Here is a 144,179-nt window from a genome sequence, read left to right on the forward strand (position 1 = left end):
ACGAGAAGGTGAGCTGCTTTAAACATCTGAGTTAGTCGTTGAAATCGACAGAGGAACCATGATAAAAAGATAGATATACACAGACAAGTGCATACCTAATATAAATAGTTAGGGATATGAATGTATAAAATTTGTGTGTGTGTGTGTGCGCACGCGCGTGTTCTTGATGACAATAATAAAATTAATGTTTTACGAACTAGAATATCTGAAGTTTACCACCCGACTCGCTCCGAATTTATTGAACTAAGGCACTTATGGAGTACCTGTTCACATCTGGAACAAAGAAAAGGTCAGCTAAGAAGATACGGCCCATGAACCGGTAGGTTAGGTGACACACACAAGAGCGCGCGCACAAACACACACATAAACACCCACACATAAAAATTAGACAGACAGACAGACAGATAGATAGACAGACAGACAGACAGACAGATAGATAGATAGATAGATAGATAGATAGATAGATAGATAGATAGATAGATAGATAGATAGATAGATAGATCTCGACAGAAAAATAGATAAACATACACAAATAAATAGATATATGTAAGGAGAATGAAGTATATGGTCGCATACTATAAAATATAAACGTTGTTATTGGGCGGGTCGAAGTAGCTACGAGACAGAAAAACAATTGTTTTAACATTCGAAGTTTACTCATCTCTGAAAGTGTTAGGCTCGTTGCAAATGTTAAAAAGAAAAGTTGTATTATCTGTTATAAGGATTATATTTGTTATATTATAAGGATTAAATCTGTTAAATAATGAAAAACAAGCCGGATAGAAAATGAAACAAAGCAAACAGCGAGTGGGACGAAAAAGGAGAGTAGAGAGAATGGAAGAGGAGTTGAATGGATGAAAAACACAATGAAAAGTTAGTCAGTAAATTTGCTAGTGGAAACAAAAGCAACTCACGTGTAAAAAAAACAACAACACCGATTATAACAAATAATAAGAATGAAATGCTTCTATAAAGGTCAGATGATTACCAAAAGAATAAATTTGTAGTTCCACGAGTAAAGAAGTAACTAAGGTAGTTGTTGATGTTGTCCTTGCATGTTTATAGGGTGCGAGTAAGTTCCAAATCAATCCAACTGTACAGACTGGGACATCGATGTAGTTTTTCCGCAAAAAAATTTACAACTGTAAATACAACAGTTTTTTGTCACACTTTTACCAATACTTGCGTGTGTGCGTTATGTGTGTATCTCTAGTGATAGAGGCAGAGATAAAATTTAAAATAACATGTTTTACTCCAAACTAGTATGGTTCTAACTAACCAATCAATCCACTTATATGTTATGTCGGTCATCAAAAGAGAGTATGAGAGTGGATGCTGTTCTCTTTCTCTCTCTCTCCCCTCTCTTTCTCTTTCTTCTCCCATCTCCTACTCTCTCTCTTTCTCGGCCTGCCTGCCTGCCTGTCTGCCTGTCTGCCTGTCTGTCGATCTCTGTATTACATGTATCTATCTATCTATCTATCTATCTATATATATATATATATATATATATATATATATATATACATATATACATATATACATATATACATACATACATACATATATATATATATATATATATATATATGTATATATATACATATATATATATATATATATATATATATATATATATATATATATATATATATATATATATATATATATATATATATATACATATATATACATCTGCCTGTCTGCCTGTCTGTCGATCTCTGTATTACATGTATCTATCTATCTATCTATCTATCTATCTATCTATCTATCTATCTATCTATCTATATATATATATACATATATACATATATACATATATACATACATACATACATATATATATATATATATATATATATATATATATATATACATATATACATATATATACATCATCATCATCATATATATATATATATACATATATATATTTATTTATTTATGGGTTTCAGCCAAGTGGCTGCGGTCTTTTTACTCTTTTACTCCTTTACTTGTTTCAATCATTTGACTGCGGCCATGCTGGAGCACCACCTTTAGTCGAGTAAATCGACCCCAGGATTTATTCTTTGGAAGCCTAGTACTTATTCTATCGGTCTCTTTTGCCGAACCGCTAAGTTACGGACACGTAAACACACCACCATCGGTTGTCAAGCGATGCTGGGCGAGGGGGGACAAACACAGACACACAAACATATACACACATACATGTACATACATATACATATATACGACAGGCTTCTTTCAGTTTCTGTCTACCAAATCCACTCACAAGGCTTTGGTCGGCCCTAGGCTATAGTAGAAGACACTTGCCCAAGGTGCCACGCAGTGGGAATGAACCCGGAACCATGTGGTTGGTAAGCAAGCTAATATATATATATATATATATATATATATGTCCCTACCATCGAAACTCGGAGTAGATAAAACAGGGTACAACTGATGAAGGGAATGTTCTTTATGTTGCCTGTCTCGTATCTCTGTTTCTTTCTTTCGTTGTTCGAAAAAAAGTTCATTTTTCTATGTTTTTGTTTTTTATATTCTCGTTTCTCATTTTGCCTACTTTTTCTTTTTTGATGTCTTGTACCCATATATGCATGTACATATATGTATGTATATATGCATATATTTGTATATTATATTATATTACATTACATTACATTACATTACATTACATTATATTACATTATATTATATTATATTATATTATATTATATTATATTATATTATATTATATTATATATATATATATATATATATATATATATATATATATATATATATATATATATATATATATATAAGCCCTTCCCTTCGCACCCTTTCGCCTTTGCACTATTTTAGTTTTTGGGTTTCTTTCTACACCCACTCTCTCCTTCTCTTTCGCATTTGCGACCTTTTCCCTCCCTTCTGTCTGAGCGCTGATGTCACGTGTCCCAAATTGCCTCCTACAAAGAGTTTTTTTTACTGCACAAAACTAGTCATGCTGATGGAAACAGTTCCTTTGTGACATATTAAACATCCTCAAATATCTCTTCAACGAAACCTTAACAAACAGTACAAAACATTTCTCTCTGCTCCTGTCACATAGCTATTAAGACGATTAAATCGGATGATTTAATAATTTTACTTCAATGATTTAATCTCATTCTAACAAAACATAACAGGCGTTCCAGCTATAATGTATCCGTCTTTTAAATGACAGTACGGAAACTTAGCTACTATTTGTAGCAGGTTGAGAGATGCATACGCATGTTGTCATTGTTAGCTAGTCAGCTAGTTTGTGGCGGCGCTGAGTTCAGTAATTCTTTCAATCGTATAAACATTTTTCTAATAGTATACCCTCGGCGAGTCTCACTAATCGAGCCCATTTTCCCGCCTGGTCTACTTACGATGAGTTAAACATAATAAATACTGATTTCAAATTTTTGGCTCAACGCCAGCAATTTTAACAGAAGGGGTAAGTCGGTTACATCGACACCAGTGCTCAACTGGTTCTTATTTTATTGACTACAAAGAGATGGAAGGCAAAGTCGGCTTCGGCGCATTTTGAACTCAGAACATGAAGACGGATGAAACGCCGCTAAGCTCGCTGCCTTGAGAGTTAAACATAATATTGCACGCTACATGTACTTGTCATTTTCCCGGAACCTTTTATTCCAAAAACTTTCCAGGTTACTAATTTTTCCGAACCAGAGAATTCTACATTAAACAAATATTAAATTTACTTAGATAATTATATGAAATACAAGGACCTGTATATTAGTGTAAATTAATACGGATTATACGCGGTTCCAGGTCATCAGTGTCTTGAAAGTTGGTGTATCTATACTCACCACAAACATCTCTATTTACTTGGGTGACTTTTACTTATAGTATATGTTTATTGGGAGATCTTCACAGCATTCGAACTGTCGACTGTTTGAGCGTTTGAACAACTCCATGCCCACTCAATCAGATAGAACTTTCAAATTGAGAATCCAATTAAAATGGGAAAATAAAACCATGACGCAAAAAAGGGGAGAAAAAAATTGAATGCTTTCAGGATGTTCAGGAAAAAGTCTGGAAACCAAGAAAACGGATTATGAGAGTCTGCATCATCACTTTTGTTATCAGTATTGTTTGAAAACCAAGTGGTATTGAGTGCGTTGAAGTCTCCTCCCAATGATGGTCTTTGCAGGAGTATTTGAGTAATTTAACTGGTAGTTACAGTTACACCTGGTGGGATGATTCGTGAGATCCGTGGTGATATATATATATAGATATAGATAGATAGATAGATAGATAGATACATACATACATGCATGCATACATACATACATATATGATGCTGGAGCACCGCCTTTAGTCGAGTAAATCGACCCCAGGGCTTATTTTTTGTAAACCTAGTACTTATTCTATCGGTATCTTTTGCCGAACCGCTAAGTTACAGGGACGTAAACACACCAACATCGGTTGTCAAGCGATGGTGGGGGGACAAGCACAGACACAAAATAACAAACACACACACACACATGCACACCCATGTATATATATATATATATATATATATATATATATATATATATATCTACATATATACGACGGGCTTCTTTCAGTCTCCGTCTACCAAATCCATTCACAAGGCTTTGGTCGGCCCGATGCTATAGTAGAAGACACTCGCCCAAGGTGCCACGCAGAGGGGCTGAACCCGAAACCATGAGGTTGGGAAGCAAGATTCTTACCACACAGCCACTCTGCCAAGTGTGTTTTGGCTGACAAAAGGAAAAGTTACTAAACTAATCCAGACATTGATCAATCCACAACTAACTGAAATAATTCTAACGTTAACTCTATATTATGCAGACAGATTAACTTCTGGAAACTTGCACTTTCTTTTACACTGATTTTCATTTTTTGGATGAACCATTGATCAGAACTACCGATGCAAAAATAATTAATGATTGTATTATAAGGGAAAAGAATAAAACCTTTTAACGAGAACCATGTGTCTGGTGCGATGCAGCTAGTGTAGATACATTCGGTTTCAAACTTGTCGACTTTAGCCGCAAGTTTCCTCGTTGTGTCCCATCCAGTCCAATTCTTTTATGGGAAAGTAAAGTTCCAACATGGTTAAAACCAGATCCAACCAGGTATCAGGAAGGGAAGGCAAGCAAAAGTAACTTCAGATGCTTCCACAGATTGGGGTAGGAATTCAATATACTCTGATGGTACCACAAACCTTTTTTTACCATTACGACGATATCGCATTGTGGCGTCATTGTCATTTTGTAACTCTATCAGTTCCTCCTGAACGTCATCCTCGCAATCGACTACATCGAACTCAAATGGATTGCTATACTAATTTGGAATATTCACCGCAATAGCATCTTGAAATCGCTCCACCATGTTATTGTGCAATGATTGTAAAAAGTTGCGATATGTAGTTAAATCCTCATCAACCAATTCATCTTTCAAAGTATCAAGTTGTGGAAATTGATGGAATTGACGTTTTGAAATGTTAGTCTTATACAATACTAATTTCAAAATGAAGGTAGGGATAAATAATTTACAATCAACGAGAATTTTTCTGCTTCCTTGCAATAACTTATTCAAATCATTTAATTTTGTGAATATATCACAAAGAAAAAAGATATTGCACCTTTCAGCCATCAATGAAGCGAATAGTAGAGTATCTTCAAAGAATGATATGACTATATGAAACAGTTCAACAAAGCGTAAAACGCAGTTCCCTTTTGACAGCCACCGCACTTCGGTATGGTAATAAGAGCTTAGTATGGTCCTCATCATTTCTCAGACAGAGTTGACGGAAAATTCGATCAGACAAGGCACTGGACTTTAATTTGTTCACAGTCTTGATAACTAACTGTAGTGCATCATTCAATCTATCGTTCATATTTTTCCCCACTAAATGCTGCCGGTGTGCCAAGCAATGAACAGTTAGTACCTGGTGGGAAATTTCACGCTTTAGGAGAGATGAAAAACCTCTGTATCTTTCCATCAACGAAGGAGCTCCATCAGACGCACAAGCAAGAGTATTATTGAGTGGGATATTATGCTCAAAAAGGAAAGACTTGAAAGTGTGAAAAATAGTCACACCTTTTGAATCAAGCGGCAATTTCCCTGTGAACATCATTTCCTCACAAGGTTGAAGGTCTTCGCTGAAACACCGAACATATACCATCATAAACATTGATTGTCCACAACAGTTGACTCATCCACTTGTATAGAAAATTCAGAACGCTGGAGAATATTAATGAGCTTATAGGAAAGTGGGTTATACATCTTTAGATTGTATACCTGACTTTCCTATATAAAATTAGAATATAACGGAACGCTGAACTCCAGACTATCAACTTAAACAACACTTTATTTAGGTGGTAAATATGTACATCATTAGTTCTTGTTGTTGCAGCTTCTGTGTGTATGAGCATAGTTGTTGGGACGTTGTTCTGTAGTTGTGAGCGAGCTGTCGAGTGTAAAACCGAAATATGTAGAGAGACAGCTTAAACACACGTCCATGCTCAATCGCTGGCCAGCGAGAAAGAGAATGAATTGAGCGGGAAACGCTTGCTTGTTTAATTCTACGCATGCGTAAGACTACGCATGCGCAGGCGTTACTACAGAGCTCCCTTGCCAGTGCGGAAACGCACGATAAATGAAATCTGTTAGAACGCCTGAGGCAGGATGGCCACTGAAAACCACCCACAAGATGTGGTACAAACACACACAAAGAAAATTCAAAGAAATGAAATGTACACTTGTGAAATACATGCATGCAACGTATAAATGAAATGACAATGACAATACAACCGTGATGACAACCGTCCAGGAAACTGGAATCACGCGATGTAAAAGTCTGAGTGTTTGTTTTCCCTGAAAGGAAAGAAAATGTATGAGTGCACAAGTGTGTGTGTGAGAAAAAACACAGAACAAGTGAAAGTGTCTGTAGTATAGACTGCGAAAAATCCCAAAACACCGAGATAGAGTACATTGATGAAGACGTCGGCGCAGGAACTGCTATAGCTGTGTTCTGTATGTGTGGTGGTAATGATTCAGTTGAAACTTGGCGACGTCAGGGGGAATGCTTGTAGTAATTGTTGTCGTCACGGTGGTAATCTTGGTTGGCGCACGACGCTGGTGGCGAAAAGGCTGTTTGGTGATGAGTGTTTGAAGAGGTACGCTTTTACAGAACGATCGACAGACAAATCTCTGTACGACCATTAGCGAAAACCTCGAAGAAAAATTTTCTTAACCCAAGATGAAAAAAACGACCGTGCGAAATGAATAACAAGAGTTATTGTGTGGAATAAAAGATGTATGTGTAATGTGAGAGTGTGAATGCGACATATAAGAACATAAAAAGCAGGCTGTAATTCTTGTCTGTTTTTCGTGAGTGGAAAAAAATCCACTCTAACAGAGGCGAGAATAAAAACCGCTCTTGTTGAGTCGTGTTGACTATGGTTGGAGATGTTGGTAATCCGTAGTTCAGTCTCCATGGCCGTATTTGTTCTTTAGTCGAGGTTCACCAGTTATAAGTTGGTAGTCCAGAGTCCATGCTGCGTTTTTTCTTCGTCGGGGGTCACCAGTTATAGGAAAGTGGGTTATACATCGTTAGATTGTATACCTGACTTTCCTATATAAAATTAGAATATAACGGAACGCTGAACTCCAGACTATCAACTTAAACAACACTTTATTTAGGTGGTAAATATGTACATCATTAGTTCTTGTTGTTGCAGCTTCTGTGTGTATGAGCATAGTTGTTGGGACGTTGTTCTGTAGTTGTGAGCGAGCTGTCGAGTGTAAAACCGAAATATGTAGAGAGACAGCTTAAACACACGTCCATGCTCAATCGCTGGCCAGCGAGAAAGAGAATGAATTGAGCGGGAAACGCTTGCTTGTTTAATTCTACGCATGCGTAAGACTACGCATGCGCAGGCGTTACTACAAGCTGATGTTTGAAATCGTTGGCCATTTCATCGATGCGTCGAGAAATTGTGTTATTACTAAGTGGGATCTTCTTCATAATGTTATTGGGTTTTTCGTGCATAACGGTTGACAAAACCTCTTCGCTAACTGGGCGAAGTAATGTTTCTCCAATTGTGTAAGACTTCCCAGACTTAGCAACAAGCAATGCGATCAACCTGTCATTCTCCTGTTTGCTAGTTTCCTGGAGTAGCGTGTTAAATGTTGATATTTGCTTTTTGAAAGAGGTGCTCAGTTGCAAAAAGTATGATAACCGCTTGTCCTTCTTGTCAGAATGCTTTGCATCAAAGTGATACTTCAAGCGTGAAGGTTTCATTGCTTCGTTGGTAAATGTTTGATGGCAAAGAAGGCACATTGGTAACTGACAATTCTGAGGAGAGGGAATAAGATAATCACTACTGTACTGTCGACAATATTCTTGATTGGAGGCATCAGTAAAGTGAAAATGTGAAAACGAATTTCTACAGACGGGGTCAGAAAGACAGTATGGTATTCTTAAAGAGAAGAAAAAGTCAATAGAGCAGAGTCAGATGACACGTCTTCACTGGAGCAAATACAGATCTAGTTCGTTTGGCTGACAGCATTTCAAAAGTTAGAGTTTATCGAAAATTTTAAAATTTGGCACATTAATGTACCTTTCCAAGTCATCCAACTTTTTCCAGAAAAATGTTTTTTTTTAAAAATAGTTATCGCCAAGCCAACATGGCAGTCCTAAAATTAGGACGAATGCTGCCGTGAATTAGCTCCAAGAGGCCATCGCCTCTAGCTAGCTATGTGACACACAGTCTAGTCTGCAGATGCCAAACCAGCAAGGGGAAGCTGCTGACCTCCTCTGTTCGAAGGTTATAAAGGACGCAGGTTTCGTGTGTCACATAGCTAGCTAGAGGCGATGGCCTCTTGGAGCTAATTCACGGCAGCATTCGTCCTAATTTTGAGACTGCCATGTTGGCTTAGCGATAACTATTAATTTCCAGTACCGCTGCCGTAGTTTCCTTTAGAGAGACTTAGAAATATTAATAACTCTATTTCTGAAAACCAGTGGATGTATTCCACTGAAATTAGATAAATAACCTTCCTACAGACAGTCAGTAGCGACGCCTGCTGGGGCTCGGCTACTCTGCATTGACAAGGGGCAATACCCTGAAACTAGTCTAGTCTGCAGATGCCAAACCAGCAAGGAGAAACTGCTGACCTCCCCTGTTCGAAGGTTATAAAGGACACAGGTTTCGTGTGTCACTAGAGGCGATGGCCTCTTGGAGCTAATTCACGGCAGCATTCGTCCTAATTTTGGGACTGCCATGTTGGCTTGGCGATAACTATTAATTTCAAGTACCACTGCCGTAGTCTCCTTTAGAGAGACTTAGAAATATTAATAACTCTGTTTTTAAAAAAGTTATAGAGGTTTAAAGTTTGATAATTTTCACCCAGTCAAGAAACACGATTTCAAAGCTGTCATTTTGTACGTGACTGTATATTTTGTCAACATCCTGAAAATAGCACTTGTGTTTTGATATGAAACCACAGAATTACGCACGGCATATAACCCCTCATAACTTTTTTTTTTATTTTTCGGAGTTTTCAAAACTTTTTGCGAATTTGAATTAAATACGCGGGACTTCATACGATTATCCCCCGCCACACACACCAAAGAATTGTAGTGGTGTGTGATTTAAGGCCTAGGCCTATTTAGTTGCTATCTTTAGCACACATGACAACCATCTCAATGACTGCGACAAAAATATTCGATCGATAAACAAGTCCGCTTTTTTAATACAAAGGGACGTCTCATGCGAGTAGTCAAATCGCTAAAAGTACATCCTTATTCTAAGCATGCCTAGATATCAGAAAATGCAGACTTAATTTCTAAAAATTTATTGTCACGGCTCATTCATTCTCAACAAAAATTCACTCGGTTCAATACAGCAGTCATCGTAGGTGTGTTCTCTTTCTCCTGTAGCTTTATTCAAAGATGTCTAAAATCTAATGAAATAAAAAGTTTTCATTTGTCAATGGTTCATAAATTGTCTGACGATAATAAAAATAGTGATGTGTGAAAATGTCGCTATTGACTCAATGGCCAGTGATACACGCTACCATTGAATGCATTGAAGCTACTTTTGGCGTTGGGAGCATTATCAACAAGTTTAACAGCGAATATGGTTACAAAAAGTTTCACGAAACATTTGATCATTTGCTTTCAATCATCAAAAGTTAACTGCTTGCATATGTTACACCAGGCCCGTCGCTAGATTTTGGGGCTTGTAGGGGGCGAGTTTCAAAATATTGCGGTTGGGCACTAATATGTATTGCAGGAAGATTTTTCTAAACTGTATTTCTCAATCTGAGGGTGCACCATTGAATAGTGAGGGTGAAGTACCGTCCAGTTCCCCCTTTCCCCTTAGCGACGGGCATGGTTACACAAAAATGTATGTATGTATGTGAGGGGCTGAAAAGTTTGTAGGCTGACAATGAAGGAATGATGCTAGAGCTGTGAAATCTTGGATGCAATAATTTCAACACTTCTTATGAATAACTGCGTGGTTTCTTTCCAGGTAAACTCACCTGATTGTTCAAAGAAGACCTCAAAATTAACTTTTTGCAACTTTTCTTGAAAATCGATAAAATTTAGCATCGCAGACTTATCAGATACCTACAGAGAAATGGTTCAGACCGAAAGACATTCAAGCTGACATGCTTGTTACATTAGGGGATGATAATCCAACTTTATCAACAGTGCTAAAGTGGGCAGCTGAATTTAGGAGGGGAAGGGAAAGTCTTGAAGATGACTCAACACCTGGACGTCCTGAAACTGCCACCACTGAGGAAAATATTGATCGTGTTCACCACATGGTGACTGGTTATAAATCAAATCGCCAATACTATTAGCATATCCTGCGAGAAAGTTGAGAATATTCTGCACAATGAATTTGGCATGAAGTAAGTAACTGCTCAGTGGGTACCACGTCTTCTAATACCTGATCATATCATAGGAAGATTTGACATTGTCTGAAGCAGATCCAGCTGGTTTCCTAACCCAAGATGAGAGTTGGGTTCAGCACTTTGAGCCAGAGACGAAGAGACAATCCATGTAGTGGAAATACCCCTCCTTACCTGCTCCAAAGAAGGTAGTTTCATCTGCAGAGAAGGCGATGGCCCCAGTTTTTTTTTTAATGCAAAAAGGCATTGTCTTTATTGACTATCTTCAAAAGGGTCACACCATCAATGGAGAGTACTGTGCCAGCTTACTAAGGCAGTTACAAAAGGCTATCAAGACCAGACGGACAAGAAAACTGACGAAAGGGGTCTTGTTTCATGAGGACAATGCTCTAGCACACACGTCTTCGGTTTCAATGGCCGCTGCGTGTGACTGGCTTTGAGATGATTGATCAGTCTCCCTTTTCTCCTGATTTGGTTCCATTTGGCTATCAGCTGTTTCCCAACATGAAAAAATTCTTGGCTGGGAACCAGTATTGCAGTGATGATGACGTCATATTTGCATTTGATGACTTTTTTGATTAACAGGATGAAAGCTTCTCCACGAATGGGATCCAAGCACTGCAATACCGATGGAAGAATTGTGTGGATCGCAAGAGGGACTATGTTGAAAAATAAACCTCATTTGGCCACATTTCATGAGAATATCTTAATCAGCTCATGAACTTTTCAGCCGACCCTCATATGTATGTGTATATATGCATGTTTGTGTATGAGTGTACATACGTATGTATATAAATAGGTAACTAGGCATGTACATGTAAGTGTGTGTATGAGCATGCGCGGACGCGTGTTTGTGAAGGCTTATTTTCTGCGTTTAGTCAGAAAAAAGCGTTGAAGTTTGTGGTCATTTCCTGTCAACAAATCGTCTGCTAGTTCCGCGCTTTCAAAGACGTATTAGAATAAAAATCTCTCCCTTGAAAAACGGGCAAGAGTTAACGAAAGGAACAAAGTCTCACCAATTTATCTTCATCTTACTTATACTAGTGTAAGGATTCAAGCCTTAACTGCAAGATATTCAATTAGGGATCACGAGTGAGCCACCAGTTTCACATCACTGATCTATAAATAAACCAATCAGCGTGAAGTTGTTTGAGTGACATGGCTCCTTGTCTTCCCCTTTTTAAGACAGAAGGGATTGCCGCTATTTCTGGCAGGTAGGACGCCCATAAACGGCCTCCGACTTTCCTTACTGGTTCCTTAGATCAATAAAACTTGTGATATACAGAGTAACTCGAAATTCTGTGAAAACACGTGGCTTAATAGTTAGGGTATTCGACTCACGATTGTGAGGTCGTGAGTTCGATTCTCAGCGATGCGTTATATCCCTGAGCAAGACACTATTTTTCACTACGCTAAGGTGTCTGTGAAGTGCTCAACCACTGACAGTTGATTTCACGAGCAGACTGGAACCTTCGTCGTCGTAACCGACAGAGTGCCAGTCAATTCAAAATTGCCTTTAGAACTCATTTCTGGACAACATACGTACCGGGAAGAATGTATATATATTTTCTTTTTATTGAACATTTAATATCTTATTTAACATAAGATTCAAAATGTTCACCACCATGCTCAATTATAATCGCCATTGTTTTCCAACTGCTAAAATCGAGTCAGTCAAAAACACTGTGGTTTGAATTTTTCATCATTTCTTCGTTCTGAAGACCTGATCAAGAAGATGGCTCCAAAAGAAGAAATCTAAGGGAGTGAGACTAGAGCTTCTAAGTGGCTAAAAGATCAGCCCTTCTCTACCCTCCCAACGTCTTGGTGCATTAAGGAATTATCGTGTTTTCTGACCTGTGTGGAGTCGCATCACCTTTGCTGTAGAAAACTGCTCGAGAATATTCTCAACTTTTTTTATGAGGTACCAAAATATTTTTCAGAGCCTCTTGTAGATATTTATTATCATAGTGGTATATAAAAAAAAATAAAATACAAAATAAATTTGAAAGGGCATGCAGAAGACTCTTTTTGTGTAACCATGCCCGTCGCTAAGGGGAAAGGGGGCACTGGACGGTACTGCACCCTCAGATTGAGAAATACAGTTTAGAAAAATCTTCCTGCTATACATATTAGTGCCCAACCGCAATATTCTGAAACTCGCCCCCTACAAGCCCCAAAATCTAGCGACGGGCCTGGTGTAACATGCAAGCAGTTAACTTTTGATGATTGAAAGCAAATGATCAAATGTTTGGTGAAATTTTTTGTAACCATATTCGCTGTTAAACTTGTTGATAATGCTCCCAACGCCAAAAGTAGCTTCAATGCATTCAATGGTAGCGTGTATCACTGGCCATTGAGTCAATAGCGACATTTTCACACATCACTATTTTTATTATCGTCAGACAATTTATGAACCATTGACAAATGAAAACTTTTTATTTCATTAGATTTTAGACATCTTTGAATAAAGCTACAGGAGAAAGAGAACACACCTACGATGACTGCTGTATTGAAGCGAGTGAATTTTTGTTGAGAATGAATGAGCCGTGTTTCATTGGGTTTAGGTGCAGGCATGGCTTTGTGGTAAGAATTTTGCTTCCCAAATACGTGGTTCCGGGTTCAGTTCCACTGTGTGGTACCTTGGGCAAGTGTCTTCTACAACAGCTTCTGGCCGACCAAAGCCTTGTGAGTGGATTTGGTAGGCGGAAACTAAAAGAAGCCCATTATATAATATATATATGTGTGTTTGTCCTCCACCACCGCTTGACAACCGGTGTTGTAACTTAGCGGTTCAGTTAAAGAAACCGCTAGAATAAGTACTTGGCTTTTAAAAATTAAGTACTAGGGTCGATTCATTTTATTTAAAAAATTCAAGGATGCTACAGCATGGCCGCAGTTTGACAACAAATAAAATATATGTATATCTTTTATCCATTTACCTTTTACTTGTTTCAGTCATTAGACTGTGGCCATGCTGGGGCACCGCCTTAAAGAATTTTTAGTCGCATGAATCGACCCCAGTACTTTTTTTAAAGCTTGGTACTTAGTCTACCGGTCTCTTTGCTGAACCTCTAAATTACGGGGAACGTAAACACACTAGTTGTCAAGCTGTGGTGAAGAACACAGACACACACACGTATGCATGGAGAGAGAGAGAAAGAGAGAGAGAGAGAGAGAGAGAGAGAGAGAGAGAGAGAGAGAGAGATAGAGAGAGAGAGAGAGAGAGAGAGCGAATAATCGATCCTAGTACTGGACAATTTATTTGTCTACACCGAAAGGATGAAAGGCAAAGCTATTCTAGGCAGGATTTGATCTGGTAGTTTAGCACACCGGAACGAAAACGGCAAAGCACTCAGTCCGACGTTTTCAAACTCAGGGTGTAGAAGGAAGAAATTAGCGATCAGAACGTCTTTAATCTGCTTTGTGCACCGTTTTATTCAGATTTTATATCATACTCATGTGAATTTCGGCCTTACCCCATATGAAGAAACAACAATGAAGAAACTACTATAAATCATCTCGAACAGAATATCTTCACTGCCATCTCAAAACTTGGCATGAAACTTGAGATGACTTTTAAAGGAGCGGAAATCAAAAGTTGTGACATGTATTTTCAAAGAGCATTAACGACATATCTGAACTAAAATGCCTACACAAGGAGCTTATCTCTCGTATTTATCTGACAGCAGTTTAATTATGATTTCTGAAACGACCTCAGACCTTTTTTTTTTAGACACAGTAGTGTGTGTATATATATATATATATATATATATATAATACAAAAAATATATATGCATGTATACACACATATATGTATATACTTTCATCTACATGTGTATATAGATGCATATCAGGGTACAGGACGTTAGAACAATGAACTACAGACAACGGAACGAACACATAGGAAAACACAAAGCCACTTGGAAGTATTCATCAGCTGCCTCTCTCTCATATATATAAGAGAGAGAGAGAGAGAAAGGAGGGGGGAAGATAAAGAAATAAATAGGATATTCTAATGTTTATATCTGTGCTAAGAACAATGTGATGTAATGAAAACAGAATTGCAGATACGAATCGAAAAGTCTCTACGATTCGACTCTTCCAAACGCATTCGTGGATTTCTTCATATTTATTGCATGGAATTTTGTTAGAGAGGGTAGTTAAAGTAAAAATTCCAGCATTGCTCTCATTTATCAGATATTTCGTAAACAAATTCAAAAGCATTTTGGAAAACGAAAACAAAAAAATGACACTCCCATTTGAATGTATATTTACGTTTCATGTACATATTTCAGATTTTTTTCTCTATTGGCCATATTGTTAAGCATTAGGTACAGAGACATCCTAAACTATTAAAAATTGAAGAAAACCCTTACTGGTATAAAGATAAGGTTGTGTGCTTAACTTCACAAAAACGCCACCATAATACAACCTGAAGTCGTGCAAGCGGAGGGGAAGGTTAAGCTTCCGAGAACTTTTAAAATATACTAATTATTCAGTTGTCAAGATATTAATAGAAACAGAATACGGTAAATTGGTTTTCTGTAATTATATATTGTTCATTACTGACAATTCAAAATGACTGGCAAAAAATGAAATGACATTTGTAAACCATAGCATAAACAAGCATAGAAAACCAATTATTTTATCGTATTCTTACTTCATAAAATGAAATGCATACACCCAGAGACCAAACTACAAGTTTATCACTTTCCATATTCAGAATATTAAACAGTCAGTTTGTCTTGTACCGTTGTTGTTCGTACATGGTGCAGTCATCAAAGGTACATTTTAAAACAATTTGCTAGAATTATACTTAAATTAGCAGCAGTATAGCTTCAGAATTAGAGGGCACTGCCACTGACTTTTGCAGACCATCACAATACCTGTAAGAAACTATCGACAGGAAAGAAGTCTAGAAGAGTTTGTTAGGAGACAGTGAGGATGAGATGTTGGTAAATGGTGCACAACTTGCTAGATTAGAGAAGCCGAAATGTTGACAGTAAATGTTTAAAAGTCAGGCAGAACGAAGATACAATGCATCGATGTATTAATGAGTGAAGGTTCGTCAGTCATTTTTAATAATCACCTGATAATTATCTCACTGGAATTTCAGTTCTTCACTTAATATAAACAAAAATTATCAAGTATTTTCCAGACTACTTACAAAATTCTTTTGGATAACACCTTTAAAATATCGACTTTAAGGTGTAATGTGATTAAAAACTTCACTTATGGTAACAGGGTGTGTAACGCCTCAAAGAGTTAAACATTTCGACCTTGTCCTCTGATTGGGCTTTCATTGGAGACAAGAAATAAAGGAAGAAAATCCCCAAAGAAACCATGTCAAGTGGCATCAATGAGGTTAAGCTTTTACTTTGGTCAACTAAATTCACACTCGCCATGAACAGTTCTTGCCAGGAAGACAGTTGCTGTTCCTCGGGAGATTGCTGCTAGTAACTTGAAAATGATAGCAATACTAATATTAAAAAAGTGCATTTTAATACAAAACCGATTTCCTGACTCAGGTACTCTGAACAATGTGGAATACACATTTATCTGAAATGGCAAACCCGAAAAGGGACCTAGAGAATCAGGGGATGGATTTGCCACATGAAAGAACGTTGTAGATTAAACGCTTTCAGCAGCTACTCCATTCGCCAGGGGATATAGGCTGCGTGACACTTGCCGATATCCACCAAATACACAGTAGATTCAATCGTAAATAAGATGCCAAGAGATGAGTTATTATTTCATTGGGGGGAAATCTGTTTAACGGAAGGTAGAGTACACTGCAGCAGAGTTGATATGGTCTTCTACTTCTGACAACTCCAGGATAAATGCATAAAACAGGACAGGTTCATGTATGTGGTATTTGTTGACTTCATAAAAAGGTATTTGATACTAAGGACTGTCCAATGACAACTATTGAGAATTCGTGAGAATTTCACATATATGATGTAGCTAATACACACTACTGGAATGATAACAATTGTAAAACATGCAGGGAATACATCAGGACGTATTTGCTCTCACTGTGTTAAATAGGGGTATGTACTGGTACCTATACTGTTTCCCAAATCTTTCTCACAGCATTGCTAGAGGTATTCCACAATCTTAAGGATGGAGTTTATATGTTCCAGACTTCTGACATCACCACTTAAGAACAAAACGTGAACCACCAGAGCCTTGTAAAGAGAACTACGGCATATTAGTCACTCAGAGGATTATGGATGTATTCTCCAATGCACTTTAAACATTTGGTCTTGAGATAAAACAAAAAGGACAGAAGCCTTATCCTATTCAAGTCCTTTACCAACACGTATATCAGAGATGACGGCATTAATCCGGAAACTGTATCTTGGCAGTACAATATTGAAAGATGGACGGATTGACACAAAACTAGAAATGATCATAGCAAAAGCAAGAATGGTTTTTGATTATTGTGTCTATGGATGTAGAAAATCAAGTTTCACCAGAATCAACTGCAAGATCTAGAGTAGTCGTCCTATCAATTGTTTTGTATAATATTAAAAACCTAGATATTGTACAATGAACTACATGATAAAACGTGATCAATTAATAAAATCTTCTGGAAACATAATTCCTAACAGTGAAATAACTAGGGCGACAAAGATAGTCAAATGTGAAAGATATAATTGGGGAAAACTTATGTTGAATGGGACGTGTTACACAACTTATCATCTCAAAAACCGCCCAAGCAGATCTTGAACTCAATTGCTTAAAGGGTAAAGGAAATGTGACAGTGTTCTGTTGTAATCTTACCAGTTTGAATTAAACCCAATAGCTTTTTGTGGTAAAGTGTTTAGTCAATAGCATTGACTCCAGCGCTAAACTGGCACTTTATTTCACAGACCCTGGAAAGATGAAAAACTTGATCTTGACGGAATTTGAATGCAGAATGTAAAGAGCCAGAAGAAATACCACAAGGCATTTCTTCTGATGCTCAAAATCATGCAACAGCTTCTTGCTGCTGTTACTTGCTGTTTAATCCATTTTGACTGTGAAGGAAAAAGATTTAACTGTTTCTTTATATGTCATGTCTTTCAGATACAAGCAAAAATAAAACAGAAAATACCTTGTCTAGAAAAAACTAATTGATAAGCTATTCATTCTTAAAACCCCAAAATATCTGCACTTGTCATAACTGTGGGTTTTATAAAGTTCAGTAATGTGTTAGCATCAGTAAATTATGCATTAAAACTTTTCACATGATTTTCTTTTTATATAAATTATTTCTTTAACTGAAGTTGCAGATTTTACAGCACTTACATGCAGACAATGTTCATTAGCTTAAGAATTATTAAGACATAAAACATATTTTTGATCCATGTTTCTTTAGATTCCAAATTTTATCCAAAGTCAGTTCATTTCTTTTCTAATTAGGTTTGAATGGAACAAATGGTACATCAATGCATCACAGTTTAACCAAATGATTCTATTAGATAGACAGGCAATATTTCCCAATACCACAGCCCAAATTATAGCATTTGATGTAGTAGTAGTTGTACTAGACATTATAGGAACAACTTCAGTAAAATGTTTTGCTATTAACTTTGCCCTCTATATCTTGGTAGTCAACAAAATCTAAATCAATACTTAATATAGCTTTGTGTCAAAGAAAGATATTGAAATTAAATGACCCACATGAGAGAGAGAGAGAGAGAGAGAGAAAACCCAAAGAGTTGTAAAAATGAAATGAACATTTATTTCAAAAACATAAACTATGTGATATGTTGCCAACACCATACTATCTATATGATGTGGGCTAAGAACAGGAATCTGTTAAATTAACTATAATAATTGTTTTTTTATTTGTTTGAAAACAAATTCAAATGATATATCCCAAAGAGTAAACTTAAATCTATGGATGACACATGGAAAACACTATGATAGTTATGGCAATAATCTGTTTGTGGAATGAAAAGTATGGCCACAACCATTTCACAATAATAAAAAAAGATAAAACAGTAACAAATGACAAGAGAAAAAGAAATCAAATATGGAGAATAAATAAAAAAAAAAGTTTAACATGATGATCATAGATATATTGATATTGGTTTGTATTCTTCAAACAATGGAAGTTGGTTCATGCATTCAATTTAAAATGAACAATGGCATTTATTGAGTCCTAAGTTAACTTTGTTGTTTAATCCCCAGGTTAGTTCAGTCCTGACAGGACAGACTTATTAATACATTCCAGCCATAACCATCCCGTCTAGAACTACACAATCCAGTGTGTTGCATCTATTTCTGTTTATGGGGTACAAAAATAGATATTACATGGAAACATAGATAAACTTATCAACATGGCTTCTACATCGCAACAATATAATGGAGAAACATCCTAAAAATGATCAAGGATCCTGCAGGCATTTTAGTGACCAGAATATCTCAATCTCTCACTAAATAAATTGTTCTTCAACTTGATGAACTGTCTACAAGCAGCTGAAGCACTATCTCGTACCAGGCTGTAATCTATATCATACATGACATACTCTGTTGTCAAATGCTTCACCAGGCCCCAAATTCCTGGGCCAAATTACTCTTTTATCCTTCAATGGTCACTAGAATAAGTTCTGACAATTCCAACTACCTCATTCCTGTATTGGGCACAGTTACATTCCATATGAAAGACATTAGCAAATTACTTCCTATGTGTTTATTGCAAGTTGACCTTAACTCTAGTTACAGTAACATAGTTGTAATATATTTCATAACCATCAAGTGTGACATCCCTCTTGTCAGTAGTGCTACCAAGCAGTTCAAAGGCTTTGAGATTAGTCCTCCTCATAAGACTAAAGATCCTTGTCTTCTGGGCATCACTAAATATCAGAAGCATTATGAAAATAAATGCTTGTACAACTACAGACTAAGAGAGAACTTTACAGTGAATAAACATAGTAATGTAAAGAACCAGATCTTAAGAAACAGATAATAAAGATACTGAATATCAGTATGCTACTACTAAGACAAGAACTTTGAATTGATTCTCAAGACACACAATTACCATGAAAGATTAAAAAAAAAAACAGCTAACATGACGAATAAAAGGAATTATTTTTTTTAAATAAGTTTCTTTCCTGATTTGCGCTTCATTAGTAGACTACTAAGATGAAGAATATGCCTCAATATGTGCAATTCTAATTTAGTAGTTGATATATCTGTTGCCATTGGTTATATATATATATGTCTGTCTTCTAGTATCCTGTTGTAAATCACAAGGGAAAATTTCTTTCAATGAAATACTATATTGCTGAGGTAGCTACTGGCAGTAGTTGACACACTACTATAATTACTGCTTTTATAGACTGTTTCTTCTTTTTTCTTCAGACTTTGAAAACAAGTTTCAAACAGACAACAGTAGATCAGAGCTAATTAAAGACAGACAGTTGTAATTAGATTCAATCATAACTAGAGGGGAACTTTAAAGTAGAAGTCTTTATACAAATTGACAAGGAATTCCACCTCTTAATATTAGATCTGTCCACAAAGAAAACTAAACTAAAAGATGTCTAATACAAAAGAAATAAATTAATGAAAAATGTGAATGATCAAATTAACACAAATCTCACTAACCAAGAAGTAACAGTTCTTCTGCAATTAGTTCAAATACATAGTTCCTACATAATTAATGTACTTGTCCAACACTACAGACATTTATTTAGAAGGAATTTAATAACAGTGTAGGGGAGCTAGCAAAATCTTACTTGGGCAATTCAGAATGATCCTTAACATAAAAATTGCAATATACTCCCACCAAATAAAGAATATAACAATGCTGAAATGAGAATATCCATAGATGATAGACTGATATTAATTTTCAATAGGTCCAAGTTGTTCAAACTGAGCAAGCCGTGGAAAGACTTACATTTATTTGGTCATCAACCAGTTACTAGTTACATGTAAAAGTAATACACACACACACACATTTCTATATATATAGAACATAAAATGTCTACAGATACAGACATACACACAAATTCTCAATTTTCTAAATCTGAAGGAACAAGGAAAGTTAAGATCTCAAAAAAGACAGAAAATAAATAGGAGTGAGAAATAAAGCAGATCAATGCAAGAGTGGTCCAAATTAGTTCAAACTAAACTTAAATCTAATTAAAACATTAATGAGAAACCTACCTGCACAAAGTGTTAAGTAGAATCCAAACACAGACAAGCCTTGATATCCAATAGCAGATTTTTTAAATAGAGTGAAAACAGAGTTCTATATCACCTGTTCATGACAGATCTCCATAATATATAAACATGAAATCAGCCAGTATATTTCTTAACGCAAAAGATAACATTTGGCACAATTATTTTCATATCAAGAATTATTCTTTTGGCAACTCAAACACACATTATCATAGAACATGAACAAGGGTAAGGCAGACAATGAAAACTATGTAGAAACCATGTTACATATATGTTTACATTTTGAACTAAGTGAAACCTTGCAAAGATAAAGAGTGGATACCCTCTGTGATCAGTTACTTTATACATGCATATTTTGTATTGTTTAAAATATAACCATGTAATTCTAAGTTAACTATATATATATATATATATATATATATATATATATGTCGTAATTGGTAATAATCGTCATCATATTTTCACAATGTGACTGGACTCCAAATCAGAAAATTATAGTTACAAAATGCTATTGATAGAAGGAAGATAATGCAGTTGTTTCTTTTTTAAGAGAAACCAAAAGGAACACTAAAAGAAATATATAGTATGCAATTTCCTCAAACTGTGTGTGCTTTTTTTAAGGCAAAGGAGGTATAAAAGCAAACTTATACAGTTTCAGAATCAAACATATCCAGTATTTTAACTATGAAAGTATTGTTATACTAAGCAGGGTATGCATGATACAGCTCAGACTCTTTTTTTTATGCGAGTAGTGAAATTCAATATAGAAAATTTGCAGCCAAGTTTCAGAATATTTCCCTGCCACTCAACTTCAGTAAGAACAAAATTAGGATTGAGAAATTAAGCAGGAAATCTAGATTTACAGTTAAATTGAGGTTGACAGTTTATGGGGACGACTGAGTTCAAAGATGGAGAAAATAAGTTGTGATTCTAAAAACTACTGCAAATAAAATATCCCCAATGAATGGAGTTAGGCAGAACAATAAATGAATGTTATGATAGAAAAAAAAATATGATGCTACATATAGGCTGACACAGTTGAAGCAATGTGAATTAAAGGAAAAACCAGATTTTAGAGTGGGACTGGTAAATTATGAAGTTTTAATGATATAAATAAGGCTTGTTGCTTGTGTTTTAGGAGTAATACTTGAAATATTAGGTCATTTTTAAAGTAAAATCAATGCTGAATGTACAGAGACTGGAGTGAAAAATACACACCCAAAAATGTATGTGGCTGTGTGCGAATGCAGTTATACACAAAAAAAAAAGGGATTTAAGGAGATGGAACATCCATTAATGAACTCAAACAGTTCATTAATGTTGTCCCTTAAAATATAATAATAAACTGTCAACTTCAGTATATTGCTGTTGGCAGTGTGATAATATTGTATCATATTTTCTTTAAATATATTAAGAAAGACTTTCTTCTTGGTTAGAAAGATTTCCACAAAGAATTCTAAAAATACAGTCATTGGTCCTGATAACAATGCTATAAAAAGAAAGAAAAAAACACAGACATGCTGCAAGGGATACAACTTAACATCTTTAAATTTGAAGTGTACCCAAGTGAAATTAATGATAGAGTGTTGTTGGTATCTATCACTACATTGAAACTCTTATGCAACCTATCCAAAGGTTGTCCATTCCCACAACAATTACACAATTCCACTATGCTAGTCATTCAAAAGTTACATTTGCTGCAGTTATTCACCCATGCTATCCACCCATTACTTTTATCATTACAGCATGTATATTAATGAGATACCCGAGCAAAGATTATTTTGACCTTTGTTAAACTATTTTGCTACTATAAGTATCCAAACATTGATTTTATTCTCTCCAGCTTTACATTAGAGTTGTATATTACAAGCTCACTATCCAGAAGAATGAGTCTGTGTGGAATAAAGAACAGAGAATTCCCAGTGATGTGAAGAACAGTTAAGAGGAAATGAATTAAGAAGGCTCTCCTTCCTGAATGACAGCAGTATGTAATGGTATTTTCTTCAGTTTAGTAATCAATGCTACCAGTTGAGTGGAAGACCATAAAATTAGCAACAGGGTTTTGTGGTTGCAAATATTTAGTCATTACCAGTAAACTTAGCATTGTTTAACATCCCGGAATCAATCTGCTGTATTTCCTTGTTGCACTGTAATAATAAGTTAAACTATTTTCTGTGCAGGACTATCAACGAGTTAAACGAATTGCCAGTTCATTGTCTTCATTGCGAGGCACATCAACATAATCAGTTAAATCACAAGTAAGGACGTTGCTGATGACGCAATCACCAACCTGCAAAAAAATAAGAAAATATTTTCATTTAAATATTGCAGTTGAAGAAACAAAAATACCCATAAAATCATTCATCAATGAGAGGATGAAAATGAAAATTGATAGCAACTATATCATATTTATTTCTAAAAATAATTTGTTATATCTTCTTATTTTCTCATAGTCATGTACAGAATGAGTCAACAATACATAGCCAGCTAAGATCAAACCTTATGTACGTATATCAGACTGCAGAGTAAAAAGAAAATCAATGCTTTCAGCCAAGTAAACAAAAGCAAATAAAGAAAGTTTTTCTACTTAATGCAGTGTCTTTATAAAAAGTCTTTAGAAGAAAATAAATATCCAAGGAGAATTTTTTAACAGAACACACCAATAATTAGAAAAGATTATGTAGAATATTAGACTTGTTAGTTTTAAGTACAATGGTATAACCATTCAAGCACTAGCCATCTTGTGTGCATACAAAAAAGCTACAATACTCCTTACTCACCAATCAAGAAACTCAAGCAGCAAAGAGAAAACATTCACAATGTAATTAACCATCTTGTTATAACAGGAGTAAAGAAGGACTTACCTCAGGATAAATACCAATGAGAGCTTCAGCCCTATTGTAAAACTCTTCTTTCAAAGAGATAACAACACATTGGAAATTAATTTCAGCTTGTTCTTCAATGTATGATGCCACCTGAATAGAATATAATATTTTAATTAAATAGTTGTAATGACTAAACCAGCTTGCTGGAGTAGAAGAGCTTGTGTGGGTAAAAGTAATTTACCTACACATTTACAAAAGTAGAGAGAAAACACAAAATACTAAAAGGAACTGAGAAAATGTATTTATGGGGTATGCACTAACTGTCTATAGTTGACAAGGGAAGGTAGAACCTTTTGATGGTGATCAGATGTGGTTATCCTACAATGGAAAAGCCATGCCTTGCAATGCAGGGGGAGGGGGATCACAATAGTAGTTTAAGAGAGCCAGGTTTAAATATTATCAGAGCCATTAAGTTGGTAGGATGGAAGAAGTGTAGAGAGGTAGTCTGGGGCAGCAGGGAATGAATCTATCACCAAGACATGGAAGCGGGCGCTTTTGCTACCAGGGAAGTTTATTGTGATTAAAAGTAAATGGGTCCTACTGACAATTTGAGAAACTGAGTGGGAGGGAATCTTATACCAGGCCAGATAGCAGTCACATGTATTTCAACCACTTTCAGTAATTTCTAAGTTGCAGGAATATGAATGACTGTAAGTGTGGACGATCATGAAGCACTGCTATATGACTACTGAATGTCAAGAGAAATTACAACCACTTATATCTCTGCATGCAGAGATATAAATGTTATTTTTAGGGAGATATTAATAAAAGAAAACCGTTAGATATATATATTTATATTTTTTTTCCTTTTGAATCGATAACTGCAGAAATGAATTGTTACACAAAACATAAAGAGAGAGGATAAGAAAAAAAAAAAAAAATGTTGAGGTTTCCCACACACTTGGAAGAAATCTGAGCACTTTTAGGAAAATTGAATGTGAATATATATATATATATATATATATTTGTATGAATCAGATAATACTTTTACCAAAAGAAACGATAGTGGAACAGAGAGAGGGGGGGGGGGATAATTAAGGAATCTGTACCTGAATATAATAAGAATTTAAAACTGCTTTTGTTAGTTATTTTAAGGGAGATATTAGACCTAGTTGGTCTTTGCAAGGAAACAAAACCATTAGATTACATTTTACTTTTTTAACTTTTTCCTTTGAATCGATTACTGCAGAAACTGAATCATTATGCAGAATGTAAACAAAGGAAAAAAAAAAAATTTTGAAGTTTTCCACATACTTGAAGAAAGTTAGAAATCTGAACATATATGTTTTATAAATATTTTCTAAAAATCTACTTTACCTGTACAACATGTGACAAAGTTTGATTAACTTGAATTGTGAATCATTATTATGTGTTTGTGTATTTATGTATAGGATGTGGGTTTATTTCATTTAGTTGATGGTGCATATTTCATTTCCTAGTTTTCTTCAAAGACAAATTTCAGTATTTCATTCTATTTTTTTTTTTTTTATGGTACACCTATTTTGTTTTTAGCTGTCTTATGTGCATTAAGTTCAACTGATAAATAATCCAGAAATTTGCACAATTCCTCCATTAAAATTTTGTTGTGTACTCACTGAATATTAGCTAATAACTCCTTTTCTGTACTGATGTTTAAACAAAATTTCAACAGTTTTAGATTTTGTTGAATTACCTGTAATTAGATTTGCTTTGAGACGAAAATTATAAAACAGATTTGGCTAAGAACCATTTGTTAAAGTGTGTTCCAAAAATCACATTATTATATTGATAAATAAAAAAGAGTTGTTTTATTAAACCAGTCTCATTTTATGATTATTTAAGAATTTAATTAAAACACATACTGGGTGTATTTTGGCTAGAAATATAGTAGCAAAATGGCTAAATATTGGTTGATGAGGATTAAGTGATTGACATGGTAACATTTTAGTCAATAAAATCTAGTATTTTAGTTAATATAGAGTATTTGTACATGTTCTAAAAATCTTAAACACCTTATAAACAAAATAACAAAAATTAACTAATGTAAAACTATCCTTACTTTTCCAATATTGGTGTTGTCTAATGCAGCATCTATTTCATCAAGGACAAAGAATGGTGCAGGCTGGAAGCTGAAATGATAAAATATATTATAACATATAGATAGATTGTGCTAGGTTTAAAAGAAAAATGTAAGTGTATGCAAGAAATAGATAGAAGAGACTTTAAACAATTAATTACAAATAAAAAAAGAAATTATGTTTTCTAATGTACCATATTAGAGTAAATTCAAATTGTAACAAACTAATCAAATCAAAGAGAATGTATTTGCTATTTAATAAACCTTTTAATAAAAATGTAATATTTATGTGGCTTTTTGAAAGAAAAGAGAGAGGATATAGAAAGCTATCTAAACGCTCCAGACAAATTGTCACTCTCAGTTACTTCCCAATTATTCTGTCAGATGTTACCATCCTTAGAAAATTTTTATGCCAAGTACTCTCTCATAAAGTATAACACCAGAACAGAAAGCCATACAAAAGAACTAACCTGTGGATGGCAAATAACAATGCCAGAGCAGCAACAGTTTTCTCTCCACCAGACAAATTGTCCATTGGTCTAAAACGTTTTCCAGGTGCAACACAATTGTAGTTTACACCATCTAAATAAGGTTCTTCAGGGTTTTCGGGACCAAGAAACGCTTGGGCACTAGGATTTCTTGAGAGAGCCTACAAAATAAAAGTACAAATAAATATATATATTAAAACAAAAAATATAAACTAAAAGAATATAAGAGAGATTCTACAATGATTTACTCTTAAATATTTCATGTCAGGGAAAATAAAAGTGGTGTTTGATGACAGTATATATTGTAAAGATATATTATCTTTGTTTCTTGTTGCCGAGTTTTTTTACTTCTTCCCAGAACAGTCAGGTACCTATCAGTCCTTTGGTGTAACAAAACTTTAAGCCATGAACCCTTCATGCATGATGTACCATTTACATTCTGAGAATGATGACCAAGACAAACCTGTCATATTTTGCTCTTCATTTGAGCTGTAAACTTTTGTGTTGATATTTCAGAAGATAACAGCTTGATTACTAGGTCAACTCTTCTTCATAATGATACAATCACAGCAAATACAGGTGCAATGGTTACCCACATCAACTCATTTAAGGTTCTTTGGTGTTCTGAATTTTCCATACAAGTGAACAGTTGTGGATAGAATGCTTGATTATGGAGTAAGTTAGGTATTTTTTCAATGAAAATCTTCAACCCTGCAAGGAAATATTGTTCACTCAATGCTACCTGATTCAAAGATATGACTATTTTAGAATTATTGAGACTATTGCTTATAACATCCCATTGACTAATAATTGCCTGCATATCTAATGGAGCCTCTGCTATGGTTGGGACAGATAGAGGCTTTTCACCTTGTTTAACTTGAAATTTTGCAGTTTTTAACAACTCACTGATGTACTGTAATTGATTATCAAGGTGTTGATCAAACTAAAATCAGATTCTTTGTCTGATTGAATTTTCTAGCAACTTTGGGTTGTTAATGGTAATGACTATATGAGGCTTGTCAAAAGGTAACTACGCTCTTTGTTTTGTCAAATGGTTAGATACAACTATAGAATTTTTCAAAACACTCCACTATCTGCATAGTATGATACCTTTTCTCCATGAAAACACATTCACCAGACTTAATGATCTTAATACATTATTGCAAAGAAAGCAAAACATGGTTGTTGATTGTGAAGCATCTATCATCACCTTTATTTCTCAATTGACATTGTATAAGATAAACTTATATTGGCTCCAAAGTTAATAAGGCTTATGGTATCATCTAAGAATATTGAATTTCTACCCCAATCTATGAAAGCATTTGAAGTTGATTTTGCTTGCTTTCTCAATGGCTATGTAATAGTTGCCAACATCATATTTTTAGCTGGGGAAATTAGTAAAAGTTTAGGTAGATGCCAAACATTGAAATTCCGTATATACTTCTTAAAACCATAAATATCAAATTATCATCTATACTCATGTACATAAATGACAAAAACACTTTTAGCAGAATACATTCAATGCCTTAAGCAAAAGAAGTATCAGAAGATAACTAAGAAATACTTTACCTTATAGACTTCATCAATCCTTGTGGCCACGTGATCAAAGCACACCATAAACCTGTCGTACCTTTCTTTGCGTATTTTTTCAAAATTAGTCTTTGCTCTTTTGGCTCTCTTTCGAGCATTTTCAAACTCTTCAGAGGTCTCTTGGAATCTTTCTCTGACTCCATCAAGCCTTAAAAGAACAAAATAAAATAAATACTGATAAAGTAAAATAAGAAACAAAATTGTAACAACCTGTACAGATTTTAAAACAAGATAAATGAGTGTGTGTGGGTCTATATAAAAAGATACACACATGTAAATTACTGCAAACTTACTTTTCCATTGCTTTCATATTTGGAGCATTAATCCGTTGCAAAGTGGACTGCATATCAGACACACCTTTGTTTAAGGCATCTTGAGCCTTTTTAACATCATCTGGGTGATCCAGCTAGAAAAGATAAGTGTTGGGAAATGTTAAAAATAGGAATAAAAAGATTTAAAGTTGATAGTAAAGAGGATAAGTTAGAATTATAACAGGTTTGGGTGAAACTTTCTGGTAACTACACAAAAATTTAAAACTTTGAGTATATTACATATCAGCAAGAGAGCTTTTATGCAGCCACTGAAGTAGCAACCATATCACTTTGTAATAACCCTAGTCTTAAAAACAGGGGAACAGATGGTCTAATATAGACCGAGATACATAATCAATTTATCCAGACTCACATACACAAAATCTTACACTGGAATAATTTTGATTAAGAGTTTATTTTATCAAGGATAACCTGGCGTTAAACAACAATAACCTGGAATATATCTAAACTTGTGTCCTCAAAGCCATGGAATGTTCTAATATATATGTCTTCTAGTATAGAAAACATTCACTAAAAAACTATCAAATATGTCTCTCAGTAAATAACAGCAACAGATTGTTGAGTCATATGTAAGTGATAGAATGTATGTATAAGTACTTACACACAAACATATTTTAACAGATATGCCTTTCTATCATCTGGAATTTGTAAAAGTGCAAAATTAGAATAAATTTCTCAAACACAGAAAGTATGCACTACAACATAGTAAATTGTTTGAAGTTAGAATGTGTTACAGAAAAACTAATAAATTATTTCTTTAATTCCTTATTAGTAAAAGATCCTCTTTGGTCATGAATGACCATGGGATTGCACCAAGAAAGTTACCCTCTGAGGCACAAGTCCGGGCAAAGTTGTTTATGAAAAAGACCAGCAGTTGCCCATGCATGCCAGTCTCCCCTCTCCACGCCACTGATGTTATCCAAGGGAAAGGCCAATACTGCTTGGCACCAATGATGTTACAACTCATTTATACAACTGAGTGAACTGGAACAACATGAAATAAAGTGTCTTGCTCAAGAACACAACACACAGCCCAGTCTGAGAATCTGTAGTTTCCATGATCACTTGATGGAGAAGGGACTGGACTATCGCTGAGCAGTGGTTCATTAATTCCTTACTACACCTACTCAAAACATGAATTTTGTGTAGGAATCTTAAGTTAATTTTGCAGTTTAGTTTATAATGTCCAGAAAATGTCACAATTTAATTAATTATCCATCTTATTATTACAAAATAATTAAAATAATTTCCCACAAGATTTTCATACTCCTGATAAGACAAACAAAATTTACCTCCTTTTCTTCCTCATCAAGCATACTATAGTCAATTTGTATACGAGCTTCTCTCTCATAGATTGCTCGTGAACCTTGAGATTCTCGCGCATTGCTGTCAGATGTACTTTCATCATTCTGGCTAGAAGTATCATTTTCTTGACTAATGTCATCCATAGAACCACGTTTCAGTGGCAAATGAACGTCATCCATCTGAAAAATGTCAAGTTGGAACATAAATATATATACATATATAAAATTCAGGGAAGAAAAAAGATTTTCAAAGTTAACCAAGCATAAATTCTACAAGAACACAATATATTTAGCTCCTTACTGAATCAATTCAACCTCTTCTGCTTCACATACACAATCTGCAATTCATTTACCAAAGTTATACTTTCACAAAATGTTTGTAGCTGGCTGTAGAGTGAACTCTATCAAAAGTAAAAAATCCTACAAATATGATACTAATTCCTTTTCACATTTACCATTAAGTAGAGAACTTTTATAATGCTAAGGATTATCAAAAGTTATCAAAAGACATTTTTTCCACATGCTTATGAGTGAATTCTAATATTGTAAGACAGGAAAGTGGCAGAATCATCAGCAGCATTTTGTCTATCTTTACGTTCTGAGTTCAACTTTGCCTTTCAACCTTTTGGGGTTGATAAAACAAGTACCAGTTGAGCATTGGGGTCCATGTAATCAACTTACCCCCTCACTGAAATTTCTGGCCTTGTGACAAAAATTTGAAATCAATATTCTGACCTGTCAAGCCATGTGAAATCATAGTCATAGCCAATGCCAGTGTCACAGAACCGGCACTTGTGCCGGTGGTGCATAAAAAGCACCCTTCGAACTTTAGGCCACACAGAGGCAGTGACAAGTGACTGAGACCTTTGGCAATATACTGTGCTTGAGAAGATCTGTCAAGCCAAGTGAGATTGTAGTCATGGCCAATGCTGGTGTTTTGTAACTGGCATACGTGCCAGACCCACTACAATCTTGAAGTGGTTGGCGTTAGGAAGGTTACCCTGCTGCAGAAACCATACTAAATCAGATTGGAACCTGGTGCAGCTCCCCAGCTTTCAGTCAAACTGTCCAACTCACGTCAGTATGGTAAATGGGCGTTAAATGATGATGATGACAATGAAAGAAACTGATGCATCAACATACCTTACAAGCTTTTAGCAAACTGTGCCGATCTGCTTTCTTCTGTTCAAGTTTTGTTTCTATGGTTCCAATAGATTTTTGCCAGGTTGATATTTCCTTTTGTTGAGCTGACAGACGTTTGCGTATCTCATTCATCACATCCTCTATGTCATCAATTTGTGATTTAGTTGTAATCCGCTGCTGCTTATACCTTTCTTGACTTTTCATAGCTTCATCAATAACCTGAAATGTTTGCATTAAACTTTTACTAGTTATGTCATAAGAAGCACTATTACACACCAATTTGTAAGTGGTTTGTAAGATACTTTTTTTCTTCACATTTATGTATTTGTTTTGCAAGATTCTTCATGTGAAATTGTGTTGAAACAAGATATCTTTATATTTGGGGATGGTCATCTTTTGCCAATTAACCACATGCACTATATACTTGTTCTTCACTTCAACTTTATTATTATTCTTATTTTAATGTCCTTTGTCTGAAATCTTTCATCACACATCCTGTGACCTCTTCAGTGACTCTCCATCTCATGCGTCTCCTATTTCAGACAAGGGACACTAAAATAAGAATAATAACAAAGCTGAAGTGAAGATCAAGTATATAGTGCATGAGGGTAATTGGCAAACAATATGACCATCCCCAAATATGACAACATTTTTTTTGTTTTCATTTCAACTGTCTGTTCCAAAAAAGAGTAAATAATTTCAGCAAGTTCATTAAAAATATTTACTGAAATGATGAAAGTACATAATTTACTAAACAGTGATATCCCAATGACTGACATACCAGCAACGGAGACGCACTGGGAAGGCAATTGAAGAAACAAGTTTTGAAAACAGCATCAAGAATTTTAGCATAATTAAGGATAAAGTTAACTTGAATAAGATGCACTTTTAGGTTTGCAACATGGTGCAGTTCTACATACCATAAAATAATTTTAAGAGAAGTTTATAGCTAAATTTAAACCACTCCATTTGTACAGCTAAAATGGGATATTAACAAAATCACTCTCTCCAAAGCTTGGTGAGCGCAAAGGAAACTACATGAACAGCTCTGCAAGAGCTACACCAACCGTTTATATAGGAAAAAGGTTAATCACACAGTCAAGAAGTTTGCATTGCAAATACATGGTCCAGAGTTCTATTACATAGCAAAGCATCTAGAACAAATGTTTTCTAGCAAAGTAAACAGTTGGCTAATGCTTTCAATAAGATTTAGTAGTTTATGTATATACATGTGAGAAAATGGCTGATAAACTGGTATGATATTTATTCCACTTCAAATGCAAAAACATTTCCATGTTACTGTTACCATCAGAAATAGCATGACTGATGAGAGTCAATACCATTCTATTCGCCATGAAAGAAATTCAGAGAGCTGGTGCTTTCTTTGTGGTAAAGGTTTTTCCATCTCCATGAAATAGGCAAACAACATAAGTCAGGCGCAGTTTCAATACTACATAGTAGTAGGACAAAGTGAATGTGAACGCTCTAAGTGTTAGAGAAAAAAATAAGATGAGAATGATTCCTTGCATACATCATGTAGCATGCAACTGAGAACAAAAGGTGGTATTACTAGCAGAGAATTAAATGACATCAATAACAGAAAACATAGAAAAGAGCACTTGAGTGGGCTAAACAAGGTTTATGTTATAGTTTAGCTCTTTTGATTAGTACAAAGGCATTTTGAAAGGGGGGGGGGGGAATCTCCCTTACTTTCATATGTTTCTGCTCATCATTCTTCACTTTTTCTAATTCTTTTTCATCATCTTTCACAGTTTTGTCCCATTTTTGTACATTTCCTTGAGAGACAGAATAAAAGCTTTGTTAGCTACAATAGTTTTCAATTATACAATATAACATAAATACATCAGGTAATTTCAATATGTAAGACAATTGTCTCAATCAATTATTTGTGAATTACATAATGATGATCTATTTAATTAACACCTAATTATAATATCAAGATTGATTTACCTATTGTATCTCGTGATCTTTCAAATTCAATTTGATTTTGGAGCTTAAATTTCTGGTTCTCAAACTCTAATCGCACTTTGGCCCTCTCTTCTTGCACTTGAAGCTCACGTTCTTCATATTGTCTGAAAACATGAAATAATGTAAAATGAAAGAAAAATAAATAAAAATAAAGAGGTACAAAATAAGCTTTTAATTTCTATTTTATGACATATTTTAAATTTAATATGCAGTTATATATAAATGAAAGTATATAATCAGAAAAGTAAGATATTGTTTCGTTAAAGAATTAAAAGTTTCCAGATTATAACATACTCTAAAGTGTCTATGTCTGTTTGCCTTGAAACAGCATCAACATTTCTCAACAAATATTCTTCAAAACTTGCAGAAAAATTCAAAATCTTTTAGGAATAATGCATAAAGAAAACAACTCCCAGCTCTGAGGTTCTCTGGGATAAAACAGGAAGACTGATGGTTAAAATGGAGTGGTAAGTTCTACCCCATCTCTCTCTCTCTCACACACACTTTCTCAATCATCTCACTCAGATGACACTATACAGACAATATATAAGTAACACTAGATATCAAGATTCTTCAAAATGTTACTAAGCAGTCTCAAATATCATGGAAAGAAAAACAATTTATATTTTATTTCACATTGAAATTTGTGTATAAAATACTGAGATGGTAATTTTTATAATGTTTTAGACATTATGTGTGTGTGTGTATATATATTCACACATAATTTAGTGTCCGTTTTCCATGCAGGCATGGGTTAGACTCGTGATTCTCAATGTGGGGCATGCATAGGGTTATGTTGTGTACCTTTTGTACACAATGTTTAGTATACCAATAAGAGAAAGGGGGCAATTCGAGAATGAGTAATTAAAAAAAAAATTCTTTACATCCCTTCTGTGGACAATTTTATCAAATGTTTGACACTTTAGAGACAACAGGTCATTTTCAACATTCTGATGTCACTAAAGAGAGAATAAGATTATTTCCTTCAATTTGGTGGTATGTGAAAACATGTAGGTAATTACAAACGCATGTGTGTTTGTGTTTGAGTGTGCGTGTATGTAGTATAGAACTGGTCAGTACTGAAAGCAATACCATCTTAATTTCCTATACAGAAATGAACTGGAGACAGACTTATGTAGTATTTTTTATGTGCCACAGGCACAGGAGCCAGTTCAGCAGCACTGGCAACGACCTCGCCTGAATGTTTTTTCACATACCACCGGCACAAGTGCCAGTAAGGCGATGCTGGTAACGATCAGATTCGAATGGTGCCAGTCAGCTGCTCTGGCAGTGATCATGCTCGGATGGTGCTCTTAGAGCTCCACTGGCACGGGTGCCAGTCATCGAATTTGCAAATTTGATTTGATTTTGATTTCACTTGCCTCAACAGGTCTTCACAAGTAGAGTTTAGTGTCCAATGAAGGAAAGGTATACATAAGTGGGCTGGTTACACCCCTGGCATAGGCCATGGGTTATGGTCTCACTTGGCTCGCCGAGTCTTCTCACGCACTGCATATTTCCAAATGTCTTGGTCACTAGTCACTGTCTCGGTGAGGCCTAATGCTTGAAGGTCGTGCTTCACCACCTCATCCCAGGTATTCCTGGGTCTAGTTTTATGAATTCAGCAAAAAAGGTAAGGAAAAACTTCCATCATTGATACAAAGGCTTTTGCTGCTGAGAAGATTCACAGAATATTTTTTGTTTCTTTTTGAGCATATTTTACTAAAGTTTATACTGAAATCTTTTTGAACGAATGTGTTATATCACATAGATTCTGAATATACAAAATTTGAAAGGGAGGGGGTGAATTTGGGACAATTCATCGGAGTCCACTTCAATTAATCTTAACTTTCAAGAAAATGAATATTTTAAATGAAATTCTCTACAAATATACCTCGTACTATGTAGATTCCTAGGACATAGGAATTTTGGGGGAAAACAATTGAAGGCTATTTTTGAGAACAGTTCCCCACTCGTGGGTGTTTCTGAACAAGTTGCCCATATTTGTTTCATTTTCTCCGTTTTGTGCATTTGTGCATCCGTAGTTTCTACTGAAGCAACAAACAGGCAATGAAGCTCTCACCAGAATACGTGTTATGCTAAATATAAGGGCTAATGGTCTGGTACACAGAAATATGTTAAGACAACTTATCTGTTGTATACAATTTCTTTTTTTTCACTTTAAGTAAATTCCCAGGTAAACATTTCTAATAATAAGACAGAAGACACCAGACGCCAAATAAGGAATATACATGCACAGTTAAATATAGAAGTGTAAAGCATAATTTGTTACATATTTCTATAATAAACATGATATTGAATGGAATAATTCCCTGTTTGAACATTTTTAATTGTTTTCCCTCAAAATTCCTATATCCTCGGAATCTACATAGTCCAAGGTATATTTGTAGAGAATTTCATTACAAAATATCCATTTTCTTGAAAGTTAAGACGAATTGAAGTGGACTCCAGTGAAATTTCCTAAATTACCCACCCCAACCCCTCCTAAAACACTTTCCCCACCAAAATTTTGTATGTTCGGAATCTACATGATATAACACATATTCGTAGATAATTTCATTAAAAAATATCCTTTTTTCTGAAAGTTATGATCATCCAAAGTTGGGTGCACAGAAATCTGTAGTTATGCAGATTCAAAAATACATAAAATGAGTAGTGCAAGTAAAAAAAAGTTTGTCATTATTCAGAGGACTATTTAAAATTTAGATTTATATCCGCTATCCACACTAAACTGTCATCAAGTAATGGGTGAAAAACTCAGATTGTGTGCATTTTCCCAAGTCCTCTCCCCACCTCTCAGAAAAGATTTTCCCACAAATTTCTTTATAATCGTAATTTATGCCAATTGAGGTTTTTATATAAAATTTCATTTAAGAAAAAAAAGAAGTTATGAGGGAAAACCTCAGATCTTGTGAATTTTCCGCCCCCCCTCCCCGTTGATTTCCATGCATATTTTTCATATTCGTTTTCTACACATTTTTTTTTTACATCCGTTGAACTATTTAAAAAAAATTTTGAATTACAAAAATTAAATATCACAAGGGGGCATCAGAATTTTAGAAATGATTTGGTGGGGCCTGGCCAAAAATCAGTTGGGAATCACTGGGTTAGACAGTTTGACTGGGACTGGAGAGCTGTACCAGGCTCCAATCTGATTTGGCTTGGTTTCTACAGCTGGATGCTCTTCTTAATGTCAACCATCCCTGGAATGTAGTGGGTGCCTTTTACATGTCACCAGCACTATCCACGGCTCGACATATCTTCTCAAGTACAGCAAATCGCCAAAGGTCTCGATCACTTGTCATTGCTTCAGTGAGATTCGACAGCCTAAGATCATGCTTTGTCACCTCATTCCATGTCTTCCTGGGTGTACCTTTTCCACAGGTTCCCTCCATAAATAGATTAACATACATATATATATATATAGGTATGTAGTTAAGAACTTCTTGACCATGTGGTTTAGGATGTTATCCAACTGGTCATCTTCTATCGTAGCCCTCACCAAGCAAAGCCTTGGGAGTGGATTTTGTAGCTGGAAAATGAAAGCCTGTTGTGTCTGTATGTGTATTGCTGCTTCCTTGTCTTGGTGCTGTGTGATACTTGTAAATGGGTGTCACTGTCATACAACACAAGAACGTGTAGCCATGGGGAAATATCACCTTGCCTGGATGTAGGTGAGGGTTTAAGACAGGAAGAGCAGCAGCTGATCATAGAAAATCATCCTCAATGAATTCCGTCTGACCCATATAAAACTAGGTGGGCATTAGAACAAAGATGACAGAGGTGATGATGATTACATATGTTTGTACACCTACTTTCAAAAGATCTCATTTGGTACAGCAAACCATGTACAAGACATGTTCTAAGAGAGGTTTTATCATTTGGCTGTTTCTACTTAGCCCCAACCTAGTATAAGCCAAATTTTTGCACCTGGACAAGACCAGGTGCCTTAGCTATCACTATCGACTGGAACTTATTTTGCAGGTAATAGCAACACTAATGTTATCTGATTTAAAGTATTTAAGACTTAGTCAATAGAATAAATACTTGTAATTAACTTTGTACAAAGATAAGATGTAAAGTCAAAACTGGTAGTAACTGAACCCCAAAAACAAGAGCCAACAAACTAAATGCCACAAAACAGCTGGTTGAGCATCAACTCTACTACCTACTGAACATGTATTATTATATATGCTTTTAGTATGTAATACAATTTAATAACAAGTCCATACGTATTGCAGATCAAGACGGGAAAGATAACTTCCCTTTGCAAATGCAGACAGGACACAGATGTGTGTCGATAGCCAGCTGGAGGAGATGTTCTCCTGGGGCTAAAAGCAACAGTAACATCCACCCTTAGGAGTCAGCCACATTTAAGTGGCAAATATACTTCACCTTACAATTTAATACTTTACTACTTAAAGATATGTAACCCTAAATGTAAAATTACTACAATATATCATGCACATAAACATAGAGAGTAAAATGATTTCAAATTTTGGCATGTGGCCAGCAGTTTTGGAGGAATTGCATTGACCCCAGTGCACAGCCGGTACTTATTTTATTGACCCCGAAAGCGAAACTCAAGCAAAATTTGAACTCAGAATGTAAGGAGGGACAAAATCCTGTTAACTATTTTGTCTGGCCTGCTAATGATTCTGCCAGCTCGCTGCTTTAACGAGTAAAATAGAGGGCTTCCTATGGAGAGGAGCTACATAATTTTAATCAGTGAAATTAAACACTAAGGACGTACATTCAAAGTATGCTTCTGATATAATATTTCCATATATGAAAAATAAACCCAATATTATTGACCACTGGATTACTGTAGAAGAAAGTATGTGAGTCAGGTTTAGTAAATTTTTTTTATAGAAATTGCCCCCACTGACATAATTTAATCTATTCACAAACCTTATGTTGTCAACTTTTATCTGTAAGCAAAATTCTGAAAATACTTCATCTTCAACATTATTCATTTTGGTCTCCAGATCTTTGATTTTGATACCTCGCTCAGTCATAACACGATCAATTTCTTTCATACGTGGCTGTAAAAACAATGCAGAGAGTAAAATAAAAATAAAATCTGATATGACATTGGATTTTTAAAAATAAAATGAAGACTAGTTTTTGAAAAATATTATAAGTATTAAAAAATGTTTAACTCTTTCGTTATTGTATTTATTTTGAGATGCTCTGTGTTTCTTTCAATTACTTTAAATATAACAAAGAATTTAGTAAAATAACTTAGTTATCATTAAGCCAGTGTTAGGAATATAAATTGTGACTAACGTTTAGTGGAAGATTTTAATTTAAAACTTATGAAAACAAGATATTTGTACTCAGAGCCAGAGCCAGTTTCAGCCAGGTTGGTAATGAAAGGGTTAATGCAAATCTGAAATACGGAGTATACTCCCATTACCTCAGTATTGAAATACAGTTACTAAGAGGGTTCTGTAATAAGGAGATACATAAATTCTGTTTGGGGTTAATATCGAGGTTTTAAATGTCAATATACTTCTAGAGGTTCAGCTTTAACCCTTTAGCATTTAAACCAGCCATATCCGGCCCAAATGTTCCAACTATTTTATGCTCCAACCAGCTAGATCTGGGCTCTCACATCCATTCTACAGCATTATTCTAAAAATATGCAATCATATCATCAAAATTTCAAAGCAATGACATAATGTATGATTAATTCAAAACTATGTGAATCAATAAGCATTACATTTAGCAGAATAATCTGAATGCTAAAGGGTTAATTAAATATTTAGGTAATATCTAAATGTATATTAAACAGCAGGTGATTAACATCCTTATATATATCTATAATATAATGGAGAAAACTACTTATTAATTAGGTATGTGGCAGTTACTAAAAGAAAGCAATTATTAAAGGTTTGACCATCTGAAAAATTTTTTTTAAAATTCATGTTCCAAGAAATTTCCTGCAATTTCAATTTCTGAAGTTTATTAAATATTTGAACTAGAAGTTGTTCTCTAATTTAAATAGTCGTTGCATTCACTGCAGAGTAAATTTAATAGACAATATTAATTCATTGCAGGCGAAATTTTCCATTTTCATTAATGATAATTACCTCCACTTTAGCGAAGGCAGAGGTATTGTTTGCAGTCGTGTTTGTTTGTTTGTCCATGAACAAGATAACTCAAGAACCGCTGGATGGATTCAGATGCAACTTTCAGGGATGTTTGGCCTTGTGACTGGCATGAACTGATTAGATTTGGGGGATCGACCCAGTACTGGACAAGGATTCTGGATTATTTTTTATATTTTCTTTACTTTACATGTAAAGTTTCACATAGTTCTCTTGTACACACACACATATAGACACATATACTCACACATTTTCAGTGTTCGATGTTACCATGCACCAGCATGACCGCAGCCACTTGGCTGAAACACATAAATAAATAAAATCCTATTCCCATTGTACACACACACACACATGCAAACATAGCTCTCTTTTACACACAAATATACTCACACTTCAAACGCAATTTATCGGCTTTTTCACTCCTTCTTTTGTTATTCATCTACGACCCCTTCCTTTCTCATTCACACAATGCACTCTTTGCCATTTATCTCCTCTACCTTCACCTCTCACTCTGGCTCTATGCACCCTTGTATGTGTATGCACGTTTTGTGTGTATCGTGTATGTATATGCGTATGACTATATCCTTATGTGTTAAGTGTATACATTTTTTCTATTTATTTTATTAAACCCTTTTTTGATGTCCTTCCCAAAATTCTTCATACTAATGAGAATGACAATGCATAAATTTAATTATAATTACTATGATTATAATTTTTTTCTTACATATTTGTATTGTCCTTTGAAACGTGTGCATGTATTGAATCCTATTTTGTATCAAATCTAATTTTGATTCAACATCTTTTTCTCCTCCATTTTTCTATAATTGTTTATGGCATATTTATACCTATAACGATATTTTTCAACTACTATTTTCATATCCTTATTACTTGCTCTGGCTGCTTTTTATGAATATGATGAATCTTTATTAGAAATCATTCTTTCTCTCTTTTTGGACCTCTCAAAAAGTTTGAATTGTTCTTTTTTGAACTGATTTTTTTCACACATATCAATTTGCTTATTATTATACTTTATTTTAATAAGTAAGAAGTCGATTTCTAATAAAATATTTAAAGATGGAGAAGATGAATTTGGAAGCATCTCTTGTTTAATATGTATTCATTTCAAATTTTAATTTGCTATTTGCAAAATCCACAGTTTATTCTTTATACATTATGTAAAAAAATTACTTAATGAATGAATGCTATTAGACAAAATAGATGTAAAACTATGAGGCTTCCACAATATAGTATACTGATATAATTTTTTTTAGTAAGAAGTGATTTTGTTGGTATGGCTGTTTTGGAGCACTATAAGCCTTACAATAATAACTATGTAATTGCTGCTATTTCTAGTAGGCTAAATGTGCTAGGGTTACTTTGAAGTTACTTTAAATTACAGATATATTACAACTACGATAAATTACTGAAAGAAATATTTACTAAGCGAGAATTTTTATAAATTGAAGTTTTCAATAAAATTTACTTTCTGATCTTCCTTTTATTACTGAATATTTCAAGTTCACAAATTTAAATAGTCAGTACAAGATAGTTTGGCATTCTTTCGTTTGAACCTACACACTTCGTTAATTTCAGTAAAAGTTTTTATTTATTTACTTTTTGCATGCCGTTTTCAGCTCTATGTATTTGTAGTCAGTCGTACACGCACGTGTTTTTTCTATGTACGTTTGTATACATTTGTGTGTGTGAGAGAGAGAGAGAAAGTGATATCAAGGTGACACACACTCTCTCTCTCTCTCCCACACACACATCCATACATTTTCACTTTAAAACAAAGGTAAATAAATATAAAATTTTTATGGAAATTAACTAAGAAAACCAGCTCTTTATTTTGGCATTTCTGGGGGTTCAACCCAAAGAATGCTGATAGCTTTTAACAAGCTTTTATTTATATGATTTTTTCATTTCATGTTTATTTCATTCATTGTTTTCAATGTTCTCTCTCTCACACACGCACTGTAATATAAACACACACACACTCCAAGTTTGACTAGCAGAAAACTGCCCGGAGGGCAGTCTTCAGCTAGTTATAAATAAGGAACTAAATTACTTTTACCACTGTATTACATATTTTTTTTCATGTTGACATGAATAACAAGATAATTCTTTTAAAAAATTGGTTACTACTTATAATAACTGGTGTAGTATGGTTTGTTCTCTAACATAACCATCCAACTATGAAGTAGAAGTATTATATGATTTGAGCTAAGCAGACTGAAGTAAGTAGAATAATGTTTTGTCTACAGCAATATTTTCAAAATTAGGTTCCATAAAATAAATTCTGTGAGATAAATTGCCTTTAAATAAATTCTCAGAAATTTTTTTATAAAAAAAATAATATTCAATATATTTTTAAATAATTCATATCACTTTTTTTTAATATGAATAAATTCTCTTTGTATCCATAAAATATAGGAGAGGTTCTGTAATTTTGGAGAAATTGTGTAAAGTGTTTTCAGGACAAAATAAATTTGACAGACATTAGTTGAATTTTAATTTGAGACCTAATGATTTAAAATTCTCATTGTTTTGTTCTTCAAATCCTCATACTGAATCAAGTGTAGTAACAATAATTATATAAATGTTACGTCCTAAAGGAAGTGGAAAAGCAAAAATCTGTATTTATCAAAGCTGGGGACAGTGGCAGTCAACAAGAATAGAATAATCACAGAAGAATGTATCAATTATGAAAATTATAAGTAAACTGCTGCAATATTAAAGTAGCTCACATAATATGTTCAGTGACAAAATTAGAGAAATATTTTCCTCAGTTGCAGAAACATGAAATATTAATGCTATATTAAACAAATAAACTTACCTCAAAAGACTTCAGCATATCATTATACGTATTTAAATCTCTTTCATTTTGAGTAAGTTGTTTATTCAACTGAAAATAAAAGAATATAATTTTTTAACATGACTGATATCCAGTAAAATCAATTCAATAACAGAATAAATAAGGTTTTATATTGATTCTTAGCATTAAGACACAACTGTTAACTTGTATGGAGGATTAGTCTACTGAGTTAAAAAATTCAATACATGACTGGAAGACATATTACCAGTGTAGAAGCAATGAAGGCAGTTGACCAAAGTGGGATTAGATCCCAGAATGAAAAGGGAATTAAATATAGTATAAAGTTAGGTCATCATGAAAGTTCCAGTGATTAAAATTTGAAGACATTTTAACTATATTGTTCGTGAATACTAAACATGTAATGTTGTAAACATGTTTTAAAACATTGACCCTTTTATCCCCTTATATGTACTCTTTATAAACGTATCTAAAAAATTACAGCATCCATAAGTAAATTATAAACTGCTTCATATGGGATAATTTTCTGAAAATAAGCTCTTTTTCAATAAATAAACAGAAAAAGTGAAATCTGCTTACAGTGTTATCTCTGTCAGTAATGGAATATTTGAGCCTCGTTTCCAAACCTTTGATTTGGGAATTAACAGTGTTTAATTCAGATTCTTTCCTCTTCTTTTTCAGTTGTTCTTTTAGCTCATCAGTCAACTTCTCTTTTCTGGTTTTCAGTTGGTTCAACATCTTTTCATCCCATCGACGAGCTCTGGCTCTCAGGTCACTGAATTAAATAAAACTACTAAGTGAATATTTGCCATGCTAAGCAACAACAGTCTCATATGAACTTCTGAATAATTCCACTCATAATGCTTTGATCAATCCAAGGTTATAGGAGAAAACACTTGCCCAAGGTGCTGCACAGCACCTTGGGCACGTGATTGCAAAGCACATTTCTTAACCAAACAATCATGCTTACATCATCATCAAACGTCCATTGTCCATGCTGGCATGAGTTGGACAAATTGACCATGGTTGATAAGCTGAGGGACAACACCAGATTCCAGTCTGATTTGGTTTGGTTCTAAAGCCAGATGCACTTCCTAACACCAACCACTCCAAAAGTGTAATGGATGCTTTTGCATGCCACCAGTATCTGCCACAACTACAATTTCACTTGGCTTGATGGATCTTTCTTCTCAAGCACAGTATATTGCCAAACGTCTCCGTCATTTGTCATTGCCTCCATGAAACCCAGCACTCAAAAGATGCTTTTTACGTGCCACCAGCATGATTGCTAGTTCTGACACCAGCATCAGCCACATTGCCTACATGAGGCCCAGCGCTTGAAAGGTGCTTTTCACATGCCAGTTACGTGACACAAACAACGGACACGACTATGATTTCACTTGGCTTGATTGACAGGTCTTCACAAGCACGACATATCGCCAAATGTCTTGGTCACTAGTCATGGCTTCCTGGGTCTCCCTCTTCCATAGCTTCCTTCTACTGGTAGGGATCGGCACTTCTTCACACAATTGTCCACAACCATACTCATTATATGACCACTCCAATGCAGTCATCTCTCTTGCACACCACATCTTATGCCTTTTATGCCCAACTTTTCTCTTAAGACGTTTACACTCTGTTGTACATGCACACTGACATTGCACATCCAGCAAAGCATACTAGTTTCATTTCTTTCAAGCTTACACATGTCCTCAGCAGTCATAGCCCATGTTTCACTGCCATGTAGCATAGCTTTTAGCACATATGCATCATACAATTTGCTTTTCACTCTGAGCCAGAGGCCCTTTGTTACCAGGAGGTGGGAGCTCTCTGAACTTCGCCCAAGCTATTCTTATTCTAGGAGCTATGCTCTCGGAGCACCTCCCCCTGCTACGGACTTGGTCACCTAGGTAATGGAAGCTATCGACTACTTATAGTTTTCCCCCCTGGCATTCATTGGAGTCTATTTTCTGTAAATTTTTAGTGTTAATTGTACCTGTGCACCTTCTACACACAAAAAACTAATTTCCCTGTTAACCTTCTTCTAATATTGCACCTTCTCTTATGTGTACATAACTTACACCAGGTACATCTTATTGAATTTCTACCTATGCCTTTGCTACAGATCAAGCAGGGCCCTCTATCTGAAGGGATTTGTGATTTGTCTGCTTTCCTACTTACTAAGACTTTGGGTTTTGCTAGGTTTCTTCTGTTGGGGCTGAGGACTGATCGTTGGTAAACCCCTACTTCTATCCTGAACTCTACACTATGCTCATTGCCAACCCTCACCTTACTGACAGCATCCCTGTAAATGGTTTGTACAGCTCTCACCAACCACTCGTCTATCTGTAATTTCCGCATTGACCACCAGATAAGAGATCACAAGACCCTGTCAAAGGCTTTCTCTATGTCAACACAAGCCAAGTACAGTGGTTTATGTTTGGCTATGTATTTCTCCTGCAGCTGTCTTACCAGAAATATAGCATCAGTGGTGCTTCTCCCTGTCACAAAATCAAACTGCATCTCATCCAGATTAAGTCTCTCCCTAACTACTTGGACTATGACCCTCTCCTTGACTTTCATCACCTGATCCAACAATTTGATACCTATATATTTATCAATTAAAAGATTAAATTCTAATATGCAAATAAAAAATGTAAATATTGTGAAATTCACTAGATTTTGGTCATTTGTGTTTACTATACTACCCACCTACTATAACTCTGTTACTGATTCAACTACTTCATAGTCATATACCAAGGAAGAGCAGATGGTTTACAAAAAGACTTGTCTCAAAGGTAAAATAAATACATAAAGGTGTAAGGGTTTTAAACCAAATATGAAAAATTTCTCTCTATGGTACTACTCTCAGTAAAATGAGAATTGTTAAAAGAAACAATAAAAACATGAAATTACAAAAAACAAACAAGCAAAAAAGACAAAAATCTAATTTGTTTAAAATACTTAAATGAATAAAAAATATTGTTCTTGAATTAAATATAACTAAGTTGGTAAAATAAACCAAAAAATATCCTGAATATATCATTTGATTGATGAAGTATTTTTGCAAATAACATTAAGATGTTTCTTTACTCACCTGGCACCACCAGATATAATTCCTGATTTCTGAAATAAGGTCCCGTCCAAGGCAACTGACTGAAGAAAAATAAATCAAATGAAATAGGCAGTTTAGACTACATAACACTTATCAAGGTCATTGTAAACTTTATGCTAAAGCAGTCCAGAGTCGTTTTGAACACACACACACTTATTAGTTATACAATAAAATCTACATCACTAACAAGAACCAATCTTGTGATAAATCTTAACCCTTTAGCATTCGGATTACTCTATCAAATGTAGCACTTTGATATTCACGCTGTTTCAAATTAATCATGCATTATCTCATAGCTTGAGGTTTTGATGATGTGATTGTTTATTTTTAGAATGACAATGTAGGGTAGGTGTGAGAAGTTAGATCTGGCCAGTTTAAACATAAATCAAGCAGATTATTTGGGCAGATTTAAATTGAAACAAGAAATTAAAAAAACAAAACAAAAAAAAACATAAAGAAAGCCTGCAAAATATCTTTCTGACTAAAAGAATATAATTACTTTAAAAATGTATAGTTTGAAATAAATGAAGGGATATTTGTGGGCAATGTAAATTGCATAATGTAACCTCAAAATTAAAAAACACAATCCTGGAAACAAAGTTAATAGCAGTTACAATGATAAGTTTTAAGGGGTTTGGTTTAAAAATTTTTAATTACCAATGATAACTGTTTGACTTATTTATAACTAAGAAAAATGCATACAGATTTTGAATATCAATATGTAGTTTTAACAGTTAACTTATAATTAGACGAAAATCAATTTAGTGCTGGACCACAAACTAAAACTAAGGTTCTTGTTATATATCAGTACAAAAAAGAAATGGGGGCAATGAAAAGGACTAAAAATACCTTGTGTCTTTCATGACCACCAAATGCAACTCTACGAGAATCTTCAACAGTTTCACAGACAAGGGCATTCCCACAAGCAAACAATAAGGCTTTCTTGATGGCAGGGGGATCATAACGTATGACATCAATAACTAGTTTGACATTTTTAGGTTCTCTGATATCTCTGGAAAAAGATCAAGACAAAAATGAAATACAAATTAGTTTCTATTTTTTTAACAATCTAACAACCAATTATCTACGTTTAGTAAGTATGGACACTTAAAGATATCCAAAAAACTGTTTCAGACTTTACAGATGACAGTACTAAACTACAATAAGGTAATTAGTCTTTACCTAAGCTTTTCATTGACAGGCTTTACATCAAGGTAGTCAAGTGGAAGGAAGGTCTCGGGTTCAATTCTCTGTTCTTTCATATACTGGATACAATCCTTAGCAGTTTTTTCATTATCACATACTATAGCATCCATATATTTGCCAAGTACTTTAGTAATAGCTACTTGGTACCTCTTGTGGCTTGGCTCACACAAATCAATCAATCGACCGTGCTAGAATAAATAGATTACCATTTTAATTTAATAATGAACACAAAAAAAAATTTAAGCAAGACAATTCTATACAACTTTTTAAAAATAAAGAAGTTTCAGAATCAATGGTAGATTAAGAAAAAAGACAAACATTCAGTTTGAGTAAATTATATTTACGGTCTGGCTGAGTGAATCTGACCCAGCAACACTATTTCATAACCCACATTCAATTGCTTCTAATATACCTTAAGAATGGATCATGTATCCTTGTCCATTTTGTAACCCTCTCTACCCACACAGATAATCTCTTCTATCCCACCAGTGGTACACTTTAGGACTGGATCATGTATCTCTCCTTTTCTACTCAAACAACCTGCTCACTGTTACCCTCTCCAACCACACACATGCTCTCCTCCCCATTTACTCAACAACCTTTTGCAAACGAGTAGTCTGTCTATAAAACAGACAGCCCACACCAGATTTCCATTACTTTTCTATGAGAAAAGAACTAGAAACATCTTGCACTGACATGACAACAGTATAACAACTATGCATGTGAAGGAAACAATCTTGCAACGCAACACCCATTTAGATCATCTGTAACAGTTTTTCTCAGAAACTTGTTACAAGCACTAGACCTCACAGTATTTGATGTTCTTTCTTGGTGACCATACATTTAAAACATTCACAAACCTGCATCGCAAAAATTTGGCTTCACTTATGTACAATGAATAGTTCAACTCTGAGCAGTTGCTGACAGTACAAAGCACAAGTACCATTACATATCAGGAATGCTGATACAGATTATATCAAAAAGTAATGTATTTAATCAGTAAATTCATTAAGATGTTACAACTTCTGCTCTAAACTAACAACACTGAAACCCATCTGTCTGTGCCTTACATCACAAATTGTTTCACATAAACATTAAGTTTTTCCCACTTAAATGCAACTCTTCACAGCTTCTTTCTTTCCAGCAATTTTTCTGCAAGCATCAACTTAGCAAAGTTCAAGCAGAATATTAACTGAATTAACATCATAAGATTGGAAGAACTTGGCAAAGGTTGTCAGTGCTGCTCCATCATTTCAGATTAAACAAAAGATAGACAAAAATTTAATTATATAAATTCTCAAGGAGATAGACCACCTTTTAAATAATTTAGATTTTTTTAGTAAAAGAATCATTTAACTGAATTATGTGCTTTGTTTGGTTTTACTGACAACTTTTCCATGCCAATATGAGTCAGATAAAACTTATTGAGGCAGTTTTTCTTTGGATGAATGCTCTTCCTGTCACCTACCTTCACTGTTCCTAGTAAGGTATTATTTTCCATGGTACTTTGAACAACAAAAAGCTCAATAGCTGGAAACATTTACATATTAGATTGTAAATAAGCATACTTATTTCTTTGTTATCCACAAGGGGCTAAACAAAGATGGGACAAACAAGGACAGACAAATGGATTAAGTCGATTACATCGACCCCAGTGCGTGACTGGTACTTAATTTATCGACCCCCGGAAGGATGTGAGGCAAAGTCGACCTTGGCGGTATTTGAACTCAGAACGTAACGGCAAACGAAATACCGCTAAGCATTTCGCCTGGCATGTTATCATACAAAGGATCACATTGTTTTTATGTAGCACATGTTTCAAGTAGCAAGGTACAGGCATGATTGTGTAGTTAAGAAGCACACTTCCAAACCATTTAAACCCAGGTTCATTACCAATGTGTGGAACCGTGGGCGTCTTCTTCTATAGCCCCAGAGTGACTGAAGCCTTGTGAGTAGATTTGGTAGATGGAAACTGAAAGAAGCTTGTCATACATATGTGTGTATGTGTCTGTTTATTTGTGTGTGTGCATGCATATGTTAGTATCTCCTGACCTTGATATCAAGTGATAGTTGTAAATGAGTGTCATTCCCATATAAGCAGTTTCCTTTGTTTTCAATCTTCCATGTAAACATGTCCAGCCATGGGGAAATATCATATTACTTGGAAACAGGTGACGACTGGTGACAGGAAGGACATCCAGCCATAGAAAATCTGCCTCAATGAATTCCATCTGACCCATGCAAGCATGGAAAAATGGATGTTAAAACTGATGATTATGTATGTACTTCAACTAATAGCAATAAACATAAACTTACCACACCAGGAAACAAGCGTCGCAAATTTTCAAGTAGTTCTGCTTTCTTTATTGCTCTTGAAGATTCATGTTTATCAACCTGGGTGAAAAAAACAAAAACAAATATATATATACATACATACATACATATATATATATATATATATATATATATATATATATATACACATACACATATATATGAACATCAAAAGGAGACCCTCCCATAACTTACAAGGTCATCAATGTGGTACTAACGAAGCTAGGCAAGTGATAATGGTGTCTTCAGGTAGCTAATACTTGACCCCTCGCCCCCTTCCTCCCAATTACCACTAATGGTTTGGACTGGTGCATACCATGTATTTACTGTTGAAACTGTGATTGTGATTCAGTGAACTTTCTACATTCATTTTGGGCTAAATTGAAATGATGCTGTTCCAGACCAAAAATCCATATTACTATGGACCAAAAATGTCTGGGCCACAGATTCAGTACTTAAAAGCAAAATAAAACCTGGAAGACCCTGAAGCATTCAAACTCTGGAAAAAAATCTGCTTTGGGACTGTCTGATCCAACTGTCAGGAGAACTTTACACACTGGTCTCAAGTACCATCTGTACAAAATGCTGGTTGTTCAAAAACTTCACAAACATGAATGTGAAAACTACCAGCTATGCAGTGAAGATATCATTCACAATGTTCCTGCAGATAATGTTCTCCTCACAAGTAGAATTTTTGCAAATAGGTAGAAAACAATCCTAAACAGTTTCATGGAAGACCACTACATAGTAAACGAATTACTGTGTGGTGTGCTGTCATAAATATTGGTGTTTGAGGCCCACATATTTTTTGAGGAGAGAGGACAAGAGGTTACAGTAACATCTAACTGTTATGTGGAGATGCTATGGAACTTTCTGGAGATCAAACTCACAAACCTTGAAATTTGGATGTGTTTAATACACACACACACACACAGTGCAATGTAATGTAATACATAGATATTAGAATAATTTTCATGGTTAATTTAGTTTATTACAACTAATTATTTACCAATGAAGTGGTATTTGATCAAAGAATATTCTAGATATAAAATGAATAAACAAGAAAAAGGAGTATGTTTTTCTGCCAGGGAGTACTATATAGTAATCAAGAATTTCAGATTGAAGACCAGTCAAACAGGAATATGTTCATTTATAATATTTCTACTCTTTGCAATAAGAAAGAAACACACTATGAGAGTATTACTAGAATCAAAACAAAGTACACATCAGCAATCAACTACTAGAAATAATAATCAAATCTCTTCAAATCATATTCTATTTGATGGTTACAGCTGAGGCACAATTAATCAGAGGTCTGCTCAAAAGGGCTGATCTAGTAACAACTACAAACTTCGAGAGGAATAGTGATAAAATATCAAAAGATCACTACCTTTGCTTCACCAAGCTGTTCAACAACTTCAGTAAGCTCAGAGTTAATTTGAGAGATCCTAGCATTGGCACTGCTTACTTCTTCTTCAAGTTCTCTGGCAGTTTTCTTTTGTTCATCAACTGCTTGCATACTGGTTCTAAAAGAGAAACCAAACAGAAGTTACAACTTCCACAGGACTAATAACTATCTAATAGACCAAAGCAACAATGAATGAAGTAGAATCTTACTTTATGTAATCATTCAGTTTTTCAACTCGTTTCTTGTTCTCTTCCATTTCATGTTTTTTCTGTTCAATTTTAGTTACCATATCATTTTTTTTGCGTTCTTCATTATCACGGCGATCTTGATCAGATTTCTGCTCTCTGGTAATGGATTCTAAGTCTTGTGAATAGCGAGCAGCTCTTTTGCCAGCTTCTTCCTTCAAACGATGGTATTCCTGAACCTAAAATTGGAGATAAAAACAAAATTACTTTTCTTGGAACTTTTAGTTCACTTGCTATCAGGTATATTCAAATTTCGTATAAAGTGAAGCCACTTCTTCCAAAGAATTTTGCCTCTACTTGGTAATTTTTTTCTTTTAGAATAAGTAGCTAAATCTCCTCCAAATTACAACCAACCCTCATAAAAAAAAAAGAGGATATATTGCATTTTGGATATTTTCTTTTATTGAGGTATAATATGCCTGAAGTGAAGTTTAGATGGTTATGACTGCAATGGTTTTCATCATAGGTCTACTCAACCAGGGCCAAACTGGTGCTAAACAAAATCTGTAGTAAATATTCTGCTATTCATAGTTTAAAGAAATTAAATATCTGTAGAATGAAGAAATAGCCATCCATCAAAAGACATGTAGACATGAATGATTGATATAATACATTTAGAAAATTATTCCTAATAAATGATATTAAAACATATGCTTACCTTGAAGTCACTGTTGAAAACATATATTAAACCAAAGATGGCAAAAATAATCAAAAAGTTGATGACAAATCAAAATAAAACAAGTCACCAAAATCTGTAATCTGCCAAGCGACAATAAAGAATATCATTATAAGAGTATAGCTGAAGAAAATAACTCACCTGAGACTCTTCCAACTGGAGGTCTCTTCCTTGGGACTGTGATTCTTTTTCTATTCCTTTTTCATATTCTCGTTTCTTTTCTTCAACTTCTTCAAGTTCTTTCTCCAACTGATGGATCTGTATCAAAAATATGGCAATAGACTTTTGGTCACTTTTGAACATGGATACTGGTAAGACATTGATATATTCTGTGTTTTATGAACATTTTCATATTATACATATTTATGCAACATAAATATGCACATTAGCATTTTGACATAGATACACACCTCAGTGTATGTAAACAGATTAATATATATCAATTTTGTAGCCACACACTAATCAACTTTTAAGTATATGTGAAAATGTGTGTATGTGTATGAAACTGACATACATTAATAAAAGAGTTTGTTGGATCTCAAGTTTGGTTGTTGTGATGTATGAAAAAAGCTAATGTTACTGGCTAATGTCCTTCAACAAAGGACCATAACTAAAAACATCTTATCGCACTCCTCACAACAGTCAAAATCTCCTGGATTTACTATTACCATTTTTGCCAGTGCAGAACCTCAGCAGTTTCTTTGGATTCCAGATTTCATTCTAACTGAATTCTCCTCTTATTCCACGATACCAATCTGCCTCAAACCCACCCCAAGTCTCAAGCTTTCAATAGGTGAAAACTACAGAATTTTATGTACAACATTTGATGAAAAACATATATTTAATTTAACTCTATAATAATCTGGTTGTTCTCTTTTGGGGCCACTATACATCAATGAGATTTTAAAAGATTGATTGAAACACAATGATTTATTTCTCAATGAAAAACAGATGTGACAGAATTTATATATAATATCAGCATTTTTCCATGTGGCCACATGGGATGAGCCTTCTGCAACCTGAGGTTCTTCCAGATGCTAATCATTACTTGTTTTCAAGTAAGGTACTTTATGCTATGGATCTTCACATGCTGAACCACTAAGCTGCAAGATGTAAACATATACTATGGCTGACCTATGTAATAACAAGTAGAGACAAACAAACACACACACACATTGTGCTCCCATACAGATTCCTTCATACAAATTTTGCTCACAAGGCATTGGTGAGTCCCAGGCAATAGGAGAGATCACTTTCCCATGGTACCATGCAGCAGGATTGAACCTGAAAATACGTAGCTGTGAAATGATGTTCTTAACCACATTATTGATGGTTTCAGTAAAACAAATAGAAAATTTAACAGCTACAGCAAATATAAAACAATTTCTAGTATTATTAAACATAGCTGAAAGTCAAGCAGAAAATATTACTAAAAGGGACAAAACAAATTTATTTTTAATGAAAAAGATACAAGTTCATTAAGATATTTATAAGCTGAAAACAAAAATGTTTTTCATTTCTACTGCATGAATTAAAGCTCCAAGACCTCTACGCAAGCAACAATTTATTTCTTTACAATATAAACAAAACAGTTTAATTGCCAAGGTGCTGACTTAGACACCTGCATTGTGCAAGGTTTAGTTCAATTAACTAACATGAATTGATACAGTCCAACAGTGCAAGCAGCAGAACTATTTGTAGCACTGAGTTTAAACCATCATCATCATTATCATCAACATTTTCCATGCTGGCTGGAATTGGATGGCTTGACAGGAACTGACAAGGCAGGGGGTCACACCAGGTTCCATAGACTGTTTTGGCTTGGTTTCTACAGCATGATGCCCTTCCTAACATCAACCACTTTACAGAGTGCATTTTACATGACACAACCACCAGTGCTTTGTAAGTGGCACTAGCACCCACACCAATGCTTTTTACATGGTACAAGCACCTACACCAATGCTTTTTACATGGCACCTGCACCTTGGTTTTAGGATATCAGTTCAGTTGTGCTGGGCTGATCTTCTTGAGTAAACATTACTACAGATATAGCTGAAGTTAATAAATTTAAACAACTATTAATAAAAAGTATGTAATTTAGAAAATACCACTGACTATAAATAATCAAGACAAAAAAATGAAATTAAAAATATAACTGTTCTACAAATACAATTTCATAAACCTTGTAAAGAAAGCAACACAAAGAAAGTAAAACTATGAACTGTTTAATTAATATGCTAGAAATGCCACTGATTAACACAGCTACATTACAAAATTATGAAGACACTAACTCATTTAATGGAAACGTTGGTGGTTCCATTTCTCCTACTTGTTTTATAATTTGGCCAGAGGTTGAATATCCAAGTACTTTCTTCACACCCACAAAAAAGGAGTTGAGATTAACATTGAGATTAAACTTCATGTCACTCTTACAGAAGTAGAATCAGTTATAAGTAGTTGTTTATATTAGCTAGATGGATCAAGCCATTTGAGAGTTATATCTCAGGACAATGGACACAATGCAGTGCCAGCAATATATGAACACTGACCTCTCGGTTGATTTCTATCATCTTTGTTGTCTTGTATGTACATATCCATCTAAAATGCATATCATCATCATCGTTTAACGTCCGCTTTCCATGCTAGCATGGGTTGGACGATTTGACTGAGGACTGGTGAAACCGGATGGCAACACCAGGCTCCAATCTAATTTGGTAGAGTTTCTACAGCTGGATGCCCTTCCTAACGCCAACCACTCAGAGAGTGTAGTGGGTGCTTTTTTACGTGTCACTCACACGAAAATGGCCACGCTCGAAATGGTGTCTTTTATGTGCCACCCGCACAAGCCAGTCCAGGGGCACTGGCAACGATCTCACTCGAAAATCCTACGGGAGCCAGTCAGGCGGTACTGGCAACGGCCACGCTCAAAATGGTGCATCTCATGTGCCACCCGCACAAGAGCCAGTCCAGGGGCACTGGCAACGATCTTACTTGGCTTGCCGGGTCTTCTCACGCACAGCACATTTCCAAAGGTCTCGGTCAGTAGTCATCGCCTCGGTGAGGCCCAATGTACGAAGGTCTTGCCTCACCACCTCAGCCCAGGTCTTCCTGGGCCTACCTCTTCCACGGGTTCCCTCAACTGTTAGGGTGTAGCACTTTTTCACGCAGCTATCCTCATCCATTCTCACCACATGTCCATACCAGCGCAATCGTCTCTCTTGCACACCACAACTGATGCTTCTAATGTTCAGCTTTTCTCTCAACATACTTACACTCTGACGGGTATTCACATTGACATTACACATCCAACGGAGCATACTGGCTTCATTCCTTGCGAGCTTACGTATGTCCTCAGCACTTACAGCCCATGTTTCACTGCCATGTAGCATGGCTGTTCATACGCATGCGTCATACAGTCTGCCTTTTACTCTGAGTGAGAGTCCCTTTGTCGCCAGCAGGGTTAAGAGCTCTCTAAACTTTGCCCAGGCTATTCTTATTCTAGCAGCTACACTTTCAGCGCACCCACCCCCACTACTAACTTGGTCGCCCAAATAGCGGAAGCTATCGACTACCTCTAGTTTTTCACCCTGGAATGAGATAGAAGTTGTTTCCTGTTTGTTTACAGTCTTTATTGCACCTGAACATCTGCCACAAACAAAGACTAACTTCCTAGTTAACCTGCCTTTGATGTTGCTGCACCTCTTATGTGTCCATAGCTTGCACCGGGTACATCTTATAGAGTTACTACCTACTCCTTTTCTACATACTGAGCAGGGCCATCTACCTGAGGGGGTTTGTGTTTTATCTACCTTCCTACTTATCAGGATTTTGGTTTTAGCTAGGTTGACTCTAAGGCCCTTCAATTCTAGACCTTGCTTCCACACCTGAAACTTCTCCTCTAGTTCTGATAGTGACTGCGCAATTAGTGCAAGGTCATCAGCATAGAGGAGCTCCCAGGGGCAACCTGTCTTGAACTCCTCTGTGATTGCCTGGAGGACTATGATAAATAAGAGGGGGCTGAGGACGGAACCTTGGTGGACCCCTACCTCTACTCGGAATTCATTGCTGTACTCATTTCCAACTCTCACCTTACTGGCAGCATCTCTGTACATGGCTCGCACAGCTCTCACTAACCATTCTTCTATCCCAAGTTTCCTCATTGACCTCCAGATAAGGGATCGGGGGACCCTGTCAAAGGTTTTCTCCATGTCAACGAAAGCCAGGTACAGAGGTTTATCCTTAGCTAGGTATTTCTCCTGCAGCTGTCTCACTAGAAATAAGGCATCAGTAGTGCTTTTACCTGGCACGAACCCAAACTGCATCTCATCTAAATTGATTCGCTCCCTAATTAGTTGGGCTATGACCCTCTCTGTAACTTTCATAACCTGATCTAACAGCTTGATGCCTCTGTAATTATTTGTATGTGCATATGTGCACTGATTTAGATATAGCAGAATATAAACTGCTTGTCATTAAGCTATAGCTACACTAAAATCATTACAAAGCTTGTTACTTGAAGTGTTAGGTTCACCTTCTCTTGCAGGCCTGGAAAAGGCACTTTGATACTCAACCTAAAACCACATATTTAATTAAAACTAAAGCTTGAGAGAGAGAGAGAGAGAGAGAGAGAGAGAGAGAGAGAGAGAGAGAGAGAGAGAATATGCACGTTTGTATATTTAATGTAATAAAAATAACAATTCAATTTACCTCAGCTTCATGATTATCATGCGTCTTTTTAGTTGCCTTGAGGGACTTCCTGTAATGAAAGAAATAAAAATTAACATGTTAACTTACATTATAATCCAAAGAGGTGAAATACACCAAAACAAATTGAAATAGAAACAGTTGATTTCTTTTAAGGATATGTTTTATCTACATAGAAATATTAAAAAAATGCATTCCAGTCCCTTCCTATCCCAAAATATGAACTGAAAGATGCAACAAAAACTTCCATTCATTTATTGCTTGTTAGGATCACTAATGAGAGAGCTTAATAGAAAATAACAAACCAAAGAGGGAGTCTTTACATGGACACATGAAGGCTGAGGATAGCAAATCTTAAAATTGTATTTTACTGTCTTTAAGGTAAGATACACAAGACAATGGAATCCTTTGTATTCAGTTATTGATCCTTACTCCTTAAAAAACAGGATGGTCATGATGGGAATGGTTTCACTGTATGTTCAGTCAGAGGTGACCAGGGTCTAAACAACAATAGAAAAGTAATAAACGATGACTTACTTAGCAGCTTCAAGCTTTTTAATCATGTGAGCAGTTTTTTCTTTAGCTTTGATGTAAATAGGCCTCTTTTTGTTCAATTCAGATTCCTGAAGAAAAACAAAAACTATTGTAAAACTATTTCAAAATTATTAAATTGTTGCAGATTTATCTGAAAGTAACCAAATATCAATTATTACATAGTAGCTGAACTACATTCACACATCAATAATTGCAATATTTTCAAACTCCACTCTTACCAATCTGATATTTATAAATTGACTGAATTGTGGTTTAAGAAAGTTATCTATTATCAAAACTGACAACACATTCAAAGCACTCTTAAAATGCATGCTTCTTCTGTAGTCTTAGTTCAGTTAGGCTGTCTGTTTACTCTGGAGTATGGAATACTCAAAGACACAGTACATCATAAGAGAATAGAAGAACTTAATTTTAGAAAGGAATTAGAATAGACAGACAAATCACTCTGCCTATGAAGAATTATTTTTGATATGAGTTGCTATTAGATTTATAACAGGCAAGACTGAAATTGTCCACATAAGAATATGAAATTATTGATCTGAGTGATAAAAGAAGAAGATAAAAATGTAAAGTGGCAAACTATACTCACAGCTTCTTTGATGTTCTGCTCAATTTTTGTGAGATCTCGACTCAATTTTCCTTGCTCTTTTTTCTTCTCTTTGATCTCGTCCTCAATCTTATCTCTCTTTTTTAATTCTCTATCTAAACCAGCGTTCTTCTTGTTAAGTTCTTCATTCAACTCATCAATATCTTTCTCATTATGAAACAACTTGAACAATTGGAGTTGCAGCTGTTTTTCTACCTGTAAAGTAAAATTAACATCTTTGTTTGAGATGCACGTCATTTACAAACACAAAATATTGATTTCTCACTTTAGCAAATCATCTTGTCCACTGTTAGTTTCTTTGGACCAAACCTAACTATTTTTCATAACTTACTATGACAAAATAATGATCAAACAGTCACCAGTTTCTGATACTTGTCTATTTCAAAGTATTCTATCCAATGATCACAATTCTTTTATCTGAAGATATTGGAATCATTTCAGAGTTATCTTGCAAGGTTTGATCTGATACAGTATGTGGAAAGAAAAACAAACTGCACCACACTGGAATCATGATAGCTATTCAAAATACATAGATATTATATTCATTTTTGTTTTATGTTGTTATAGCATCAGAATCTTGTATGTATATGACCTGGTCACTGAAAAGCTATTCCATTGTATAATACAGTAGAGCAGTACTAGTAATCCGGTTGTATACAAACAAAAGACTGATATTATAACACAAAAACAAAAACTTAATAGCATATTGTCAATGGCGATCATGAGTCTACCGTGATGTAACCTTATAATTCATGCGGTTAGAGAAAAAGAGGAAGAAAAGAGTAAAAAAGGAGAGAGAAGTTTCTATGACATGAGGTAGAGAGAAGTAATTGTAATGCTTTCACGTGATTAGTTGAAGGGAAAGAGAGGAGAAAGAAAAAGAGGGAGAGATATAAAGACAGAAATAGAAAAAGAGAGCAAGAAAGGTCCATGACGTGAGGTAGGGAACATAATATTACGTGGTTAAAAAAGTTAGTTGAAGGTAGTGATAATATAAAGGAGAGTTAAAAATTTTAGCAGAGGGGTGATGTTCTGATGGTGAGGTTAAAGAAAGGCACAGGGAGAGAGAGGGGTGGGGGTGAGAGATGATGTGGTGGTGGAGGTGGCAGTGGTGAGTGCATAGCGAAAAGTGTATTTTTTAAAAAACTGAACTAAGTTTTTCATATTATCTATCACTTAATGCATGCACATAACTGCAATTCCGTGAATTATTTACACTTATTTACATGGCAGATATATGCAATTTAACTATAGGTTGTAGCATATCTACGGGATATTTTTTTTCTTGCTTATAGGAAGAATGGAAAAGTAAGGGTGAATATTTATTTTATGAGTGTTGTGTATTAAGTCTATACATATAAAGTGCATTAAGTAATTATCGTATTCCAATTTCTTTCACTTTTCGATGAGTAGCAGATGAGCGACTATCTTTCCATACAGACAACATAAGCTACACTTTCAGGTTTTTTTGGATAAAGTTTTCAGAAATAACCCGATAGGTTTACCATTAATTCTGTGAAATATTCATGGGTTCTGCCAGTTAGGATTATTGATATTTTCAACTTTCTAAATTTCTTTCAAATTAGAATAAATTTGATATTGCAGATTTAGTAATTTATATTCTGAAATAAATTTTTTAAATGGAACATTAATCATAAATAATGACAAGATTATAATAAAATTGTACAGAAAGTCTAGTGAGGTGAGATGTGTGTAATATCTACTTGATAGTAAGCATTTAATTAAAATATATAGGGATGTTGTCAATATTTATACTCAAGTTCTAGAGATTTTAACTGCTATATTCTAGCAAGTGTCTAAATGTTTTTTTAAATTTTTATTGATATAAGGATTGAAAGAGCTGTTTTACCTTCAGATAGATGCATACAATGACTGGTTAATATTTTTCTTAGTAAATAATCTGACAGTAGCCATTGACTTGAAGATAAATGGCTATACCAAAACTGAAATAACCTTCAAAAAGAAAACTAAATTCAAAGCAAATAAAATGAAAAATTTAGATGGAAATCTCACCAATTGCTCTTTAAGTTTCTGGTAACGCTCTGCTTCTTCTTTTTCTAACTTAGCTTCTTTCTTTTCAGCAGCAATGCCTTTCTTTTTGTGGTAATTAAACTGAGTATCTTCTTCAGCTTTTAACATTTCAGTTTTAGCTTTATCATATTCTTCCTTTAATTCTCCAGATCTGAAAAGTGTAGATGTTTCTTGACATTAAAGCATTCAACAATAAGTACTTCCAGCAAAAGCTCAAAAACCAATTAAAAATAAAGTATTTATTATACCTGCCATTGTATAGCTAATTGATACTGCAATGTTTTGTAAACAATAGCAAGACTTCAAATGGAATTTTCTTTTAATAAATGGCTTTTTTCTTAAAGGAATTAGAACTTAGAACATGTAATATTTGAGGTTAAGTGATGGGATAGTTAATTTAAATAGAAAACTATATTTCGCACATTCATTTTCTGAATAACAATACAATATTCAACTGGTCTCTGTTGATTTTGATCTCAGATCAATTCCATAAGAGTGTACAAAAGTTACCCAATCAAAGCTAAAAAATCAGAGGAGCAAGTCCAATAACAAAACAGTAATAATACCTTTGATCTTTGCAAAAGCAAAAATATTTACAAAACAATGCATTAGCAATAAATGCAGCTAATTGATTTAAGGCCCTTCAGTAAATATCAATAATCAAACAAACATTTTCACCAATTTAATGTGTAGGTTGGTGTACATCAGGAGTGGATTTTCTGCCACTCCAGTTTATTATACTTTTCTAGACATTAACAGGGGAGTTTTGAAGACTGGCTGTCCATGAGAACTTCTGAAAACTGATGATCTAGATCTCATAGCTTAAGCTGTTGAGGAATTAAAGAAGCAATTCATGACATGGATACAAGACCTACAATGAAGAGGCCTTAAAGTAAACCTATAAAAATAAGTTTTAATCATCCAGAAAGAAGTCAAAACTTCACTAGCACTGGACAAATGACTGTCTTTAAAAAGGAAATAAGTAAGAATTCCATATGATGTACCTAATGTAAACCATAGAGCATACAAAGTGTAGGGGAATTACAGGAGAGCTGACAGAGAAGGATTTTGTAGCAGATGCACAGAAGTGTTTAGTAGTAAGACTACACATGAGATTAATTCTGTTATAAGCCCAGAAATATCCCTATAGTGATTGACAATTTGTTATTTAGGTTACTTAATCAGCATTGGAAATAGATGTTCCAAAATCATAATACCCAGAGTAAGAATAAGGTAGAAAAAGTTCAGGGGGTTATAACTTGTACTGGCAACAAAAGGATTCTCTTTATGGATGAAGAGTACATTATTGTATGATGCTTCTGTACAAAGTGCAACATTGTATGATAGTGAAACATGGACACTGGATGCAGAAGATGAATAAAGATTGGTAAGGTATGCAACCTATGCTGGATGTGTAAAATTAGTATGAATAAACAATGGAACATAAATGAGATAAGAGAAAAACTGGTTCTAAATAGAATCAGCTGCAGTGAACAACAACAGAAGAAACTGTGCTTATATGAACATATGATGCATGTGGTGGATGACAGTAGAATAGAGAAGTGCCAAGTGATTACAAAGTGGGAGGAGCTAGCAGATGAAGAAAATTGAAGAAGACATAAAATGATTATGATATCACAATTATTTAGCAGTAAGAGAGATAAAAACAAAACATCAATAGATTGCAAACTGTTATAGCGAGAATAGGATTAATTACCTGCTGATTTCTTCAAACATAACTGTACGTTCTTTGGCATTCTTCATAGCAATGCTTTCAACAGTTCCTTGAAACACAAGAAAGTTCTTAGATTTTACCAAAACACCAATTTTCTCAAGTTCTTGTGCATATTGCTGGGAAGAAACACCCTGAATTAAAATGAAAAGAAAGAATAAAAATAAAAATATAACAAAATAGTTTAATTTCTTTTTCATTGAAAGGTGCAATAAAGCAGTTTAGATAACAAGATTGAGCCCTTCTACATGTATTCCTTAGACTTGAGATCTGGTCCAAATGCTTGTAAAAAAATGAAATCCACTAAAACTACCATGAGCTAGGTAGCACTGTTAAACTGGACAATGGATGATGTCTACTAACCAAAAACACACTAATAATTCTGTCTATGAAATGTCCCTTACAAGGTTTTGATTGACAGATCATGGTAAATGAAACTTATCCAAGGGGTCATGCAGTGGAACAGGATGCAAAACAAAGGTAGCAAAGCAGATTGAACAACTTCACTTCGCCTGATTCACAAAAAAAGTAATACAGTTTAGCTTATTGCATCTGTAAGACTGTGGTTGTCATCTCCAAATGAGTTAATTCATCATCATCGTCTAACACCTGCTTTCCATTCTGGCATGGGCTGGATGGTTTGACAGAGGACTGGAAAGCCAGGAGGCTACATCAAGCGCCAATCTGATCTGGCAAGATTTCTACAGCTGGATGCCCTTCCTAATGAATGTGGGTGCTTTTTACGTACCACCAGCACAGGGGGCAGTCAGGCAGCACTGGCACTGACCACACTCAAATGGTGCTTTTTACATGTTACAGGCACAGGAGCCAGTCCAGCAGCACTCGCATTGACCACGTTGGAATGGTGCTTTTTATGTGCCACCGGCACTCATGCCAGTCAGGCAACACTGGCATTGGCCATGACTAAGTTTTCACTTGACTCAACAGGTCTTCTCAAGCTCAGTATATTGCCCAACGATTGAAGGGTACTTCTAAACAGGCCAGGTACGTGACTAGCTTCAGCCACAGCTATGATCTTACTTGACTTGCCTGCTTATCTCAAGCACAGCATATCTCCAAAGGTCTCAGTCACTTGTCATTGTTTCTGTGAGGCCCAATGTTTGAAGGTCGTGTTTCACCACCTCATCCTATGTCTTCTTGGGTCTACCTCTTCCACAGGTGCTCTCTACTGTTGGGGTGTGACACTTCTTCACACAGTTGTCCTCATCCATACGCAACCATACCAGCGCAGTTGTCTCTTTTGCACTCCACATCTGATGCTTCTTATGTCCAACTTTTCTCTCAGGGCACTTACACTCTGTTGTGCAGGCACATTGACATTACACATCCAGCAGAGCATACTAACTTTATTTCTTTCAAGGCTATGCATGTATTCAGCCCATGTTTCACAGCCATGTAGCATAGCTGTTTGCACACATGTATCATACAGTCTACCTTTCACTCTAAGTGAGAGGCCCTTTGTTACCAGCAAAGGTAGGAGCTCTCTGAACTTTGCCCAAGCTATTCTTATTCTAGCAGCTATGCTCTCAGAGCATCCACTTCCGCTACTGACTTGGTCCCCTAAGTAATGGAAGCTTTCAACTACTTCTAGTTTTTCCCCCTGGCATTTGATGGAATCTGTTTTCTGTACATCTTTGGTGTTTATTACCCCTGTACATCTGCCACACACACAAAGCTATCTTCCCAGTTAACTTTCCTTTGATATTGCTGCACCTCTTATGTGTTCATAGCTTATATCAGGTACATTTTATGGAGTTTCCACCTATGCCTTTTCTACAGATCAAGCAGGGCCATATAACTGAAAGGATTTGTGATTCATTTGCCTTCTTTCTAACTAAGACTTTGGTTTTTGCTAGATTGACTCTAAGGCCCTTTAATTCTAGACCTTGCTTCGACAACTGTAACTTCTCTAGTTCTGATAGTGACTCAGTTATTAGAGCAAGGTCATCAACATAGAGGAGCTCCTGGGAGCAGCCTGTCTTGAATTCCTGTTATTGCCTGGAGGACTATGATGAATAAGAGGAGGCTGAGGACTGATCTTTGGTGAACCCCTACTTTTACCTGGAATTCACTATACTTGTTGCCAACCATCACCTTACTGACAGCATCCTTGTACACGGCTTGCACAGCCTTCACCAACCATTCATCTATCCCTAGTGTCTGCATTGACCACCAGAAAAGGGATCGGAGGACCCTGTCAAAGGCTTTCTCCAAGTCAACGAAAGCCAAGTACAGAGGTTTATTTTGGCTAGGAATTTCTCCTGCAGTTGTCTTAGCAGAAATATAGCAACAGTGGTGCTTCTCCTTGGCACAAACACAAACTGCAACTCGTCTAAACTAACTCTCTCCCTAATCAGTTGGGCCATGATCCTCTCCATGACTTTCATCACCTGATCCAATAATTAGATACCTTTGTAATTATACCTATCTAATGCGTCACCTTTAGCTTTGTAGCAGTTGACTATGGCGCTGCTACACCAGTCACTGGGTATGACTCCATGTATCACTTGGTTGACTATATGGCTGACTAGACTATAGCTTACACTGTAAGATATTTTAAGCATCTCAGCAGTGATTCCTGATGGGCCGGGAGCTTTCCCTGTCTTCATACCCTTAATTGCTCTACCAACCAAGGTACTGTCATATTTTAAAATTCAGAATAGCTTCGCCATAAACAACTTCAATATATATGCTATTCTGATGAGTATGGGAGTATCAATGTGTATTGGATATTCTCATATTAATGAGTTCAGAATAAAGAACAATCTTGTCACTATTTATAAATCAATATAGATTTTCTAGTTATAGTACTTGAAAAAGATAAATCTGAACCAAAAAAAGCATGTTCAAAACCCTTTTTGATATTATGCATGGTTCTCTGATACAAAACATTTTAAAATGTTCATATTTAAATTGAAGCCACCATCATCTACTGTTGAGTTATATTCCAAATACCACCTCTAAATTGTTTTTTTTTTCAAAATTAATTACAAGACAGAGATTTTACCAAATCCATCAAAACAATTATTTAAAAAAATACACTGAAACACTAAGGCTGTTCATGTTATGTTAGAAAATAGATCCACAATGTCTGACATAAAACAAGGTTACAAAATGGTTAAAATTCCTCTAAATGATATTTTTTAAGGGACAACCAAATAATAATGATATATTCTATCAGTTACATAATGCTATATATTTCACTAATCCTTTTTAAATGAGCTCAACCACTACTGAACTAATATTTTCTCCAGTTCTATCTTTAAGAGATGAGGAATTATGTACATTATTTACATTTGACAGATATTTGTCCTGGGTTCTCATTTGTAAGATATTTTTTGATGTTATTATTATTATTTAGGTCACTGTCTGGAATCGAACTCGAAGTCTTGGGGTTAGTAGCCCGTGCTCTTGACCAATACGCCATATGCCTGTGGGCAATTATGGAGTGAATTTTAGGGCTTATAAATCTAATATTTTCCTATCCTTCCTTAATACTGGTTCCCATATGCTATTCATATCTGCACTCGGTCTGCTTAGGAGGTTGTTGTGTCCTATCATATGTACTGCTTCTTTTAGTTTTCATATTTTCCAGTGGTGTTCTCTGTTTATTATTTTAACTTCATCCTACAGGGGGATGAAGTTAAAATAATGCTAGGACACAACAACCTCCTAAGCAGATCGAGTGCAGATATGAATAGCACATAGGAACCAGTATTAAGGAAGGACAGGAAAATATTAGATTTATAAGCCCTAAAATTCACTCCATAATTGCCCGTTGGCATATGGCGTAGTGGGTACTAACCCCAAGACTTCGAGTTTGATTCCAGGCAGTGACCTGAATAAATAATAACAACATTGAAAAATACCTTAGGAATGAGTACCCAGGTTCGAAATTTCCCCCAAGACACCTGATGAAGTCTGGAGGGTATATCAGCTGAAACGTTGTTAACAACAACCAAGATGAGGACAAATATCCATCAAATGTAAATAATGTAATATTTTCTCTTAGGTAGATATGGGAATATATGCTTTGAATTATAAGCAGCTCTAATAATAGTTTCAAATTCTGGCACAAGGCCAGCAATTTCAGGGGAGGGATTTAGTTGATTACATCAACTTCAGTGTTCAATTGGTGCTTATTTTATTGACCCTGAAAGGATGAAAGGCAAAGTCGACCTCAGCAAAATCTGAACTCAGAATGTAAGAAATGCCATTAAGCATTTTGCTGCTTGCTGTCTTAAGCAGCTCTAATAATGTAAACATTACCAATGTCACATACTTAATGTGTTTTGTTTATGCCCTTCTAAATCGTGGGACTGTATCAGGGGGAAAGTTCCTTTAAGATGCTGAGTCTTAAAAAATACTGCATACCTCAAACCAAATAAGACAACTTGCTCCATAGGAGTAAGAGAATGATGGATATCAATATTCCGCTGTTATTTCAGCTCATTGGCAATGTACGTCCTAGTCACTTCAAAACAAAATAATCAATATCCATTGTTCTCATTCACCATGGGACATTCTTTGAGTAGTTTTTTCCCCCCTCAAGCTGCTTTTGTATATCATGTTATGTCAACTGTATTTTAATTCCACAGCCAAGAGGCTATTAAATAATTTGGGGATAACCTTAGTGTTTCAATTGGATTTTTTTCGAAATAATTGCTTTGAAGGATTTAGTAAAATTTGTTTTTCTTTTGCAATTTATTTTGTGTGAGAAACCAAATGAAAGATAAATGTTTATAAGCTGAAATTTTGATTTATTATTCTTAAATCTGAAGACATGAATAAAGAAAGTTTCAGGTATGATGGGTAGTTTAGGACTGAGAGAGTTATAATGTAGTTCTTCAGGTAATGTATTGATTCAAATTTTCCCAACAAGCCTATTAGTGTAATTCTTCCTTCAGAACTCTTTAATTTCAATTTGGACCAATGTTCTTTTATAAAGCTGTGCAATGATTTCTCTTCCTACTGAGTTATTATGCTAAAAGTGGGCACTTTTGATAATGATATTATATTTTTATATTATATATATTTTTGCCTCCTAATCTATGTTTAACTCTTCAGCATTCAGAATACTTTGTCAAATGTAATGCTTATTTATTCATATTGTTTTGAATTAATCATGTATTATCTCTTGGTTTCAAGATGCCAATGATGCGATTGTAAATTTCTAGAACGACATTATATGGTATGTGTGCAGGTGTGAGAGGCTGGATCTAGCCAGTTTGAACCTAAAACAGGTAGAATATTTGAGTAGAATAGGGCAGCTTTAAATACTAAAGGGTTAATGTAATGGAAAATACTACCCAATCACAGATTATGAATACACCTAGTGAGAAACTAGAAACCAATAAGCATATTTTTTTTATTAACAAACTTTGATACATTTGCTGAGAAGTTTACAATCTGTTATATTTCTCATGATAAATAATAAATTCATTTGACATGAAGTAATACCTTCTTACTGATCAATGATAGCATGAAATCCAGTAACTAGTATTTCTCCCACTTCTTGTTCTTCTAGTAGTAAATATATGTAAGATGTAAAGCCAGAAAAACATTGCATTAGAACATTTCACTTACCTTTCCATTAATTTTGTGATCTGAAGATGAACCATGGATAATCCTGGTAAATCTGGTGTCCTTACCAGTGTCACTGTCAGCATAAACTGCAGTAACTGAAGCTTTGTTGGAGGCAGGCTTACCAATGGGAGCACCGTGAATAAGATCCTACAAAATCAAAAATAAAAGACAATAAAATTTAATGACCACAAATTTATTAAGCAAGGAGACGAAATGCTTGTATAGGCAAGTAAATACAAGTATGTGTATCATGCTGATTGATTAACATGTATTCTATACATACTTTATCTGAACCACAATTCTACCTCACAATAACTTTATTGTGAAAAGGCGGTGAGCTGGGAGAAACGTTAGCACACTAGGTGAAATATTTAGCAGTATTTCGTCTGTCTTTATGTTCTGAGTTCAAATTCCGCTGAGGTCGACTTTGCCTTTCATCATTTCGGGGTCAATAAATTAAGTACCAGTGAAACACTGGGATTGATCTAATCAACTGGCCACCTCCCCCAAAATTTCAGGCCTTGTGCCTTGAGTAGAAAAGAATAACTTTATTGTGCATATTATTCACTGCTTACTCAATGGTGATGACAATATGGTGAAGAAGTATAAATTATAGACCTTGCTGTTAAAGAAAGAAACTTATAAGTAGGAAATATATGTGACAGATATACTGGTCATTCCATCACATCATATATTGTTAGGCTTCCTTTGACTATCAAATCAAAAGTATTCCAGAACCTTTTTTTTTTAATAAACAAATGACTTTTATTTCACATCACAATTTCTTTTTACACCAGCTACAATCTTGTCTAATCTTCTACAAGTCTTTGTTTATTTTCCCAGAAAGTGCCCACTGTTAAGCTGTGTCTGTTCTGCTGCTACTACAATGACTTTCACTGCTATGAATTTACAGGCTGTAAATCATTAACAGACAACATACTTATTTTCACTGTTTAATTGTCTCACAAATAGTGTATTAAATATTTTCATTCTTCTCTAGAACTGAATGTCATCAGCCTAAATTATCAACCTGTTGCAATCCAAAATAAATACTGGTTTCAAATTTTGTCACAAGGCCAGCAATTTCAGGGAAGGGAATAAATTGGTTAATTCAACCACAGTGCTCAACTGGTTCTCATTTTAATGACCCCAAAAAGATGAACAGCAAAGTCAATCTTGGCAGCATTTGAACGATGGATGAGACAGTCCAAAATGAATATTAATCTCACAAAGTTATCCCTACACTCAACTGATAATAATTTGAAAAAAATTATAGATACAGTCCCTCTTATTCACCAATATCATGAGAAGAAAGGATAAGATAGCAAAGCTGTGTCAAAACAATCACCATTGAAAATAATTAGTATCCTAAGAGGCCCAATCTGTAATGTGGTTGACATTTGGAAGGGCATCCAGCCGTAAAAACCATGCTAAAACAGATCTCACCAGTGCTGGTGCCATGTAAAAAGTACCCAGTCCACTCTGTAACATGGTTGGCATTAGGATGGGCATCCAACTGTAAAAAGAGACAGTGGAGCTTGGTGCAGTCCTCTGGCTTGACAGCTCCTGTCAAACTGTTCAACCCATGACAGCATGAAAAATGGACACTAAATGATACTGATAATGTTTATTAGTTTATTTCCAGTTAACTATTTCAAGTAAATCACAACATACAGGAAAAAAGAAAAGGTACAGTACTTTCAAACTTTTTTCTTTAGCTTTTAAGTTTAAACTGATGGTTTTAATCTTGAAATGCCACTGAGAATTTTCATATTTGATTTGCTGTTCTAATTTGCATAATTTAATCAGAAACGTAAGTGCACTGTCTATTGTCATTGCATAACTTCCAGAGGAAAATGTTGTACAGAGCAATGTATCAAAATATCATGTTATCTCAGACCTAGTCTGAATGTTTACAACAGAGTGAGCTCCACTGAAAGCTACCAAAGATTAGACAGTGATGTTAAACCAACTGATAGATTAGATCTATCAGTCAAAAACAGGTACAGTCCAACAGATTTCCTACAGCTTCTGTCAAGACAGTTTAACACATTGCTTTAGTACAGATTGGAACGGAGTTTATTTGTTAATTAATTTATCTAACTAATGAGTTCAAATTTTGGCACAAGGCCAGCAATTTTGGGGATGGGGAAATGTTGATTACAACAATGCCTGAGCTCAACTAGTACTTATTTTATTGACCCCGAAAGGGTGTAAGGCAAAGTCAACCTCAGTGGAATCTGAACTCAGAATGTAACAACAGATAAAATGCTACTAAAGCATTTTCCATTGACATGCTAATGATTCTGCCAGCTTGCTGCTTTAACTTATCAAATTATTGAAAAATATTTTATGTTCAAGAAACCTAACAGTATTTTAATCATAACTGCAACTTCCCTCATTCCATCAAATTATTTCAAGCTTCTGAGATGTAAACACCATATTTCCTTATATAAATATATAACAATTGCTCTTGAGTTTCTGTTTATTGATGAATCAACAGACGATTATCAAATGTAAAGAGTAACTACAACAGAAACAGTTGAAGATATTTCAGCTGTGACTTTCCCATTTTTTAAATTTTCCAGGCAGTGTATCTTGGAGTATATTGTACAATGCGTCCTTCATTTTCAAGATGGAAGGGTGGGGTAAAGAATATTTGGTTTCCATTCTAACAGGTGGAGTAAACATGCAAAGGCTTCAACTTTGGAGAGCTCTGTGGCTGTCATATCAATTTCATTCTCAATTTTTATGAAAAAAACACAAGCATGGCCATGCTTGCAACATGATCATGTGATTTTAAGTTTCTGTCTCATTCCATTGCACCCTGGGCTGACCAATGCATTTAGAGTGGAACTGGTAGATAGAAACTGTGAAGCACATCATACATATATTTTGTTCTGTATGTTTTCATTAGACTATCTAAATGAAAAATAGCATCTTTGTTTACATTCTTCAGTAAACAAGTCCTTATAGTTTTAGTGGCGTTGTTACTTTCAATATGTAAGGATAAGAGTAATAAAAAAAATCTTACTTAGAAAACAAGGCTGGTGACAAGAGCATCCAGCTATAAAAAAATTCATTTTAACAAGCTTCATATAATCCATGCCAGCATGGAAAAATGGACATATAAATTATGATGATGAGAAGGAGAGTTATGTGGGAAACAAACTGAAAATTCGTTGATGCAAGATAATGAAAAAATGGAGAGAGTGTACAACTTATAATGATGTTTTGGAATAACAAATATACATCTGAAGGGATTTATAACTTCTATCTTTCAAAAGATAAAGAAAAATTTTGATAGTCAAATAGTAAAAGCTTGTCAAAACAAAAACAATGTTATCATTAAGAAACAAATCACACACAGATTTATTATAAGGAAGTATGCTAAATAACTTCTGTTTTCTTTTAACCAATATAATCCAAAATTTTACAAAAGAACATTAAACACTTGAGCAAGAAAGTCAACAGATGAAGTTTCAAACTTGTTGAATAGAAAAGGCTTCCAAAGATTGTTGCCTAGGTTTGTCTTAGCTGAGCTGTGATGGTTACTGAGACCATCAACAGAGTGATTCATAACAGATGGTTCAGAGCCAGAAATTTGTAATTGTTTATATTATTTTGGGAGCTTTTGTATATATTTCAATTAATATAATTACCATTAAGTAATTGAGAATAAATTATTTTTACTTACACTGAGCTTCTTTACTCTGAGATTGCTTGTTTTCTCACCCAGCACAAAGCTGATAGCATCCATCAAGTTTGATTTTCCTTGTAAAATAAAAAGCAAAAAATAATGACTTTGAAAAGTCATACAATGATAGCATGTATAAATTAAAGCATTAGTTTTAGCATTTTCTTTAAATGAAAATGTATTAACTGTAAAGAAAATAAGGCATTTGATGAACCAAAACAGATGTTTATTCTACAAATAACCATAGTCAACTAGACAAAGTTATTTGTCAGCAGTTTCTACTTCTCTCCCTACCCTGTAAACTTTCTGATAATCTATACATTTTCTATGTATATGACACATTTCAAGACATCTAAGTATTTAAGTCACTTGCAGATACCTTTATAGCACAACTGAAGTTCCTCATCACTTTCTTACTGATAATTCTCAGCAGAGATTCTTTAAAATAGACCTATTTCTTTGTAAGACCAGTCAAAACATAACAGTGGTAGTGTTTGATGTTTTCTGAAGCATTGAGGTATGGGATTCAGGGTCTCCAAGACTTCCAAGGATGCACCTCACACAAAGCATGTTGAGAGTACAGTCACTGTGTGAATGTTGTGAAGTCATTTTATCAGTTTGGCAAGTAAATTTTCTCCTGCTTAACCACAGGTTTGATCAAAAACCTTTGAGCTAAGGTAATATCAGCTAAGATCATATTATATTGTTGAATTTATTTAGAACTACATTAACCAAGATGTTCACTTCTTATACCTAGTAAGAGGTTTCTTTCTTGGAATTTCAAAAGTAATTTCTGAAATTGTTCATTTCATGAACACATTGTTTCCAGCTTGGAATTAAAAGTATTGATAAATGTAAATTCATTCATAATCTGGTCCATTATATTTGTATTAAGACTGATAAGGACTAAATAATAATACAGCTAAATTAATGCACCTAGTGGATCAAATCTAGAGTTTTACTTTTTCTTTAACACGAAAAATACCAGAAAACATAGGCAAAATAGAAATCAAAAAGCTATGGTCAATATAATTCCACTACAAATGTTAAATGTAAAACCAATAAATAGTCCCATTTATTATCTGAAACTTCCTACACTGAAAGAAGAAAAAGGTGGTACTTATTAGGATTTTGAAAAAATTGCTTATGATGACTATTACTTCATTTGTTTATCTCTAGACTCATTAAAACACATGACTCTCTACAAGGCTTAAAGGAGACTCACAATAGAGTACTGCTTCAACATTTCAGAGGCTGATGCTACTGCTTAGCATCCAAAAGAAAGCCATCTGGTTGATCAGCAATAGCTCACTCATCTACACATTTCAACCACTACCCCACAGACATGCAGTTGCTTTCTTTTTAATTTTTTACTGCACGCTGTCTAAATAAGCACTAACCACTTTGTTGATCCCTTTCTGTATAGATTGGCAGAAATCTAAAATTCCCAATTTGCTCACTTTTTACCTGCAGGTATCAAAATTGAAAATAATCTACATCAATTTTATAAGTCACTAGAGGGCTTTTGTGAAGGCCAAAAGCATACCAGCTTCCTTCTGATTAAACTAAAAAAAAAAAAGCATATTTGACATTTTTCTTGGTTCCTTTGTAACTGGTTGCCTATCCAGATGTTCTTTGGTAAGCAGTCACCATTTTATTCAGTGTCTTCCTCGGGTTCATTGAACCATTTCTTTTGCATGATCCTTTTTGGACTCCCAAGAAGATGATTTCAAGGAGGCTGCTTCTCATATGTTATCTCAATGTAGCACCGATTCAAATTTGAATAAACAACAGAGTTTACCTTGTGTACTTATAAGTTCTTTTCACATGTAAAAGATTAACCAGCCAATATGGGCTGTGAATCAGTCTGTTGATTTAGTATATCTTTATTTGGAGATACAAGTACTTTGAAAATACCTCACAGAGTGACAACCATGCCCTGCATAGTTACAGGCTACTTTTTGGTAAGGCACAGTACCCATTCAGCCACCCTGCTGGGGATATAGGGATGTCATGGGACTGCAGCATGACTGATTGTGAAGAGGTAGTGCAAGAACTCAAGCCAATGGTGCTTCTTACATTGATGCTGAGTGGAAGAATCCTAGGATCACCAAGCTGTATCAAGAGAGTGACTGCAACACATCTGTAGGGGTGGCATCCATGGTTGTGTAGTCAGATAATAAATAATTCGCTAGGACTCAAGCTTCCAATTCAAATTCAGAATAATGGAATAGGATGGGGACAGAGTCATGAGAATCCACAAAAACAGCAGAAAAGAAAAAAATGGAAATGATCACACAGCATTATACATGATGCTCACCTGTTGAAATATGTCCTTAAGTGGTTCAGACAGAGCATCTTTCACTGCCTGGATATACTTTTCTATCTCTTGTTGGTTAATGTTACTTCCTTGATATCTTTATATTTTAAAATCTCAATAGGATATGCTTATCTTGTTATATATAAGAGATTACATTCTGCATTAGTGCTGCAGAGTGATGACAAAAAAACAAAAATGTTAAGATGTTGTGCTGACTGCAGAACTCAAGATGGTTAACATCCTTTCTCATTCATAGTAATGACACCAAATAAACCAAGATAATTCAAACTGCCAAAAGTGAGCAAAAGCTCCTACTGAGAGATGTTACAAATTGCATATGTACAGTTTAGAATTTAACTCTAGGAGAGTCCTTCTATGATATGAAACTGGATCTTTACAATTATTCCAGTTTTTCTAATAGCTTTCCTAACCAGAAACACGTGAAATCTGATATTTCCAGATAAGACTCACATTGCCAGGCAAGCAAGCTTAGTTTGCTCTTGGTTGAGGCAGGTTTATTATTGTTCATTTCTTGAAGCCCTTAGGCCAATTATAATAGACCTTACAATCTATGCACTTAGTTTGAGGGGTTGACTATTCTTTTATTGGCTTCCTGTCATAACAGGACACCACTTTCAATTATACTGACCACAGCAATTTGTCAAGAACTCATTTTAATGAATGTGTAAGTTTTATCTCTATAACAAGTAACATCTTTTTAACACATTGATTTACACTGGTATCCAAAAACACATTATATATGGTTGTGTAATTAAGAAATTCACTTCATATAATATAGTTTCAATTTCAGCCCCACTGAACAACCTATAAAACAATGAATATACGATGTTTCAGCACAGTTCTTGTCAAACAGATTTCACTCACAAAGTACTGGGCAGCCTGAGACAAGGTGGTCACAAAGCAAACTTCTTAACCAGTTATATGCACATATAGTTCTGCCTTTTGCTTTGCTTTAACTCGTGCAGCTGTGCTTAACCTAAACTCAAGGAACAAACAGTGAGCAGCAAGATATCTTACTAACTTAACAAAACATAAAGATAGCTGCCACTATTGTAAGCAACCCTTGATGCCTTGCTCTATACCTATTTAGTATAAATTTATAAATGGTAAGTTGCTGTTTCTTGGAATGTTCTGACAAAGCTCAATTTTCTTCTCTAGGAAATAAATTCTGGGAAAAAGTTTTTAAGAATCAGCTAAATTCGATACATATTAAGATAGCTGATATATCAGTGATATCGCAGGAGTTGACAGCATAAATGTTTTTTAACATACGAAGCAAAAGGCTTGTGTTCACAGTCCCAATGAAAATAGTGTTTTACACTAAGGGTGAATGTGTGTGTGTGCATGCATGAAAATGCATGGTCAACTGGTGAAAGTCATGGTTCGATTCCTGGGTTGTGCAAAATGTTGTGTTCTTAAGCAAGTCTTTCATTTCCTACTGTAATTCACAAAGCTGAAAATGAGAACCAGCCCTATCTTCCTCCAGCTGTCATATTTTAGATGTATTGTTGAGTTAAGAGGGTCTGTGCCTACACATAACTATATATATATATATATATATATATAAAAATATATAAAGGAGGCCACCAGGTGGACTACTAATGTGCTAGAAGAAGATCACATGCCATGTGTCTACTAAATTCCCTTTGAGAATTATTCGGTCTTAGTAGACACATGACATGTGATCTTCTAGCACATTAGTAGTCCACCTAGTGGCCTCCTTTATATATATTTTTATATATATACAATAATCCTTTGAGATCTCAGATATTTTTTCTGAATCTCCCTGATTCTTTTAAAGTGCTTGTTCCTTGGTATTAAATTGATATTAATTAATATCCAATTTTTTACCCTATTGTTTAAGTATATATCATCATCATCATCATCATCGTTTAACGTCCGCTTTCCATGCTAGCATGGGTTGGACGATTTGACTGAGGACTGGTGAAACCGGATGGCAACACCAGGCTCCAATCTAATTTGGCAGACACACACACATACAAAAAAGAATGCAAGCATAACTGTGTGGTCAAACAGCTTGCTCACCAACTACTTGGTTACAGGTTCAGTCCCACTGCATACCACCTTCAGCAGGTGTGTTCTAAACCCCTGGGACAACCAAAGCCCTGTAAAAAGGATTTGGAAGATGAAAACTAAGAAACCAATCATATACTTATGTATGTGTGTGTCTCCTTGTCTTAATATTGCTCAAGAGTTGTAAATGAGCATAATTTCCAGTCTTCCAATGAAAACAGGTGAGGTTTGGTGACAGGAAAGGCCTCCAGTTGTAGAAATTATGCCTCAACAAATTCTGTCTGACCCTTGCTAGCATGGAAAAGTAGATATTAAAATGTAAATGATGGCCACACACACACACACACAAAACCTTTATATATATATATATATATATATATATATATATATAACACTGAACATTTTGGGTCTTACAACATACTCATCTAGACAACCAAACATAGATTGATCAAGTGTAGTGTGTATCCAAGCAGCATTCTACTGACCCCACCTCGTTTCAACCAGAATCATCTAGATGCTTTCTCAGTTGCCTGATGGCTCTTTTGCTCATACCTGTAATATCCTGGGTTCCAATTGGCCTTACTCACGGTACAACATGCAAACACTCAACTGCCAAACTCCAATGTCAAACACCTCGTTCACCACCCATTCTTGTGATAGTCCTTTACCAACTCCTAGTACTAAACCACTCTTCTCTTGCACCACTTGCAACATCTCCTTCCAAGGCAATTAACTCCCAATAGAATTAGAAGCCTTGTTTCAGAAACCAAGAGACCTGATCTCAACAAGGTCTGGTAATTCTTTCAGTTTTCCTTTACCAAATCCTCTCACAAGGCTTTGGTCGGCCCAGGGGTGCCCATGGTTCCACGCAATGGGACTGGACCCGGATCCATAAAGTTGGGAAGTAAACCTCTTATCCCCGGCCATAACCTGGTGTTAGGAAGGGTATTCCACTGTAAAACACACGCCAAAAACAAGACACTGGCGCACGACGAGGATCTTCAAGCATCCAACCCATGTCGGCATGGAAAACGGAAGATGATGATATATAAACAATTTTCAATCAAAAGTTATCATTCTAGCTTTCCTGCAATGTATGAAAAATTATATTCAAGCATAAAATATCATTTCTACTATTTGAAAACAAAATGATGCTAAACAATTTTTCAATCGCTTACATTTTCATGAAAACAGAATTTTTCAAATCCAGCTATAACAACTGATAACAACTAAACAAAGTAGACGAGTTTTCAATAAGAACTGAAATAGTTGCATCTTAAACGGGTGAAGATCTTTATATTAACCAGTATTACTACATGTACATTAGAGCTACTAAGCCCAGTGGTCACGATGATACTGCGATTTCGTCACATTTATTTAAGGTACACGACACCTTTTTTTTATTTTTCCACACCGGAGGAAAATCTGCTATGCCGTCTCGCACTCTTCTGCTTAAAGAATACGGACTTTGATATTTCTGTCAATTGTGTTAGTTAAATTTTAAACTTCGCAATCCTTGAATAAATATACAAAATAATTTGTGTTGCATTACCGATTTATTTCTATTTGCAATCTATACAAGTATATAACATCAACAAGACTATGCTAAATGTAAATAATTTATTTTGATCATGCAAAGGGCCACATACGGTACAGAGAATGGGTAAGTATGTAATATATGTATGTCAGAGGGAAGAAAGCAGTCAACTTTTGGGATTTAAACTCACAACTTTATTCTAAAACTGCAATTCTTAACCAGGGAAATTTATTTTTCGCTTAAAAATTATTATTATTCTTTGTTTTTCTTTTCCTTAATGTTAATCTTAAAAATGCTAATATTACATTAATATAATATTATGCAATAAATTGTGTATTATACAAGCCTGCATTTTTTTTTTGTATGTAGGGAGGGGATCGGAATGATGAAAGGGTAAAAAGGGGTAAAAGGCGGACATACAGAAAAAAGATTGAGTACATTTTTGAGATATTTGATCCGGTCACTACATTAATGAATTTTACGACGAAAATTTCTTTCACTTCAGTTTAGTAAATGAAATTATATTAAGACAAACAATAAATTTTTTAGTCTTTCGTATTCAAGTAGCAGATTTTTTTTCTAAACTTGTAAGTCGAACCTGTAAACAAACTTATAAAGGAAACTTTACGCAGCTGAAATTTTCCGCGTTATATATTTTCGATCCAAGGTAACAAATGAAATTTAATTTCGTCATGAAGGCAGAAACAAACATGGTAAAAAAAAAAAAATAAAAGCAATCTTAATTGATGTAAAAAATAAAATAAAAATCAGAAAGTAATACCAAATGTGTGTGAAAATAATCGTTTCGTTTAATTTTTCTATCAGAAGCGATAGGTCGAACTAGGGTCCTAGAATTTCCAGAATCTATTACAGAGATGCAACGAAAGTTCAGTAGAATGAATAACAAGAATAGCTGGAGATTCCCGATCTTAACTTTCGTATTTCTAGTTAGAAACGCCGTAGTTTAATTGAAATATTGTGAATATAAAATCATATCAGGAAATAGGACGAATGGACTAAATGCCAAGTATTCCTCCACCGCATTTAACTCCGAAAATATGTCTAAAACTGTCACAAGAATCTGTTTATGGTACGGGTCGATAAAGCAAACGAATTTATTTTAGAATGTTTTATTTTACACTTTTAAGCTACTTGTTTTTCTCTTGGCTGACCTCATAATTGTATCATAGCGAAACGATAACTCGTAATAGACAGCTTAAGTGAATTTACTAAATAGCGCCAAATTGCAAACGTTACACAGATATGCAGTAATGCTAAGATAATTAAACTAAATATTTAATAAAGATTGAACTAAATATTAAAAGAAACTGAATTGATGATTAATCAAAAACTAAAAAGAAGAAATACTCAAAATATGAAAACAATTCGCTCAAATCAAAACACCTGGAGGGGGAAAAATTTGCTTGAGCGAGATATATAGAACATTCTTATCATTTGAGAAGTATTGAAGGTTTTCCCGTTTAACAAGGGAATTTGCATCGGGGCAAGGCGAACTATAATAAAACATAAGACAGATGATAAAAATCTGTCTTTAAACGGTGTAAATTATGGACAAACTGGAAGTCGTACATTTTTAGCCCTGAAACAATTTTTTTGTGGTCTTATATTGTTTACAAACACAATGAAATTAATAGTGATTTTCGTACATCCAAAAATCAGTTATTTTCTTTCTAATAAAATGCATAAATTTGATAGGTATATAGATATCAACCGAAGAAATAATCAGAATCATCTTTAAGAGAAAAGCGGGAAAATATGGTCATATTTACGAGAGACACGTTTAAAAATTTCCTTCGACGTACCTGATCCATTTGGTCCGATAATAGCAGTAAACTTTTTAAACGGTCCAATTAACTGTTTACCACGATAAGATTTGAAATTTTCCACTTCGATATATCTTAAATAACCCGGCATTTTGAATAACCTGCTAAAACTTCTTTTTTTTACTCCAATGATATTTAGAGAAAGTCACTAAAAAAATTACATCTCTCTCTCACGCAGCCATTATAGTTGAAAATTTTACCGCGAACATTAGTTAAGCACTAAACATTTTCATTAGTCAATAAATAAAACTTCAAATAAATCAGTTATTATTGCCTTATTAAATTATTATAAAACTAAATCTAATATAATATTAAATAATTTTTGGTTTTTAACTAAATTTAATTTAGAATTATTATTAGCTAATCAGAATCGGAAAATTATTTACGCGGTCGAAGACATATTATCGTTGCTTAGCAACATCATTGATGTATTAACCTTTCTCATAGAAGTGATATAGCTGTAATTTCTTTTGTGTCTCTCTTAAGATATTAAACATGCAAAAACTCGATTTACCATCTGATTATAAAGAAGCTGCGGCGATTGAACGTCGCCGCGACCTGGAAAGACAAAGGCAATGCCGTATCTTTAATGCTAAAGTACGAACAATCGGAGTAAGTAAAGTCGATCAAACCGACACGATTTGCATTCTTATTAAGCTTTCATCGAAGCCTCCGTGTTTTTGTTGTTAAAACTCCCCATTATGAATGAATTTCTGAATTTACGTGTTTTTGACTACTCTTCACTATTTTTGTCATTGTTATTTTTTAAAAATAACATTTATTCCCATTTCATCCTTTTCCTCGGAAATTAAACCTTTTACGTTACCATGACAATGAACTAATCAAAACAAAATATTTTAAATAGCTGTATTATAACGTCTGTAATTTGATCGACATTCCCAATTTTATCTCACAAACTCAGACCGCCTTTTTATGATAGCCTGTAACTTATTTGATAATAAAAGGTAATTTTTGTTTAAATCTCAATTATAAAATGATATAAAACTCGCTAAAGCCTAAGTTTTAGAAAGTACCTGTGAACAGATCACGTCACGACAATGTTTTTGTTAAAAAAATTGTGCGTAAATTGACAGAAACAGCTGTTATAAGGTCATATATTCCGCTTTCTTATCTCCATGTCCATTAAAAATTACATCTGCTGATGGTTGAAAATTTAACTATTGCGTATAAGTAAAATCCTGCTTTGACATAAGAAATGGTTTTCAGAGACAATGTAAACTACCTAATCAGAGAAGGCACCATAGAAGCGAGTTACTCGCTATTGGAGAACTCAAGATGCAGACCGCCTCCCTAAAAAAAAAAAAAAATGCATTCTTATTGATTTCTCAGCCCCTGTTAGCATTCATACATTGTTGATGCTTTCCAATGCCTGTCACTGACGTGTTTGTACTCATGTTGCAACGTGTATCCTTATATTTTAGCAAGGTCGGTATGAAGCAAATCTCACAAGCCTTTAAAAGTCCGTCCTTACACTGCCTTTTAAGCCTCAAGACAATTGAAAAACATCAAAAGTATGAATGTTGATAGCAGTTGAAAAATAAATGAGGAGGGTCACAATCTGAGTTCATATTCCGCTGAGGTCGACTTTGCCTTTCATTCTACCAGGGTCGATAAAATAAGAACCAGTTGGGTACTGGGGTCGATATAATCGGTTTACCCCACCCCCTGAACTTGTTGGTCTCGTGTTAAAATTTGAAACAATTATTGTTGCTATTGTTATTGTCGTATTACAACCTGAGCTCTCCGTAGCAAATCGCTCGATTAGGTTGTTTTACAGTTTTGCAAACTCTATTAAGCTTTTCGAATTTTGTTAAATTTCTTTCACTCGAAGCATTTCAAATTTTCATCTAAAAATACTTTATAAACAAAAATGCAATCATGTTTTAAAAAAATTTTTTTTTTAGAAATTAATAATATAAAACTTACAAGCATTTAAAGCTATGTAATTTTGATTAATCAACTACCTCCATTGTCAACATAGCAGAAGTTGCAACCATTTCCTGCCATGGCACCTCCATTTTATCATTGTTTTCCATGAGAAAAAGTTATGTTTGGAAGGAGTCACTCTTGCTCTTAGTTTCATTTTGTTTTTATATTGCTGAGTGAAAGTGATGATTCATCCCAGGTTATCAGCATGCAAAAGTACGCCAGTGTAGAAAACTTGAAAACAATCAAGTGAATAAAAGTGGTTGGAAGAAATTTAACAAGATCCACCATTTCTTATGTCAGAGCAGCATTTTTACTGATATGGAATAGTTAAATTTGAAGTGATCTTTGATTCACACAAAAATTTAAAAGTTTAATTATAAACTTATATCAAATTCCCTCAAATTATGCAAAGTTTTTATCATTGTTCTCAATGCGTCAGTTATCATGCCATGGTGTAATCTGTTCACATGTCTTTTCTCAGACTTAGTCCACTACAAGTTCTCAATCTCAGTACACAAGACTGTCTTACATATACTGTGGCATGTTTTAACAATTGATGAACAAAATTATTTAATTGCTGATGCCTTAATTCTGTAAATTAGTATTACATTGGACCAAATTATGTCTATAAATAATACTGACTCTACCTAATATATTTAGATGACAGCATTGCCTGCAGTAATGGCTCTATAGAAGATCATCACAGAACTTGAATGGCATTTCTATCATACATCGAAGATCTCAGTATAGCTTTGTATTTTTTCAAAAAGTGTTTTTTTGGTAACACAAATATTTTCTTGGTTATTGCTTTCAAGACAACAAAATAATATTTGATCCTCTTAAATGCCTTCTAAGAAGTACTAGTTTTTTTGTTTTTTTTTTACAGGTCATGGAGAGGGTCATAGCCCAACTAATTAGGGAGAGAGTGTCTGCTTCGATGAGATGCAGTTCAGTTTTGTGTCAGGTAGAAGCACCACTGATGCTATATTCCTGGTACGGCAACTGCAGAAATACCTAGCCAAACATAAACCCCTATACATCGCTTTTGTTGACTTGGAGAAAGCCTTTGACAGGGTCCCCCAAATCCCTAATCTGGTGGGCGATGCAGAAACTGGGGATTGACGAGTGGTTAATAAGAGCAGTACAAGGATGCTGTTAGTAAGGCAAGCGTTGGCAATGAGTATAATGAAGAATTCCAGGTAGAAGTAGGGGTTCACTAAGAATCAGTCCTCAGCCCCCTCTTATTCATCATAGTCCTCCAGGCAATAACAGAGGAATTCAAGACAGGTTGCTCTTGGGAGCTCCTCTATGCTGATGACCTTGCTCTCATAGCAGAATCACTACCAGAACTAGAGAAGAAATTTCAGGTGTGGAAGAAAGGTTTACAATTGAAGGGCCATAGAGTCAATCTAGAAAAATTAAAGTCCTACTACGTAGGAAGGCAAACACATCACAAACCCCTTCAGGTAGATGGTCCTGCTTGATCTGTAGAAAAGGTGTAGGTAGAAACTCCATAAGATGTACCCAGTGTAAGCTATGGATGCATAAGAGGTGCAGCAACATCAAAGAAGGTTAACCAGGAAGATAGCTTTTGTGTGCGGCAGATGCACTGGGGCAATAAACACCGCAGAGGCTCAGAAAACTGATTCCATCACATGCCAAGTGAAGAAACCAGAAGTAGTTGATAGCTTCCGCTACCTAGGTGACCAAGTTTGTAGTGGGGGTGGATACTCAGAGAGAATTGTCACTAGAATAAGAATAGCCTGGACAAAGTTCAGAAAGCTTTTACCTATACTGGTGACAAAGGGCCTCTCACTCAGAGTGAAAAGTAGATTGTATGATGTATGTGTGTGAACTGCCATGCTACATGGCAGTGAAACATGAGCTGTGACTGTTGAAGACATGCATAGGCTTGAAAGAAATGAAGCTAGTATGATCCGCTGGATGTGTAATGTCAGTGTGCACACACAACAGAGTGTAATTGCCCTGAGAGAAATGTTAGGCATAAGAAGCATCAAATGTGGTATGCAACAGAGACGACTGCGCTGGTATGGTCATGTGCTACATATGGATGAGCAGAGCTGTGTGAAGAAGTGTCACTCCCTAACAGTGAAAGGAGCCTGTGGAAGAGGGAGACCTAGTAAGACATGGGATGAGGTGGTGAAGCATGACCTTTGAACATTGGGCCTCACAAAGGCAATGACGAAAGACCGAGACCTCTGGAGATATTCTGTGATTGAGAAGACCCAGCAAGTAAAATGAGATCACAGCTGACCCCAGTGTCACATAACCAGCCTATTTAAAGAGTACCTTTGAATCGTCGGGCAACATGCCATGCTTGAGGAGACCTATTGAGTCAAGTAAAATCAAAATCAAAATCAAATCACAATCAAATGGAAATTGTAGCTGTAGCCGATGCCAGTGTCGTCTGACTAGCTCCTGTGCTGGTGGCATGCAATAAGCACTATGCATGCGTGGGTCATTCTCAGTGCCGCCTGACTGGCTTCCTGTTTCGGTGGCACGTACAAAGCACCATCCGAACGTGGTTGATGCCAACCCCACCCCGACCGAATCCTGTGCTGGTAGCACGTAAAAAACACCATCTGAACATAGCAGATGCCAGTGCCGCCTGACTGGCTCCCATGTCGGTGGCACATAAAAAGCACCCACTACACTCTCAGAGTACTTGGTATTAAGAAGGGCATCCAGCTGTAGAGACGTTGCCAGATCAGATTGGAGCCTGATGCGGTCTCCTGGTTTGCCAATCCCCAGTCAAACTATCCAGCCCATGCCAGCATGGAAAATGGATGTTAAACAATGATGATGATAAATAGAGAAGTGATATTTTTATGATGAATTAAAACTTTTAATTAAATGAAACTCTTGTGCTGTTCCTCAAGAATGGAGAAAATGCTTTCAAAATTATTAAAATCAACTTCAAAAATGCTTGCCTTGATGCTATCTTGCTAACAGTTGACACTGATGCATCAGACAATTGCCCTAGTTGCAATATTATCACAAAGAGAATGTGCTATTGCTTTTCTTCTTTTGTCCTTTTCAAAGAGAAAGACATACTGCTTGGAGTTTATGACAAACTTACTGATACAGCAATCACAACTGGAAAATAATTGCACTATATTTGTGGTAACAAAAATTCTTGTCTACTATCAGCCATCTGTCTTAACCATCTAGATGTGGTGAGAATGGAGACACATGGTGTGGCTACCTCAATATTCTGCAATTACCACCAAAAACCATCTTTTTAAGAGCACAAGAAGATTCTAGAAGACTGAATCATCTGGTGATTTGATGCTGATTGGATACATAACAGACCAATTATGTGAAACTACTATAGTTTGATTGTGATGTCTGACTGGCTACTTAACAACTTGGTTTCAAATCACTGCTGCAAGTAGTCCCCTCTCAGTTCTTTGCATGAAATGTAAGAATGAAACAGTAAAAACAGAATTTACAGAAAAAAAGAAAAACCAACACAAGTATGAAAAGAAAAAGGGAAAAATATGCATTAAATACTGAAAACTTTTTGAAAAAAATGTCCATGTAACAATGAAAACAGTTCATAGAAAATGCAAAAATCTGCAGTTCTTTTTCTTTTTCCATGGATACTATAAAAAGAAAACATTTGTGTGTGTGTGTGTTTTTGTAATAATAAAGATATACATGAGTGTATCTAGCTTGCCAATGTACTTTTCTTCCACTTTTGATTACTCTGTCAATATGAAATGCACTGTCGTTAGATAATGCGTCATGTTTATGTGTAGATTGTTTGAGTGTGGCAGAAGAGGAAGAGGAATGTGGTGGTAGGGGAACAGACTTGACGAAATCCTGCTTATGTGAATCAACACTGTTAGTCTCCTGTCTCCCCTGAATTTCCAAAACCATATACTTTGGTTTAGCTTTTAACACATGGTATGGGCTGGAATAAACTGTCTACAGGGGATGCTTAACTGCATGTGTGTACAAATATTCAAGTGCTGTTAGATCATGTGAACTCAATAAAACCATCCATACAGTTCACAATGGAAAAGGAAAAAGACAATCAGCTAGCATTCCTGGATGTATTAATAACACGTACCAAGTATGGATTCAGGACATCCGCATACCGCATGCCGGCCTTTACTTTACGATACCTCAACTTCAATTCCCACCATCCATACAGTGTAAAGAGAGGGATTGCTCAGTGCCTAAAACATTGAGCAAAGAAGATAAGTAGTGATCATGAGACACACCACAAAGAAATGATCAAGCTCAATAACAATCTATTAAGCAACAACTTCCCCCAAAACATACTATCCACTCCAATTATGAAGAAAGGAGAAGATGAAACCAATAAACTGTCCACAGTCCGTCTACCCTATGTGAAAGGCCTCTCCAAAAAGATACAAAAGATATGACATCAGGACAGTATTCAGAAGTAATACAACACTTTGCAAATATCTCCTTTGAGTAAAACCATCAATAGAAGAGAATATGACCAAAGACTGCGTGTACTCCATCCCATGCAGCTCTGGTGGGTTATAAAAAGGCAAAACATGCTGCCCCTTCAAAATAAGGGTAGACGAACATCACAAAGCTGTGACATGAGGAGATATTGATAAATCAGGTATAACCGATCATGTATGGAAAAATGGAGACCACCTCCCCCTGTGGGATGAAGTTAAGATAATAGACAGAGAACACCACTGGAAAATACAAAAACTAAAAGAAGCAGCACATATGCTAGGACACAAAACCTAAGCAGACCGAGTGCAGATATGAGTAGCATATGGGAACCAGTATTAAGGAAGGATAGGAAAATATTAGATTTATAAGCCTTAAAATTCACTCCATTACTAACCCCAAGATTCCGAGTTCAATTCCAGGCAGTGATCTGAATAATAGTAATAATAATAACATCAAAAAATACCTTAGGAATGAGAACCCAGGCTGGAAATTTCCCCAAGACACCTGATGAAGGCTGGAGGGTATATCAGCTGAAACATGTTAACAACAAACAAGATGAGGACAAATATCCGTCAAATGTAAATAATGTACATAATTCCTCATCTCTTAAATATAGAACTGTATCACCTCACATAGATCTTGAAAAATAGAGTTTTATTTCAATGAAAAATTAAACTCTTTTACACTGAAATATATTGCTCATTCATTGTTTTGGTCGAATTCTAATAAAGGTGGTAATTTAGACTCAATAGTCTTTAAAATATGATAAAGCTCATTAAAAGGCGGGGAGCTGGTAGAATCATTTGCATGCCAGACAAAATGCATAGTGGCATTTATTCTGGCTTTACATTCTGAGTTCTAATACCATTTCTCATCCTTCTGATTTTGATAAATAAGTACCATTTGATCACTGGGGTTGATGTAATCTATTAGTCCTGACCCTCAAAATTGCAGGCATGTGTCTATAGTAGGAAAAAAATTATGATAATCATTGATAAACTTGCTCATTTTTATATATTTCTTGTGCTTTAACATGGTGTTCAAATTGTATAATCTGAAAATGAAAGAAAGGAACAAATGAATGAATAGAATTTGTACAGTTATAATTTTAGTTTTATTTCATATGAGCAAGATAGTATTTAGTAGTAACACATTGCCAGCAGCGAGTAGCAGAAATATAGCACTAAGAAAGAAATATTTTGTATCCTACTAAAATATGGAAATATTTGTAGAGTTGGTAACTTTTTCTAGAAATTATTTAAGGTTTATTCTGTATAAATCAATGTGCAAGTGCTGTAGTGTAATGATGCCATTAACCTGCAATAGAAAAATAAAGTCTTCTGTAGAAAACCAAAAGCACATTGCTATGGACATTTTATGTATGTAAATTAATATTTAAATCCATATTAAATTTACTGGCATCTGAACAATGTTCTCTAAAGAGGTACTGAGTTACATAATCTAATTCTAACAAGAATTATTGGTTTTAAAAGTATTTTGACAATGAATAGAAATTTAATTTCGAGAACTGCTTTTGCAAACTTTTTTCTTAATTTGAAGTTAACACAAACTTTGATCACAACTACTAAAAATTGAAAAGTAATGTGTGAACAATGGTGAGATCTGACCTTGTGTATTTGACATAAAATCAATGAATTAATAAAACAAAATGTCTTTAATTATATTCAATAAGGAGAATTGTCTTTCATTTATTTTCATTTGTTATAAAACATGGAGCAGTGTCAATAACGTTTAATAAGTCATATCTTTCATCTATAAATTCATTCTTAAGGTTTTATGGTTCTTGTGTATTTTCATTTCATTTTTCCAAGCCATACACTTTATATTGTTTCTCTTATATTGTTACAGTTAGATGTGGATGCCATTGATCAACAGGTTCTAGAGAAGAAGGCTCAAGAAGAAGATGAGAGGCGAAGAGAGGATGCATTTAGTTAGTAACTCTGTTCTTCTTGAACTTAAATTTTGTATTGACTCTACTCAACTGTCATCCAGATTCTTATTCTTATTTTTAAAAAAATATTTATTTGTTAATGAAAATGTGATTTTGCCGTTAATTAGATGCTTTTGTTTCACAGTTGACAAAATGTCTCATCTGCAAATGTCTCATCTGCAAATGTCTCATCTGCAAATGTCTTCAAATATTTCCTGTTTTAAATGATTTTTTTTTTGAAATTGTATCAACTAAGAATCTTAATTATTTATATGTTGTTCCCAAGGTGATAATATAATGTTGTTTTCTTTTATTGATCTAAGATTATTTTTTTATCAATGTTTTCTCTTTAGATTCAGATACTGTAAGGAATTCTAAAATTGGCCAGTTGTTGGAAATGCGACAGAATGAGGATATACGGGAACTGAACAAGAGGCTCAATGAATATCGTATGTTGCATCAGCAAGCTGGTCATCGCCGAGAATTTGACTTGAATGACCCAGATAGACTAAAGAAGACCTTACCAAATCGAATGTTTGATGATGATCCTAAATGTACAGCATCTAGTTTACAGAAGTTTGATGGTGAAGATCTGAACAATCCATCTCGTAATCAGTTTCAAAAAGAACAGATGCGAGAGTGGTTAATCCAGCAAATTCAGGATAAGAGGAGGGCTCAGGAAAATCTGAAAGAAGCAAACCATCTTCATGATTTGAAGCGTCAAGAATTGGATGAAAGACTTATCAGACTTGAGGAGGCTGAGAGATTGTGCAAAATGAATATTGACAGAGCAACCAGTGATTTTAATCTTGCTCTTGTAATCAAAATCTTAATTTTCTATTAATTCATTTATTTATTTCAAAAAAGTGGATGTATGTTTTGAAATTCTATGAGGATGGTAGTAAGCTTCTTTCAGGCTGAGTCTGTGATACTGGTTTAATTCTCAGCTCAGCCATTTTCACTTCATATCACTCTTCATATCTGTAATTTCCAGCCATAATCAATAGCTTCTGATTGGCTGACTTTCCTTCAATACATGACATGAAAATGAAGCATTTGATGGTATCGTAAAGACTCTATAATGATTTCAGGATATTTTTCATTTTTATTTTTGTAAAATTTTAACTATTAGAGAATTTGGTAAGGGGATGCTGAAAAGTTCTTGGTTTTGGGTAAAAGAAAATACAGGAGGATCAGTTAATTATGATTTTATTGAACATATTTCCCTCTCAGATTCACACACTTATTACAGTGGTCATTCAGTTTTTCTAAACCCAGTAAATGATCTTGGAAGGTTCTTGGCCTTTCGCAATACCTTTAAAGCCAGGAACTTTTCAGCATCCTCTCGTTTATGCTGAGTTCTATCCCCTTACGTTCTTATTTGAAAAATCGTTTTTATCTTTTTCTATAATTTTACTTGTTTCAGTATTAGACTGCAGCATGCTGGGGTACCACCTTGATAATGTCTATACTTCACATTCATTTTCACCTTTTTTAAACTTAAGTGTTATTCACTCCAGGCAAAACACACAATTCTACTTTGTATTAAGATACTTCCCTGACAAAAGGTATTACTTCTACCTCATTGCTGACTAATTAGTGGTTGGGTAGAGATCCATTTCACCTCTACACAAACAAACACAAATTGTTAGAAAAGTATCAAACCCATTAGGTTAAATGTTTGTCTGAAGTGGGCATGATTATTTGTGATTTCTTTTAGGAAGAAGTTCACTCTATAGATAAGAGCTTGAATGTAGGAGTTGATGTATTTCAATATTTGGATTGTTTATAATTCTTGAAAATTATTTACCTTTTAGTCTTGTCCAGCTAATTACAGACTAAAGCACTAAATTATAGTCAGGCATTTTAAGTTATATATATATATAAATATATATATATATATAACCAGTGGTGGACTGGGTCTAAAAATATTGGTTGCCAGGAGACTAGGCAGTGGGGCCTACCCACAACTACAATGCTATCAGTTTAATTTTTATAACCATGAGAGAAGCCTTTTCGGTAAAAAAAAAATGTAAATATTTTCAAACGTAAAGGTGCGTGATTTAAGGGACATTTGGCTGTTGTTTCTAGCACATTCCATGACCTCTTTCCTTGTTTCTTTATCACTGTCGCATGTATTGATGTTTTTCAATAACTTCCCATAAGCCCATTTGATGTGGTATATTACTGGGATTTAAGCAATAAAAAATTGAAATTTAACCCCCTCCCCCAACCAAGCAAGGTTGTGTGTGTGTAAGAGAACATATATTTACTGACAGAAAAGTCTGCTATTAAAATAAATCATCTTTTAGATACCTATTTTAAATTACTATGGATAAATTCCACCACTGATCTTCTCAGGCTCTCCAATATTTTAAACAGAAACAATGTATATGTATATATATATATATATATATATATATATATATATATATATATATATATATATATCATTATCATTACCATCGTCGTTTAACGTCCGCTTTCCATGCTAGCATGGGTTGGACGATTTGACTGAGGACTGGTGAAACCGGATGGCTACACCAAGCTCCAATCTGATTTGGCAGAGTTTCTACAGCTGGATGCCCTTCCTAACGCTAACCACTCCGAGAGTGTAGTGGGTGCTTTTACGTGCCACCCGCATGAAGGCCAGTCAGGCGGTACTGGCAATGGCCATGCTCAAATGGTGTATTTTATGTGCCACCCGCACAAGAGCCAGTCCAGGGGCACTGGCAACGATCTCGCTCGAAAGTCCATTACACATGCAACGGGCACAAGTGCCAGAAAGGCGACGCTGGGCACAGGTGCCATCCCGATTTCGCTTTTGCTTGCCCCAATAAGTCTTTGCAAGCTGAGTTTCGTGTCCAATGAAGGAGACGACGTTGGCATAGGTGCCAATTGTCGAATTTAGTTCGGTTTCGATTTCACTTGCCTCAACAGGTCTTCGCAAGCGGAGTTTAGTGTCCAAGAAGGAAAGGTATGCATAAGTGAGCTGGCTATATATATGTATATGTATATATATATATATATATATATATATATATATGTGTATGTATAAATGCATTAATATGTATATAAATTTAGTTACATTTTATCACCACTGACAGCTGTCTCCTGATTCATATATTTTATTTCTATTAATTCCCTAGGGAATTCTTTGAACAACTGCATTGCTTAATTGTTGTACTTGTTTTTTTTAAATTTGATACTTTCTCCAAGACTTCAGATATTTTTTTGAAACCAAAGTATTTTTCGTGAGACCTTAGATACTAACACGGGCCCCCGTATATGGACTCTAATGTCTAAGGGGCCCACTTGCCATCAGGCAAGTTGGCAACCTGGCCACTCCACCATTGTATAGAACTCAGCTGGGTGGTTGGTGTTAGGAAGGTCTCCAGCCACAAAGACCCTACCAGAACAGACACAGAAATCTGGTACTGGCTCGAAACAAACTATCCAACACATGCCAGCATGGAAGGTGGACATGGAATGATGATGATGATTATGGTGTGTGTGTGTATATATATATATATATATATATATATATATATATATACATATATATACATATACATATATATACATATACATATATATACATATACATATATATACATATATATATATATGTATATACATATATACGATGGGCTTCTTTCAGCTTCCGTCTACCAAATCCACTCACAAGGCTTTGGTCGGCCCAAGGCTATAGTAGAAGACACTTGCCCAAGATGCCACGCAGTGGGACTGAACCCGGAACCATGTAGTTTGTAAGCAAGCAACTTACTACACAACCACTCCTACGCCTATATATATATATATATATATATATATATATATATATATATATATATATATATATATATATATATATATATATACATATATATATATATATATACATATATATATATATATACATATATATATATATATACATATATATATATATATATATATACATATATATATATATATATACATATATATATATATATATATATATATATATATATATATATATATATATATATATAGGCGTAGGAGTGGTTGTGTACATATATATATATATATACATATATATATATATATACATATATATATATATATACATATATATATATATATATATACATATATATATATATATACATATATATATATATATATATATATATATATATATACATATATATATATATATATATATATATATATATATATATATATATATATATAGGCGTAGGAGTGGTTGTGTAGTAAGTTGCTTGCTTACAAACTACATGGTTCCGGGTTCAGTCCCACTGCGTGGCATCTTGGGCAAGTGTCTTCTACTATAGCCTTGGGCCGACCAAAGCCTTGTGAGTGGATTTGGTAGACGGAAGCTGAAAGAAGCCCATCGTATATATGTATATACATATATATGTATGTGTGTATATGTTTGTGATTTTGTGTTTGTCCCCCCAAAATCGCTTGACGACTTATGCTGGTGTATTTATGTCCCCGTAGCGGTTTGGCAAAAGAGACTGATAGAATAAGTACTAGAAAAATTACTAAGCTTACAACGGATAAGTCATGGGGTCGATTTGCTCGTCTAAAGGCGGTACTCCAGCATGGCCACAGTCTAAAACTGACTAGTAGACAATACACAGCTACACATGAATAAATCATTAACTCTGTCTGTCTTGTTTTGATTGGTCAGTCATATATGATGTCACTATGACACCATGAACACTTCAAAATTATATCTTCAATCATATAAACCACTTCAAATATAACTTTAGCAAGTTTAAAGTAATTTTTTTTTGTGCCATAAACCATTTACCATTTCTTTGATGCCCTAAGCATGTACTTATTTTGCTTAATTGTTAATCCAGTGCTATATATATATATATATATATATATATATATATATATATATATATATATATATATATGTAGCAACAAACCATTTAAACTTTTCCTACTTAACTTCATTCTTCTTTCTTTTGTCTTTTTATCCACCTCTTTTACCAGAAGATTTTGAAGTTCATGAAATTTATTGAACTTTTTACTCTTTATTAGATGGGGAAATATTTTTCTCTTTCTACACAAAATACCCTCTGGAGTTTATAGCTTAGCTCCGTAAACTAATAAAATACTTATCCAATATTAATGATGTTGCCTATGGCAGTGAAATGCACATCTATGCTGTACCTATTTTACGAATAGGTGAATTAGGTCAGAGATAGTTTAGTGACCCTGCTAGGAACAAATTGTTTTCCTGGCTGTCATCAATGAGATACAAACTATTGATCCTCTGATTAACAATCTCACATCCAAAGATTCATATTTGCTACATCAGTTTTAACTGAAGATACATCATTGAATGAAACCTGGCAAGATAAAGAAATATAGATCTCGCTATGAATTTCTAAAATCTTACTTTACTCAGTTTATATATTTGGAGAGTTTTGAGCTTCCTTTGATAACCAAATTATTTGGTCTTCCAATAAACTTGACATATGGTGATGTCAATTAAGCCATAATTCAGTTTCTGTTGGATTGTTGTTTTAAACTGATCATTACAAGCTTTGTAAGGCCATCTAGTGACTAGTTTCTCTCTCTCTCTTTCTTTTTTCTTTCTTTCTTTCTCCAATACATCACATGAAAAACAGAAAAAAAGAATTATTAAAAAATTGTTTTCTGAAAGAGAAATATAAAATAAGAAAGTGTTATCATTTAAACAATTTTTATTGTTAATTATATTTATAACTGTCCTTTTTTTTTTCTAGATGAATGAAAGAAAAGAAAAAGAACGCTTGAAAAAGCAACAAGATGAAGATGATAATGCTACTGAAATAGCTAATTGCATACATGGAGATATTCTCACAGAAAACCCTGTTGTAGCCCAAAGTGGTTTTGGGGTCCATCGTGTAATTCCAGACAGATGGAAAGGCATGAATCCACAACAACTTGCAGAAATACGAGATACCCAAAAACGACAATGTATTGAAAATAGGGTAATGCTTTCTATTTTTTCTTTGTCTTTCTTTTTTTTATTACTCTGTCGCACATATAAACTAGTTTGAAATCTACTGGATAGACAAGTCAAGTTTAGTGTTTTTAGGTGACAGTCAATCATGTCAAAACAAAAGTAACTCAAAGCAAAAATTCAAGTATTTTATTTTAGTTATTGTAATAGGATGAGTAGCTGAAGCTTTAATGTTAATCAGCATGCAGTGCAGAAAGTTGTTCTTACTTTACCCGAAAGTTGATTGTAATTTTAGTAAATTTTGATGGTATCTCTGGTTGAGCTTGTAGTCAAGGAAATGTTTTGAATTCTTCTCACATCATTTTTTTTCTGGATGACAACTAACTAGATGGCAGTATAACTGCATGACACTTAGCATGGCCAATTAGCAACCAAAGTGACTGGGGCATTGGGGTTCAGTCAATAAGAGGTATAATAGTTTTTACTGTGTTGTTTAGTTTCAGGTCATCCCTGATTGAGCCATGATAACTCCAACATTTTTTCGTTTCAAGATTCACTTTGGTAAAAACAGAAAAAAATGGATTATGGTTGGAATATTTTTTTTACTTTATCAATTATACTAGGCAATTAAACAACAATTTATACCCTTCTCTGACTAACCTCCAGTGGTCTTGACACTTGCTGTTAGTTGGTCAAGTTAGTTGTTGTCCTATTACACTGCCACCTTATTTGGCTGTTATCCAGTTGTCCTGGAACTATAGTCAGTGGCATAGCTAATAGGGTAGCAAAGGGAGCAATCAACCCCACCACCACAGCACATTTTACAAAATTGACGCCTTTTCAACAATTTCTTAAAACTCTTTAGTTAGCTATATCAGTAGTTGTAAGTTTCATACATAATGACACTGTTACTGAAACATGAAATTAATAAATGTAGAATACAATTATGTATTTCATAGCTAATGAAATATTTCATGTAATACAAGAGAAACGAGTTAAAAATTGTTTGGTATGTGTGAGACTGCACCTTTTTTCTTTTAATGTGTTTGCTCCCCTTAACAATAGAACCTGGCTATACCTCTGCATACAGGAGTGGTGCAAATGAAGAATGGTTAGTAAATGGTTCACAAATTAACAAGGAATTTTGATCTGTTGGTGAAGTGGGAAAATCGTTAGCATGCCAGGCGAAATGCTTAGTGGCATTTCATTCTTCTTCACATTGTGAATTCAAATTCTGTTGTGATTGGCTTTGCCTTTCATCCTTTCAGGGTCAATAAAATAAGTACCAGTTGAGCATTGGGGTTGATGTAATCTACTTACCATTTCCCCTAAATTGCTTGCTTTTGTACCAGTATTTGAAACCAATGTTAAGATAAATTTTTCTTGCACAACAATGAACAAATGTCTTTAAAGAAGTGTCTAATTTAAATTTAACTGCATTTCATCTTTCAGTACATGCATTTATACTCTCCAACAAAATACATTAATGTTATGTGCTGGCTGTCTTTTAACTCTGCAGCTAATCATTGATAGTTTTTTTAGACTTTTTTTAAAAGCTTCTATTTAGTCTTCCATTAAAATATCATAATTTATCTTTAAGTTTCTTTGAGTTCTTTATATAAGTTTTCACTATTTTCCTTCTGCTCTTCACAAGGTCTCTCTTTGACAAAACTTGAAACCATAGCTCTAACCTCAAATAAAATAAGGCTTTGTGCTTCACATGATCCTTTTAAACCTTTATGCTAGGGTGCTTTCTTTCATAGGCATTTTCTATAGAATTTCTCAATGATACAACAGACTTGATAAAAAGGATCCTTTCTTTATAAATCAGTTATGACAGTGTAACTTCAAGCCCATTACATTTGATTATATTCTCCAGTCAGTCTCTCTATGCTGTGGCTTTGCAAAGTACTTATGTAAATTATTTTCTTTTGTATTCAATACCTAGTTGACATAATTTCTATGAAAATGTTCAGGTCTTATGTAATATCAAATAAACTCTTGTTCAATCGCCTCAAAGCTTTTTTGCTGTAGAGGAAATATGTGGCTACAGGATGGCACTGGAAAGAGATAAAAATAGTGCCGATGAGGTATTAGGGGAGACCCTCATGGTATGAGATGAGCAGAAGTGAGTGAGGACAAATGAACAGAAAGTGGGATGCATAAATGTTGCATGAGTGTATGAGAGATGTTTAGAAATAGGGAATGGGTGAGAGGGTGAATATAATGAAGAACAAGTGTTGAGGGATAAGTAGGGAAGAGTAGGTGACAACTGTAGAAATTGGGTAGAGTTGAAGATTAACTAGTGATGCACATGATTTGGGGGTGGGGAAGTAGGTGAAAGGAGATAATTGACAGTGCAGAAAAAAGGTGGGAGGACGAAGAGCAGCAGAATAGTAATAATAATGAGGATTTCAAATCCTGGCACAGGACCAGCAATTTTTGAGGGGAGGGGGAAGTCGATTACATCCACTGCAGCACTTGACTGGAATTTATTTCATCAACCCTGAAAGGATGAAAGGAAAACTGTAGATGTATGTAGAACATAATCCTGGGTTTGGTTAAAAAAAGAAACAGAGAGCCTAATTATAGTAGCTCAGGATCAAATGATAAAAACAAACAACTTGAGGAAAAATGTATGTGGGGAGAATGTGTCGGAAAAATGTAGAATCTGTGGAACTTGGAACAAGACAGTAGCACACATTGTTGCAGAATGCCCCTAGTTGGTGCAGGAAGGATATAAGAAATGGAGGCATGACCTAGTTGTGAAAGTTTTGCACTAGAAGTTTTGGGGGCACATGGTATGAACATTGGGTCAAAAGAGTGCTGGAGTTGGAGAATTGTAAGATTTTGTGGGACTCTCCTATTCAAATAAACAAAAAGCTAGAAAATAATAGATCAGCCATATCAGTAACAGACAAGGAAGCGTGAAGTTGCCTACTAATTGATTCATCATGTCCGTTTGATATCAGGATTGTAAAGAAAGAAGATGAAACACACACACACAAAAAAAAAAATACAATCCCTTAAAATTTGAAATTGTAAGAATTTGGAATATGAAAATTATTAAGGTTGTGCCTGTAATAATTAATGCATTGGGAACAGTAAGTAAAGATATAGACAAATGGTTGAAGGAGATTGGAATAGAATGTCCTGTAGAGCTTCTACAAAAAGTTTGCCTATTAGGGACAAGAAAGATTGTCAGTAGAGTCTTAAGCATTTGAAAGACTATTGAAAGATTGTGAAAACCTAAGCTTACAGGTAGTAACCCACTACCCACATAAATTCTACCAAGTTTATGAACAAGTTTGAGTCAGTAATAATAATGATAATAATAATAATTCTTTCTACTATAGGCATAGGGTCTGAAATATGTGGGAAGGGGTAAATTGATCACATCAACCCCAATACTTGACTGGTACTTAATTTATTGACCCTGAAAGGATGAAAAGCAAAGTTGACCATTGTTTTGAGAGAGAGAAATACAGTGAGAGAGAGAGAGAGAGAGAGAGAAATAGATATATAGACAGATAGATAGGTAGTTAGAGAGATAGCTATATAGACAATCAGGTAGGTAGGAAAGGTAGTGTTGTCACCATAGTAACCGACACATTTTGATTTAAAATAAATGCAGGAATTTTATGTGTAAGTCTGTCAACACAGTGCATCACATTTCAAAAAAAGACTGTATGTATAAGTATATGATATATATGGTTTTTTGTTTTCGTTGTGTGTGTGTGTTTGTATCTTTCAACATAAAGACAAACAAAAACTTTAAAGAAAAGACTTTTACTTTGAACAATTTATGAAGGTATAACAAATACTTTTACCAGTAGTGCATCGACAGGCAACGTCCTAGTCATAATAATAATGATATTAAAAATACAAAGATCTGGAAATAGAGGTAACTTGAATGTGGAGTCTAAAAACAGAAACAATTCCTATCAGTAGGTGCATTAGGTATGATAAAAGACATTCAGACAAATACATAACAAAAACACCAGGACTAACAAGTATATATAACATACAGAAAATAGCATTACTAGGCACCGCACACATCCTACGTAAAACACTTTCAATACAGTAAAAATAAGAGCATCACAACAAATCACAGCACACACCCAAGGCACACAGAGCTGCACTCGGTAGTGCAGTGAAAGCACATGACAAAAATAAAGCTACTGAATAATAATAATGATTTCTTTATTAACATTAGGGTTTACATTAAGAAAAATATTATGGACAGTACAGTACAAAACAAAGAATGTGTGTGAGACTGTTTGTTGTGAAGGTTTTGCATGTAAACAGGACAAAATTTTAAAAAATCAATGTGTGATCCTCAATAGGGCGGAAACGTTCAAGGGCTGCTCATGGGGAAAACCACATAAAAAAATCATGGGTGCCCTGACTTTTGGGGCAGGTGTCTTTTTTTGCTTTCTTTTTCTTTTTTTTTTTCAACTAAAGGCATATGCTCAGAGCAGGCCCATTCACCCACACCATTCTTATGACTTTCATCCACCTTTCAACAAATTGGCTAGAAGACAATGCTTCCCTCTCTATCCTTATTTTCCTTTTCAAGTGAAACTTGAAGAAATTGATCAGTGATTGACCAAAGAGAAAAGTGCTTGTCTTCAGCCCCTACAATCTTGTCCACCATACAACCTCTTTCGCCATGGCCACCAGGCATATAAACACAGCCTTTTCTTTTCAGTTAAAGGAAGGCAGTGGAGTAATCTTCACGATGGAGTCATTTGGCAGTTGGATCCATCCCTACGTGTGACAGCAGGTGTTCGACATAAACCCACAGGTCAGCAACACTGGATGAGTGCATGCAGGACTGTCTTGTTGTCCTATGTGCATCTTGGACATGCTTAGATGATGGCACTTCTGTGCCTGTAAAGTTTATCTTGAACAGGCAAAGCTCCCCTGTAGCACTGTTAGACCAGAGGGTTTTGCAAATTATCCATCAGTTCCGGGCCGAAAATTCTCCAGAAAAGAGCAGCTAGTTGATCTTCGACATCTAAGGTTTCGTCAAGAATGTTGTCACACCTTTTCTCCACTAATCATCTATAAAAAGCTAAAGTAGACACTCTACCTATTGTAGTGTCCAATTGAATGGGGGCTGTGAGTGCTTGAAGACATTCCACTTTCCAAATGCTTCCCCTCGGTCTCTGTTTTACCCAGGACTGCAGCTCCATTAAAGAAACTAGCTGCAGAAATATGACTGGCAAATGGTGACCACATCTGTTCACCATCAAGGAAGCACTGGAGATGTCATAGCCTCAGCGCATGTCTGCACATCATCAACCACGGCATGGCCTGGCAACCAGTCAACGGGTGTTGACAGCAGATAGACTGCCTGACCACTGGCATGTGTTCCTTCCACAAGAAGTGGAAGAGTATATGCTCCAGCATAATCAGACGGTGTCCAGGCCAAGGCATGACGGTCAGGCGATAGTAGATGACAGATGTGATATACATGTTAGCTACCTCTGCCTGACATTTCAGGGATAGCTTTCTCTCAGTCCATTTCTGGGTGAGAGTAGTCACTCTGTTCATTATCTTATCTCAGTTTTTGTCCATCTGGAGGTGTGTCTGTCTGTCCAGCACCCATGCCCTGGGTTATTGAACAGGTGACCCCGCATCCAAGGTGACCCCAGATCAAGTACATTCATGCTGCCTATTCTGTACATGACCATGTTGTCGGAAAAAGAAAGAAAAGGAAAACTTACTTGGTTTTGTTTGGAGAGGCAGATTGCCCACTCCTCCTGTTAGCTTGGGGTGTTTCCAACAGTAAATCACCAGGAGTTCTCTTGGTGATATTCCCTAGAAAATCTCTGATTTCCTATGGGAAGTGGGTTTTTAAGTGTGTGCATGTGTTTTTTGAATGATTTGTATGTGTGCAGGTAGGGAGAATGTGGGTGCGACAAAATCTTTTGGTATAATGTTTGTGTTATTATGTACTTCATTAATTCATTGTTTTTTGTGTTTATTGCCATAATAATAATACAGTATACAAGGAAGGAGAAGGAATAAGAGAGAGAGAGAGAGAGAGAGAGGAGGAATGATGACATGTGATTAGGTAGGTTTTAAGAGTGGGGCAGGCATAGTTAATGGAGAGGAGAAACATATAGAGGTGGAGGTGGGGTAATTTGATAGTTCAGGAAGCCGATCAATGTAAAATGTGGGTGAAGAAGACAGTAGTAAGAATGAAAGATGTCAACAAAAGAAATGTTTACTGATAATAAGGATAAGTGGTATCAGGGGAAAACTGAAGCATGCAGTTCTGCTCACATTTAATTACAGTAGCAGAATAATGTAGGGAGATGATGGGAAGAAATTGAGTGATGGGTTCAGTGGCAGTGATGTATCAGGATCTCAGTTGCACCAAGGTAGGTGGGGCTTTTTGAGGACTGCATATTGCCAATCATCCTGGTCCTCCATCATGTCTTCCATGAGGTCCTTAGATCAGCCTTCACCAGTTTGTTGTATTTGTTTGTAAGAATATTTTTGAATGAAAATAATTTTCAACCATTATGTTTTCAATATTTTGATTGCAGAGAAAGAGAGACGAAGAAGAAAAACTAAACAAAAACTGGGATAATATTCGAGTAGCACAGGCCAGATCTGGTATACTTGTAGAACGAGAACTAAATCGGAACCAGAGGGATTGTCTTCAACAGCTAGCAGATGAGAACCGAAGACTTGCTCAAGAACAGAAAGCTCATCAAGAGTTTTTAAGTAAAGAAGTGTATACTAACCCTCCAACAGCTGCCTACTTTATGCAATTCAATACAACTTCCAGATAACATGCTAATATATTTATTTTAGATATTTTGGGCACTTTATAAACAATAAAAAAAGTGTTTAGAATTTCTAGAAATGTATCAAATGCATCTGCAAAATAAAGACATGAAAAACAATTGCTATGTATCATGAATAATTTAACCAAGTTTTATATAGTAATATATTAAACGAAAAGGTTTCTTCAGGATATAAACTGAATTTTGAAATAGTGTGTCTCTAATTTTTTCTTTCTGCCCCACATACATGCATGCAGCACATTCCAGTACATCAATATCATCACCATTGTCAACCCTAGAGTTGTATAAAGTTAATGCTTAATTAATTTTGCTTTCTGTTGTCTTTTCTTTTATCCTGCTGTTATAAATTGAACTAGTATTCTTTGCTTGTTTTCTTTATTGGTTCATTCTTTTCTTTGTCACATCTCTTGTTTATTTCTGTATGCCTAAACCACCACTAACTTGTATTCTCTAAGTTTACAATGTTTATGCACAAAGTCATTTAATTGCAACAACATAGGACTTTATAGAAAAATGAACTCTGCAAATTCTATCATTGAAGTGATTCAAACAACCAGTTATAATCTGGAAGTTCCATTTAATAAATTACCAATGACTAATAATGAACTCTTTGATGATAACATAACATTAAGAATTCATCAAAGGCCACAGCTTTTAAGAGAACTTTTGCTAAGCCCTTTTGATACCAACTTGTCTGAGTTGCCCTTGGCTCTGATACAAATTTCTTGATTTAAAGAAATCTAAATTTCATGTTAATTTGTGTTCCAGACATTTGCATATTAATGACAGTTATTTTACTATATTCTTTGTTATTTTCAAAATTAATCAAAACAAAGGCAGTATACTTCAACAGAAATATGGTAACAAAAGGGATAAATTAGGAATAAAGAATTTTGTTTATTAAGGAAAAAAATGTGGTATCAAATATTTGCCTAGTATTTCTAACAGAAATACTTTGAACAATAAGTCCTAATATACAAAAAGACAGAGATAGAAAGGATTTGATCGTAGGCTTTCTTGATCAGGGTTAACTCAGAAGAAAGAAATACCCTCCAAACTGTTGGTGTTATTGCTGTGTATATGTGTGACTAAAGCTGATGCTAACATATAAGCAGTGAAATTTTTAAATGATGTGGTGCCTTTCATCAACATTTAGATGCATTCTGAAATGCCAGAGTTATATTTAATGCAAGGAATGTTAAAAATCTAACTAGAAATATATTTTTAGTGAGGCAAAACACAATATCAGTGACTAAAATTACTTGTATTTATCAGGCAAGAATTTACTCAACTCTGGAGATGTTTCAATATTATTCTGATCTCATCAGCAAAGCATAATTTTCACACTGTACTTGTAGAAATAGCCAAGAAAGATTCACTAGAAATTATTCAAATCTTGTAAGATAGAAATTCTTAACTATGTCGAATTAAGTGTACTGCCCAACAGAATATTTACTATAACTTAAAATTTACAGGATGCTGCTTGGTGTGATGGTTTTCTCTAGAAGCATCCTTGTGTAGAGTTTGTTGGTGTGAGTATGTACATGGTTGAGTATCCAAGGTTGTATATTTTCATATCTGCAAAGGGAATATAATGCAAGTCTTTTTATGACTATGATAAATGCATAGCCAGAGAAGCTACTATAAAACAAAACCATGTGGTGACCTATTGTAATATACTCTGTGACACAGGGAGCCTGTAAATTATCAGTTTGTTGTCCATAAATAAGAAAAAACCCCACAAAATGAGTTATAGGGTGGTTAATTTTTTTTTTACATATCATTGAGAAGTGTATTACTAGTTATAGCATATAACTAGTCAGAATGGTTGTGGAACAATCTGAGCCATATCTGAATGGAAGTAGATGATGCAGACTCTTGGCGGTGAGTCATTCTTAAAAATTCACATAATCCGGGTACTTTTCTCAACACAAAAAGCAAATTTTTAGATGCTGCCATCATGAGTGAAAATTTGTTTTCACAATGTTGTCAGGTTTATCCTGGGACAAGGGACATGAATGCGTACATACATACATATATACAAACAGGCTATGCGCTTCACCTACACATAACCACAGTTTATGAGCTTCAGCCATGGCTTCAACCAATCCATGGGAGATAGCTATTCTTTTCCTCAGAAAAATGTACAATTTTTCACCGTACTTCATTTCATTTCTTTTCACCAACACCAAGCAACATACGTATCTCTAGTATAAAAGAGGCTTTTACCTAAGTGCAGCAGTCAAATAATACCATTCTGATTATGTACATGCCATAACTAGCAATATACTGCTCAATGACCATCATCATCATTTAACGTCTACTCTCCATGCTGGCATAGGTTAGATGGTTTGACTAGAGCTGATGAGCCAGAGAGCTGCACCAGGTTCCAGTCTGATTTGACATGGTTTCTACAGCTAGAAATATATACATATATATATATATATATATATATTCTTTTACATGTTTCAAGCCTAAGGCTGTGGCCATGTTGGAGCACCGCCAATATATTTATACATAAGTGAGTTTAGAGGGATATATTAACTGGGTGGATACTGCAGTATCTCTGATTTGCTCCCGGTTAAAGCTAACTGCATCAATTAGTCTTTAACATCTATGACTACTAGGACTTGTCACTCATGCTGTAAATTCCTGACTGACAATTCCATGTTTGCTTCACTGGATGGTAGCATTATAATGGCAGAGAATATAGAGACTAGTACATCCTCAAAATTTATTTCGTTTTATTTTACAATGCCATACAGCATATTTTCATGGTCACCAAAAACTTCTAAATCTGGATATGATAAACAAAAATGGAAAGAAGCCTGTCATTCATATACATATATACACTGCATGATGTTCAGTTGGAGTGTTGGGGGAAATATTTCCTGGGTGTTTGATCTATTTATGGGGAGACATAGGGTGGCCGGCAAGGTCACTGGATTTAAGTCCTTGTGACTTTTTCCTTTGGGGATACTTAAATGAAAAGGTTTTCTGATGTTGTTCTTGAACACCTGAGGATTTAAAGGAAAGGATCAGAGAGGAAATTGACACAATTCCTCCCTGAGATGACAAGGAGAGTCATGTAAAGTGGTTGGCATTTGGAAGGGTATCTAGCTGTAAAAATCATGCCAAAACTGACCTTGCCATTGCTGGTGCTACATAAAAAGCACTCCTAGCATATAAAAAGCAAAACTGAGCATGTAAAAAACACAACCTAGCATTAACTCTCCATATTCCATTCTGTGGTCACAGTCTTCACGTTTTAGCTCGTGCATGTAATGGGGTTTCCATGGATGGAAATTCAATTCTTTATACAACCCCAAACATATTGTGTGTCTTGTTAGTCCACTTTTACAAACTGCTTGATGTGTTGATTTTTGAGGGCTGCACAATTAAACATCTCCTGCACTGTTGCCACGTTCTCCGCTGATTGGGATGTGTTTGGATGGCTACTTCTTGCATCGTTCACAGAACCTGTGGTCATCAGCTTTGCATGACAACTTTTTATAATCTCTGGACATAGTGTTGCATGCTTACTTTTCCATGCATGCCACCATCTCTGAAACAAAACAACAGAATTTCACACTTCATAGTGTGCTGCTATCTTAGCTTGCTCCTGAACAGTCAAGCGACTGGTCATCTGGAAAATAAGAAATAAGACAATAAGGAAATAAATCCCCATTAGTGTTGTCTGTTTAAAAGATATTCTCGTCATGACTTCAGTGATACTAAAAATTCTATAAATAATTTCTGATGCCTAGTTACTTTCCACCCACTCTGTATATAAAATTTTGCTTGGGCATAGTGATATTGATAACCTAGTATTAGAACTCAATATAATGTAATGATTACTTAATTCTTGCTCCCTTGTCATTTAGTTATATATATATATATATATATATATATAGGGTAAAATATCCTTTTACCTGCACCTATTTATTGCACTTGGTAAAAACACTAGTGTAATAATAATTGGGTATCCTTCCACAGTATACTGGATAGATATTATCCCTTAGTGGGTTGGATTCACAACCCCTAACTTTCTTGGATTATATATATATATATATGTATGTGTGTATGTATATTTATAATATATGTGTGTGTGTGTGTGTGTGTGTATATATATATGTATGTATATATACAGGGTGGGGTATATAGATCTTTCACATTTTGAATGGATATAAAAAAAGAACACAACTATCTCGGAAAAAACTGATTATATTTCTAAAAAGCACACAAAAAATCAGACAAATGGCAGCTGTTGTTGATGGAGTCATTCCCGGAGGTTCTCCATGACCCTCCATGTCAGCTCAGGTGGAATTGCATTGATTTCCTCTCTACAAGATGAGACAGCCACCAAAATTGGCTGTGCAAAAGTTTTCTGCTACCTCACATAAACCAATCAAGATACAGTCTTTTAAAACAGAAAAATGTCTATAATGGAAATATATTACATAATGTTCATTTCAAGAAGTTACTGTACATTGTTAATATTTCGTGTGGCTTGCCTTAGCTTGAGTAATTGCTACAATGTGCACAAATCCTTCATCATCTTCACAGGTTTGAGATACCATTCTCAGTGGCTGAGCTCCCACAACTCTTCAAAGATTGCATGGATTATTCTCACGGACTCTTCTCTTTAGTTCTGTCTACACTTGCTCGATTATATTTAAGTCAAGGCTCTGAGCTGGCCAATCTTTTAATATGGTAACACTTTCATCAGCCACACTCTGTTGTGTTGCATGTGATCTGTGGCATGGAGCTCCGTCATGCTGAAAAATCTCACCTGCATCCAAGTCTGGTATCAAATTGTCCTTCAGCAACTGCATGTATTTGGCACTATTCAAGTTACCGTCAATTTTAACCAACTTTCTTGAACCATCACTTTTGATGTGTCCCCTTCTAATAAGCAAGAATTTGTCAGAAGGCCTCCAGGAAAGCAAAACGAAAACTGTCAGACACAGACACACACAGTGAAGTTTGGGAGTAAGAGAAGAATTCACACAATCTTGAAGAGTTGTGGGAGCTCAGCCACAAAAAATGGCATTCTCATACCTGTGAAGATGGTGAAGGATTTGTATGCATCTCTTCCCAAGTGCATTGAAGCAATTATTCAAGCTAAGGGAAGCCACGCGAAATATTAACAATGTACAGTAACTTCTTGAAATGAACATTATGTAATAAATTTCCATTATAGACATTTTTCTGTTTTAAAACACTATCTTGATTGGTTTATGTGAGGTGGCCAAAAACTTTTACACTGCTATTTTTGGTGGTCGTCTTGCATCTTCCCCTCTCATTCAGAATCCCTACTACAAAATTTGATTAGGTATGGAAATGACTCCAATAGGGCCAATGTTTCATCTGTAAGAAAAGCAATGCAAAACATCCACTTTTAAGTTGGCAATTAGTAGAAGACTTTTGCATGGTACTGTAAATATATATATATATATATATATATATATATATATATATATGAAAGATTCAGTTGAATTAGGTACTTAAATTGGTGCACCTTGCTAGTTTGGAATAATCTGCACACCCCAACAATATTATTTGAATATTGAATATCAAGACTCCATGTAGGCGTATTTGTACCCAATATTCCTGTCATGTATGTAGACAAAGCAACCCAGCTTAGTGAAAATATCTGCTCTTGGTAATTCAGACATATACTTTTTATAAAGGTATTTTCTACAGTATTTCCTAAATGCAGATTCCAAGTTAGGCGAACAGAATATAGCTAAGCAACAAAGGTGTACAGATGTCAATTCACCTGTACATCTTTGTTACTTATATATATATATATATCAAATATATATATATATTACAGTCTATCAGTAGATTGATTCTGTGAGTAGACATGTAAGTCAGAAGTGAATTATGAGGGAGGGGCTGAAATTCAGATCAGGACACCCACTTTAGTTGGATTTTCTCTGTTTTGATGGGGATTTTTCCAATTTTTGTTCTCACCATGGCTTTAGAAATGATGGGGGGGGGGGGGGGATCTCCACATAAAAAAATTTTGATAATTTATGATTTTTTTTCACTTCTCCGTTCACCACCCACCTCCAGACCAATTTTGGCCAATTTTTTGGCACTACGCACTTAAAAACCATATAGGAAGCTTTTTTCAGAAGGGGATAAAAAAAAGAAAAGAAAATTGTAAATATTTTCAGATAGAAAGGTGTGTAATTTAAAGGAGATTTAGCTGTTGTTTTGAGCACATCCCACGACCAACTTCCTCAGTTCTCTGTCCCTCTTACATTTACAGATGTTTTTCTGTATTTCTCCCCATAAATTTCAGTTAGTAAAAATGTTTCTTTTTACACTCACACATATGCGCAGCCTCGCTTGGTTTGGGACGGCGGGGTGCAAAAATGATTTTTTTGTTGTTGCTTAAATCCCAGCAATGGACCACTCACTCCTGCGTTAATTCTGCACCATCAGTCCACAAAATGTTTTGATAGGGAGAAAAATATGGAAAAACACCAATACATATGAGAGTAAGAAAGAAGCAGGGAAGATGGTCGTGGGATGTGTTAGAAACAACAGCCAAATCTTCCTTAAATCACACACCTTTCCGTCTGAAAATATTTACAATTTTTTTTCTCTTTTAAATGAAAAAGCTACTCCTATGGTTTTTAAGTGCATAAGGCTAAAAAAAAAATTGGCCAAAATCGGTCCGGAGTGAGGAGGTAAAAAAAAGAATAGTTAATAAACTTTTTAAAATAGTTTTTCATTAGAAGATGTCCTCCATCATTTCGAAAGTTGTGACGAAAAAAAAAATGAAGAAGTCCCCGTCAAAACGGAGAAAATACAACTTATTTGGGAGTCCTGAACAGAAACTCCGCCGAGGAGAGTATGTCTTTCATGATACTATTAATAACAGTAGCACGAACAAAAAAATTAAACAGTTACTTATTTACACGTTTTCACACACATTTGAGTTCTGCGTTTTATTGGTAGCAAAGATGGCTGAGGAGGTAAGTTCCACGCGCAAAGCCTTTCGGGAAAGCAAATGAAAATAATTTATAATTAATGCATTAATGGAGGAAGGGCAGTAACTCAACTTTGAGGATTAAAGAGTTATATCCCTTTGACCAAAAGGTGGTGTAGAGAGGCAGAAGTGTAACAGACAGAAACTGAAACAATAAAGATGAAAGGAAGAAAATTTTAAGGGTGAAACATGACGAGCAAAAGAGAGGAAAAAGAAATGGAAAATTTTTCTTATGAGCCTTATCTCAAATATTTTGTAGGAGTGAGCGTTGTATTCCCGTTATGAACCACACACATACATGCATACACACAGGGTGAGGCTGAGAGGACGGACGTTTTAGAAATGGCTGTTACTCAGCCTCAGTGGGGGTGGGGGTGGGGAGAACATATGTCCGACAGGTACCATTCGGTCCGTGGTGTCTTAACATTTTTTTTTCTTTTCAGGTCAAGCCATGGCGCTGTGGACGATAGAACATCGCGTGTTTGCCTCCGACAGTTACGTGAAGAATAACGAGTCTGTCACAGCAGTTCAGCGTGAGTTTCGGCGCCACATTCACAAAAATCAGGCTGTTCCCACCCGTAACACAATCTTACGTTTGGTGAATGCCCTTCGTACACGGAGTACATTAATGAATAGGAGACTGGTGGAGGCGCCACGAACGGTACGGACGCCGGACAATGTGGAACGCGTCAGATAAGCTTTGATACAGAGTCCGAATCGCTCTGCTTGGAGGCATTGCACTGAATTTGGTATCGGTAATCGATCGGTAAGGTGTATTTAACATGAAAACCTGCATTTCCACCCGTACAAGATGGTTATTGGGCAACAGTTGAAACCAAGGCACTATGCACGGCGGCTTAACTTCGCACATCAGATGGAAGCAATTTTTGAGACAAATGACAACCTTATTTTTTTAATGAGTGATGAATTTCATTTTCATCTCAATGGCATGGTTAATCAACAGAACTGGTGTTATTGGGCTCTTGAAAATCCGGGAGAACCGTACGAAAGATCACTGCACAGCCCAAAAGTGACGGTCTGATGCGCGGTTGGAAAAGCTGCCGTCATTGGTCCTTACTTTTTTGAAGATAATAATGGAAATGCTGTTACTGTGAAATCCGAGCGTTACATCGAGATGATAAACAACTTCTTTGTGTCTGAATTACGACGAAAATGTATGCCAATTCGACGTGTGTGGTTTCAGCAGGATAGGGCGACGGCCCACACAGCCAGAGCATCAATGGATTCTCTTCGCTCTCTCTACGGTGACCGCCTCATTTGCAGGTTTGCTGACATTCCTTGGCTCTTTCGATCCCCTGATTTGTCCATGTGTGATTATTTCTTTTGAGAAACCTCATGGCAAGTGTGTTTGCGCATAAACCCCGTACATTGGACGATTTGAAGGAAGCTATTCGCATGGAAGTCGTCCAAATCGACAGAGCAATGCTGGAGAGACTGAGGGCCAACTTTCAAGAGTACCTTCAGAAATGCATCAATGAAAATGGACACCAAATGATGGATGTTGTTTCCACACTTGATTTTGGCAAATGCTAATGCAATACGAACACATTGATGTCAATAAAATTTGTTTGCAGCTAAAATTAATGATTTTGTGAATTTTTCAAAAACGTCCGTCCTCTCTGCCCAACACTGTACATACATACGTACGTACGTGCATGCATACATACACGCATGTACAAAAGCATAAATACATGAGTACATACATACTTATATACATACGTACGTACGAACGGACGTACATGCATACATACATACATGCATACATACATACATGGATACATACATACATGGATACATACATTCCTCCATAAACGCGCGCACGCACACACAGACAGACAGGCACAGACACACACACAAACACACACACAGACACACAGACACACACACAGACACACACACACACACACACAGAGACAAACACACACCCACACACACACAGACGAGGGTCGGCTTACCAAAATACTCTTATGGAATGTAACCAAATGAGGTTTATTTTTCAATATAGACACCCTTGCGGTCTACACACTTCTTCCATTGGTGTTGTAGTGCTTGGATTCCATTGGTCAAGAAACTTTCATCAAAAAGTCATCAACAACAGATATGATGTGATACTGGTTCCTAGCCAAATATTTTTTCATGTTGGGGAACAGATGATAGTTAGATGGGGCCAAATTAAGAGAACAGGGAGGCTGATCAAGTAGCTCAAAGCCACAGTCACGCACAGCAGCCACTGAAACCAAGGACATATGTGCTGGAGCATTGTCCTGAGATGAAAGACCCCTTTCGTCAGTTTTCCTAGCCGTTTGGTCTTGATAGCTTTTCATTGGCATAGTATTCTCAGCAAGTTGGCGTAGTATTCTACATTGAAGGTGTGGCCCAATTGAAGATAGTCAATAAACACAATGCTCTTTGCATCCTCAAAAAACCGAGGCCACCGCCTTCCTTGCAGATGAAACGACCTCGATCTTCTTTGCAGCAGTTGAGAATGGGGTGTTTCCATTCTCTTTGTCTCTGGCCCAAAGTGATGAAGCCAACACTTATTCTGGGTTAGGAAATGTTGACAGAAACCAGCTGGATTTGCCTCAAACATGTTAGGTCTTCCTCTTAATCAGGTATCAGAAGACACTCTTGATCAGGTGTCAGAAGACGCAGCACCCACCGAGCAGATACTTTCGTCATGCTAAATTCATTGTACAAAACATTCTCATCTCTCTCACAGGATATGCTAATAGCATTGGCGATTTGATTTATAGTCGACCACCTCTTATCCATCACCTTGTGGTGAAGACAAGCAATGTTTTCTTTGGTGGTGGCAGCAGCAAGACGTCCAAACCTTGGGTCATCTTTAAGACTTTCCCTCTCCATCCTAAATTCAGCTGTCCTCTTGTGCACTGTTGATAATGCTGTAATGTCATCCCCTAATGTAGCAGCTATGTCAGCATGAACGTGCTTAGGGGCTAAATCCCTTTTCTGCAAGTACTTGATAATACCACGATGCCATGTTTTGTCGATTTTCAAGAGAAGTCGCAACTAGTTACTTTTGAAGTCTTCTTTGGACAGTCATATGTCAGTTTATCTGGAAAGAAACAATGAAGGTACTAATAAGAGGAGTCGAAATTAACGCATGTTATATTTCACAGGTCTAGCTTACTCCTTCATAGTCAGCCTGTGAACTTTTCAGCACTTAGATTGGCATTTATCAAACTATTTTGTTGAGTACCAACGCACGAAACTCTTGGCACTTGAGTCACTCTGTTACTTCTGCTAAATATTAATTAATATATGCACATACTCATATTTTGAAACCTATTTTTCCTGTTTGCATCACCATGCCTACACACACACACACACACACACACACACACACACACACACACACACACATACACACACACACACACACACATGCACCCCTTCTACATATATATATATATAAGGTGGGTGCATCAGCTTTTTGATGACATCTCTTTCAAGGATCGTAACTTTCTTCTAACTTATCTATTTTACCTTATTTTTCATATGAATAATGTCTGACAACAGGTTGACTCAGTAAATGAAAAGGCACACCGTAATCTTAGAAGCGCATACAGACACAGCTCGCCTCTTGAAAGTCGTCCGTTACTTCGTTGTCAAAGCTCGGAAGGAGTTGGAAGCTGCTGACGGGGATCTAACATCAGCAACTGAACGCAAAACGCATGCATAGGGTCCTAATGCCATCAGAACATATAACTTTGACAAAAATCAAAGAAATAATCGACAAAAACCCCGGAAAGTCAATCAGAGCCATTGCAAATGGTTTCAGAGGAGTTATGCATGAAGACATCGTATGTGATGCGGAGGAGTCAGTTTATGTTGGATGTGATCAGAAAATCATTCGATCCATGCAAAGCGTTTGCTTAACAAGTTGAAATACCGAGAGACTGGAATGCTTTGTTTTTTTTTTTTTGTTTTTTTTTCTGATGAGAAAAAACTTCAATCAGGACCAAAACATAAACCGAAGGAACGATAGATGGTTATGCAGAAGCCTTAATGAGCTTCAAACGGTCTTGCATATTAAGTTCCTAGCTACCGTGATAGTTCCGGGAGTTGTCATCAACAAGGGAAATGTTATGCCTCCGCACTTTTTTTTTTTTTACAAGGCTTAAGAGTCAATACCACTGTCTACACGGAGGTGTTGGAGAAAGATGTGAAGCCCTAGATAGAGAACGCAACGAAAGACTGTACGTCTTCAACATGACTTGCACCATCCCGTAAGGTTAGGGTAAACCAAGTGTGGATGCGTACCACTCTCCATGATCAGGTTCTCCCAGACACATGGCCTCCTAGTTCTCCAGACCTCAATCCATGTATGGAGCGTAGTCGAAAGAGAGGTCAATCAACATTCCCATAGCACCATGCAATCTCTCAAGTCCGCCACAACCATCACTATGCCAAAAATTGATAAAGATCTGATTCGGGTATGTCAACGCTTCCGACCCCGTATCGAAGCAGCTGTTGATGTTAGCAGTGGATTCATTAAATAGGTGTGACAAAAGCATTCTCAAGATTATTTGTACCGATTTCTTTTCAAATATATCTTTTCTTTGATGAGTTATGCGTCTTTTACTGAATTCCTGTAAATGACCTCAAAACCTGATTCACCCTGTATATATGTACTTATACGTACACAAGCAAGCACACGCAATCACACGCGTGCACGCACACACACACACACACACACACACACACACACGGTTCACACACACACACACACACACGGTTCACACTGTTATGATTTGCAATGAAGCGAAAATAATATTTACTCAAAATTTTATATAAGGTTGGTAAGTGGGGTTGTAAAAGCATTCATCTATTCAACTATAACACCTAAATATCTTAAAGTTGTTCCTTCACCTTTATTATTTATATTTTTACAGACCGCTTTACGTGACGATTGCTACTGATTTTCGTTCCTGACATGTTTTGATGTAGTTATGTAGTAAGCTATAATTAATTGACCCGTATAACTACTCACTCTATCTAGTTTTCTTCTCGTTCATTAGTCAGATTTTGGGGCTATGACAAACACAAACACGTACGCTCAAGTATATGAATATTCTTTTCTACTCTAGGCACAAGGCACGAAATTTTTTGTGGGGAGGGGGCCAATCAATTAGATCGACCCCAGTACGCAACTGGTACTTAATTTATCTACTCCGTGAGGATGAAAGGCAAAGTCGACCCTGGCGGAATTTGAACTCAGAACATAAAGAAAGACGAAATACTGCTAAGCATTTCGCCCGGCGTGCTAACGTTTCTACCAGCCCGCCGCCTTTCAAGTATATAAATATTAAATAGATCTTTTTATTTTAAATGAAATATCTACTGATGGGTGTGCTCAATAATGAGAGTAGAGTAAAATTCACTGGGATTTTACAATACATACATACATACATACATACATACATACATACACACATACGTACGTACGTACATACATACATACAAACATACATACATACATACATACATACATACATACATATCATTTAAGTATATATGAGCATGTCTAGACATGTAACTATATACATGAGAATTCAAACATAAAACAAAACATATAAATCTGCACATATACATACATACAAAAATACCCTGTTAATGTTGAGATTACAATGAAGGAGCCTTGGATCTTAGAAACTGGCTCGTTCTCTATTGGCAAGAAATCTTGAAATAAAACTAAATAATGACGTACATACATGTGAGATTCTTATGTGAATAGATGCACACACTTAGGTGTATGCATTGACAGTTCAACCAACACACCAACTCAGTCACGTATTTACGAACACCGAGAACTCTCTTAACTCAAAAAGTCTTGTCACTTTGTTAGCGACCAGCTTGAACACTTGTTTAAGTCATTGGACTGCGGCCATGTTTAGTCGAATAAATCAACCACAGCACTTTTTTTTTTTTTTTATAAAAGCCTCCTACTTATTCTATCGGTTTCTTTTACCAAACCGCTAATTTCCAGAGACATAAAGAAGCCAACACTGGTTGTTAAGCGGTGACGGAGGACAAACATAGCACAAGCACAAACACGCACGCGCACGCGCACACACATTCTTTTATTCTTTTAGTCGTTTCAAGCATGCGGTTGCGGTCATGCTGGAGTACCACATGTATATAAACGACGGGCTTCTTTCAGTTTCTGTATTCTAAATCCATTTACAAGGCTTTGGTTGACTCAAGGTTATAGAAAAAGACACTTGCCTAACATGTCACGCAGTGGAACTGAACCTAAGACCACATGGTTGGGAAGCAAGCTTTTTAACCCTACAACCATGTTTGCATTTGTTGACACATAGGAGCAGGTTGGCTGTGTGGTAAGAAGTTTGCTTCTCTAGCACATGATTCTGGGTGCAGTCCTACTGCGTGGCATCTTGAATAAGTGTCTTCTATTATAACCGCCGGGCCAACCAAAGTCTTGTGAGTGGATTTGGTAGAGGGAAACTGGAAGAAGTCCGTCGTATGTATGTATGTATGTATGTATGTATGTATGTTTGTATATATATATATATATATATATATATATAGTTTTAGGGAAAATAACCAATTTTCAAGAACTCATCGATGAAAATCCACTATCACATATAGAAAAATTAATAATTAAAAGCACAATAAATGAGTATAATATAAAGTAAAGTAAATATCATAAGATAAATATAATAAAACTATTTTATATATACTTTATCTATAAGACTCAATTTAATTTTAATTTTTTATAAATTGATTTTAATTGAGTTTTTTACCTGTAATTTTGGATTTTGTCCCTAATATTATTATTATTATTATATATATATATATATATATATATATATAATGTGCATGTGCGTGTGTTTGCATGTCCGTTTGTCCTCCACCAGTGCTTGTCAACTGGTGCTGGTTTGTTTACCGTCCCCACAACTTAGTGGTTCAGCTAAAGATATTAATAGAATAAGAAGCAATGACTGAATAAGATCCAGTGACTGAAACAAAGTATGCGAATAAAAATCCGAATTGAGGGAATGGGGCAGATAAAGTCTGGGCTTCCAGGCCGAAGACATCTTAGTTAAATGAAGCTTACATTGTCGTCAATATATATATATATATATGGCACCTTGGGCAAGTGTCTTCTACTATAGCCTTGGGTCGAACAAAGCTTTGTGAGTGGATTTGGTAGACGGAAACTGAAAGAAGCCCGTCATATATTTGTGTGTATATGTGTGTGTGTGTTTGTGTGTGTATATGTTTGTGTGTCTGTGTTTGTCCCTCCACTATCGTTTGACAACCGATACTGGTGTGTTTACGTCCCCATAATCTAGCGGTTCGGCAAAAGGGACCAAATAGAATAAGTACTAGGCTTACAAAGAATAAGTCCTCGGGTGCTAACGTTTCTGCCAGCTGGCTGCCTTAAACGACAGAGAAAATTAAAGGGGTGGATGGTGTCTAAGTTTGAATCTTTTGAGCACCAGTGTCTTCTATACGGAGAATATCTGGATCTCATCTGTGTAGTATGTGTGTGTGTGTGTGTGTGTGTGTGTGTGTGTGTGTGTGTGTGTGTGTGTGTGTGTGTGTGTGTGTGTGTGTGTGTGTGTGTGTGTGCTAAAATTCAAATAAGCAGCTAGGTGCAATATAGAACCATGAAGGAAAAATTTAATCGTCACTAATTGTAATTGAGGGTGCTGAATAGCACCTATATTGCAAAAAATAGAAGTTAAAACCCTTTAGGTTGCATATGCACATACAAACATATATATATGTATACATAACCACACACACACACACACACACACACACACACACACACACACACACACACACACAGATACAAACACACACACACACACACACACTTACACACATACATGTGTTTGTGTGTGTGGTCTGAAAGTGGAACTGAGAGCAAAGGTTAGTAGAGGAGACTGAAATATTCAGAAACAATGTACATGTACTCATTATGAAGTTCATTGTTATATACAGCTTATACCCCCGTCCCGCCACCTCCACCCCCACCATTCACACTTTTGTTGTTCACATCTCACCCAGGGACTGATTAATAATAGTAGTCATAAGCATTTAAATCCTGAAATATCAAATCCTTATCTATTGCCACTTCACCTCCTGCGGGGCTTGTAACAATTCACAATTACCTTTACTCTATCTTACCTTTTATTCTTTTATTGTTCATATTGTTATTATAGTCGATGCTACTTATTGCTGTTCGCTACTGTTGCCTTAAATGATGGTGGTGGTGGTGGTGGTAGTGAAGGTAGTGTCATCATGGGTCATAGCTGATTTATTACTGTTAAATTGCTTACTTTAAGTTCGGATAAAACCTCTGTGTTATTACTCATACTACTTGTGAGCAATGTTGTGTGAGCAACCTTATTTGGCTGTTATTGTACGCGCTGAATGCCAAAAACACACATACATACATTCATACACACGTACCAAAACAATGGCATGAAGATGCTCAAATCTATGTTGATGGTTAAAAAAAAATAATTATTGAAAGAATTCTTTTTTATTTATTTATTAATATCTTAACTTTAATTTTTATTCATTAATTTTTAATTTTTTTTTAAGTCGAATTTGAAAAATCTATTCTATTATCACTTTTAGTGAGTTTTATGGACAATCCAGGAAAACTTTATTGAAATCATGAAATTCATTGAAATCTCGAAATAATTGTTCCTTTACATGGTAAACTGTTATTTCCCGTCTTTTTTTGATCTGATCGTTCATTCCGTTTTTCTTGGGCGAAATATAAATGTTTTAACCGTACACTTTTTAGCGTTCTCAATTTCCCCTGAAAAACTGAAAATTGGTTTGGATTATGATGAAAAGTCACAGTTTGTTTTTTGAGGTTCTTTCAACTGATGTATTTGAAAAGTGGAAGGTTAAACTTTCGTCCAGCTGAACTGAAGCCAGAGAAAAAGTGGTATTTGTGAATAAGTCTAATCATACCTTCAAAAACAGACTTCTCGTTTCTGGAATTTCTTTTTTAGCATTCAAGCATTTGATGAGTCACACTATAAATCTTTGAAACATATTCTCAGTGGATTGAACAAGCTCCGGGTAATTCAAGTAGAAATAAAAAGAAGACATAACTGATCAAGTGATCACTCTTTTATCACAGACTGTCTCTTCCCCATGAAACCTTACACATAACAAAACTGACAGAACAATAAGTGTTTGTATTAAACATTTTTTGTTCAAATAATCAGAGCAGAAAGGAAACTACAACAATCTTCACAACAATTTATTAGCTGTCTTGCTATGAGTGAAAGAAAAACAGAACCTGTATGGTCAATAGAACCACCAGAATGGATTAACTTTTTCAGTAATGAAAGGTTTCTGGATTACAAGGAGTTTGTTTCCAAAAAAGTAAGAAAACTTTCTTTGTTGAAAACAAGTAATTTTAAAAAAAATATCTCAAACTACTTATATTTTAGGTTTCAGCTGTTGTATTGTTGAATGTTATTTGTTTTTGTGGTTGATAAAATGATTAAAAATAACAATTTGCTATTAAACTTCTGTTGCAGTTTATTTTTTATTTAAATGCAAAAAGTAGTGGTTTTTCTCTCTAGATTTGCTGTCGTTTAGATCCAGGTCGGTCTGATTAAACCATGTTGTGTGTGTGTGTGTGTGTGCGCGCGTGTATATAAGAAAACATTTTATTAACAGAAAAGTGTGCTATTAAAATAAATTATCTTTTACATACTTTAAAAATCACTCTGGATAAATCCCTGCAATCATAGGCTCTCCAGTACCTGTATGATCGATACGGATTAAGTCTAATTTGATCATCTGTAAGGATTTATGGATGGTGGGGGATGAAAAAAATTTAATCCAACAAGTCTCTTGGCATAATCGTACGAGATAGAATTTGTAGAGCACAAATTCGCAAAAATTTCTGAAAATATCCAAAACTACAAAAGGTTATGACCAGTTACATGGCATGCATCGATCCAGAATCGATAATAGGCCGTGCGCATGGACGAGTTTATTTTTAACATTTTGAATTTGGATTTCGAATGATTTTAAAAATTATTTTGAGATTATAAGTGGAAACAAATGGCGGATTCGGATTGTCCGAATTTTAAAACTATGATAAAAAAAAAAATATGTTTCAATGATTAATTACAAACCAGTAAAAATAGTTTTTCAAAATTTCTACTTTTTTAAAGCCCCCCCTCTTCCTCCTCCTCCTCCTCTATTTCATCCTACTCCTCATACGCAACAGGCCGTGACTTTTTCATATTTGACCTTTTACGAACATTCTTTCAGAACTGTTTTAAATATCAGAGAAGTTGATAACACAAAAATGCTTTCCATTTTTATCTCCTCGACTCTCTTCTGTTTCCAAAGATGTATCAAGCTGCAACTTGTTGAGATGTATAGCTCAAGGTTTTAAGATTGTAGTTTAGGATTATGGTATAGGTTAATTTCCTACTTGCCCAGTTGAATTTATTTCTGGAAAGTCTGGTGGGTGTGAATAGCAGGGGACTGATTTCATCAAGATATAAAGGAGATGGAAAGAAGACCAGGGAAGATGACTCATCAGGCCAACAAGTGTTGGATGTTGCATCGTGAATGTCCATCAAATGCTTACGAGAGAAAGAGTTCCCAGTGTCCTCTTTAGGAAGTATTACAAACATAAATAATTTGAATATTTATTTGCTCAAGGAAAGTGTTTTTAATAAAATATCGTCTGCAATAGATCTGGGTTGTTTAATAACACTATGTAACAAAATTTTAGATTTTTTTTGTTCGGTCAGTAAGTGTTATTTCCTATTTGCTTCTATCTAGAAATCAAAGGGAATGACTACTATTCTCTTCAAACTTTGCTTTTATGACCAGGACATCAATGTTTTGAAACTCACCTATTTTCCAATACATTTCAAACAGATTCAACGCTGAGTTGCTGAAACAGAAATATCGTTACAACAAATATTCTGCTTAATACGACAGATTTGCTTTTCAGTTGCTTGACTTTAAACATTTGAGCATGTCTCTTATTGACAGCGCATACGTGCATCTCTGATCATGAGTAGAAGTAGTGGGGAAGCATCATAGCCACGTATTGAGAGGGATTCTTTAAGATTTGAATAAATATCATGACAAAAGCAAAGTTTGAAGGAAATATTAACCATTTTCATAGTTTCTAAGGGTAAGCAAAGAGGAAATAATAGTTGCTACCCAAGGACAAAAATCGTGTTACAAGGAAAGGTAACAAGAAGATGGTTAAGGAAAACATAATGAATAAAGTAACGATAATCAACAAAGGAAAATATTTTTCTGTTTATGATATACTTTTATCGAAATTATCATTGAATTCTGTAATTACCATAATTTTGTCATTACATAACTACTGAACTCATTAATTTCCGGTTACGTGCATAATGTTATAAAGATTACTCAAACAATATGTTTAGATTTCTGTCAACAGAAAACGAACGTAAAATTATTTCAAAGAAAAATTCCGACAAATATATTTTTCATAAAATTCTTCTTACTTTTTACAGTTACCTTTAAAATACCCCAGCTTGGGCTCTGGACAATCATATGATTATGCTGAACCTTATTCGTCATTTAAAGAGAGCCAGGCCGATCTTGGGAGAGGTTCTTACAGTGACTCAAGAAAGTTATTCCTGCAAAAAAGTGGCCGAATACTTTGGATCATTTCATGTATTCTCGTTTTCCTTGGCATGATCGCTGCGTTGGGTGTCGTAATCACACTCATTACAGGTTAGTTAATTATGTTAACGTTACTGCATTTTTGTATTGCTAAGATAGCTTAGCATTAGTGAAGTGCATAAGGCGGTGAGCTGGCAGAATCATTAGCAGGCCGGGCAAAATGCTTAGCGGTATTTAGTCTATATTTCACGTTCTCAAATCAAATTCCACCGAGGTCGACTTTGCCTTTTATCCTTTCGGGATCGATAAAACAAGTACCAGTTGCGTACTGGGATTGACGTAATCAACTTACTCCCTCCCCCAAAACTGTTGCCCTTGTGTCAAAATTTGAAATAGATATTACTGAAATACATATTAATTTGACTATAATTAGTTTAATGAGGAGGGAAAGAGTTGCAAGGTGTCGAAAGAGTTGTTTGTTAAGAAATGTTTTCTTCATCTTTGATATATTGGAAATATGCATTTTCAGTTAAGGTTAGACATACAAATCTTTATTTATAATAAAGAATATCAATGTTTTTATCCTCCACTGAATCGTAGAATTGTAGGTGGTAGCGTCGCAATTGCGTATGTAATGAAAGTTAGCTATTTGCAACGAGCTGGAAAGATTGAAGAAGTGTTCTGTTTTATGACATGGTTTCCTTTACCTTACCTTAGGTCTATTCCTCTTGTCTAATATTGGAATTTAGAGCCGTATACTTTTAGGAGCAAGTGATGGTAAAATAACATTCAGGTCAAGTACCGAAACCATTTAAACTTTTCATCAATGGACGTGACAGAGAAGTGATGTTGCTCTCCCTTCTCTGACTTATGATTATGTCACATTGAAATAGACGTTTATCTTGTTGAATATCAATATCACCATCTTTTCTCTCGCAAGAAATGTATACATGATTTTATTTAGGAATAAAAGTAATCAGTTTACCAACTCCCTAGTATAATTGAGTTCTCTTAAGTCGAAGGGGAACCAAAAGTAAACCCTGCATTAGAATAAAGTAATAATTGTAGAATGCGATATCAATTGGTGGTAGAGAAAATTACCACTGTCTTACTTGAACAATTAATAGTATGAAAATCGTTTGGAATTAGGGAGTTAAGCTGAAAGTGTATAGAGCTACGTGCCGAAGGGATAACAGTGCATTTCCTGTCGCCGTACAGCGTTCATGGCGAAGACTCTTAAACGATTTAGTCCACCTAGCCACGAAAAGGATGTCATTGAGCAAGCGTTTAAATTCCTCAGGATTAACGAATTAGCGAGTGATACTGAATTCCATTGGCCGGAGGAGTACTTACTTTCAGATTGATCTGAGCTTATTCCGGATCATCAACGTCGACTGATGGATGGACGATTTGGAATCTTGAGATTCCAAATCGTCCATCCATTTTCTCCGCCCAATATTCCTGGAACGGTCGTGTTGTGTGTGTGTGTGTGTGTGTGTGTGTGTGTGTGTGTGTGTGTGTGTGTGATAAAGCTCTCAGACACCTCCTCCATAGGGTCCTATCAGAAACAACCGTCATTACACTTTCTGGCTTGATCCTCAAGCTTGACCAATTTGAGCCTATGGGAATCGTTCTTGGTCTACCCCAAAGTTTCCTACCAGTTGGCTTGGCCTAAAGAATCCATCTTGCGATTCTTTCCTGAAACCTTCAAATCAAAATGTTTAAAATTCTTTATCATTCAGTTGTAAAAATTTCATCTAATTTTGAAATATTTGTATTTGCAGCAGATAAATCAGAAACGAAGGGATCCTTTAATTCCGATTTTGTCAACAAGAGTGGTATTTCTTTGACAACACGTAAGTTATGTTCACTTCCAAAACAGTTACTGCAAATAACTTTTATTTTACTATAAATGATTTTAAAACAAACCAGCTTGAAGTGTTATACTCGTGTGTTACATAATTTTATCTGTTACTGTGTAGGTTAATGAAAAACTTATCGTAATTTTTACTGTGTAAACTGCATTTGCCGGGTGACCAATCGCTTTCAGCCTAGTAGTATATACGAACAGCGAAAAAAATTGTCTTTTAGTTTTGTCTTGAAAATAGACAGCAACCACTTCACAAAAGTATCTGTGTGATATCTTACAGTTGCATTATCTTTTATTCTTTTCATTCCTTTTAATTTTATGTTCCGAGCTTAATTCCTCAAGATGTCTATTTTACTTTTCATTCTTTCGGGGGTCAATAAAATAAGTACCAGTTATAACCGACTGTTTCCTCTTCAAGATAACTCAATATGGTTGACCACCCGTCTAATCACTGAAACGTCAAGCAATTGACGTGTATAAATAGTAATAACAATAACAGTAAAATGGCATTTCATAAACATATTCTTTAAATGACGATCTGAAATTTGTTGAGAAAAAGAGAATTTAAAAACGTATTTATACTTTTATTGTATATGAAAGAGAAGTAAACAAATGATTTTACCCAGTCTTTTAATTCCTGCTTACGATTCTATTAGTACAAAGAGTCATCAGTGGGCCGAGCGAAAGAGAAAACGATATATGAATATTTAAAAACCTAGTACTCTTCTGAAGTGAAACGGAGATCCAGCAAGGTTTTCAATGTTGATGAGAAACGAAAACTGTATTATTATTATTATTATTATCATTATTATTATTATTATTATTATTATTATTATTATTATTATTATTATTATTATTATTATTATTATTGTTGTTGTTGTTGTTGTTGTTGTTGTTGTTATTATTATTATTAAGGCGGCGAGCTGACAGTGCTTGCACGCTGGGTGAAATGGTTAGCGGTATTTCGTCTGTCGCTACGTTCTAAGTTCAAATTCCGCCGAGGTCGACTTTGTCTTTCATGCCTTCGGAGTCGATAAATTAAGTACCAGTTGCATACTGAAGTCGATGTAATCGACTAGTCCTCTCCCCCAAAATTTCAGGCCTTGTACCTACAGTAGAAAGGATTATTACTATAGTTAATTAATCAATTTATATTTCATATTATAAAATAAGCTCACGGTATCACCTGCGCTTAATGCAGGTAACAGTTTTATGAGCACCTACTGTTTGTATTGTTTTCTCTTTGGCTATTCCATTCTTTGCTATCAAAACCCCCCTTACAACTCCTAGTCTTCCAGTATCCTTCTTGACATATATATGCCTATAGTATTTTATGTTTATATGAATTAAATAATTGAATGAAAGTTAATAAATAAATAAATAAATAAATAAGTATATAAACATATTCAATTTCAGTAATTCCTGACCCCGTCACTTAGTTTCAAGATACTGCAGCAGTAAAGAAATTGATGTTGTTGTTAATGATATGAACGAAAATTTGCAGAAGAAAGATGATGATGGAAGAGGACGTATGTATTTGTCAAAGATCAGATGTATTTAGATATTTGTGTTTTCTCTCGAACAGTGTGAACATAAAATGAATCTCTGGTCTATGTAATCCTGCACACATCTATATGTGGGAGTATCTACTCATGAGCATTAATTGAAACAGTTATATTTGTACACGAACTTTTCATAGTTATATTGGTCTCTTGGTGGCAACCATGGTGGAGTTTTCTTTTCTATGCAGTATAAAGTCTAATGTAAAACATAAATAAAATAATGAGTAAAAACCACTACCCTTTACTTTCTTCACATAAACATTCCTCTTACCATTCACTTTCATATTGTTAAGATTTTGTTAAAAATATTTCTCCTGTTATTTTTTCGTAGGTTTACTCAGCGTAGTGATATAAGAAAATACGGGAAGTATTTTCATTCTCATATTATCATTTGCGTAACAGATTTCATTAATTCCGCCCATGCAAAGATTCGTGCCTGGAATATAATTTATATTCTCAGTGTACGTGCAATAAATTTAGGATTAAATCAATGTAAATGATCAAGCGGTAAATTTGGAAGGGTATCCATATGGCCCATGAAAGTCCATATAAGATTTTGGGGGGTCCATGCAGCAAAATAGTAAACTGGGGATCCACAATCGTATTTTAAGGGCCCCTGAAAAAATTTTGCATTAGATGTATATTTAGGTATGTATTACAAGAAACAGCTAGGTTTCTTTCTCTAGCATTTTACATAGTTCAACCTACGCATGTCAATGTGTGGAAAACAAAATAGGAGAGTTTTGAGAGAAGTTTCTATGAAACTAGTTTTTAAGTATCGAATGACTATGGGGGTCCACCTGACTAAAATAGTATTTCAAAGGGGTTCATAGATATAAAAATATGGTTGAGAATCCTTGGTATAAGGGATATAAATTAAGGTTCTTTTGGTGTCTATCTAGTGGAGTTTATTGTGCAGTAACAGCCACTTTAAGCTGAATTAATTAAAGACTTCAAAGGTTACACCCCTTTGATACATTTTAGTCATGTTGAGGATACCACGAGCAGGGAAGGGAGTTGAGACAGGAAAGCGACCGAATTAAATGGAAACTAGAACATTTATTGTTGTGCTTTTCAGTTACGACTTCTAAAATCACCGAGATCAATATGGCATTTCAGCTCTCGGCCCAATCAAATATATATTAGTAATATATGGGATTAATTCAACTGACTTTACACTTTCTCCACGAAAAATACTTCGTCTTTTTATAAAAAATTATGATAATAACTTGAAGCTTCCATGGGAGATTGCAGAAGTCGAGTCTTAAAATGTGTATTGATACTTTGTACATTGAAGGATCTATTAATATTTGAGATGGTCAATAAGTGAGGATGTGATGTAATTTTACTTCCTTGAAATAAATAGTGTTCACATTTTTATGCTGTTAATCCTAATCGAACTGACAGAGAAGTTAAACGGTTTGATTTAAGTTTTTGAACGAGCTGATATTATTGGCACTGAACAGGATGCTGGCCTTCAAAGATTCAAAGAAGCACTAATTGTATTAGTAAATAAAATGTAATGTAAATTAATTGCTCTTTGTGTCAAAATTATTATGAGAATTTGTACAATGAAATCAATTTATTTCTCTCTACAAAGCCTAACTTGTCTTTATACTGTGATGGTGACATAGTGAATTAAATGTAGACACATGGATCTGTGTTTAGTATGTCGAACATACGGATCACGAATCTCTATTCTATTTGCAAGATATGTTTGCGATGGTTGAGTTAGTGCAGTTCCAACTTCTTAGCAAAACCCCGTGACTTCGTATTCTGACACTACATTGTATTTTTAGACGAAGTACTAAATTCTTTATGCTTGATTTATATAGCAAAAAGTTATTTAAAGTAAATCGATAGAACACAACTCTTTTCGCCGAAATTTGCAATCTGGTACAGTTCAGTTTCTAAACCGAACTTAGCAGATCTGTTATGAATTAACAACCTGATTCAAATCTAGGATTTACTGCTTTCACACAGTTTTGTTAAAATTAAAAATAAATATAACGTAAAGGATAATTTGCTTTCTGCAAAAAGAAAAGTTGAGCATGGTAATAAAAGATGAAATTTACTCTTCACTGCATACTCGCATGCTCATTCCGAGCAAAGTGTATTTGGGAGTTGTCTCCCTTCCTTATCATTTTCCTTCTCTCACCCTTTTTTAGTTTTTGGCAAATAGCAAACCTGAACATTTTTCGAATCACCAGAGCACGGAGAAATTGAAGACCAATATTGGTATTTGCATACACCTGCAACACTGTCATTTTGGAATTTGGATATGGTCACCTCAAAATACATATTTCGTGCCATCTGGTGTTTTAGTCAATCTGAAAACTTATTTATGCCAATCCTATATTTTCTGGGTCAGAGAATTGATAAAGGCCACAGAACAGTGCTTACGATTATAGAAAATTAAGAAACCAATAAATCATTGTGTTTATATTTGCGACATAAGAGTGTTATATAAAACATGTTGCAAGTCTTTTGAAGTTATATGTATAGATTTATGAAGCAAGGAAGCAGTCTTATTATAGGTTTGAACTATAAGTTATATACGCAGCATTTACAAGACCTGTATCACTCCAGAATATATTTTTACGCAACTTTATCATTGTTCTGGGTGTGATTTTTAGCGTGACAATCCGCGTCATTTTTGCTGTGTCTTTTGTATGATCATACGTATATGGTGTTAGGTAGTGTGTCGTCAAGGTAATTTTGATAATAATCATGTGTGAAAATGTTGCTCATCAAAGTGGCTTAGCATCACACTCTACTTCAGATACACACACATTCAATGTGCTCCCCAAGAGCACCAACTGAAGGTGGAAAGTTACTCCTTTCCACCAGATGTTTGCAAAACAGATATCACCTTAAATCAGGAATACTTGTTATATAGATGTCATTTGCACATTAAGGATGCAAAGTTGCTCAATGAACCTTTTTCATCCCCTGAGTTAGATAACCATCTTTTGTCACTTCCGTTTATGCTGAGATGAAGTCCTAGTCAACCTTCATGTACTGTTGAAACCAATTGTTTTTTGTCTACTCCAGGGGATTTCCCAACGCTGCATCAATGAATGCCTAGAATACCAGTAACACTGATCCTTTGTCTTCTTCCAGCACACTTCATTTTCCAACATATTTCAAGCCATACATAACATAGTGTGTTTGCAGAGTTTGTTGTAATGCGCAGCAGTCAAAACTCAGATATCGCTATATAGGCTGAAGTACTCAGGATAGTATTGCTCTTCAGCTGCTGCTAAGCAGATCATAAATGTATCAGTTTCTTCATTTTGTTATCTTGAAACTACATATCATGATTGCTTCTTATGTGGGTTGTTGCTAATAATGTGATGACTCATTTTTGAAGTTATTTTTGAGTACTGCTTGCACGAAATAGTCCGTTAAACCGGTTTTTGTCTTTTGGTGAGATAGAATGTATCCCATTGCTTTGTACTTGTTTGCATCGTCAGCAATCTGATGTTGAATAAGGTTTGCCTTGTAATCGTTTCTCTCTTATTTTCTACTTTGATGAACCAGATTTGTAAGTGTCAAAGATCAATAGAAACTCGTCAAAATCTATGTCTTTAGATTGTTGTCCAAGATCGGTGTCAGTACTTGTCTGAAGTTTCTCTACGATCTTTTGGACAAGCACCATTTACAGTGGCAATTTTGGACTATCAGAAGGTGATGAAAATGCTTCTGCTTCACCAATAAGTTACTTAGATGCTGGTGTTTGTAAATAGTGATGGGTTTCATTGTTTTTATTTTACCAGCCTTTCAATGCAACGTGTGAGATTCAGTAAGTCAGTATATGAATGGATAAATCTATCTGGGACAAACAATGCCCTGCATTCTTCTGATCGATGTCTCACTTCACTCTGGCTACAAGCATAATTCAACCATACAGTTTTGTATTCAGAGTCCCCGATAATCCACAGACTTTGACAAGTGATGACAAGAACATGTCGTTTCATCGACGTTCAAAATCTGTGGATTATGAAGTTGTTAAGTTGATGCTTTTTGCATCAAAAGGATTCTCATGACTCAGTATAGCCTTGATATTGCTGGTAGCATCATGCTCCTTCTTGTCTGTACCTGGTCCTATCATATAGTATTTTAACTATTCATGAGCAGCTGTACTAAACTGTCCTTTAAACTCTCTTGTGAGGCATGATATTTCTGGTGAAGCACTGCCGTGCATTAGAATTATTGGCAATATCAATTATCCAAGAGTGTTTATTATCCTATTTAGTAATTCACAAGCATAGTCTGCACTAAGGGACACACACTATATGTCATTCTTTGTGACAAATAGATTATTGCCCTAAAATTCATGCCAGATTTCCGGATGGCTTTGATCAGCTCCTAGAAAACTGCCAGTGGAGTTCTTGTTCTTGGAAACATGGATTAGGTACATTAAAGGAAGAGTCCATAAGTCAGAGGAAGTGTGCTGAATATTTGTTTTGCAACGTAGCCTCCTGGAAAACTAGAATTCCTGAAAGTGTAGCAATTGTTAGAATCAGAAGTCTAATGATACCACCAATGGTTTTCTCGACTCAGAAAAAAATGAGATTAGCACAAATTATCAGTTTTATGCCGGCCAATTCGAAAATCCAAAATGGTCTCCATGTCAGTATCTACGCACACGGTAACATTAACTTTTTGGGGTTCTTCATGCATTGATGAACCAGATTTGTGAGTGTCAAAGATTTAAAAAAAAACTTGTCAAAATCTGTCTTTAGATTGTTGTTCAGGATCGATGTCAGTACTTAATGTCCGAAGATTCTTTTGGACAAGCACCATTTACAATGGCAATTTTTGGACTATCAGAAGGTGATGAAAATGTTTCTGCTTCACCAATAAAATTCCAACTATATATAATTTTGCTCATTTTCACAATTTTAGACATAGTTAAGCTGATTAGGATATGATTTTGATTAATTAAATATATTTTGGCACGATGCATTAAATATGTTAAATCCCCACTTAACTACAAAGTATTAGACTAGTAATAAGCGAGATTAGTTTCAAGATTGCTTTGATAAATAGATAAATTTTAGTCTAGAAATTAGTTATAAAAAAAAAAGAGAACAGATAAACATTCAGCTGGTGAGCACTTCGTTTCTTAAACCCTCGCCTACGCCTTTGGATTATTAAATATTATACCATGCAAAGTAGCAAAAAGAAAAATATGTAGAAACTCATTCCTCTTTTATTTTCAAGCACTATAAAAAGCAATGCATACATACATACATATATACATATAAATATATAAGGCGCAGGAATGGCTGTATGGTATGTAGCTTGCTTACCAACCACATGGGTCCGAGTTCATTCCCACTGCGTGGCACCTTGGGCAAGTCTCTCCTACTATAGCCTCAAGCCGACCAAAGCCTTGTGAGTGGATTTGGTAGAAGCCCGTCGTATATATATATATATATATATATATATATATATATATATATATATGTATATATATATATATATATATATATATATATATATATATATATATATATATATGTATATATATATATATATATATATATATATATATATATATATGTATATATATACATGTATATATGTATCTGTGTGTATATGTTTGTGTGTCTGTGTTTGTCCCCCCGCCCCTAACATTGCTTGACAACCGATGGTGGTGTGTTCACGTCCCCGTAACTTAGTGGTTCGGCAAAAAAGACCGATAGAATAAGTACTAGGCTTCCAAAGAATAAGTCCTGGGGTCGATTTGCTCGACTAAAGGCGGTGCTCCAGCACGGCCGCAGTCAAATGACTGATACAAGTAAAAGAGTAAAAGAGTATAAATATATTTGTGTGTGTATATATATATATATATATATATATATATATATATATATATATATGCTCTTCGCTTAAAACTTTTTTAAGAGCAACCAGATCGAACCGTCTCAAGTGTAACTGTCCGAAACGGTTGTGATTTCTGGTACTTGACTGAGGAAAGGAGTCCACGAATGACCCATCTTTTTTTTTGGGGCCTGTCCTTCTAAATGTTTGTTTCTCTTGTCTGCCTTTGTATTGTCTATTTGTCCGAATGGTTTATTGTCCTCTATTGCGTTTTTGTTCCATTTATATATGTATATATATATATATATATTATATATATATATATTATATAGCAATAAGAAAATGGAGGGGAATATGAGGTACTCATCAACTTGCAGACGGAATACAGTGTCTGCAAGTTGATGAGTACCTAATATTCCCCTCCATTTTCTTATTGCTATATAAATTTAGGGTAACAAAAATCCTTTTAGCCGCACCCACTTATTGCACTTGGTATAACACTAGTGTAACAATAATTGGGTACCCTCCCAGCAGTATATTGGATAGATATTATCCCTTAGTCGGTTGGATCCTCAACCCCTAACTCTCTTGGATTCTCTTTCCTTTCCCGAGCGTCTAGTAACACAATCTGTATCACGTCCTCACGTTGTTGATTTTTGTTGTTGTTTTTTGTCTTTTTCCTTTTTTGAACTTATATATATATATATATATATATATATATATATATATATATATATATATATATATATATATATATATGTATATATATATATAAACCCACGGACTCCTACCACTACCTCAACTTTCCTCCTCCTACCCTTCCCACACCAAACGGGCCATTCGCTACTCCCAGTTCCTCCGCCTGCGGGACTTCCGTCGTCTATAGCTAGATCTCACCACCCTCCCTATTTTCCCCAACTTTCCCTTGCCCTCCTTCAATATTGCCCGCCACCTACGCAATCAGCTGATCCGTAGCTCCCCCCACCGCTTCATTCCCAACCAACCCGGATCCTTCCTTTGTTCCAGACCCCGTTGCCACACCATGTCCTTTCATTACCAACACCACTTCCCTCACTGGATCTAACCAGCACACCCTCTGCATTAGGAACTTCTCTTGCATTCCTTCAAACCTTATTTACTGTATCAGGTGCATACAATATCTCTTTTCTATGTAAAGACATGATTTTGACTAATTTGTTGTCTTCAAGCAATTTCTTCAACTAAAATTCTGGTTTGAGATCTTATGTTATTCTGTTTTTTAAAATATTTAGATTGTAAGTAGTTTATTTAATTTACCACTTTATGATTGCTGCGGAGAAAATGACCATGTTGAAAATTCATATTTATGTATTAACTGAAATGGGGGAAGTAGTTTATAAAGACAAGCGCAGTGTGTACGGCATATAGAAATAACTTGGTAATAATCTTAATGTTTCCTTACATCATCATTATTTAAACTTATTCTGTGCGGTGTGCTCTAGAATCTACTATAGAACTATAACGGTATATGTTAGGATATGTGTTGGTAGTCAGTGATCACCAATTGTAATGGTTGATACCCAATTCGTCTTGAGTGGTTATCCAAATGTAATGGTTTTGTTGTGTGGATGATGTTTATGAAGACGAAGTTGTAAACAAATATTTTTACAGTCACTTTGTATGTATATAGCCAAACCACGAAGGGCTGGTATAATATAATTCGTAAAGCTTGCGAAGTAAAGAGAAATATCGTAGATTTTTCTTGTATAGGTATGCTTGTGTTCTCGTCATTGTGTAGTAGTGAACCACAGAGAGAAATAGGGTAATGTTGTAAAGAAGAGAAAGTGAGCTAGTGAAAGTGAGAGTGGTGGGACGAAACAACTGCTTCGTTGGTGAGTTACCATAGTTGTCTCTCTGTGCCTTTTCATTTAGAGACGGTGTTTCGTTCAGCCGGTCAGCCAGCTCGGTTCTCACTAACTCTTTTCTTTATTTGGCACTATGGCCATAACACAGAGGGGACACTACAAGGACAGACAGAACATCACAGTGGGGACAAAAACAGGAAACGAATGAAAATGAAGATGTCATATAATGAAAATGAAATGGCTACATGGGCCCCATTCCCATGCAGTACCATTTGAACGTTTAATACACTGTTTACAATCGTTCATTTTCCTTTGTTTGTTTCCTTATAGTTTTTTCTCTCTTTTTTTTTTAAATAAAACAATTTTATTTTTTATTTTTTCCTTTTTTTCCAGTAAACAATTTTACTTACTTTTTTCCTGGTTTTAGTATTTCATAAAAGGTTCGAGATCTTTCAGTTCTACTACTGGTGGCAATTCATCGAATTCCATCGCTACTCCTGGCGGATCAATTCCCCCTCCAGACATATCTCTCAGCCTGTTGTATTTCTCCCTGTCGACCACAATGGCCTTCACATTCTCCGAATACACGTCTGTGGGCAGCTTCACCCTTATGATAGACTTAAATTTCATTATTTTCCGTTTCCTTGTTTTTCGCATATGTCACAAAATTCCATCGATATTTTTTGGGCTTTCTTACTTGCTTTCCCTTTTCCTGCTTCACTGCTGGTACCTTTTCTCTTTCCACTATGAATAGTCTCTCCATTTCACCCTCGTATAATTGTTCTCCTGAATCCTCCTCCTCTATTGGTACAATCAATGTCTTTGCTGCTGTCTCCTCCTGCAACTCCTCTTCGAGCTCCTTTTCAAGTTCCTTTTCGATCTCCTTGTCAACCACCATTTTATCTTCCTTCCTTCTGACTTTCTTCACAACCTCTTTCTCTACCGTTTCTTTCTTCTTTTTCTGCATCTCTGGCGGAGGTCTTACTCTATCACTTCTCTTTCTTTCTTTTACTACCGTAAATTCTTCATCCGTTCTTGTCTCCTTTGCCTCGACTTGTACCACTTGGTGGCACTCTCCTGCTTCTCAGTTTGTTCCTTCTGTTGTTCTCTCTGGAGGCATTTCACCTTCATGTGGCCTGTCTCTCCACATGCGTAGCATATGGGCGGCCTACCCTCCACCACCACTCGCAGCCTTACGTCCTCAGGCAGAACTATTTCTTCTGCGATTCTGCTTACGGAGTTCTTGTATTTATAACTATACAAAACTAGCTAAAAAAAAAAGAAAAAAGTTTATTGCAGAGAACAAAGGATATTCTTTGCGGGGTCGACTGTTATCTCAATTCAACTTTTCGCCGCATACAAAAAGTTAGAAGGGTCAAGTGGCAAAGACAAATCGGCTTGGCAAAGCCATATGTTAAATATAACTGTTGTTACTGTTGTTTTTGTGTGAGAAAAGTGCTGTTGAAATGTTAAAGGAAATTGGCAGATTCAGATTCGAATCTACTCTATGCCTAAATGAAGTCACTACAGAACTTTAGTGTTTAATTATTTTAAAATAATAGAATAACAAAGAAATATTTCAAAACGTCAAAATAAGTATTCCAAACTCATAATATAAACTGATAATTCAATTCTAAAACAATCACTGTCTACGCTTACGTTAAAGGTGTTCAGAATTCGCGCATATACTTTTTTTATAATTCATATCGAGGTTGATCCCTTGTCATTAACAATGCTGTTATATCATTTCATCTCTTTCTATTTTTCTCTTTTACATGTCTCAATCATTTGACTGCAGTCATGCTGGAGCATCACTTTGAAGGGTTTTAACCGAACAAATCGAACCCAGAATTTATTCTTTGTAAGCCTAGTACTTATTATATCAGTCTCTTTTGCCGAGCCACTAAGTTATGTGGATGTAAACACATCAACACTCGTTGTCAAGGGATGGCGGGGTGCCAACACACACACACACACACACATACATAAGTATATACATATATATATATATATATATATATATATATATATATATATATACGACGGGCTTCTTTCAGCTTCCGTCTACAAGAACCACTCACAAGGTTTTGATCGGTCCGAAGCTTGAGTAGAAGACACTTGCCTAAGGTACCACGCAGTGGGATTGAACCTGGAATCATGTGGTTGGGAAGTAAGCTTCTTACCACACAGCCACGTCTTCTTTCTTTCTTTTCGTATCGCATTTTAAAAGATAATAACAAACGTTCAAAGCTAAATACGATGAAAAATAGAAATGTTCTAAAATGCTATTATATGATGGGGGTCTTTCTATCATCTGCAGACGCAGCTATCTTTAAAACAGATACTAGCTTAACTGAAGAACACTGATGATTTGAAAGACCGTAAAAAAAAAAACTTCCGTTAGAACAAAAGGGTTAGGTCTTTAGATTAAATGTAAGCAAAACATGACAACATTAGAAAAGAAATACATTTAATATAAAACGTCACGATATGTACATCATTTATATAATTAATATATTTAGGGTATGAGACTTATTGGCACAGTCATTTTGGGGCCACTTATTAGGCGTCGCTGATTCGATACTGACTTATTTGATATCAGACGTTTCAATGTTTCTCTCTGTTTATGCGTATGAGCATATTTTCCTATGCGTATGAGAAGAGGGGAAAGTGTTAATATCAATCATATTCCGTTAATAAATTGTGATGTCTCTGTTACTCTCCTCTTCTCTCACTCTTTCTATTTGTATAGTTCTGTGCGCGCACGCGTATGTATGATTGCCTTCAGCGCTAAAAAGTGCTGTCACCAAAACAGGTTCAATGTCCAGTCAGCCCAATAGCTCGTTCCGTATAATTCAAATGATTATTTTAAGATTTATTTCGACAACATGATGAGTAAATACAGTCGTGATATGAACAAAGATTTTGAAGTCATGCATACTAAGGCGTTTATTTGTATAAGCGTAATCTACTCACTGAATCTACCATGATTACATGCAGACAATTTTATAACCCTTACATATCTATGCTCTATATGGAATAAAGTCTCTTAGTTAATTCTGCTTTTATTGTTGTTGCCATTAAACTGAAGTGACTGCTTCGTGATTAATAAAATATTTCTTAGATTTTTTCTTTTTTTGCCAAAGAAAATTGGCTTCATTGCCAGCACGTATTTGCCGAAGAGGCCAAAACACACACGGTAGTAATAAAATAATCTTGAAAAAAATAACAGTAAGTGGAAGTATACTGGAAATAAAAGTAAAAGATCGAAACAAAACGAATGGTTTTGTCAAAGTAATCCACCAAGGAGCCCCGTATATTAGAACGTGTGCAATACCAGCAGCTAAAGTAAAGTAGCCGAGGTAAGATTGTATTAGAGCGAACTCGTGCCAATTCAAACGTTCTAATATGGAAGGTATCGTAGAAACAGCTAAAATGGCCATAGATAAATATGTGACAACACCGGCCAATAACATAATTTCGCCATGCTTGTAAAATGAATAGCGGTCAGGAACTTTAACAGTAATATTTCCTTCTAAGTCATATTCTTTGTATTTCGCAACTACGAAAAAATTGTGAGGATTACCGGAAGCCAATATCAGAACTGATATAATCATATGAAATGTGGCGAAGAAAAATGCCCACAGACCTATTTGTTTTCGTGATTTCAACCAGCGATCTAACCAGTTAGGAAATCGTTTTATTTTGTTACCGTAATAGAGCTGGAAAAATGCCGCCAGCTCTCCCGGTAGATAGCAACAAGCTAGGAGGAAAATGGCTGTGGTACAAACTGCTGGGTTGAAACGTCTCAGTGGGAAAGAACTCCAGTCCATTGTTTCTCTCATAAACATTCTAGCAATCGACCATAGTGTAAATAGCAAAAACGTTACCCACGCAAAAATTGTTGGCGCAATCCATTCAGGAAATATTTTAGCAACACTATGTTCAATATCACGAGCAGAACGCAGCATACCTCTGTCAATGGGTGTGAAACCAATATTTCGAGTTAACTGCATCACTTTTGTTTTAGCTTCAACATCATCACTACAAATAAAAACGTTTTTACTACCACCAAAACTTTCCGACAGGAGGGCCCAAGATGACAGAACATTAAATCCCTTCACGACGCGTGCATCCGTGTATTCACACAATTGTTCAGCATTAGATATTTCTTTATCTATGGTGTCATTTGAAACCTCAACTACTACTTTTCCTCTCAGTTGTTTCTTAAACTGAGACAATGTTGAATAGTGAAGCGGTCGAATGGCAACAATAACCATATCAGAATGTTTTATACAACTATCAATATCAACGACCTCTATATCTGAGAAATAGCTGTCAATGACTTCTAAGGAACGATTTGAAGGATCTCGACTTCCCATGATCACATCATAGTTGCACTTGAAAGCTCTCAAAGCGAATGCTCGAGCAAAATCTCCTGTGCCAAGAATGCTTATTTTCTTAGAATCCATATTTCAGCTGGAAGTTGAGTAAGAAAGAGTTATCTGAAAGAAAAAAAGAAAAAAACGGTAAACAAATTAGATGTAGTACTACACATGCGATAGAGTTGTAAGAGCTCGTTTATTAGATTTATAGCCAAGAATCGAAACCTTAACCTAGATTTCCCTGCGAGATCTTTGCTTTTCTTTCGGCGTTAATACTGGGAAATTTATGAGGCCACCTGTCAAACTTATATCGATTCCTTTGTCTGAGTTAGAATTCTACGGTCATTTGGAGGTTTGAGAGATAAGATATATATATACTCTTTTTCTTTTACTCTTTTACTCTTTTACTTGTTTCAGTCATTTGACTGCGGCCATGCTGGAGCACCGCCTTTAGTCGAGCAAATCGACCCCAGGACTTATTCTTTGTAAGCCTAGTACTTATTCTATCAGGGTCTTTAGCCGAACCGCTAAGTTACGGGGACGTAAACACACCAGCGTCGGTTGTCAAGCGATGTTGGGGGGACACAGACACAAACATATACACACACATACATATATATATATATATATATATATATATATATATATATATATACATATATACGACGGACTTCTTTCAGTTTCCGTCTACCAAATTCACTCACAAGGCTTTGGTCGGCCCGAGGCTATAGTAGAAGACACTTGCCCAAGGTGCCACGCAGTGGGAATGAACCCGAAACCATGTGGTTGGAAAGCAAGCTACTTACCACACAGCCACTCCTATATATATATGTATATATTCCTTTGTTCACGAACATACATTCAGTTTTTCCCCATAAATATAAATAGGAACTCTGAGAGAACATCAGCGGTCAGTTTTCCTTCGCTTCCACACGCTGTATGACTTCTCTTTATTGCGAGCAGATTTTCGTACAAGACACGATCAATCATTGTTGTCATTCACCTTGTACTGCTGAACTGCCGACTACTACAGCCTTTGTTACATTTGGTGAACCCGGCGTGATTCGAACCTCCTCTTTCATTTTCCCGTTGCTATCGTCATCTTCACATCTTCTAAACAAGTGGATAAGACATTGAAATTGCTCAGAGTTCGTGATTTAAAATCCACTTGAAGCGTTTTGTTCTCTTTCTTAGCAAAATAGTTTATTTAATGCTTATTCTATACCTCCGTTTACTTTAGCTGTGAGGAAACATTCAGTAAGATTTATGAAGTATCGATACAGACGTCTGATCACTAATGATCAGATAAATCAATTATTTAATGCATTACTTACTATTATATTTATCAGTTTTATGTGAGTTCCAACGGCACCATCGAATGCATTTCCATGTTTCACAAATGTATGCGGCATTGTCAATTTTTGGAGATGAAACAGATGTGTTTGAACGCTACGTCAACTTAGCATTGTTGTAGGATTTCTTTTGTTGTGCTTGGTGTTATTTTAGTGTTTCGTATGTTGTGTAGAGTTGAGTAGTGTTCGTGATTTCTATGTGGTGTGTGAGTTGTATGATAATGTTGGATGTTGATTGCGTAGACTTTGTGCCGTGTGAGTTGCATGATGTTGGGTGGAAACTGTATTTTAGTGTGATTTGTTCGTGCTATAGAATCGGGTGTCAGTTATATAAGAGTATGTGTTGTCAGTCCATTGGGTGGTTCTGTTTAGAGTATGTACAGAGTGAATTGTGTTTTGTGTATATCTTTTTTGAACGTGCGTGGCTTAGTGGTTAGCGTATTCGGCTTACGACCGTAAAGTTGCGAATTCGGTTCCCGGCGGTACGTTGGGTCCTTAAGCAAGACACTTTATTTCTTGTTACTCTAGTTCATTCAGCTGGCAAAAATATATGTAAGCCAAATGGCCAGCCTTGTCACGTTCTGCGCCACGCTAAATCTCCTTGAGAACTACGTTAAGGGTATGTGTGTCTGTGGAGCACTCAGCCACTTGCACGTTAATTCCACGAATAGGCTATTCCGTTGGTCGGGTCGACTGGTCGGATCAATACACGTCGTCGTCGTACCCGACGGAGTGCCAGTTTTTGATATCTGCTGTATACCTCATATGTATAAAGGCTACGGGTACGTATTCTACAATAGTCACAACTCTAAATATTGAATTAACATCTAGTAGGTAAGTCTCACTAATTCTACAGTTCCATGATCGGTATTGATCAGATACTCGTCTAATTACTTAAAGCAACGTGAGAATCAATACGTTGTCATCCAGTTTGGTAGGATAGTAACCAAATATCCCTAAAATCACACCCCGGCGTCCTAAAAGTGGTAAAGACACATTAGGTAGTATAATTGCAGGTACATTTGATTGGAGGACTTCAGACTCAGGACTGGTCTGGTGTTAAAAAATAACAACACAGTTTAAATTTTAAAAGTATACTGAAATATTTTACATGAATTATCTCGTTTGAATATGTTGTCTTCCAATTGATTTTACTGAATATAGCCAATGCATATATTCTATCTATCTTTATATTATTTTATATTATTTTACTACTGTCAGCCAATTGGCTTTGGCCATGTTGATATAGTGCCACAAATCCTAAGACTTCTAATTCTTCAGATCTTTAATTTAAATTTAATAAACTGTAAGGCTTTCGAGAAGCCTTTACACGCTCGCTTGTTCGGTTAAAAATAGCAGCGAAATCACTCACGAACTTGTATTACATAATGTAGTCCAGACCCTCTGCCGGGTGTAAAAGATGAGGAGGTCAAGGCCAGAACAACATCTATTATGGGTCTGCGTATCAAACAATGATATGAGGTTGTAAAAAAAAAAAAGGAGGTGGAGTAGAAGATGAAGAGGAGGACACGAGAGTGGGAGAAGAAGAAAAAAAACTTGTATATTATATAATATTGATTTCAAATTATGATACAAGGTCAGCAATTTCGGAGGCAGGAGTTAGACGATTACGCCGACACCATTGCTTGATTGATATCTATTTTAACGATCCCAAAGGGATGAACATCAAGTTCGACCTCAGTGGAATTTGGATTGAGAATGTAAAGACTGATGAAATTCCGCCAAGCAGTTCACTCGGCGCTGCTAACGATTCTGCCAGCTCGCCGCCTTTGTATATTATGTAATACTGATTTCTAACATAGGTATATGGCCTCAAGTTTTGTAGGGGGGAAAAGTTGAATATAATCAACTCCATTTCCTAATTAATCCTTATTTTACCAACCTCAGAACGATCAAAAGCAAAGATAACTTAGGCAGGATTCGGAATTAGAATGTGAAGAGGCCTCTGACAACTCTGTCAGCGTTCTCTCTTTCTCTTTCTCTCTATCTATCTATCTATTTATCTACGTATACATACATACATACATACATACATACATACATATATATATATATATATATATATATATATATATATATATATATATATATATATATATATAATTTCTTCTTAAGGGCACTCTTGGGAGAAACAGAATGTCTTTTAAATGCCTTCTTTAGATCTGATTAAAACCGATTTTTCTATATTTCTAGAGATAAAGAGAGTAAATGAGAAGAATCAGGCCTAATACTAGACTGCTGTTTGATTTATCGACCTCAAAAGCATGAAAGGCAAACTTGACTTCGGTGAGATTACAACTGAAAGTGCAGGGACCCGGAACGAACTCTATCTGATGCTCAAACGACTATGAGAACTCGCATTTTGTGTGGGCGCGAGCCTGTGTGTGTATGCACGCACATGTTTGTGCACGCGCGCGTATATGTATGTATGTATGTGTGTGTGTGTGTGTGTGTGTGTGTGTATGTACACACATGCATATACATAAACATACCAACACAAATTTTTGTTGACTCATCAAAAACTGATATATTACAGAAGTCAATAAGTAAGCTAAGTTGATTTTCGATACTTTCCCGAAAAGTTAAAATATATTAATTAGAGCTGTGAATTTTTACATATTTTCAGATGTTTATTTAGTTGTGAAACTACGTTTAAATCCCCTCCCCACCAAAAAAAAACAAAAAAAAAAATCCATTGAAATACACTACCTCGACACCTTAGCTGTGGGATCAGTTATGACCTAGAAGAGAAACGGACATATGTTTCATTTTGTTTTTTAGCACTGTGATTGCATCGGTGGGAATTAGCACTGCTTTTTTCTTTCACCTCATTTAATCAACTACAAACTGGTGGGAAAACGACTAATTAACAGACGATAGCATAGCACAGTAGCTCTCAGTCGGTTTCTAGGTGCCCACAAATTTTTAAAAACGTATCCAAAGCTTTAAAAATAATCTATACTGGTTTGTAATCTTGAAAAACCTGATATTAATAATTTTATTGCAAGTGTTTTATTAATAAAGTAGGAAAACAACAGTTTTCTACATCGTCTTTTTTTAAATGTTTGACTTGTAAACAGGATTGGCTGTGTAGTTAGTAGCTTGCTTACCAACCACATGGTTTCGGGTTCATTCCCACTGCGTGGCACCTTGGGCAAGTGTCTTCTACTATAGCCTCGGGCCGACCTAAGCCTTGTGAGTGGATTTGGTAGATGGAAACTGAAAGAAGCCCATCGTATATATGCATATATATATATATATATATATATATATATATGTATGCGGGTGTATATGTTTCTGTGTCTGTGTTTGTCCCCCCAACATCGCTTGACAACCGATAGTGGTGTGTTTATGTCCCCGTAACTTGGCGGTTCGGCAAAAGAGACCGATAGAATAAGTACTAGGTTTACAACGAATAAGTCCTGGGGTCGATTTTCTCGACTAAAGGCGGTGCTCCAGCATGGCCGCAGTCAAATGACTGAAACAAGTAAAAGAGTAAAAGAGTAACTGTTGTCTGTCTGCTCATTCAAAGTGCACTGCAAATATTTTCATTTGATTCCATTTGATTCCATTTGATTCACAAAGTTTAAAAAAAAAAATTGCGAACCACTGTTTTACTTTCATAACCACAGTGTAGGAAATATTATTTCATAAATTTGAACTTTGCAGCAAAGTAACTGTCAAAGGTGCCTCCTCTTTTAATCATTTGTGAAATGTCAAAATATTTAGTTTTGGCTCAAACAAAACAGATGTCTCATTATATCAAAACAAAAACAAAAAAGCACGCACATAGTAAAAAGCACCCACCCACAAAAGGCGCGGGCATGGCTGTGTGGTAAGATGTTCACTTTGTGGACACATGATTTCAGGTTCAGTCCTCCTTCGCAACATTTATCCCCATGACGATCAATACCTGTGAATGTATTTTGGTGACGGAAACTGTGCGGAAGTCTATCGATATATATATGTATGCATGTGCTAGTGCGTACACTTGACAACTGGTGTTGATTTGTTTAAATTCCTGTAACGAGGAAAACCGATAGAATAAGCACCAGACTTAAAGAGCTAGGTGTTGGGGTTCGATTTAATTGATTAAATCCTTTGAAGCAGGATGCTGGCTTCGCCGCAGTCAATAAGTAAAATAATAAGAGAATAAACGAACTCCTCAAGCCAGATATATCATCTGCATCAGCTGTTTTATCTCACAAGAGCCTTTCTTCAGCTGCGATGCCTTCATCCCAATTTGGCGAAGACAAGTGGACGCCCGGAGTCCGAAGACGGGGACAGAAAGAAATCTGTAGCAGTGGAGCATTGAGATCGATGTAATTGACTAGCTCGTCCTACAATAATTTTAGGACTTGTGCCTATAGAAGAAAGCCTAATATATATAATAATTAAATTATATATTACTATCTATCTATCTATCTATCTATCTATCTATCTATCTGTGTGTGTGTTCGTGTCAGTCCCCAACTGCCGCTTGAAAACCTGTGTTGGGTCGTTTACGTTCTCATGACTTAGTGGTTCGGCAAAAATACCCCGATCGATTTGTTCGACTAAAATCCTTCAAGGTGTACCAGCATGGCCGTAAAAGATTAAAAAAAGCGTATTTGTGGTAATGTATATGTGTACTTGGTAATGTGAATGCATCTAAGTGTGTGTGTGTGTGTGTGTGTTGTGAAATAATCAACTTTTCAACCACTTCTACATAAAATATGACCAATTTTATTGATCGCACTAATAAGAATATTTGTGCTATGCTTTTCCTTTCTATATCTCCAGGAGTGGACAATATTAGTACCAGTCAGATACTGGCGTTGATTCAATCTACTATACTCCTCTTCTGTAACACAAGGGTCTCCAACCACCAGGCTGTGGACCAGTACTTTGGCTGCGGACCAGTGCCGAGCCGTGGATCACTTTTGATACTGGGCCGCACAATCTAATAAGAGTAAAATCAAAATGCATAATATACTAAATAATATTTGCATTTGCATTATACATGAGTAATAACTGAGGTGACGAGCTGGCAGAATCGTTAGCATGCCGGACAAAAATGCTTAGCGACATTTCGTTTACCTTTAAATTCTAAGTTCAAATGTCACCAAAGGCGACACTGCCAATCATCATTTCAGGGTTGATAAAATAAGTACCAGTGGAGTATTGAGATCGACGTAATTGACTAGCCCGTCCCACAATAATTTTAGGACTTGTGCCTATAGAAGAAAGGATAATATATATATAACTATTAAATTATATATTATAAGCTTTGCTGTGTTTTGTTATTCGCGTGACCCCCGCCACCGCCACAACCTGTAGAAAAATTGTCTTGCACGAAACCAGACCGTAGTGCATAAATGTTTAGGGACCGCTTCTCTGATACAGTTCTTGCTTCTTCACAAATCTCCTTTTTTTGAGAAATTGCTTTGTTTTGCCAATAAAATATAGCAAAATGACAAAATCCAATATCAAACAAAAGCACAGTAAAATTTTTTAAATCATAAAAATCAAACTGACCTGAAGTTGCAGATATTTTCAGTGAAATATTATAGGCCTTTTTTTTTTTCTTAAAAAAAAAAACAAAACGAAGTCAAAAAATTCTCTATTCAGAAATATTTTTAGGGTTGCATTAATGGTCTACTGTGTGAAACCAGTTTTGAAATCCTTTCAGCTGTTATTGAAAAATATGGGAGTTCTCTGAATTAACGTGTATGGTTGTTATATAAATTGCAGTCTAACAGGAAATCAAATTATGTGTATATGTGTATGTTTCAGAGTGAAATAAACACACACACACACACACACACACACACATTCAGAGTCTCTTTCTTTCTTTCTTTCTTTCTTTCTTTCTTTCTTTCTTTCTTTCTTTCTTTCTTTCTTTCTCACACGTATGTAAACATGCATACGCGCATGCATACATACACCTACATAATGTACACAATTTAAGTATCATTAGTCCTACCATCTTCGCCACCGCCGCCGCCGCATCATGTTATTACTTCTATAAACATATTTTATATCAGTTACACCAATTCCCTGCTAACCCACGTGTCACCCTAAACTACGTCACAAAGAATCTCTTCCTCTTCAACGCCGCCCTTAGTTGAAAACACTTTGAATACTACAGAACCCTACTTCCGCAAACACTAATAATGTCAAATCATGACAACTCCACTTTGATGCCATCACCATTATCACCATCATCACCATCTCCAAGATCGTCCCTGCCGCCGCCACTACTAAACCACCACCCCACACGACTACTACTACTACTACTACTACTACTACTACTACTACTACTACTACTACTACTGCTGCTGCCACATCATACTCACCCCTCCCACTGAAACTTTACTTGCCCTACAAACACTTCTACTCCCGCTTAACAGTAGCCCCCTCACCATCGAAAAACCACCACCACAACCACCACCACTACCACCACTATTACAAAACTAACGTCAATAACGCCACCGATCCCCACCCCCGCCACATCAACTCCATCGCTACCATCATGTCGGTAAATTCAACATATTTTTCAATGACAGTCAAAATTCAAACTTTGGCGGTGATTTCTTTTTTGTAACACTTCATTATTTTTTTAAAATTATTCTTTAATGATGTCTTCTCATTAATATTCCATTTAAGCGTGCATGTGTGAGTGCATTTGTATGTATGTATGTATGTATGTATGTATGTATGTATGTATGTATGTATGTATGTGTGTGTGTGTGTGTGTGTGTGTGTGTGTGTGTGTACACGCATGATTTAAATAATTGAATCTATGTGTCTTTCTGTACATGCCAGTATGTGTGAATATGTATATCAGTACATATTAGTGTTTTCTGTTCTCTTGGAGGCTGCTAACACAGCTGTGATATATATATATATATATATATATATATAAACAAATAGTAAATGAGTATAGGACATTGCAAACAAAACGTAGACGAGAAAACACACAAGCCACATAGAGAACATTCTACTTCATCAGCTACCCCCGTTTTAACACCGGCGTTTCGAAGAGCGGGGCAGGACGCATCGTTAAAACGGCTCTTCCCATGGACCGCAAATTAAATTTGTATACACAAATTAAATCTTGCCATGGAGGAATGTAGTGGCGGACAAAAAACAAGACAGGAAAACAAGCAGAAAAGGCTTTACGGCCAGACGAGAAAAATTATTTGTGTATGAACGCTGTGAGGCACGAACTTGAAAGGGGCGAAGTAGTTACGCAAAGAATATATATGCATGTATACACACATATATGTACATATTTACATCTACATGTGTATATAGATGCATATCAGGGTACAGGAGTTAGAACAATGAACTACAGACAACGGAACGAACACATAGGAAAACGGAAAGCCACTTCGAATATTCCTTCATCAGCTGCCTCTATTCTAGCCCGACGTTTCATATATATATATAGTGGGTCATCTCATAAATAATGCGGTTTTTTTTCAATTGCATGAACTAAAAGACGAAGGTGGACGGGATAAACTATTTGCATCAACTTACTATAAAAGCAGGTAGTAATTTTACTTTGTATTTATTCTTAGTGCAAGTTTTGAAGAGTGCACTTCGATTTTAACAGTTACTTTTTCAAAGATAGAATGGAAGTGACAAAGGAGCATATTCTGCTTTATCAATAAGATTGTTGAAAAAAAATCGAAAATAGGGCCCCTGGAAGGGATTTTTTATATCTATTACATATAGCTAATATATTATTTTTAAACATCCAAGGGAAATAACCCATTCGCTTCTGAAAGACATCCTTATATATAGCCAAGTGAAATAAGCCATTCATGTTCATAAATTATTTCGTATAAATCAAATTGAGTATGCTTATTTCTTAGTATTTGAACTATTTGAGTTATTTTTGCAATTTATCCAGTACAACGCTTAAATAAGTAAATAGTATTTTTCTAAATTTCGGTTAGTGACTTATTCACGAATATACCAACACTAGCGCCGCTGAGAGTAATATTCTCTGCGAACGCACAAAAGCTTTTTTCTGAGTTATTTACTTTAAATTGTTATTATTTCATATCTGATTAGTCTGTTATTACGTAACATGCTTATTAGTATTTCCTCCTAAATTCTATATACCCTGGGAACATATTAAAGCCTTTTTCGGGGCTACTTTATTTGAATTCTTACTATCGGGTAATTAATTTCATGTTATTACATAACTGACTTCACAATTTGGGTATTCATAACTTATTGGGAATTCCTAAAAGCAAGATCCTGTATAAGACAGTTCAATATTCTCAATAAATGCACAAAACCGTTTTAAGGGCTACATACTTTGTATTGTTATTACTGGATTAGCGAAACAATTATGAGAACGGAACCAAGGAATAAGCCCCACTTTCCCGGGAATTACCTGGTACGTCAGCTAGTATATATATATATATATATATATATATATATATATATATATATATATATATATATATATATATAAAATACAAAATGAGACAAGAACACAAATCATCCAGACAGTTAGGTGATACAAGAAAGGGACAACAAAGCATCCAGATAGACCATACAAAGGAAACAAAGACAGGTCATTCGGAGTTTTCTTTCCTCAGTCGAGTTCCAGATTATCCTTGCAATTTCGACTGGTTATACTCGAGATTGCTTCACTCTGGCCAATACATACATACATACATACATACATACATACATATATATATATATATATATATATATATATATATATATATATTAATAGTTATCGCCAAGCCAACATGGCAGTCCCAAAATTAGGACGAAAGCTGCCGTGAATTAGCTCCAAGAAGCCATCGCCTCTAGCTAGCTATGTGACACACGAAACCTGTGTCCTTTATAACCTTCGAACAGGGGAGGTCAGCAGTGTCCCCCTGCTGGTTTGGCATCTGCAGACTAGTTTCAGGGTGTTGCCCCTTGTCAATGCAGAGCAGCCAAGCCTTAGCCAGGCGGCGCTGCTGACTATCTGCTCGAAGGTTATTTATCTAATTTCAGTGGAATCTATCCACTGGTTTTCAGAAATAGAGTTATTAATATTTCTAAGTCTCTCTAAAGGAGACTACGGCAGCGGTACTGGAAATTAATAGTTATCGCCAAGCCAACATGGCAGTCCCAAAATTAGGACGAAAGCTGCCGTGAATATATATATATATTTGTTTTGCAAGATTTTTTATGTGAAATCGTGTGTTGAAACAGATGTTGTTGTACTTGGGGATGGTCATATTGCCAGTTTAGCCAATAAAAACACACGCACTGTATATTTGGTGTTAATTTTTTTTTTTTTTTTTTTCAGCTTTATATTACATTAATCTTAATCTTAATCTTATTTCGGCCAGAGTTCTTTCGTCACACTTCTGTGACCTCATCAGTGGTCCTTTGTTTCCTTCTTTCTTATGTGTGTCTCACCTTGCTAACTATCAGCCATTTTAATGGCTGATAGTTAGCAAGGTGAGACACACATAAGAAAGAAGGAAACAAAGGACCACTGATGAGGTCACAGAAGTGTGACGAAAGAACTCTGGCCGAAATAAGATTAAGATTAAGATTAATGTAATATAAAGCTGAAAAAAAAAAAAAAAAAAATTAACACCAAATATACAGTGCGTGTGTTTTTATTGGCTAAACTGGCAATATGACCATCCCCAAGTACAACAATATATATATATATATATATATATATATATATATATATATATATATATACACACACACATATATAGCGCTAGTGTTGTAAAAATTATCGAACTCACATACACTATGTATGTGATTTACTCGTTCGCTGGTCGGCTATGAAGTGACACGGTGGAGATGACTCCCTCAAAGCGACGGATGTTAAAATGCCTGAAAGGCATTGTCATAGAACAGGCGTGCATGCATACCAAAACACTTAACGCTTATTCA

General features: G+C 35.4%; 4 protein-coding genes and 1 long non-coding RNA gene across 10 annotated transcripts in view; 2 read left to right on the plus strand and 3 right to left on the minus strand.

The window, feature by feature from the left end:
• Positions 1-1,441, minus strand: part of LOC106869446 (uncharacterized) — a 65,620-nt gene extending 64,179 nt beyond the window's left edge. Inside the window, exon 1 of the long non-coding RNA XR_001409400.3 lies at positions 989-1,441. This is a non-coding gene — a long non-coding RNA (uncharacterized LOC106869446). The remainder of the gene's footprint in view (positions 1-988) is intronic.
• A 20,728-nt stretch (positions 1,442-22,169) lies between these two features.
• On the minus strand, positions 22,170-77,754 carry LOC106869447 (structural maintenance of chromosomes protein 1A). The gene is made up of 28 exons (XM_014915197.2): positions 77,527-77,754; positions 69,792-69,868; positions 66,095-66,241; positions 60,473-60,621; positions 58,738-58,906; positions 56,686-56,898; positions 56,079-56,164; positions 55,545-55,593; positions 50,979-51,095; positions 50,126-50,340; positions 49,899-50,034; positions 48,491-48,568; positions 46,151-46,362; positions 45,818-45,980; positions 44,951-45,009; positions 42,433-42,628; positions 41,857-41,925; positions 37,819-37,952; positions 32,869-32,990; positions 32,608-32,693; positions 30,898-31,116; positions 29,743-29,934; positions 28,412-28,524; positions 28,098-28,266; positions 26,511-26,689; positions 26,023-26,092; positions 23,964-24,074; positions 22,170-23,389 (listed from the first exon to the last, which is right to left on the minus strand). Exons 1-28 carry the CDS (start codon positions 77,636-77,638, stop codon positions 23,285-23,287), a joined length of 3,747 nt encoding a protein of 1,248 aa, XP_014770683.1. The 5' UTR covers positions 77,639-77,754; the 3' UTR covers positions 22,170-23,284.
• A 191-nt stretch (positions 77,755-77,945) lies between these two features.
• Positions 77,946-99,015, plus strand: LOC106869448 (RIB43A-like with coiled-coils protein 2). 2 transcript variants are annotated; one of them, XM_014915198.3, is made up of 5 exons: positions 77,946-78,159; positions 85,831-85,912; positions 86,266-86,729; positions 91,687-91,914; positions 98,447-99,015. In XM_014915198.3, the coding sequence occupies exons 1-5, from the start codon at positions 78,043-78,045 to the stop codon at positions 98,693-98,695; spliced, it is 1,140 nt and encodes a 379-aa protein (XP_014770684.1). In that variant the 5' UTR covers positions 77,946-78,042; the 3' UTR covers positions 98,696-99,015. The 2 variants fall into 2 exon arrangements, with proteins under 2 accessions (XP_014770684.1, XP_089207083.1); XM_089350957.1 differs by lacking the exon at positions 77,946-78,159 and adding an exon at positions 84,351-84,539 and having other exon boundaries at positions 98,447-98,899.
• A 14,351-nt stretch (positions 99,016-113,366) lies between these two features.
• Positions 113,367-137,298, plus strand: LOC106869443 (uncharacterized). 4 transcript variants are annotated; one of them, XR_016241581.1, is made up of 5 exons: positions 113,822-115,142; positions 117,284-117,506; positions 119,180-119,251; positions 120,682-120,794; positions 136,455-137,298. XR_016241581.1 is itself a non-coding variant. In XM_014915192.3 (4 exons), the coding sequence occupies exons 1-4, from the start codon at positions 115,035-115,037 to the stop codon at positions 120,702-120,704; spliced, it is 426 nt and encodes a 141-aa protein (XP_014770678.1). In that variant the 5' UTR covers positions 113,367-115,034; the 3' UTR covers positions 120,705-122,360. The 4 variants fall into 4 exon arrangements, 2 of the variants coding, with proteins under 2 accessions (XP_014770678.1, XP_089207084.1); XR_016241580.1 differs by lacking the exon at positions 136,455-137,298 and adding an exon at positions 130,302-130,854 and having other exon boundaries at positions 114,179-115,142; XM_014915192.3 differs by lacking the exon at positions 136,455-137,298 and having other exon boundaries at positions 113,367-115,142; positions 120,682-122,360.
• LOC106869442 (metalloreductase STEAP2) lies at positions 130,960-140,488 on the minus strand. Of its 2 annotated transcripts, none has more exons than XM_014915191.3 (2): positions 139,779-140,488; positions 130,960-133,008 (listed from the first exon to the last, which is right to left on the minus strand). In XM_014915191.3, the coding sequence occupies exon 2, from the start codon at positions 132,973-132,975 to the stop codon at positions 131,584-131,586; it is 1,392 nt and encodes a 463-aa protein (XP_014770677.1). In that variant the 5' UTR covers positions 132,976-133,008; positions 139,779-140,488; the 3' UTR covers positions 130,960-131,583. The 2 variants fall into 2 exon arrangements, with proteins under 2 accessions (XP_014770677.1, XP_052823185.1); XM_052967225.2 differs by lacking the exon at positions 139,779-140,488 and adding an exon at positions 134,223-136,076.
• Between the last annotated feature and the right edge of the window lie 3,691 nt (positions 140,489-144,179).

This window comes from Octopus bimaculoides, chromosome 4 (genome assembly GCF_046866305.1).
Source record: "Octopus bimaculoides isolate indiv1 chromosome 4, ASM4686630v1, whole genome shotgun sequence".
Taxonomy (NCBI): domain Eukaryota; kingdom Metazoa; phylum Mollusca; class Cephalopoda; order Octopoda; family Octopodidae; genus Octopus; species Octopus bimaculoides.

Excerpts from the sequence above, each read along its gene's own strand:
- LOC106869447 (XM_014915197.2), bottom strand. The coding sequence starts at position 77,638 with ATGCCGGGTTATTTAAGATATATCGAAGTGGAAAATTTCAAATCTTAT. Across the intron at positions 58,907-60,472 it reads ATGTTTGAAGAAATCAGCAG|ATCTGGAGAATTAAAGGAAG; the intron begins GTAATTAATCCT and ends TACACTTTTCAG. Across the intron at positions 50,035-50,125 it reads AAACTGAATGATTACATAAA|AACCAGTATGCAAGCAGTTG; the intron begins GTAAGATTCTAC and ends TTTCTCTTTTAG.
- LOC106869448 (XM_014915198.3), top strand. The coding sequence starts at position 78,043 with ATGCAAAAACTCGATTTACCATCTGATTATAAAGAAGCTGCGGCGATT. Across the intron at positions 85,913-86,265 it reads GCGAAGAGAGGATGCATTTA|ATTCAGATACTGTAAGGAAT; the intron begins GTTAGTAACTCT and ends TTTTCTCTTTAG. Across the intron at positions 91,915-98,446 it reads GACAATGTATTGAAAATAGG|AGAAAGAGAGACGAAGAAGA; the intron begins GTAATGCTTTCT and ends TTTTGATTGCAG.
- LOC106869443 (XM_014915192.3), top strand. The coding sequence starts at position 115,035 with ATGAGTGAAAGAAAAACAGAACCTGTATGGTCAATAGAACCACCAGAA. Across the intron at positions 117,507-119,179 it reads CGTAATCACACTCATTACAG|CAGATAAATCAGAAACGAAG; the intron begins GTTAGTTAATTA and ends TTGTATTTGCAG. Across the intron at positions 119,252-120,681 it reads TGGTATTTCTTTGACAACAC|TAATTCCTGACCCCGTCACT; the intron begins GTAAGTTATGTT and ends ATTCAATTTCAG.
- LOC106869442 (XM_014915191.3), bottom strand. The coding sequence starts at position 132,975 with ATGGATTCTAAGAAAATAAGCATTCTTGGCACAGGAGATTTTGCTCGA.